Here is a 144,179-nt window from a genome sequence, read left to right as displayed (position 1 = left end):
AAGGTACAACCTGATCTTTTCTTGGTTGTAAGTTGATTGAAGCCTAAAAAGATGCCTGACAGGCTGCTACACACCAACAGGAGAGACTGCCATGAAGAATAGTCCACCAGGCTCCTCTATCCATGGAATTCTCCAGGGAAGCATACTGGAGTTCAGTTCAGTTCAGTCCCTCAGTTGTGTCCAATTCTTTGTGACCCCATGGAGTTCAGCAGGCCAGGCTTCCCTGTTCATCACCAACACCCAGAACTCGCTCAAACTCGAGTCTGTGATGCCATCCAATCATCTCATCCTTTGTCATAGCCTCCTTCTCCTGCCTTCAGTCTTTCTCAGCTTCAGAGTCCAATGAGTTGGTGTTTCACGTCGGATGGCCAAATTATTGGAGCTTCAGCTTCAGAATCAGTCCTTCCAATGAATAATCAGGACTGATTTCCTTTACAATTGACCGGTTTGATCTTCTTGCAGTCCAAGGGACTCTCAAAAGTATTCTCCAACACCACTGTGGGAAAGCATCAGTTCTTCAGTGTGCAGCCTCCTTTTTAGTCCAATTCTCATACCTGTATGTGACTACTGAAAAAACAATAGCTTTGGATATATGAACCTTTGTTGGCAGTGTAAGGTCTCTGTTTTTTAATGTGTTGTCTAGGTTTGTCATAGTTCTTGAGGAGCAAGCATCTTTTTCTTTTTTTGTAAGCATCTTTTAATATTGCCTTCTGCAGTGATTTTGGAGACCAAGAAAATAAAGTCTCTCACTGTTTTGTTTCCCCATCTATTTGCCATGATGTGATGGGTCCAGATGCCTTGATCTTAGTTTTTGAATCTTGAGTTTTAAGCCAGCTTTTTCACTCTCCTCTTTCACCTTCATCAAGAGGCTCTACAGTTCCTCTTTGCTTTCTGCTATAAGGGTGGTGTCATCTGCATACTTGAGGTTATTAATATTTCTCCCAGCAATCTTGATTGCAGCTTGGGTTTCTTGCAGCCTGGCATTTCACATGATGTACTCTGCATATAAGTTAAATAAGCAGGATGACAATATACAGCCTCGTCATACTTCGTGCCCAGTTAGGAACCAGTCCATTGTTACATGTCAGGTTCTAACTATTGCTTCTTGGCCTGCATACAGATTTCTCAGGAGGCAGGTCAGGTGGTCTGGTATTCCCAACTCTTGAAGAATTTTCCACAATTTGTTTTGATCCACACAGTCAAAAGCTTTAGCGTAGTCAATAAAGCAGTAATAGATCTCTTACTTTTCTGTGATCCAGTGGATGTTGGTAATTTAATCTCTGGTTCCTCTGCCTTTTCTAAATCCAGTTTGAATATCTGGAAGTTCATAGTTCATGTACAGTTGAAGCCTGGCTTGGAGAATTCTGAGCATTACTTTGCTAGCGTGTGTGATGAGTGCAATTGTGTTGTAGTTTGAATTTCCTTTGCATTGCCTTTCTTTGTAATTGGAATGAAAACTGACCTTTTCTAGTCCTGTGGTCACTGCTGAGTTTTCCAGATTTTCTGGCATATTGAGTGCAGCACTTCAACAATATCTTTTAGGACTTGAAATAGCTCAGCTGGAATTTCATCATCTCTACTAGCTTTGTTCATACTGATGCTTCCTAAGGCCCACATGACTTCGCATTTCAGGATGTCTGGCTTTAGGTGAGTGATCACACCATTGTGATCATCTGGGTCATGAAGATCTTTTTTGTATAGTTCGTCTGTGTATTCTTGCCACCTCTTCTTAATATCTTCTGCTTCTGTTAGGTCCATACCATTTCTGTCCTTTATTGTGCCTATCTTTGCATGAAATGTTCCCATGGTATCTCTAATTTTCTTGAAGAGTTCTCTAGTCCTTTCCATTCTATTGTTTGCCTCTGTGTCTTTGCATTGATCACTGAGGAAGGCTTTCTAATCTCTCCTTGCTATTCTTTGGAACTCTGCATTCAAATCAGTATATCTTTCCTTTTCTCCTTTTCCTTTAGCTTCTCTTCTTTTCTAAGCTATTTGTAAGGCCTCCTCAGACAACAATTTTGCCTTTTTGCCATTCTTTTTCTTGGGCATGGTCTTGATCACTGCCTTCTGTATAATGTCATGAGTGTCTAGAGTGGGTAACCATTCTCTTCTCCAGTGCATCTTCCTGACCAACGGATTTAACTTGGGTCTCCTGTATTGCAGGTGGATTTTTTACTGTTTGAACCACCAAGGAAGCCAAATACTCATGATACTAAGAAATATCAGTAACCTGAGGTAGGTAGATGACACCACCCTTATGGTAGAAAATGAAGAACTAAAGAGCCTCTTGATGAAAGTGAAAGAAGAGATTGAAAAAGCTGACTTAAAACTCAACATTCAGAAAACTAAGATCACATCATTTGGTCTCATCACTTCATGGCAAATAGATGGGGAAACAATGGAAACAGTGAGAAACTGTTTCCAAAATCACTGCAGATGGTGACTCCAGCCATGAAATTAAAAGAAGCTTGCTCCTTGGAAAAAAAGTTATGACCAACCTAGACAGCATGTTGAAAAGCATAGACATTACTTTGACCACAAATTTCCATCTAATCAAATCTGTGATTTTCCCAGTAATCATGTAGGGATGTGAGAGTTGGACTATAAAGAAAGCTAAGCACTGAAGAATTGATGCTTTTGAACTGTGGTGTTGGAGAGGACTCTTCAGAGTCCCTTGGACTTTAAGGAGATTCAACTAGTCCATCTTAATGGAGACTAATCCTGAGTATTCATTGGAAGGACTGATGCTGAAGCTGAAACTCCAATACTTTGGCCACCTGATGGGAAGAACTGACTCTTTTGAAAAAAACCCTGATGCAAGGAAAGTTTGAAGGCGGGAGGAGAAGGGGATGACAGAAAATGAGATGGTTGGATGGCATCACCAATTCAATGGACATGAATTTGAGTAGGCTCCAAGAAAGTGGTGGACAGGGAAGCCTCATGTGCTGCAGTCTGTGGGGGGTGGGGGGGGGTCTCAAAGAGTCAGACATGACTGAGCAACTAAACTGAACTGAACAATGTTATCACCATGTAGGCCAGCACAACTGTTGGTCCTATACCCCTAAAATAAACAAAATGACAGATTATCATTAGAGGAAGTACAGCACTCACCTGTTGGTCCTAGAAAATGTGGGGTTGAGGGAAAGAGGGAGAAAGAGAATGGTAATTTCACGTATTATCAAAATAATCTTAGCAGATGTAATTTAATGAAATGATGTTGCTAAAAGCAACTAATAACATAAAAAAAGCAACAGAAAGAGATTTGAATATAATATACAAATTGCTTTCTGGAATGCAAAATTTGATTTTCAAATTAGAAAACTCAGGAGATAAAATGATGAGTATATTTACTCCTGAAATTTGAATATGTGGCCTTGAAAAGAAGTGGGGTAATTATCTCAAAACACAGAGGCAAAATACAGTGACAGAAATGTGAGGGAAAAGATGAGAGAATTTGAAGATCCAGAATGGTTAATTTGGAAATAACTTGCTATAGAAGGAGAAATTGGAAGAATTGATTTTTAAGCAATAGTTAAATATAAAATAAAAATTTAGCAAACTGGGAAAGCAGGTGAAAATGTACACTTAAGCTTAGGCAAGATTGATTAGAAAAGCAATAAAAAGCCATATCCTGAAGTAACATTAAATTATATAAATAACAGAAATCACTAATTCTACACTAAAATAATACAATTTAAAAGGGGGAAGAAATGATGAAAGCTAGTCTTGGAGTTTACATCTGTATCACATTTGGATTATTGAAAAAATAACAGTCAAATACGAGCCAAAAAAATATTTCACTGTTCAGTTCAGTTGCTCAGTCATGTCCAACTCTTTGTGACCCCATGAATCGTAGCACGCCAGGCCTCCCTGTCCATCACCAACTCCCAGAGTCAACCCAAACCCATGTCCATTGAGTCGGTGATGCCATCCAACCATCTCATCCTCTGTCTTCCCTTCTCCTCCTGCCCTTAATCTTTCCCAGCATCAGGGTCTTTTCCAATGAGTTAGCCCTTTGCACAAGTATTGGACTTTCATCCTCAACATCAGTTTTTCCAAAGAACTCCAAGGACTGATCTCCTTTAAGATGGACTGTTTGGATCTCCTTGCAGTTCAAGGGACTCTCAAGAGTCTTATCCAACACCACAGTTCAAAAGCATCAATTCTGCACTCAGCTTTCTTTATAGTCCAACTCTCACATCCACACATGACCACTAGGAAAACCACAGCCTTGACTGGACGGACCTTTGTTGGGAAAGTTATGTCTCTGATTTTTAATATGCTGTCTCGGTTGGCCATAACTTTCCTTCCAAGAAGTAAGTGTTTTTTTAATTTCATGACTGCAGTCACCATCTGCAGTGATTTTGGAGCCCAGAAAAATAAAATCAGCCACAGTTTCCACTGTTTCCCCATATATTTGCCATGAAGTGATAGGACCAGATGCCATGATCTTAGTTTTCTGAATGTTGAGCTTTAAGCCAGCTTCTTCACTCTCTTCTTTCACTTTCATCAAGAGGCTCTTTTGTCCTTCTTCACTTTCTGCCTTAAGGGTGGTGTCATCTGCATATCTGAGGTTATTGATATTTCTCCTGGCAATTTTGATTCCAGCTTGTGCTTCCTCCAGCTCAATGTTTCTCATGATGTACTCTGCATAGAAGTTGAATAAGCAGGGTGACAATATATAGCCTTGACGTACTTCTTTTCCTATTTGGAACCAGTCTGTTGTTCCATGTCCAGTTCTAACTGTTGCTTCCTGATTTGCATATAGATTTCTCAAGAGTCAGGTCAGGTGGTCTGGTATTACCACCTCTTTCAGAATTTTCCATAGTGTATTTGATCCACACAGTCAAAGGCTTTGGCATAGTTGATAAAGCAGAAATAGATGTTCTTCTGGAACTCTCTTGCTTTTTCCATGATCCAGTGGATGTTGGCAATTTGATCTCTGGTTCCTCTGCCTTTTCTAAAACCAGCTTGAACATCAGGGAGTTCACAGTTCACATATTGCTGAAGCGTGGCTTGGTGAATTTTAAGCATTACTTTACTAGCGTGTGAGCTGAGTGCAATTGTGCAGTAGTTTGAGCATTCTTTGGCATTAATTTTGTACATATATTTGCATATACATATATATGTGAAGATATACAAGGATTCAGAGAATATATCATATAAATATTCAGTTTTCTAAAAATGAGATCTAACGAAGGGAAAAAAATAGAACACAGGTCTCAATATAGGAAAATAAATGAGTGGAAGAAAAAAATCATGAACCCTTGTGAATTCATATATTCAAAATTAGAAGCTCAAGCAAAATCATTCTAAATTCTTGTATTACTAGTAAGGAGGAAGCAGTGAGGAAATGGCATCCCTGGTGGCTCCGATGGTACAGAATCTGTCTGCAGTGCAGAAGACCTGGCTTCAGTCCCTGAGTCGAGAAGATCCCTTGGAAAAGGGAATTTCTACCCACTCCAGTATTCTTTCCTAGAGAATTTTATGGATAAAGGAGCCTGGCAGGCTACAGTCCATGGGGTTGCAAAGAGTTAAACATGGCTAAGTGATTAACACATACACAGTGAGGAAATAGATTATCTTAGTATTTGACAGATTAATATAATCTAACAGCTTTTAGTTAATAGTAGAGAAGTAAAATTTTATTTTGAGCCTCATCAAGAGGAACATAGTTAAGCCAGTTAGAGGCCTGTAGGTTGTGCACTTGCACAATGACACTTCATTTCATCTAAGGGGTCAAACTTCATGTTGTAGATGGAAATGCATTTTATTACAATTTAATTAACAGATGTAATTAAGTAGATTTAACAGATTAAATTAAAGCTATTATTCTAACAGAATCTTTATATTGTGATAATTATACTGATTGAGGTATAGTGTCTTGAAACAGAATCATTTTTCTAGTAACAGAAAGGGGTCAAATAGGTTAGCAGTGGTATTTCTGCTTTGGTGCATTAACTGAGCTATCAGTGGTGCTTTATTGAAATTCTTGGAACTTCCTTTTCTCCTGAAATCTTTCACTGATCTTTGAATCTCTTGCCCTTTCCACAGTTTTTGTAGTAACCAATTCCTTGCCTTAAACGAATTCGTCTTGAGAATGTCTACAGTGTAATGTTTGTCCAACTGGTAATTGACTGATGCAGTGGTGCTGAGAATCTTTATATATTTTGTTCCTGTGTTTGTTACTGTTTTTGTTGCTATATCTAGCATGATGCTGTATGATTTGATGTAATATGCAGTCCATGTTACAGATTTGAATTGTGGACGTTATATTCTCTAGTTTTAGGAATGAAAAATATACATGTTAGAGAGGTTAAGTACATTTCCAAAACCAACTGGAACCTTATGAGCCAGGAATTGAACCTATATTTTTGTGACTTAAAATCTTTTATGCTTAACTATGTCTTGTTTCTTTTTATAATAGGGGATCCACAGAAGCTAGATTTTTAAAAAAAAATCTCTTTAAGATCATTCTAAGATCACTTTCCCAAGTACAAACTTCTATTACTAGCACTGATTATTTCAAGTTCTTTTAGATAACCTTTCTATAGCCTTATCAAATCACTCATTTTCTTGGCATGTCTGCTGTGGTAAAACTGCTAGTGGCATTAGACAATTCAGTCAATCAGTTCAGTGCGGTTGCTCAGTTGTGTCAGATTCTTTGCGACCCCATGAATCACAGCACGCCAGGCCTCCCTGTCCATCACCATCTCCCGGAGTTCACTTAGACTCACGTCCATCGAGTCAGTGATGCCATCCAGCCATCTCATCCTCTGTCGTCCCCTTCTCCTCGTGCCCCCAATCCCTCCCAGCATCAGAGTCTTTTCCAATGAGTCAGTTCTTTGCATGAGGTGGCCAAAGTACTGGAGTTTCAGCTTTAGCATCATTCCTTCCAAAGAACTCCCAGGGCTGATCTCCTTTAGAATGGACTGGTTGGATCTCCTTGCAGTCCAAGGGACTCCGAAGAGTCTTCTCCAACACCACAGTTCAAAAGCATCAATTCTTCAGTGCTCAGCTTTCTTCACAGTCCAACTCTCACATCCATACATGACCACTGGAAGAACCATAGCCTTAGTACTTCTTTAATGTAACATATTGTGAATGGAGTCATGGTGACAAAAAGACATTGTAGCAAACTAATTAGTGCAAAGAAATTAATTCCTGCTCAGTAAATATTTAAGAAATAAAATTTAGCTCTCAAAAACTGAAATGGCATAGTATTCAGCCACATGAAATACTGAATATACAGTGGTAGGTAGGGGGTGGACTTATTTAAACAGCTAAAGGCCAGATGTTTCTCTTTCGACAGTCACAAGTTTAGATGATTCTTTAAGTGTAAACTTGTTGAAGTTCCCTTACAAATATTTTAAAATCTTACATGAGGTATGATGTGTCAGGAGTCTTTTCGTGGCAAGCAACAGAAACTCATCTGAAAAAAAAAATAGCAAGGAAAGAAAGAGGAATTTATTGGTTTCAGTATCTGAGGAATCTTAAGTGACATTAGCTCCAGTTGGACAAAAGGACTCACATGATGTTTGGGGCTCTGTCTGTCTCCAAAGTTTGGTTCTGCTGCTCGTTATGTTGCTGACTTCATTTAATTTCCCTATGTGGTAACCAGGAAATTTGCTGACTCCTTATATCTCTCTATGGTTGAATGTTTGTGTGTCTCCCAAGTTAGCATGTTGAATTTACCAAACCCGCAAAGTCATAGTGGGCTTCCCAGTTTGCCCTAGTGGTAAAGAACCTGCCTGCCAATGCAGAAGGCTTAAGAGACATGAGTTCAATCCTTGGCTCAGTAAGATCACTAGGAGGAGGGCATGGCGATCCACTCCAGTATTCTTGCCTGGAGGATCCTAGGGACACAGGAGGGTCCATAGGGTCACAGATAGTTGGACACGACTGAAGCGACTTAGCACACAGGGTGATAATAAGAGGTTGAGGCTGTTGAGAGATGACTGGGTCATCAGAGCAGAGCCTTCATCCATGAGATTGATGCCCTAATAAAGATTGTGTGAGAAAGCTCCTCACCCCTTCCTCCATGTGAGAACATGATAAAAAGATATCCAAGAACCAGGAAGTGGGCCTCACCAGACATAGAACCTCACCGTGTTCTCACCCTGATATCTTATTTCCAGACCCCAGAAATGTGACAGTTATATTTGTGCTGTTTTTAAGCCACCTACTTTGTGGTATATTGTTACAGTAGCGTTAGTCGCGGAGAAGGCAATGGCACCTCACTCCAGTCCTCTTACCTGGAAAATCCCATGGATGGAGGAGCCAGGTAGGCTACAGTCCATGGGGTCGCGGAGAGTCGGACACAACTGAACAACTTCACTTTCACTTTTCACTTTCATGCATTGGAGAAGGAAATGGCAACCCACTCCAGTGTTCTTGCCTGGAGAATCCCAGGGATGGTGGAACCTGGTGGGCTGCCGTCTATGGGCTCACACAGAGTTGGACACGATTGACGCGACTTAGCAGCAGCAGCAGCAGCAGCACCCTTAGTGGAATAAGACACCTTTTTTATTTATTGTGATGCCCTACAGTGAAAAATAGCAAGTTTCTTTCCACATATCCACACATCAGTCTTGAGTAGAACACTGAATAATTCCTCATGATTTTAAACAAGCACATTTATTTAACAAATATTTATATATCACAACCTATATTCCAAGCACTCTTCTAAATAGTGAAAATATTAATTTAATTAATTTTGTAAAAACTCTGAGAAGGATGTACTATTATTCTCTCTCTTTTTTTTGCACATGAGGGAGTTGAGACACAGAAAGTTTAAAGTCGCATATTTAATAAGTGCCAGAGTTAGGATTACAGCACAGCAGTTTCACTCCAACCAAAATGCTATACTGATTCTCCGTGTGGACCAAAAAAATGTCACTGAGGTGAAATATGTCCTAATTAGGTCACCATTGGTTAGAACTTGCATCCAAGATAACAAGAAGCGTCACTTCTGGGATTAGAGAAAAGTAGGGGAGGGGGAAAAGTTTCTCAAAGAATAGAGATACTGGGCTGAAAAAACAAACAGACAAAAAAACACAACACATGTCCACTAAAACAAAAGAGGGATATGGAAAGATAGCTATTATAATTTGAGAATCATATTGAGTTAATTGTATAAAACATAGAAGCTAAGTATTGAATATTAATATTAAAAATACAGTGAAAATGTATATATTGTTATGATTCCTAGATTATAATGAAAGATAATCAAGCCAAATGAATCTATGCTTATATGATGACAACCTAAATTTAATTGTGATGTCAGATAAGTAGAAAAATGGTTCTCTAAAATAAACTATTTCTGTTTCTTAATGATGTTCTTTCCTTCATTTAATTACAAATCTCATACTCTTTGACTTTTCTTCCTGAGCCAGTAGTAGAAGAAAACTTTTACTGAGAAGACTTTGGAAAACTGATTCTATTCTGATGGATACTTCCAATCTCATGCTGCATGAGATGGTTTCATAATCTAATTTTATTATTTTTCTTGAATTATAAAAAGTGGGGTGCCATAGTAGAAGCCATGTGCATTTTTAAAATTTCTATAACTCAGTGTCTCTTCCTGAACTCAGAATGTTTTCATTCATTGCCCTATTTCATCACTCCTGTCTCTGCTGTGGTGAAAGTGAATGGCTATCCTCCTGTCACTTCCTCGGGTGAAGGCAATGATCATGTGTGTGCTCCAGGTGTCAGTGTACCAACTGCACAAATCCATGTGCACAGGCTTTGTGGGCCTGTCCTCAAAGGATATTTCCGTTCCTTCCCTACACTTACCATTCCTGTCCATGTCACGCTCAGGTGTCTCAGTGTCGGGTGCAGTAAATGAAGGCTATGTTTCATTCCTTTGCAAACTGCTGCTGGAGATTATACACTAAAAATCATAAGGATCACTTTCTTATCCCCAAAGTTCTAAAATTTTAGTCGAGTTTTTTTTGCAATACGGCTTCATGTTGAAGACATTTTGTTGCTGTTCATTGTTTCAAGGGTTCACAAAAATTAAATCATGAATTGTTTTCTTCTCAGGCTATTTGAGAAGCTCTCTTGGGGTAAGCAGGTAGTGAAACACAAAATAAATGCAATTGAAGTAAGAATGTTATTTTTCAACTAGACTGATTCAAATTACTTGTATATAATTATAGAAATTTTCTGTGTTTTAAAACTAGATTGGCCTGAGTTAATATCCCAGACTCACCATTTACTTGTGAGGCCCTCAGTCTCTTCATTGGCAAAGCAGGGATAATAGTGCTTGTACTCTCATTAAATGATTGTTAAATGAAGCTTTAGATACCAGTCACCATAGCAAATAATACTAATGTAGTAGTTAGCTAGTGAATGGCAATTATTTTTACACTCTGCAATTGCAGTTTTAAAAGCTTTATTGACTGATACTTTATCTTCTTCTTCAGTGTATACTCCCATCGTATACCCCTATAGCCTTTTCATATATTATTTCATTTTGACACATTGGACTATTTGGGGTCCTCTAAACATGTGACTTATATTCAGTTATATTATCACCTGTGTCTGAAAGGCCCATTCTCTACCTTTTCTCACACTTGAAGCCTTCCACATCCCCAGTGGTGCAAGACCAGACTGTCTTTCTCATAGAGTCTTAGCAGTACACTCTGGCTTTAATTTCTCCATACTACTGCTCTATTTTGTGTTTAATGATATTGTATTAAGAGTTTTCCAGAGAAATAGAATCCAATAGGAGATTTTGTGTGTGTGTGTGTGTGTGTGTGTATGTGTGTGTGTGTGTGTGTTTTAAAGTAAGCTCAAGTAATTATAGAGGATAAGAAGTCTCTCCATCTGCAAGTTGGAGACCTGGGAAAGCAGTATTGTAATTGTAATTTAATCTGAGCCTAAAGGCCTCGAGAGGAGTGTTACTAATGATGTAAATCCTAGTCTGAGGACAAGAGACAGGCAGTGTCCCAACTCAGTCATTCAGGCAGAACCTGAAGGGCCCAGAACTCCCTCTTCTCACGCTTTTTTTATTCAAGCCCCAGAGTACTGAATGACCCACTTGGGGAAGGCCATCTGCTTTACTGAGTTAATCAATCCAAATGCTAATATTATTCAGAAATACCATCACAGACACATCATCCAGAATTATGTTTACAAATATCTAGGCACCCTATGATGCAATTAACTTGACACATAAAATTATCATCACAGATATCATAGCAGAATTTAATGTATGAATCTTCTAATTCAACTCAGCTAAATGCATTTTACCAAGAACTTAGAATAGAAGGAAATTTTCTTTTTCTTTTTTAAACAGCTAGCCAGTAGATGGAGAGGCCCACTTTATAAATTAATAAAATGTCCCAGTATAAGGGCCAGACCTCTATCATCTGCAACAAAGTTGGAAACTAAATAAATAAAATATCCTTGGTGTATTTAGCTTGGATTATAGTACTAGACAGAAAGTTACCTGAGAAGGGATGCAATCAAGTATTTACTTAGATGACATGTTATAAACATATAAAATATATGTATGTGGAAATTAGATTTGTGAACGATAGCCTGTCAGAGGAAAGAGATAACCATGTCCTTCCACAAAGTGTCTCAAAGTTCCATTATTTAAAGACACTTTTGAGTGGATCAGGGTGAGACTAGATTGAGTGCTTCGAATGCTTTTTTCTAGTTGTGAAATTTTTCATTCAAATGAAATATTTTATAGATGAGTGAACAAAGTGGATAAATAAAGCGCTATTCTGACATGTGGACTCTCTCATCTTCTGCTCTTTGGTGGTGACTTTCAGAAACTCTCTGGATAAATATCTTCCATTTATAAATATCTTCTATTCATCCTTGTTTAAGTTTCTACGCCATTTTAAAAACCAAAATGATTAAAGATTTATCATACCAGATCGATTCAAAGTGGAGAAGTGATATAAGAAGAGCTCATCTGGGGACTGATCTGAGCAAACTTGTTTTATAGCAGCTTCGTCTCATAGTCACATCGTGTGGTTAGTTCTTAAGGCTAAAGACACAGATATTAGAGTCAGCAGTAAGGATTTCATCTAAAAGACCACGGGAGAGTGATGTCCACCATTTGCAAAGTGAGAAAGCTAAGTAAACTAGTTCAAAAGAGAGGAGAGTATGGAGCAAATGCACATAAACTCAGACTGAGGTGACAGGCACCATGTGGACTCTCCCTGTTGGAGGGTGGGAGTTCCTCACTTCCCAATCAAGTTCCTGTTTTTTAAGTTCAATTTGTAGTGTCCTGGCATTTCCATACTTTGGACTATTTTCAGTATCTACTTTCACACAGAAATCTTACTTTTCATTTCACCCAAGTTTAGTGGAATTTTGGTTTCTGTATTCCAAAAATTCTATATTAAAAAAAAAGTTTCTATAGTGAAAGGAAATTTTTTGAGACAAGTGTGATTATTAAGCAATGGGGTATAGAAAATATGCAAGGCAGGTTAAGATGTGGTGGCTGCGAAGAAGGCATTTACATTCCTTCACCTAGGAAGAGAGCTATCAGTTCATGAATTCACGACAGAAAAAGAGTTCACACAAACTTTCAGAATCTAGAACATACAACTACTTAGGGAGGAGAATTGAGAATTTAGAGGAAGGTCAGGGTGATTATATTTATTTGTATTTATTGGTTATTTCTTATAACTCTAAGAATGTTGAAAACACAAATATACTCCTGTTTGTGGTGTCTGGCTGGAACCAGATGATGAAAAATGAAACTAATGATATTTTTGATATAAATATATTATTATGCTTTGGAAATTGCTATATGAAGCCCTTTCTCCTTGTTCCTGGCACTGTGGAACTATTGGGATTTAGATACAAAATTCAGCTTGTCATCTGAAGCTGGTATCCCCAGTGTATTGTGCTTTAGATTAAATCAGTGCTTTTGCTGGGCTTTCCTGGTGGCTCAGATGGTAAAGAAACTGCCTGCAGTGAGGGAGAGCTGGGTTCAATCCCTGGGTTGGGAAGCTCCCCTGGAGGAGAGCATGGCAACCCACTCCAGTATTCTTGCTTGGAGAATCCCATGGGTAGAGGAGCCTGGCAGGCTGCAGTCAATGGGATAGCAAAAACTTGGACACTACTGAGCTTGGACTGCAAGGAGATCCAACAGTCCATTCTAAAGGAGATCAACCCTGGAAGTTCTTTGGAAGGAATGATGCTAAAGCTGAAACTCCAGTACTTTGGCCACCTCATGCAAAGAGTTGACTCATTGGAAAAGACTCTGATGCTGGGAGGGATTGGGGGCAGGAGGAGAAGGGGACGACAGAGGATGAGATGGCTAGATGGCATCACCGACTCGATGGACGTGAATCTGAGTGAACTCTGGGAGTTGGTGATGGACAGGGAGGCCTGGCATGCTGCAATTCATGGGGTTGCAGAGAGTCAGATACGACTGAGCGACTGAACTGAACTGAACTGAGCGACTAAGCACAGTACTTCTACTGGAAAAAAGAAATAAAAGAAAAGGAATTGCTAATTGCAGTTGAGTATCTGACATGAGCAGGATTTCTTGTGCTGTTGGGAATCACTTCTTAGGGAAGTCTGAGGAGGACCTAGGTGTGTGGGAAGCCAGGCTTCAAATTCAAAGACCCGATCATCTCTAGTCAGCTGAAGCTGTTATTAAATTTTGATTAGCTGGATGCTCTGATAAGGGTCATGGCAGGAAATACATATCTAGTTTGCCTTTCAATGCATATAATTCCCAAGAATGAAAATAGAAGCAAATTGTATAAGAATCTTATCTGTGATAAATTGTCTTGAACAGGGACATGTGCCTGACACAAGATGCTATAGGAGTGAGTGTCTGACACTCAGATGATGCCCCGCACTGAGTTGAAACACTTGGGATGATGTACAGATGCTGTAGCTGTAGGACCCTGCAAGTAGATGCTTCTGTTTTCTTTCTCAAAGTTGATTCTTAGGGACAATGGAAGGAGTCCACTCTCCTGCCTCAGCTGACTAAAGAGAGACTCATTTGGAGACTACACTAAACTCATCAGATTATCTACCATTAAAATAATTATACTCAAATACTGTGACCACTTAACATTTAGTGTGTTCTTAAGGAGACCTGTAGGTTTTGTGCTGGAATGACAGTGCTGAGATGCATGCCAGCTCACCAGGCAGAGAAGCTCTTGAATGGTTAGGAGAATGGAGCAGATTTACTGAGAAAATCAAAGGGGGAACCAGGACCTCCTTCTTGTCAAACATAATCCTTGGTTGGTCTTGCAACATTCCTTTTCCAGTCCCCAGGAAACCTGCCTCTCCTTTGAATTCTGAGATATCTTCAATCATGCCCTAGAATCTCCTTTTCAGTTGGGCTTAGTTGAAAGGAATTCTATTCCTTGCATTTCAAAGAGACTTGGATAGAAGAGTTGAAGAATGCATGGCTACAGTTTCTCTTTTTCTTTTTTTTTTTTTTATTAAAGACACATGTTATATTAGTTACAGGTGTGCAATATAATGATTCAATGCTTTTATGTATTGCAAAATGATCACCTCAATAAGTCTAGTTATGATTTACCACTACAAAGTTATGGAACTTTTGTTCTGGTAATTAGATCTTTTAAAATTTATTCTCTTGGCAGTTTTCAAATATGCAACTCAGTACTCTTAACTATAGTTGCTATGCTGTATATTATATCCCCAAGGCTTATTTATTTTATAATTGAAAATTTGTATCTTTGGCCTCCTTTCACCTATTTTCCCTCTCCCTAACCCCCATCTCTGGTAATCATCAATTTCTCTGTCAATGAGCTTGCTTTTTGTTATGTTTTAGATTCCACATATAGGTTGTGTCATACAGTATTTGACTTTCTTTGTGTGACTTATTTCATTTTGCACAGTGCTTTCAAGTTCCAGCCATGTTGCTGCAAATGGCAAAATTTCATTAGGTTTTATGGCTGAATAATGTTCCATTGTGTGAGTATGCACAGACACACACCTTCGCCCATTCATTTGTTGATGGGCACTTTGGTTGTTTCCATATGATGGTTATTTTAAATAATGCTACAGTAGGAGTTAGTGTTTTCATTATCTTCAAATAAATACCCAGAAGTGAAACTGCTCATCATACAGTAGGTCTATTTTTAAATTTTTAAGGAAACTCCATGCTATTTTCCATAGTATCTGCATAAGTTTGCATTCCCATCAAGACTGTACCAGGGTTTCTTTTCCTTCACATTCTTGCCAGCACTTGTTATTTTTTGTCTTTTGGATAATAGGTGTGAGATGATATTTCATTATGATTTTGATTTACATTTCTCTGGTGATTAATGTTGATCATCAGATCATCTTTTCATGAACCTTTTGGCCATCTCTACATCTTCTTCAGAAAAACCTCTATTCAGATCCTCTGCCCATTTTTAAATGAAATTGTTTGGTGGGGAGGTTGGCTATTAAGTTGCATGATTTCCTTACATATTTTGGATATTAACCCATTATCAGACCTTATATTTACAAATATTTTATCTTATCCAACAAGTTTCCTGTTCATTTTTTGGATTATTTTGTGTGCTGTGTGGAGCTTTTTAATTTGGGGTAGCCCCATTCCTTATTTTTGCTTTTGTTGTCTTTGCTTTGGGTGTCAAATCCAAAAAGCAAACAAAACAAAACAAAACAAAAAAACCTCATTGTCAAGATGAATGTCAAGGATTTTATTGACTGTGTTTTCTTCTAGAAGTTTTATGATTTCAGGCTTAATCACTTTTTTAAATTGTCTTATTCTAGACTACTGATTATTCCATTGTAAATTACTGCTGCTCCTCCTCTTCAATGCCTTTCTGTGTCCTTAAGAACTTTTTTAGAACCAAACCAATTGAAGTAGTTTATAGAATACAGACCTACAAATTATTGAAGGACTTCCACTGCCCTGCTTCAGGGCTTTTGTGTATGAACCCCTAAATTACTTCAGTGCCTTTGGTTCATTATATCCTATTTCAAGTGCATTTTGACATTTTAGATATTTCTTTAGTTCTCCCTGACATTTCAAAAACAACTGGCCATTGATTTTTTTTTTTTTTGTTAGTTATGTCCTCCAAGCCTTAGTGACACTCAGCGCCTGATTCAAAGCATCCTATATTCAAATAGAACAGCTGACAAGAAGCAAGGGCAGGTCTTGACCAAACATCCTTTTTTCATTACCTGCCATGAAGCAATAAACATTATCCTGCCACAGCGATAAGAAGCTTCTTGTATCATGACACCTACTGAGAATGCCCAGTTTGAAGCTGTCACTGTGGTGAAGAGTAGAAACCTATTCTGGTGGCTAGGGACTATTCACTAACAGTCTAAAAGAGGGTAATGACAGGTATTCTCGCACTATAATGAGTATTTTTTGTGTGCTGCTTATAACTAAAGGCACATGTTATTATCATTTATGTGACGATCATCTTTGGGAAAGCAATCAAAGCAATGAATAGCAGCTTACACACAACAGAGCAGCAACTCAGATCTGATAGGCCTATTACTAAGAGGTAATTTAATATTTATTTAATGTATTAAAAAGGTATTTCTTATGTACGTCTCTAGTAAAGTAATAAATAACACTGTGTGTGATGTGTAGAATACATCACTTCTTTGATTTTAAATGCATTTTAAAATTATAAAGCATTTCTTATAACGTAATCTTTTAAGAGATTTAAAAATCTATGCCAAACAGGACAATGACTGGAGGGTACAGAGCAGGGCGTGTTTCTTTTTAAACTCATCTTGGCAGTGTTTCAAGGAAAGATTTCCAGTTGATCTATTTCCTGATCAAAACATTTGTTCTCATAAGATAATAAAAATAGTCTACATGTAAGCCAACTCTGCTTGTGGTGAGTTGGCCTCTTATGTTAGCCAATTCTGTTTATTTCTATACCCTGGAAGATGAGAAGAAGGGAATGGAGAGCAAACACAGAGATTCTTAAATGACTCAGTCAGGAAAGAATTCAGGATAAGGCAATACCTGACAGTTCAAGTGCCATCTCTTACATGAATTTGGCAGATCCTGAACATTTCAGACCATTTCATGTGTATGCTTGAAATTCCAGAGAATATCTTTTGTTAAATGTCTCTTGTTCCATCAGTTGATTTTCAGTTCATTTACATCACATGAATGTTTCCAATTTGATTTACACATCATCAACTAGAAATTTTTTTGTAGGCTTGTGTGTTTTTCCAGAAATGGTTACCATAGAAAATGTGTTATGGAGAGGAAACAAGAAATTGTGGTGTCAGTGGGACCAATAGAGGAATAACTTAATTGCATGGATTTATTAAAAGCTTTAGTCCATTTTATAGTGGCTAATCAAACTTTAAAAACCTAAAGACAAATATATTTAAGCCAATATATGATGTAATATGTGGCGATTCAATATTTATCTTGTGTAGAAAATGTAAAGCAATGTTATCAAAACTATAGTAAATGTGAAGAAAGTATTTCTGGATGCCTCATAAATATTTATATAGAGAATAAAAGATTTATTTTATCTTTGAGTGTGGGATAAACTGATAAAAGTCACTTGATTTATATCTGTATTGCTAACTTATATATGACATGAGTCTTAAGTTTTAAAATGAGATTTTATTTAAGAAATGGAGTGTAATGTACAAAATATCATAGAACTCACTCTTACACCCTAATATATTTCAGAATATATTAATGTATTTGAGGACATTAAAATAAAACTTGGCAACACAGTATTTTTAATTGAATATTTACAGCTCTGGTTAACAAAGGAGTAATTTGTAATATGCAAGCATTATGTATAATATTTAAATTTGCTAGTGTACAAATTTTAATTAATAGCTGTGCTAGGAAAATATCCCTGCAAAAGTATTCATGATTAATTATCCATGTCAATAAATATTATTGGCATACGAATAGTTAATAATATAATTCACTGTATGAGGTACATTTCAAGGAGATTTAAAAATATATATAGAAATACACACAATTTCTTGTGCTAACTTTGTGTGTATATATATATGTGTGTTTGGAATATAAAGATTCAGAAAAGAAGCAACAGCTTCATATAAACAGCACTGTTTTCTGAAGAAACTTGAGTCCATATATTGTCTATTCAGTGGAAAATTCTGTCTCTAGCAGGTTATTTAAGCTATTGTATTTTTCTCAGGCTTAAGCTTAATAGTTGAAAAATACAACAAATAATTCTTACCTCATAGAGTTGCTAGGATTAGGTAAGCTAACAACCTTTCTAATAAGGACAAGTTTATAAGATGCTGGAAACAAAATGTAAATACTGCATGTTTAAAATAGTTTATTAAACATTGTATTATTTTCAAGTCTAAATATTTTCTGCAGTAATGTATTTTAGCTTAGATTTTTATCAAGAAAAATCAGCCAAAATGAAGTAGTTTTATGCACACACTTTATACTACATATTTTAAACTTTCTGAGATGTTTTATCATCATTATTTAAGGAGTTCATGTTTTTCCTAGTTGGTTGAATTTATAATTTTTTTCCTGAATTTTCATTTCAATATTTTATTCTTTGAAGATTCTGCATAAATCCAACAGAAACTTTATTTCAATTTTTAATATTATGCAGTTAATGTTTTACTATAAAAACCTTATGACATATAAGACATATTTAGTATTAAAACAATCAATAAATTTTTTAAAACTCTAGTGTAATTCAGACAGCATATTATAAGTAAGTGCCATACTCTAAATGTAATAATTTATTATTTATAGTATTTATTGGTATCATTGGAGAGGAAGAAATTTTTCTCTACTAGCTTGTTCTAGTTGGTCTAAGAGTTAAACTGACATAAACAGATTAACAGAAGAAAATCAAACACAAGTTAAATGTGTTGCATGTATACATGGGAGTCAGTTAAACTAAGCAGGTCACCAAGATGGGTGAAGCACTCACCTTAAAGACCTTATTCAGCTAAAGATAAAAGAAGATGTTGAGGATAGGGGTTTGGGACTTCAAAGGAGAGGAAGGCAAGTAATGTGGAGATAGAAAAACAAATGTTTGGTAAATAAATGTTTGTGGGGCCTTCAGAGACACAGTGGAGAAGGAAATGGCAACCCACTCCAGTATTCTTGCCTGGAGAATCCTGTCGACAGAGGAGCCTGGTGGGCTGCCGTCTATGGGGTCGCACAGAGTCGGGCAGGACTGAAGCAACTTAGCAGCAGCAGCAGCAGCAGAGGCAATGAAACACAGAGTTCCCCACCCTCTACATCTCACAGGTATTTGTGCAATTATCTCTGGTGATAGGTCTATTCCCAAAGCAGATTCTTTATCTAAATCTTTAGGCAGCGAAGGGAGAGGTTTGAAAAAAAAAAAAAAAAAGACTTCCGGAGTCTTCTGTTTCTTAAAGATCATCAGAGTAAAGTAATCCTCATGCCAAAGAGACTTATTTTGGGGCAGCAAATTTTGCTCACCTATAATATCACTGGGAATGTTGGAACGCTGTATTTTATTTGATAGCTGACTGATACTTATTACATTAGCCCTACAAAATGCAAAAACCATATGCCACAACTTTATACAACTAAATTCCTGAGTAATTAAGCCAACAGGGATGGCTTGAGTGACATTTTAAAATTGTTTTGTTTCCTCTGACTGGTTTTCATTTAATCAGAATAATACTCTGGGTTCCATCTTCAGCCCTGAAGTCTTTTGAGGGAACACGGCTAACAAGACATATGTCCTTTTATGCTATTTTCATTTGTTAATGGTGCAGGATTGTCTTCACAGTGACCACAATGAGTTTATTCAAGGAAATTAAATGTACCTTGAGGAAAAAAAAGGGGAAAAAACAAGCTGGTAAAGGAAATAAAGTATTGCCCAAGAGGGGATTTTGGCAAAATAGATTTATCACTTTTGTCAAACATTTTTAAGGTAGTTATTTGGAGCTTTGTCTATGGAGGATATGTTATATTTTGATGTTGAAGGCCAATAATGAAGTAGGCTGCCTGTGGGAACACCTCCCATGCTTTCCTTACAGCTACACTCCAAGGTACACTTTTTGATTTTTAACCAGCAAATTGAGTTTACATCTTCTTTCACAGGTCCCAGTAACTTAGCCTGTGTTAGTTTCTCCATATGACTGACAATCTGTTCTATCCTGTAGAATCTACATTCCCTCTCTAATGTAGAATGGATAAGTTCCACTATGTGCTTATTTTAACTTTGCTTTCAGGAACTGGGGACATTACCCAAAGTTGGGTTGGCAAATCTATTGAGAGATAGATGCAGGCAATAACACAATTTATCATGTGATTCCCACAAGTCTCAATTTAGCCAATTATCCCAATAGTATTTTGGGAGCCTAATTAAATCAACTCAGTGTCAGTTTGTCAATCTCTGAATGGTGTGTGCTTTTTCCTTTTTTCATTTTGTCATCCAGCTTCACTTATTTCCCTGGGGGCTCAGCTAGTAAAGAATCTGCCTGCAATGCAGGAGACCTGGGTTCGATCCCTGGCTTGGGAAGATCCCCTGGAGAAGGAAAAAGCTACCCACTCCAGTATAGCCTGGAAAATTCCACAGGCTGTATAGTCATGGGGTCGCAAAGAGTCAGACAGGACTGAGCGACTTTCACTTTGACTTTTCGCTTATAAATGGCCAAAGGTGTTCCATCAGGGAAACTTTAAGGAATGCTTATACATCATTCTTGGCATGGTATCATGAGGTCCTTCTTTAAGTGGACCTGGTTTCTCTTTCATTCAAAGGGTTCTGGGTCTGTGATTTAGCTCTGGAATGGAAACTTGGTGAGAGAATGTGGCTCCATTGTGGTAATGAAATCAGACCTCTGCTCACAAGCTCTCATGTTTCTCTGCGATTATATATTGAAAAACTGTTTCAAAGGCTGGCTTCTAATTTATTTTTGCTGCTGCTGCTAAGTTGCTTCAGTCGTGTCCGACTCTGTGCGACCCCACAGACGGCAGCCAGCCAGGCTCGCCCGTCCCTGGGGTTCTCCAGGCAAGAACACTGGAGTGGGTTGCCATTTCCTTCTCCAATGCATGAAAGTGAAAATTGAAAGTGAAGTCACTCAGCTGTATCCGACTCTTAGCCACCCCATGGACTGCAGCCTACCAAGCTCTTCTGTCCATGGGATTTTCCAGGTAAGAGTCTGGAGTGGGGTGCCATTGCCTTCTCCAATTTATTTCTAGTGACCAACAAATCACAGCCAAAGATGTCTGTGGTTCAAAATATTCTGATACTACTCTGGATCTGCTGCTCATTATAGTAACTCTGCCCATCCTGCCTCAGTGGCTGAGGTGCTGCCATGTGACCTCTGCCAGCCCAGAAAGTCCTATTTCAATGGCAGCATCCCCCACTTTCATCTCTGATCTGCAGGGTACAACTATGAAATTTTCTAAGAATGTGGAAACTTTCCCCTCATTAATGCAATTATCAAAATTGGGAGATAATTAAGAGGTCGGTGGATAGATTGCACATAATTCAAATATGTACTCCAATATTTGTATCTCTTATGCCTTTGCTCTTTTGTCTGTATTATGATCAGGAAGTTCTGGCATCTAGAGCTCATTTAATGTAAATCACTGTTGAGTCCAAGTCCTAGTCAACTGACCAATAATTGTTAAATCCATTCTTATCAGCTGAAGCAGACACATTGAATTGAGGGACTTTGGGAAGTTAATCATATTGATAAATGCAGACATTTAATAAAAAGAAAGGATTAGTAAAGTGGAATGCAACAGGGAGAGAGTAGTGAAGTTGTTCAATCGTGTCTGACTCTTGGCAACCCCATGGACTGCAGCCTACAAGGCTCCTCCATCCATGGGATTTTCCAGGCAAGAGTAGCTACTCCAGTACCCACTCCAGTAGTCTTGCCTGGAAAATCCCATGGATGGAGGAGCCTGGTAGGCTACAGTCCATGGAGTCACTAAGAATCGGACATGACTGAGCGACTTCCCTTTCACTTTTCACTTTCATGCATTGGAGAAGGAAACGGCAACCCACTCCAGTGTTCTTGCCTGGAGAATCCCAGGGATGGGGGAGCCTGGTGGGCTGCCGTTTATGGGGTCGCACAGAGTCGGACACGACTGAAGCGACTTAGCAGCAGCAATGTTATTCAGAGTCACAATGTACTTTCCACTGAGGTTCCCAGAGCTTTCTACCCCTGCTGGTTTGGGGACACAGGGCAGTAGCCCACAATTGCACTGACAGATCTGTATTTGCTTCTGTTGATGCTGGGATCTTATGTCCTCTGTGAACAAACCCTGGGGCCTACTGCTTTCATTGTCTTGGACATTTCTGCTATGTTAGGGGCTCATAGGCATCTCTGTTGGCCCACAGTTTCTCCCTGCTACCATTTTAGGAGTCAGAAGCAAGGAAAATGACATTTCCTTTTCTTACACTCTCTATTCTTCAGCTACTGCTATTATCAACAGAGTATCATTGAAACCTTGAGGCAAAAGTGCATTTGAGAAATTCAGCTAGAAGGCTGTATAGAGGAGCATATGTAGGATGAGGGGGTCTGACTCCATCCCTTATCCCACTTGCAATCCTTTTCCTTTTTAGAATTTACAGTAACATTTTTCAGACAAGCTGCCAGAGATAACAAACAGCATTCAATGCTTTTTTTTTTTTTTAATTTCCACAAATTTAGACACTTCAGTTACCATTAACTTGTCTTTTCTTTTAACTTTGGTCTGGAAATTTCACTTCCTTAGGCCTTCTTTACTAGAGAGTAGAATCTCAATTTTCTTTCTCATTACGTAATAATTACATTCTTTCTGTTTTTTTATAAAAGGGAAAAAAGATATTTTACCCAACTGTTGATAAGTGAAATACTTATTATTAATCAATTAAAAAAAAAGCTTATATAACAAATGCATGAATCTAAATTTATTAGAAAAAATAAACACTAGATTTGAACAGTTGCTCTAAATTTTATCCTGATTTCAGTGTCTCAAATCTCCTCAAGTTTCCTACCATATAGCATTCTTTATTTTTTTAATTGATTTAGAATTGGCATGTAAATTAACTTTAGATTCAAGCATACAACATAATGTTTAGATAATCTGTATATATTGTGAAATGATCACTGCAGTGAGAATAATTCATACTTGTCACCCTACATAGTTACAAAAATTATTTTTCTTGTGATGAGGACTTTTATGATCTATTTTATGGTCTGTTCTCTTAGCAACTTTCAGATATGTTGTACAGTATTATTAGCTATAGTCACCATGTTGCACATTACATCCCCATAACTTGTTTACTTTATAAGTGGAAATCTTTAACTCCAGTTTGTTTGTTAACTATTAATAATTAATTTGACCATGCCATGTGCCGTGTACTTTTCATTCTGGGAAACAAAATTAAAAGATCTCTATTTTTTAGAATGGGACCACATTTTAACTAGTTCGCGTCAGTGATGAAATATAATGGCATGCCCTTCGTTCAGTGCATATATTCAGGTAATTGCAAAATCTTTTGACAGCTAAGGCATGATATTTGAATTGCTGCTACTGTAACTACAACTAGACTGTTTAAATTTATCACTTTTATCAGACATATATATATATATATTGCTAGGTCATGGATATACTAGGCATTTCTTCTAGTTATTTTGTTTTATATAAACACACACACACACACTATATATATATAGTAGGCATGAATATACTAGTCATATATACTAGGCATTTCTTCTACTTATTTTGTTTCTTAAGGTCTCTTTGGTTACCATCTTAGTCCATTAAGGCTGCTATAACAAAATACCATAGATTGAATGGCTTAACACAATAAACATTTATTCCTCACAGTTCTGGAGGCTGTGAAGTCCTAAATCAAAGTGCTAGGCACATTCAATGTCTGGTGAGAGACTTCCTGGCTTGTAGATGGCTTCTTTTTACATACTACAAAGAGAACTCCCATATCTCATTCATTCTTTTTATAAGGACATGAATTCTATCATTAGGGCCCAACCTTCATGACCTAATCTAACTCTAACTACTCCCCAAAGCCTCCACCTCCAAATATCTCCAAATACCTCAACATTAACTTTTGGAGGAATCAAGCATTCAGTGCATAGAAATCATCTTCCCAGTGATAAGATCAGAAGAGGAAGCTTCACCTAAAATTGTTCTGCCTTTTGACCTGTTGCTATTCTTTAGGGAGTGGCCACTTCTCTGTGGTTCACTGTGGTGAGAGATGAGTATGTGGGCCTCTTCAATCTATACATATGCAAACCAATTTCTACCCTCTTGATAAGATCCAGAATCACAGGTTTATCCTCACGATTGATTTTGCCTTAGAACTTAGCTTCTGACACTGTTGTTTTGTTGGGAAAGAAATAGCATTCAAGAGATTTACCATTGTTTGACTAACATTATCCTGTCTTATATGTCTATAAGCTACATAAGAAGAGAATTGGTATATTTTATGCTCAGCAAATTCTAGAAGGGTAGAAAGGCATACTTGAAAGCAAAAGAGACTTCAGGTATCATCTAGCTTCTTGTTTAACAAGCTCCGTATGTAACAGAATCAAAGTCCTAAGCTGATCTTCTGAAATGCAAACAGAAGCAAAATTCCATCTGAATTCAATTACACTCCAACGCACTTTATCATCGACATATTTAAATGATCAACCAACTGTATATCCCAGCCATATCAGAAACTGAAAAGAATAAAAGGTAAACAAATAATCAAGTCTCCAAATTAGCTCTTCATTTGGAGTTCTTCCCTCTGAGTAAGGTACCATCCTCTCTCTAACTAGGCATACCTTCCCTCAGCCAATCACAGATAGGTCCCATTCCTTGACTTCTCCCCAACACTCTTGATTTCACCACTTCTTTTTACTGTCCTGACACTGCTTAAAATCATATGGCCTCATTTGTTCCTTCCCTTCAGATACTGTCAGGCCAACTCACATCCGGCCTTCTTGGTTTATCTTATTTGCCACTACAAGAAAACACACTGCCCTCTCCTATCCCATTTCAAAGTTTAATAGCAAATGAAGCAGTTGGCAAAGAATTAATCTCAAAAATATACAAGCAACTCCTGCAGCTCAATTCCAGAAAAATATATGACCCAACCAAACAATGGGCTAAAGAACTAAACAGACATTTCTCCAAAGAAGACATACAGATGGCTAACAAACACATGAAAAGATGCTCAACATCACTCATTATCAGAGAAATGCAAATCAAAACCACAATGAGGTTCCATTTCACACCAGTCAGAATGGCTGCTATCTAAAAGTCTACAAGCAATAAATGCTGGAAATGGTGTGGAGAAAAGGGAACCCTCTTACATTGTTGGTGGGAATGCAAACTAGTACAGCCACTATGGAGAACAGTGTGGAGATTCCTTAAAAAATTGCAAATAGAACTGTCTTATGACCCAGCAATCCCACTGCTGGGCATACACACTGAGGAAACCAGAATAGAAAGAGACACGTGTACCCCAATGTTCATCACAGCACTATTTATAATAACCAAGACATGGAAGCAACCTAGATGTCCATCAGCAAACAAATGGATAAGAAAGTGGTGGTACATATACACAATGGAATATTACTCAGCCATTAAAAAAGAATACATTTAAATCAGTTCTAATGAAGTGGATGAAACTGGAGCTTATTATACAGAGTGAAGTAAGCCAGAAAGGAAAACACCAATACAGTATACTAACATATATATGGAATTTAGAAAGATGGTAACAATAACCCTGTATGCGAAATAGCAAAAGAGACACAGATGTATAGAACAATCTTTTGGACTCTGTGAGGGTGGGATGATTTGGGAGAATGGCATTGAAACGTGTATGTTATCATATGTGAAACGAAACACCAGTCCAAGTTCAATGAATGATACAGGATGCTCGGGGCTGGTGCGCTGGGATGACCCAGAGGGATGGTACGGTGAGGGAGATGGGAAGGGGGTTCAGGATTGGGAACATGTGTACACCAGTGGCAGATTCATGTTGATGTATGGCAAACCAATACAATATTGTAAAGTAATTAGCCTCCAGTTAAATAAATTTATATTAAAAAAAACAACAAAAAAAAGAAAAAGTTTATTGTAGTGAAACATGGATAATATAAGGCTTACCATTTCACCATTTAAAATGTGCAATTCAGCACTATTAAATATATTCACAATTTTGTATAACTGTCACCCTATTCATTTCCAAAAGTTTTCATAGCCCAAGTAGAAACTCTGCACCACTAAACAATAAACTCTTTCCTTCTCCTCCCAGCCATGGTGGACTCTGTTATACTTTTTGTTTTCATGAATGAGGTACCTAGAATAGGCAAATTCATAGAAAATATACTTTTTAAAATTGAGTTTTTAATTTACCATTTTGAAACTTCTGATTTTGGTATTATTTTGCATCCATGTATAATACATAAGTACATATATGTGCAATATCAGGAAAATTAGAACATATGATTAACAGTAAAAGAGGTTGTTTAGGATAATTTTTAGTGCATTTAAATCTAAATAGTATAATTAGACTAATAAATTTGTTCTAAAAGCACTTGGTCATCTCAGATAACTATATATATATATACAAAGTATACATATAGTCTAATAAGCATTTGCACAAAGTTCTATATGTTTCCAGAGGTGCCTTATTTTTTATATCTTCATATAATAATAATTTGTCAAAACAATGTCTTTGAGAAAGGCCCTTTAGAATTGAAAGGACTCTAATAAAAATCTAGAAAACTAAGATACTACAATAGGAAGAAACTGAAGGCTTGATAGAAACTCTTCTATAAAAGTATAATTCTTCAGTGTTCTGACTTCCGCTTTTGCACACAGTGAATAAATACAACATAGAAAAAGCATAACATTGGTGGTTTATAGCTTGAGTATCAAAAAATATCTAACATGAGCCCAAAGCTCATGCTTTATACTCAAAATGAAAGTGCTTTGACATTGTCTGACATTGATCATCCAAAGTAGGTTCATGAGTTTTTCTTTAAGATTCCATCATGTAAGATTTTAAATCCACTCATTACTGATGCAATTATCTTCTGAATATGTTATAGAAATTAATCTTACAGTTTTTCAAGTAAATGTTTATGTGAGCTGATCCTAAAATATACATATTTTTTTTCAGATTTCATATTATGTCATATATGACTGGGGCTTCCCTGATGGCTTAGTGGTAAGGAACCTACTTGTCAGTGCAGGAGACATGGGTCTGATCTCTGGGCTGGGAAGATCCCCTGGAGAAGGAAATGGCAACTCATTCCTGTCTTTTTGCCTGGGAAATCCTATGGACAGAGGAGCCTGTCGGGCTTCAGTCCATGGGGTTGCAAAAGACTAAGACATGATTTAGCAACTAAGCAACAATAACATATATAACTAACCTTCACCAGTTTATATCATTTTGTCCCTGAATACTTAAGAGCAATTGCTCCTTGTTTCTGTTTGTGGTATTGTGTGTGTGTGTGTGTGTGTGTGTGTGTGTGTGTGTGTGTATGAGGTGTCAGGAAATAAGCAGCATTTAACTGTTTATTTTCAATTTAAGTAAAGAAAGATATAATCAAGTGTCAAACTAGTAATAGTCATATTACTATGTAATATTACTAATCATATTGCAATATATTTAAGAGAGTCTAGGAAATGATATACACTGTAAGTGAGAATAATATAATTATCTTCCTGTGATAGATAAGCTAAACTCATAAGAATAGTTTAGATGCTGTTGCCTTTATGAGTTCTTCTTTTGGGGAAAATAAAACAATCTCTTTTGTCCTCCATATTGTGCTGTCTCTCAGTTCTGTCTGTCAATATCAGATCAGTATTTGTTTATTCATTCCTTTATCCACCATATTTCACAGACATTTCCCTAGGTCCTGGGAAAGATGATAAATTGTGTGCCTACAAGAGACTACATTCAAAAGAGAGAGGTAATAATTAAAAATTGTGCTCATGCTAAGTCACTTCAGTCATGTCTGACTCTTTGCGACCCTATATTCCAGGCTTCTCTGTCCATGGGATTCTCTGGGCAAGAGTACTGGAGTGGGTTGCCATACTTTTTTTCAAATAATTAAAAATAGTTAATAGTAAATGCTTCTAAGTGGATTAAAATACAATATGTAGTGTATGACTAGGCATGGTGGATAGTCAGGTCAGACTTATTCCTGAAGGTGAACTGCAAGCTGTGATGATCTGAGTGACTAAATGAGCCAGTTGTATGATGATCAAGGAGAAGGGGATTCCAGACAGGCACTGCTGCTGCTGCTAAGTCACTTCAGTCATGTCTGACTCTGTGTGACCCCATAGACGGCAGCCCACCAGGCTCCCCCATCCCTGGGATTCTCCAGGCAAGAACACTGGAGTGGGTTGCCATTTCCTTCTCCAATGCATGAAAGTGAAAAGTGAAAGGGAAGTCGCTCAGTCATGTCTGACTCTTCACAACCCCATGGACTGTAGCCTACTAGGCTCCTCTGTCCATGGGATTTTCCAGGCAGGAGTACTGGAGTGGGGTGCCATCGCCTTCTCCGAGACAGGCACTAGCAGGTGCATAAAGCTTTGAGGCAGGAAAGAGATTAGGGAGAGAGCAGAAGTGGGTAAATACAGCTGAGAGCAAGGAGTCAGGGAGGAAAGGAATACCAATTTAGGTGGCTGAGGTAGACAGGTACTGTTTCCTGTCTGATAAAACCTAACATCTCTGGTCAGACATTTAAGTCCCTTCATAAATGGATGCAATCTACCTGTATGATTGAATTTCCATCATGCGCCACTATATTGCTCAATATTTCCTAAACAAATCTGTGTCCTCCTCGACTCTGTCATTTGATAGAAGAATCTCATCCACTTAGAATGCATTTTCCACTTTTTTCAATAACCAAGCACCAATCACTCCTCAAAGTCCATGTCTTTATGAGAAACTAAAGTGATATTATTATTTTAAATTAGAATAATGTAGAAAATATTAATATTTCAGTACAATTAATTGAAAAATTTAGCCTGTTTTGGTTTTCTGATATTTTATGTAAGCTCACTCAATCCTTTTTTGAGAATTGTCTTTCCTTATTGAAAGATAAAATATATGCTCTTGGTGGAAAAAAATTGATGCCACAGATATGAAAGAAAGCAAGCAAGAAGAAAAAAATTATATTATCACTATCCAGAGATATTCATTGTCAGTATTTTGTTTTCAATTTTATTATTATTACTATTTTTGGCTGCATTGTGTCATCACAGCTACATGTAGTCTTTCTCTAGTTGCCTCGAGTGGGAACTTCTCTCTAGTTGTGGTTTGTGGGCTTCTCATTGCAATGGCTTCTCTTGTTATGGAGCACAAGCTCTAGAGGGTGGACTCAGTAGTTGTGATACACAGCCTTAGTCACCAAGTGGCAAGTGGAATCTTCCTGGACTAGGGATCAATCCACATCCCCTGACATGGAAGACAGATTCCTAGCCACTGGGCAACCAGGGAAGTCCCTCACTGTCAGGTGCGTGTGTGTGTGTGTGTGTGTCTGTGTGTGCGTGCGTGCGTGTGTGTGTGTCTGTGCGCACATGTGGCCATGTGCACACGTGTGCTGGTGTCTGACTCTTTGCAACTCCATGGACTATAGCCCGCTAGTCTCCTCTGTCCTTGGGATTTCCCAGGCAAGAACACAGAAGTGGGTTGCCATTTCCTTCTCCAGGGGACCTTCCCAACCCAGGGATTGAACTTGGGTCTGCTGAATTGCAGGTGGGTTCTTTACCACTATGCCACTGTCTGTATGCTTGTACCAATCTCAGTTCAGTTCAGTTGCTTAGCTGTGTCCGACTCTTTGCAAACCCATGAACCGCAGCACGCCAGGCCTCCCTGTCCATCACCAACTCCCAGAGTTCACTCAGACTCATGTCCATCGAGTCAGTGATGCCATCCAGCCATCTCATCCTCTGTTGTCCCCTTCTCCTCCTGCTGCCAATCCCTCCTAGCATCAGAGTCTTTTCCAATGAGTCAACTCTTCACATGAGGTGGCCAAAGTACTGGAGTTTCAGCTTCAGCATCAGTCCCTCCAAAGAAATCCCAAGGCTGATCTCCTTCAGAATGGACTGGTTGGACCTCCTTGCAGTCCAAGGGACTTTCAAGAGTCTTCTCCAACACCACAGTTCAAAACCATCAATTCTTCGGGGCTCAGCCTTCTTCACAATCCAATTCTCACATCCATACATGACCACAGGAAAAACCATAGTCTTGACTAGATGGACCTTAGTTGGCAAAGTAATGTCTCTGCTTTTGAATATGCTATCTAGGTTGGTCATAACTTTTCTTCCAAGGAGTAAGCGTCTTTTAATTTCATGGCTGCAATCAGCATCTGCAATGATATTGGAGCCCCCCAAAAATAAAGTCTGACACTGTTTCCACTGTTTCCCCATCTATTTCCCATGAAGTGATGGGACCAGATGCCATGATCTTTGTTTTCTGAATGTTGAGCTTTAAGCCAACTTTTTCCCTCTCCTCTTTCACTTTCATCAAGAGGCTTTTTATTTCCTCTTCACTTTCTGCCATAAGGGTGGTGTCATCTACATGTCTGAGGTTATTGATATTTCTCTTGGTAATCTTGATTCCAGCTTGTGTTTCTTCCAGTTCAGCATTTCTCATGATGTACTCTGCATATAAGTTAAATAAGCAGGGTGACAATATACAGCCTTGACGTACTCCTTTTCCTATTTGAAACCAGTCTGTTGGTCCATGTCCAGTTCTAACTGTTGCTTCCTGACCTGCATACAGATTTCTCAAGATGCAGGTCATGCGGTCTGATATTCCCATCTCTTTCAGAATTTTCCACAGTTTATTGTGATCCACACAGTCAAAGGCTTTGGCATAGTCAATAAAGCATAAATAGATGTTTTTCTGGAACTCTCCTGCTTTTTCCATGATCCAGCGGATACTGGCAATTTGATCTCTGGTTCCTCTGCCTTTTCTAAAATCAGCTTGAACATCAGGAAGTTCTCGGTTCATGTATTGCTGAAGCCTGGCTTGGAGAATTTTGAGCATTACTTTACCAGCATGTGAGATGAGTGCTTTGTGCAGTAGTTTGAGCATTCTTTGGCATTGCCTTTCTTCGAGATTGGAATGAAAACTGAGCTTTTCCAGTCCTGTGGCCACTGCTGAGTTTTCCAATCTATCTGTATCTAAATGTAAACAACCTGCTATTTCCAACTTAGTTTTGAATAGTCCCATGTGATATATTTTTACATTTTATATACTTATTTCATTTTTGAATATAATATGCATATCTAATCTGTACTCCACTTACATATTTAAATTTTAAAAATTATTCACTAAAGAAACATTTCAATGAAAATCTTTTTTTGCTAAAATTTCACTCTATTGTACATTTAAGTTTCTAGTATCAGTTTTTGTAAGTAGAATGACTATTTAATGCTATACAGATTTTTAAATCTTTTGATGCTTTTGCTGAGCTGAGTTACTAAATTACATCAATTACTTGTCTCTTCCACTGTTACCTAATATTGCTCACATTGTGAGCTCATGTCCTGTACCACACGTTTAACTTGAATCCTTCATATAACTTAGCAAAGTGCCCTTTTCATCAGTAAACAAGTGCTTCCCTGTTGACTCAGACGGTAAAGCGTCTGCCTGCAATGCGGTAGACCCAGGTTCGATTCCTGGGTCAGGAAGATCCCCTGGAGAAGGAAATGGCAATCCACTCCAGCACTCTTGCCTGGAAAATCCCATGGACGAAGGAGCCTGATAGGCTACGGTCCATGGGGTCGCAATAAGTCGGACACGACTGAGTGACTTACCTTCACTTCACTTCAATAATGGACTGAAAAACAATGAAAATGATCTTAGAATATCATTGAGCTTCATGTCATACTGATTTCTCTTATATACTTTCTGCAAAATGATGATCTTGATATTACACATTAGCTTAATATAGTCACAATATTAGAAGGCAATGAATAAACTATGTTCTCAAGCTGAAGATTCAGAAACATTATCTTAATAGGAAATTAATCAAACCATATTATTTATATCTCAATTATGCTGAATTATTTTAGGAATCATAAAGACTTCTCTTTGAAGTAAGTTATAATTAAAAATATATCTATAGAATAAGACAATTATAATTTTTACATATTGTTTCCCTAGCTGTGTTTTGTATATTCTCAACCTTTAAAAATATCTGAGATATACTGAAGGATGAATTAAGAAGTTCTTATAAAGGCAACCTGCTTTATTCTCAGTTAGCACCAAGCTATTAATGTAGGCAATATCTTCACATAGTTGCATTTTTTAATTTTAAGAGTTTTACATCCATTTAATTATTTAAATACTATTAGATAGAACTTGCATCAGAGTCATTAACTAGAGATATGAGGGATATTTTATAATCTATTGTGACTCTGAACTCTTAATGAATAATGAGTATTAGAATTTCAATGTTGAGTTTTTGCTTTGCAGATATTCACATAAACAAATAGCATCAGAAGAATTAAACTAGAATTTAATGATTAATAAAAGGAAAGGCATTGATTTCTTTTCCCTGTTGAGGAGGGTACTTTAGTTGATGATGATGTTATCTATGTTGCACTCAAGTAAATATCCATCCCAGGGGTTAAGCAAATTTTAAAATAATATATTAAAACAATCATAAGAGTGTTCTAATTTAGGGACAATTTAGAATGTCTGAGAGATTACCTGCTGTTTCTTTATGCTTCTTTTTGTCATGAGACAGTTCTTTCAAAACCAAAAACAGATTAGCTAAAGAAAATATTGCCTCTCTGTTTCTCGTATATTAGTAGTTTAAATTCCATTTTTGACTCTAGAATTAGAAAGAAATGACAATAGTAGGGAAAAAAGAATAAATTTAACTTGAAGTGTTTTCAGTTTTCTGATATTCCATATTTCAAATATCCTATTAAAAGTTATAAAATAATCCCAGAAAGCTAGAGAATATTATTCATATGTGACCAGATAAAGCAATGCCCAGGCTTATTAGCATGTACAAGTTGACTGTAATAATACCACAAAATGGTACACCTCTATGTTTGGACTATCAATAAACAAATTCACCAGCCTGGCCAATATGCGTGCATGGTGTGTCTATGGGTCCACCAGACAGTTATGCATTTGGATGCACTGCGGTAACTGAATGTTTTGCTGCATACCAATATTTGTAGGCTTATTCTTTGTAACTCTCAGACTGCTAAAAATATCTTAGGATACTGTTTTTCCTAGACAGTGTAAACATATTAACTGTTAAAAAAAGTTAAGTATTAATGTTTGTTAAAGTATCTGCAGATTCAATCGGCAATCTCCTTTAGTATCTCAGTCATGCTTAAGAAATTACTAGGTTAGGTATTTACAAGGTGAATTCAAGTTAACGAAGGCCATGTTGTCAAATACCTATACTATAATATAAATGTTATAAAAATGTCATGTAAAATAATCATATATAAAAACTCTCTAAGTGCACATTTTAGAAAAAAGAAACCATCCAAATGTTTGAGTAAATTTTTTTTCATTCTCACTGAGATATTTGATGATGGGCCCAAAGCACATGTTACCATTTTTTTAAAAAACAGCTTCTACTTGTGAGTTCTGATTTTCTGTTGGAAGTGTCACTAATATTTAAGTCATTCATATCCATAAACAAAAAATTATGTTTTAGTTATCTATTCTCTTCATTCTTTCATCAGATTTGTTACCAAGTACTAATTTTGTCTAACTTCTGTGCTATTTTGTCACTGGATCCATTTTCCACTCCTATTGCTAGAATGCCCTAAACTATTTCAATAAACTCTTGGGATTTATGCTTATAATTTCTTTTTATTTGGGCAGTGTATCTTTTTTATTAACTTCCTGATTAATCTTCCAAGTAAGATTTGAGCATAATAGAACTGTTTTCCAAAAACCAACAGCATCTATATTTCTTACCTAGATAAATACATACTTATCTTGGTCATTAACAATCAAATTTTATCTCTTACATCTTCCCCGTACCTTCTACTTGAAACAAACTGCATGACTAATTATTCCCTAGGAAAACCACAAATATTCCATCTTAGTAAATGAAATTTGCATTGAACAGTAAACTCCCTTAGGGCAAAGATTTAGCTTCTCATCTGGAACGTAATACATTACATTATAGATACTGACTGTGAGTTGAATAAAGTACTAAAATAAGAGAGTTTTTTAATAACAGTTTTGCTTTTCTTTCTCAGTAATTATTTACTAGGTAGGAAATAAACTCCTAAAATGACTTCATGTGCGGTAATGTTGTTTTCCCAGTGTACTTACATTATAGTACCTAGGTCAGGAGTCTGGAATGGGTCTTAGCAGACTACAATTTAAATGTCTGTAGAATTGCTTTCTTTTCTGGAGTCTGTAAGAATCTGTTTCCCACCCATTCAGGTTGTCAGCAGAATATAATTGCTGTCTTTGCAGGGCTGAGGTCCTCATCTTGGCAGTCATCAGCTGAGAGCTGTTCCCAGCTTCTAGAGCCAAATTTCCATTGATAATCTCATAAAATAAGGTCACATTATATCACTTTGTATAGATGCAGAACTACTTGTAACATTTCTCAGTGCTTTCTTTACTTTAGGTCCCTGCAGATTGATATATCCTGTTTACCCACTGCAATTCCCAGATAATCACATTACCTTCAATCATTTTGTCAATGGAGGCAGATGTCTTTATTGATTCAATACATTTTCCTTATTGTGTGTGTGTGTGTGTGTGTGTGTGTGTGTGTGTGTGTGTATTCTGGCAAATTATTCAATTACATAAAAAGAAAGATAATTTTTTAAAATTAATGCTTGTTGCTGTATGTATGCATATATACACACAACTTTTGTAATTGACATATACTTAATTTAAAATATTCTGCTAGTGTCAAGTATATAGCATATTGATTCAGTATTTTTGTAGATTATATCCATTAAAAGTTGTCACAAGATAATATCTATAATTCTCTATGCTACACAAATACATCTTTATTGCTTATCTATTTTATACATAGTACATTGTATCTCTTAATCTCATGCCCCTAACTTGCCCCTCTCCTGTTTGGTAACCACTAATTTGTTTTCTGCATCTGTGACTCTTGTTTCTCTATTGCATATACATTTGTTTGTATTTTTTTTTAGATCCCACATATAGATGCTATCATAAAATATTTGTTTTCATGTGTCTGACATTTTACTCAGTGTAATATTCACTGTGTCCATCCATATTGCTGCAAATGGCAGATTTTTGTTTTTATGGCTGAGTAACATTTCACTGTAAATACATACCACATCTTCTTTATCCATTCATCTATCCCATATCTTAGGAATTGTAACTTGTGCTGCTATGAACATTGGGGTGCCTGTATCTTTTGAATTTTGTCTTATCTTTTTCCAGATATACCTGAGTGGAATTTTTGAAAGTTCTATTTTTATTTTTTGAGTACCCTCTATACTGTTTTCCATAGTGGTGGCACCAATTTACATTGCCACCGACAGTATACAAGGATTCTCTTTTCTCTACATCCCTGACAACATTTGTGATTTGTAAACTTTTGATGATAACCATTGTGACAGGTGTAAGGTGATATTTCATTGTTGTTTGGATTTGTATTTATCTAAGAAATAGTGATGTTAAGCATCTTTTCCTGTGTCTGTTAGTCACCCGTGTACTTTCTTTGGAAAGATGCCTTTTCAGATAGTCTATCCAATTGATTGGGTTGTTTGTTTATGATATTGAATTGTATAAGCTGTTTATATATTTTGGATATTAACACATTGTCAGTCATATCGTTTGCAAATATTTTCTCCCATTCTGTAGGTTTTTTCATTTTGTTAATAGTTTTTTTTTTTCTGTGCAAAAGCTTTAAAGTTTAATTTGTTCCATTCATTTATTACAAAGCGTTTATTTAGACTTCAAAGCATATCTTACTCATCTTGAATTTACAACTTAGATTTTAGTTGTCAAATTTTAATTTTTAAATCAGTTAAAATTGATTTCAAAATCAATTCTTATTTGAAACTGCTGACTAATCTCCAAAAATTATAGAACCTTTAAATTTGGCTTTATTCCTTAGAGATAAAAATCTCATTAATGCCTTAAATAAAATAACCTCCTGTAAACTTTGTCTCTAATATGAAGGTTAGGGCACCTGGCACCTGGTTGATCCCCACCAATTGCTGTAAGTTCAGGATAATGATGAAAAACTCTGGTAAGACATGTTCATCCTTGACAAGGACAAATGATAGTTTTTAGAAACTAAATGTAGATTATATGGAGAAAAATTAAAGATCAACTTGTACACAGTTAGATTTGGGGATTTGCAAAATCATCCATCCCTAGCAGGAAGAATTAGAACATAATACAAGGTGAATATTGAAGCAGTATTTCAAAGTGGTATCAAATGAACATCAGAGTGTAGCTATTTCAACCTTATTTATAATCAAGCATAATATACTAAAATAGCAGTGTGAGCACAGAGCTTTGCAAGGATAAGGAAGATGATTAGAGACTTACAGACTAGGTGAGAGTCCAACAAAGATGAGACTGGGCAAAATGAGAACTAGATTTAACTTGAGAAATGGGCTGGCAGCAGGAAAGTAGAAAAGCACTCCTCATATTTGCCCTCCTCACTGAGGGATTGTTATAAAACTAAAGTCAATAGCAGCTACTGCTTGAAACTCTCCAAAGATTCTCCTTTGCTGTTAATATAATGCAAGCATCTTAACATGCTCAGCATGCCACTTTGTCCTACACCTCTGCCTTCTTTTACCACAAACCCATGGGTGTTTTGCATTTCATTTCATTTGTTTTTCACCCTGAACTTGTTTCTTTACAGGGGCTTTGAATCTGCTATTTCCTCAGCATGGCATATCAACCTCAACATTGCTCCTTTTGTTTTCAGAATGTTTTAATGATTCATGAAGTTATTTCAGTCTATGGTAAATAATAGAAATATGTGAGGTAAAGCAGAGAAATACAAATAACTGAAAGGTTTCATGGGACCCATATAGCAGACACAGAAGAAATTAGCATGGTTGTCAATGGTGTGTGAATAGAATATAGGCAAAATATAATGGAGGGGAAAATAATATTTTTTAGCAAGTAATTTCTGTTAAAAGAATTCAAAATAGTACCTTGATTTTGTATTTTGTGGCTTTTTGGCATGGAATGATTATTTACAGGACACTGGAATAACTATTTTTCTATGCCTTAAGCATGGTGAGTTAATACTTAGCCAGAGTTTACAAGCATTTTTCAAGGGATTTTTCCAGTTATCTACTGAGCTACTGCCAAATTTTATTGCTTAAAACAACTATTTTATTTTAGCATAATTTCAGGGCTCAGAAATCCAGTAGATATTAGGTGATTCTTTTCCTCTTCATGGAGTTTAATGAGGTCACTTGGTATAGTTAGCCGGTGAATGGCTGGTCTGAAGGGTCCCAGATGGCTTCACTGACAAGTCTAGTTTCTTGGCAGAGACAGTTGGAAGGCTTAGCCCAACTGGAACTGTCCAGCAGAGTGCCTATATGTGTTCTCTCTGGCATAGCAGCTTTGGCATAGTCGGATGTCTTATAAGACTGTTCAGGGCTCCTAGGGACAGGAAGCTGAAGCTGCCAGTTTCTTAAGAATGAAGCTCTAAAAGTAGAATAGCAATGCTTTCAACATAACCTTTTGGACAATGCAGACACATAATTCAGATTAAAGAGCGAAGAGAGAAAGATACACATCTATACAACAGGAAGATCAATGAATTTGTGACCTTGTTCAATTTACACAGGGACTTGAAGTAATCCTATAATACTAGCAAAGCCATGCAGAACATAGAGGGATTTTAAAATATATACTCGTTAATTTATTCGTGGTGGCTCCTCTTGTCATGGGGCATGGACTCTAGGGTGTGTGGGCTCAGTAGTTGTGGCATGTAGGCTCAGTAGTTATGGCACAGGGGCTTAGCTGCTCCACGGTATGTGGGATCCTCCTAGACCAGGGGTCAAAGCCACCCCTTGCATTAGCACAGGGATTGTTTAGCACTGATTCAATTGCTTTCATAGGTGCACAACTTTTTATATTGTCTTTGTTATTGTGTGAGTTTTGACAGATTGTGTCTTTCAAGGAATTTGTCCATCCTATCTATCAAATTTGTGGGCAGAAAGTTGTTCATAGTATGTCTATAATACCCTCTTGATGTTCATGGGATCTGTACAGACCTTCCTCTTTCATTTAGTTTATTAGTCATCTGTGTCCTTTCTCTTTTTCTTATGTTAGTCTGGATAGATACTTCTCAATTTTATTGATCTTTTCAAAGAACTGTTCTTTGTTTGTTTTTGTTTTATCGATTTTTTCTATTGATTGCCTATTTTCAGTTTTGTTGATTTCTTCCCTAATTCTTATTATTTCTTGTCCTCTGATACTTTGAATTTATTTGCTTTTTTTTTCTCCTGTCTTTTTTAAAGTGAAAGCCTAGCTGATTGATTTTTAGATCTTTATTTCTCAGTGCTATAAACTTCCTTTACAGCTATAAAGCACTGCTTTCACCTAACTGCAAAATTTTTGATAAGTTGTATGTTCATTTTCATTTCAATAGTTCAAAATATTCTTAAATTTCTCTTGACATTTCCTTTTTGACTCGCATGTTATTTGGATGTGTGTTGCTTATCTCCACATATTTTGGGACTTTTCATGTATTTTTATCTAGTTAACTTATTGGCTTAAGTCCAGTTCCTTCATTTTTTAGCAATGCAATCTTAAAGTACTCTTAATTGTTTTTCCTGTAAATTATTATTTATCTCAGTTTTGTCTTTGGATTTTGAAGGATTTCTGAATATTGACATGTGTCATTTGTGTAATTTTTGAACAAATTTGAGTGTGTATTATTTGATTACACAAATTAATAAACGATCTTTTTTTCTGTTTAGATGCTGTGACTGTACTTGATTTAAGTAGATTACATGTTCATGACATTCTTGGTAAATTAGAGAACAGACAATTATTTTTATAAATCAAATAACACATCATTTTCTCAACTTGGATTGGTGATATCTACCTCTAAAGGTAGGGCCTAAAAAGTATTTAATTTTTAAAAATTTATTTATTTTTTTGTTGAAGGATAATTGCTTCACAGAAATTTGTTGGTTTCTGCCAAACATCAACATGAATCAGCCATAGGTATACACATGTCCCCTCCCTCTTGCACTTCCCTCCCATCTACCTCCCCAATCCCAACCCTCTAGGTTGCTAAGAACCCTTGTTTGAATTTTTGAGTCATAGAGTAACATTTTTTTTTATTGAAGTATACCATTTCATTGGTATTCTAGAACTTTTTCATAAGAAGATAAATATTTGTCTGAGGTGAATGATGAAATCAGTGTTGTATTCTGGAGCATCAATTCAGTTCAATTCAGTCACTCAGTCGTGTGTGACGCGACCCCATGAATCGCAGCACGCCAGGCCTCCCTGTCCATCAACAACTCCCGGAGTTCACTCAGACTCACGTCCATCGAGTCTGTGATGCCATCAAGCCATCTAATCCTCTGTTGTCCCCTTCTCCTCCTGCCCCTAATCCCTCCCAGCAACAGAGTCTTTTCCAATGAGTCAAGTCTTCACATGAGGTGACCAAAGTACAGGAGTTTCAACTTTAGCATCATTCCTTCCAAAGAAATCCCAGGGCTGATCTCCTTCAGAATGGACTGGTTGGATCTCCTTGCAGTCCAAGGGACTCTCAAGAGTCTTTTCCAACACCACAGTTCAAAAGCATCAATTCTTCGGCGCTCAGCTTTCTTCACAGTCCAACTCTCACATCCATACATGACCACAGGAAAAACCATAGCCTTGACTAGACGGAACCTCAGTTGGCAAAGTAAAGTCTCTGCTTTTGAATATACTATCTAGTTTGTTCATAACTTTCCTTCCAAGGAGTAAGCATCTTTTAATTTCACGGCTGCAATCATCATCTGCAGTGATTTCGGAGCCCCCCAAAATAAAGTCTGACACTGTTTCCACTGTTTCCTCATCTATTTCGCATGAAGTGATGGGACTAGATGCCATGATCTTCGTTTTCTGAATGTTGAGCTTTAAGCCAACTTTTCACTCTCCTCTTTCACTTTCATCAAGAGGCTTTTCAGCTCCTCTTCACTTCTGTCATAAGGGTGGTGTCATCTGCATATCTGAGGTTATTGGTATTTCTTCTAGCAGTCTTGATTCCAGCTTGTGCTTCTTCCAGCCCAGCGTTTCTCATGATGTACTCTGCATATAAGTTAAATAAGCAGGGTGACAATATACAGCCTTGACGTACTCCTTTTCCTATTTGGAATCAGTCTGTTGTTCCATGTCCAGTTCTAACTGTTCCTTCCTGACCTGCATATAGATTTCTCAAGAGGCAGGTCATGTGGTCTGGTATTCCCATCTCTTTCAGAATTTTCCACAGTTTATTGTGATCCACACAGTCAAAGACTGTGACATTGTCAATAAAGCAGAAATAGATGTTTTTTTTCTGGAACTCTCTTGCTTTTTCCATGATCCAGCGGATATTGGCAATTTGATCTCTGGTTCCTCCGCCTTTTCTAAAACCAGTTGGAACATCTGGAAGTTCACGGTTCATGTATTGCTGAAGTCTGGCTTGGGGAATTTTGAGCATTACTTTACTAGTATGTGAGATGACTGCAATTGTGAGGTAGTTTGATCATTCTTTGGCATTGCCTTTCTTTGGGATTGGAATGAAAACTGACCTTTTCCATTCTTGTGGCCACTGCTGAGTTTTCCAAATTTGCTGGCATATTGAGTGCAGCACTTTCACAGCATCATCTAAGGATTTGAAATAGCTCAACTGGAATTCTATTACCTCCACTAGCTTTGTTCATCATGATGCTTTCTGAGGCCCACTTGACTTCACATTCCAGGATGTCTGGCTCTAGGTGAGTGATCATACCACTTTGATTATCTGGGTCATGAAGATCTTTTTTGTACAGTTCTTCCATGTATTTTTGCCACCTCCTCTTAATATCTTCTGCTTCTGTTAGGTCCATATCATTTCTGTCCTTTATCGAGCCCATCTTTGCATGAAATGTTCCCTTGGTATCTCTAATTTTCTTGAAGAGATCTCTAGTTTTTCCCATTCTACTGTTTTCCTCTATTTCTTTGCATTGATCGCTGAGGAAGGCTTTCTTATCTCTTCTTGCTGTTCTCTGGAACTCTGCATCCAGATGCTTATATCTTTCCTTTTCTCCTTTGCTTTCACTTCTCTTCCTTTCACAGCTATTTGTAAGGCTTCCCCAGACAGCCATTTTGCTTTTTTTGCAAAATGAGAACCCCATGAACAATATTCTGGAGCATAGATTAGTCCAAATAAGTGGAAAACCTGCACTGTGTCAGTTCTAATTGTAGTTGTGAAAAATCTGCATTGTGTTGGGTTAAATATCCTAGCTGGAGGTAAATAAACACTGCTTAGCACAAAATCAATGAAAAAATGAGCTAAAAAGCAAAGACAAAGTCTGTGCCAGCATTTTAGCTCACTGTTACATGTTTGAGACCTTAGATTTGAGGTAAACTTGGAAGAATTTTAATTCTTTTATTTTGTTTAACCTCTTCAGTGGTAATTTACTAGCATAGGCATTCACAATTGAGCATTGAGAGAAAGACCCATTTCTGGAGTTGTTAAGAAATATACCCATTTCCACACTTGAAAAAAAAATGAAGCCATTCGAGTAAGGATCTCTGTGACTTAGTAAATGATAGTTAATTTGAGGCGCACTAAAAGAGTAGAACAGAGAGTAAAAGTACCAGTTTAATTAGATAGCTTTTCACATCCTTCCCTCGCACTAATCTCTTGCTCCACTGGCCTTCTTAAATTTTATATTCATATTTAATAGATTGCCCTTTGTGATTTTTTTTCTGAAACTCACTACCACTTATTAACTTCAAATATTCCAGTTTTTTTTTTCCTTAGAAATGCATTTCTATTCTTGCTTATTCACTGAGGATGGACTAGGCATCTAATTTCCCTATAGCCATGAAGCTACGTGATTCTAAGTTGTCTCTCTCCAAACACACAAGCAGTTATGCAGTAGATCTATCACTGGCACCACCATCAACTCTGCCACAACCCCCTTGCAGAACTAGAATGTTCTCCTCTTCTCTCCCCAGGTGAGAGTTGAGTTTGGTGTGGTAATCCTGTTTTTATTTTGCCAATAGAGCTATTGATTTTCAACCCAGGCTGTCATTAGGAGCACCTTGAGAAGTGATTTCAAAAAACAAAATGAGTGTATGGGCCCCATTCGTGTCAAATAAATAGTAATATCTGAAAGGGAGAACAAGTCATCTGCACTTGCTAAATCCTCTCCTGTGCAGCCAGGTTGGAGAATCAATTTTTCTCAGCTTGTAATGCATGACATACCTGAACAGGTAAAAAGCTGTGGTCAGCTGGATATCCCAGTTTAGACGCCCACATTACCATCACTCAAGCAAATAGAATTCTCCTACTTAGTGAATGACTCCCCAAAACTGAAAGAGTTTCTTTTACTTGAGGTATTGCAATGCCAACTACAAGATTAATTTATAATGTGTGAGTCCACATCATGAAAGCAGTTCACTGCATTATGTCCAATTCACTGAAAAACTGACTTAATCTGTCTAGATTCTTAGGAAACTATGAAGAAGCCAAACAAAACCCCCCAGAGTAATTTTCTATGTTTCTTGTTAACTATATATAATCTGATACTAACTCTGGTAACAAAACTGGCATTCTGGTGGTGATGGTGTGTGGGGGTTAGAAACAAGTTTCTTCCCATTTGCTTCTCAATGGGTATTAGTCTCTTTGGAACATTCTGCAGTATCTGAAGCTTGATCCTATCCCTGGCCCTTAGAAAAGCTTAAAAATAGCTTATTTTCCCTGATCTGTAACACAGTGTTTGTGTACAAAAAACTCTGCTTGAGACCTAAGGCCTAAATATTTCAAATAGTGTCAGCATTGCAATAAACAACAAAGGAGCAACTTATGTCACAATCATTTTTTCTCAGACTAGGTCCCAGGGCAGTAGATAGACAGCAGCAGCTCATGTTCTATGGTTACTCAATTGGGCTTAACCTTTCTGAGTCCTGTTGTCCCTATGTTGCTATAGCAATGATAGCATCTAACCTGTTGAGAGTGTCATATGGTTTAAATGAGATGAAAAGTCTTCAGTAAGTAACTACTTTTGGTTAGAAAGTATGGTAATAAGGAAGAAGTACCCAGAATAGAGATGATTCAAGATGAATTAGTGGGGAGTCTAACACTCGGAAGCCACTGTAATATACTTTGAGAGCCTCCTGTCCTCCCTCACAGTGGGTGTTGCAGTTGTAAACTAAATAGTTAATTGCTTACTTGTATTTGTATAATTTGATCTTCTTTCCTACATTTTAAGAGGACTGATGACAGAGAGTTTTATATTAATCTCTTATTCATTGCTATAACTGCTGTACCTGCCACTTAGTAGGAGGTTAATAAACATATTGAATAAATAAACATTCTAAAGTATCTCACAATTCCTTTTTTGTAGTGAAAGTGAGTGTTAATGATATTATCATAGTAATATTCTTATTTAATTTTTTTTATGCTTCCTTATAATGTCTTGGAACCCAGAAAGGCTAGTTCAGTTCAGTTCAGTTTAGCCGCTCAGTCATGTCCGACACTTTGTGACTCATGAACCACAGCACACAGGCCTCCCTGTCCATCACCAACTCCTGGAGCTCACCCAAACTCATGTGCATCGAGTCAGTGATGCCATCCAGTCATCTCATCCTCTGTCATCCCCTTCTCCTCCTGCCCTCAATCCCTCCCAGCATCAGGGTCTTTCCCAATGAGTCAACTCTGCATGAGGTGGCCAAAGTATTGGAGTTTCAGCCTCAGCATCATTCCTTCTATGATGCTTGACTTGACTCCTTTAGGATGGACTGGTTAAATCTCCTTGCAGTCCAAGGGACTCTCAAGAGTCTTCTCTCAAGAGTCTTGAAAAGCATCAATTCTTCGGTGCTCAGCTTTCTTCACAGTCCAACTCTCACATCCATACATGACCCAGGAAAAACCATAGCCTTGACTAGATGGACCTTTGTTTGCAAACTAATATCTCTGCTTTTTAATATGCTATCTAGGTTGGTCATAACTTTCCTTCCAAGGAGTAAGCGTCTTTTAATTTCCTGGCTTTAATCACCATCTGCACTGATTTTGAAGCCAAAAAAAATACATCATGTGACACGCTGGGCTGGAAGAAGTAAAAGCTGGACTCAAGATTGCCGGGAGAAATATCAATAACCTCAGATATGCAGATGACACCACCCTCATGGCTGAAAGTGAAGAGAAACTAAAAAGCCTCTTGATGAAAGTGAAAGAGGAGAGTGAAAAAGTTGGCTTAGAGCTCAGCATACAGAAAGCTAAGATCATGGCATCTGGTCTCATCACTTCATGGGAAATAGATGGGGAAACAGTGGAATCAGTGTCAGACTCTTCTTTTTTTGGCTCCAAAATCACTGCAGAAAGGCTAAGAAAGTGTTATTTTTGTCGTGGTGATGGGTTATTACACTTGTTTCTTTTCCTTGTCATTTCAGAAGTCTGTACACTTTCTGGATCTATAATTCTCCTAACTCCCTCTTCTAATGTCATCTATAAAATTGCTACTACAAAATGCTCTTATAAAAGTCTGTGTTCCTAGAATAAATGCTCTGTATGAACACAGGGCAGAAAATTATGATCTTCTAGATTCATTGCAGTGGAGAAAGCTGTCTCCAAATTATGTGAAGACCTTTGCTCTGTGGTTGTCTACTCTGTTCCATAGTAAAATTTCTTTTCATGTTTCATCCACATGCCCACTCCCTCCTGAGATAGATGTAAGAAGCTATTTGCTTCCTCACTGGATGATTGTTATTTTATTCTTAATGTGTAGGTGGTTGCTTGCCAAAAATAAAGGTTTGGATCAAAACAACTTAGTCAGTCTTATATGCAGGCAGCCTACATTTTCCTTCTGACCAGCTGTCTTGAATGCATTTAACTATCTCTTATGAATTTAGCTTATAAACATTTGGACAAAAACTTAATTTCAAGGCTTTCAGGGAAGCTTTATTTCCTCAGGAATGCATTAATTCTCTTGGCAGACCAAGGTAACTAGGATTAAAATATAACAAAATGACTTTATAAGTTTCCTTAGAGCCAAGTTTTTGGCCACTCGAGTGTGAGAAATAAAGCATTTGCTGAGGGTGATATTGCTTTGGCAGACTTTTTCACCATGAATAGTGTACACAAACTGTTACTTTAGTTAAACTATAAAATAATGTAATAATATTCAAAAAATAGGATTTACCTTGTAGATATCTGAAGAGGATATTTCTAAATCTTTTTAACCACCATTCTAGTATAGGTTAACATGAGACTTCATGTAATCAAACAGAATATAGTGCTTATACAAGGAGGGTTCTGAAAGATGTTACTATGCAGTTTTTTTTTTTTTTCAGGCCCTTAATGTTTGAAAGTAAGTATTCACTATATTGAAGCAATATCTCTATTCCACTCTTTACGTGGTTTCATTATTACTGTACATGTATTCCCTCATCATGAGACAATAGCTGCCAAAAGTATAATAATTGTCCTCTCTCATAGAGAAATTGTCCAAGAAAGCCTCTGGGGATTTATCTAAGCAAGTGCTATTTTTTCATCCATAACTAGAGAAAAAAAGTGCAATCTTCTATTTTCATATAATTTATACAACACTTAAAAGTAGAAATAGAACAAGTTGAAAGCTGACATTTGTCTCTTGGGAAATTAGGGCATTTAAAGAGAGCTTAGTGAACCACTGGCTTAATTTTTTTGCATTATTTTTTAGTTATCTGTAAAAGTAAATTTCATGAGTCCCTTGCATTTCCTATTACCACCATTTTTTAAAATTTCAATTTTCTTAAAACATTTGATTTTCCTTGTATGTCATTTTATTATATATATACATACATACATATATATATATATATATATATATAGTTGGGTGTATGATTGTTTTATAATGTTGTATTAGTTTCTGCCATACAACAGAGTGAATCAGCTATATGTATACATATATCCTCTCCCTCTTGAGCCTGCCTCCCACCCTTACCCCCCATCCTATCCCTCTAGGTCATCACAGAACACCAAGCTGAGCTCCCTGTGTTTGCATTTCTCATAGCAAGTTCAGTTTCTAAGGAAACCAGGACTAAATCATGCAGGATCTTGAAGATAAAAACTATGGAAAGAGAATTGATTCTTGAAAAATTTCTTATGATATTCATATACAATAGGTGATATATGAGATGATAATCATTAGAAAAAAATTACAAATCTAAATTCCAAACTAATTTTTAGCTATTCATATTTATTAAGCTACTGCCAGAAGTGGAAGGGAAATCTATCCTCTGGTGTGGGTGTAGGAAGCACTTTTGAACCTTAGCCGACCTCCATCTCTTTGTTGAGTATCCCAGTGTAACTCTGCTTGAAGTTGCTAATATAACTCATTAGACTGAAGGGGGTAAACTGGATCATGATTATTGGCTTGATCCTTAGGTATTAATATGTTATCATGTTGCTTTTGAGTGAAGCCCTGGCTCTATGATTGTTTGAAAGGAAAGGGATTGTTGGCACTGATGCAGCTTTAGTCTTCGCATTTTCATGTTCTGAGTGAACCTATTAGCAGAATGATCTTTAGAGTCAGGTTTTGGAGGAAGGAAGTCAAATGTATTGGTACATAGGTCAACCCAACATGAGCAAAGGATTCCATATGGAGTCCAAGCAATGAGAGGACTTGGTTTTGCTATTGCACATTTTTGTATGGATTCCTTATGAGAGAGGGTTTAAACAGGCTCCTGTCAGCTTCCAGGACACTATTCCATCTTGATACTACAAGAACCCTTGCTTTTACCTATACTGTCTGTGTATCTGGATGGTCTTGAAGGAGATATAAATGACTAAGACATGATCTTCAAGGAGTTTCCTTAAGGAGCTTATACTGCTCCCTCCCTCCTTTCTTCCTCCTCTCACTCCTTTCTTCCTTCATCTCTTTCATTCCTTTTCTTTCTTTTCTCTCTCTTCCTTGATGGACAGGACAGGACAGCATGATGAAAACCATTAAAAACATACCTATGTCAGAATGCAATATTTAATGGAGGAGAGGTACAAAAAATTTGCAGTGATTACTTATATTAAGAAGAGACTCTTTCCATATTTTGTGGTGATTAAGATACAAGGAAAGAAATCTTAAAAGAGTTTTTTTTTTTAAACCCCCTCAGTTAATGCATAAAATTATGGCCAATCTAGACAGTGAAAAGTCTTGGTGAAACAATGAGATGAGCAAAACTATGGTGGAAATAAAAAGAAGAGGTTCAGTTTATGTACAAGAAGACCTATATGCATTAAGAAATCATCAGAACAGAGAATGCTTTACATGCTCACATTTTTCCCACACAGAGGCTCAGACAAAGAACTCAGGTAGGAATACATTCCAGGTATTATTTTAAATATTGACTTTGGAATTTGGAACTGAGTAGTTTCCAAGCATTGAAGCTAGATAATGATCTTTGGGGAATAACTTTTTCTGGCATTAATTTGTAGGATGAATTTAAAGAACAGAGTCTAGGGACAAAGAAGTATTTTGTGTTGTTGTTGTTGTTGTTGTTTGCATATATTATATTATACTGCTTAGGTATAAGAGGCTTCCCTGGTAGTTCAGATGGTAAAGAATATGCATGCAATGTGGGAGACCCTGATTCAAAGAGTCTGAAACAGAGTGATGTAATTCAGTAAATAAAAAAGCAAAGGCAATTGAAAGGCACTATAGATGTAAAAATGACTTACCTATTTACTGATTGAAAATGGTAATTTGGATGGTAGAGGCCAATCAGAATAGACTGTAGTATTTTAATTTGTGAAGAGCTAAAAGAAAAATGATGTCAATCTCCAATGGAAATATGAAAGACCATAGGTCTAACTGAAGGTGTGATGAGTTTAGTTTCTGGACAGACTGAATTTAAAGTGCTCCCAGAATATACAAGAGCTGTCTGTAAAAACTACACTGGAATTCACTGGAGGGGTTAGGGCTTATCAACTGCAACTTCTATGTGACTGTCCAGCTCATTGTTTTTTTTTTTTTTTTTAAGGAAAATTAACCTCCTGCATTTCTCAATATGCCCACCCCTTTTTAAACCATTTCAGCAGCCATTATTATTATTATTTTTTTAAAAGTAGGTATCTGACATTTTAACTTGCCTCCCAGCCATGGCTGAGCAGACACCTGGCCTAGGGAGGGTCAACTCAGAGTCTCTCATACCTATCTCAGGAATTTGGATTTGGATTTCATAGACATTTCTTAGTGCCTAGTTTCTTGCTTGAACTTGAGTTGGGATAGCTGTAGGTATACTGAGACATAAAGATGAGAGAGATGTAGAATTAAGGGAGAAGGATATGGATAAACACATTAGTGCAAACAAATTTTCTAAGATATCACATCAAGATAGAAAAAAGATGAATTCTCATAGGAAAATGCCATTTATACAATTGAATGATAAAAATCCTTACTGTTCAGCTATAGCAGATCTCTCTTGAGATGATGTCCTTGAATCTGCCAACAATAATAAAGTGGGTCCTCAGGAACTATATTTTCACTATAAGATGCTGACATACTCAGAGTTAGACATTTTAGCCAACCTGAGTATCCCCATAACTATTTGAACTGAGGGACCACCAGAAGAGATGTGACTGTGTTTATGCCACATACTCTCTAGTGGACATTCCTTGGGTATGCCAAGGTCCTTGTGCTACCTTGGATCATGCTCACTCTGATACTTGGTTTGGACTGGATTCTATAATTTAATCCATCTTATTTCCATGCTTATTTAAGCCAGAGTCAGTTTTTGTTACCTGCAACTAAAATAAACTGAACTAGTTCAGTTTATAACAGTAGTAGAAATAAAATTATGATACAAATTGACATTGGTCCATTGGTCCATTGGTTCACTGACATGCAGGCACTTATTCCAGTGTAGAGCTATGCATAAGCTGTTATAGGGCTGACAACAAAGTAATATAACATTATTGTTGTTGCATAGTCACTAAGTAATGTCTGACTCTTGCAACCCCATGGACTATAGCCCACCAGGCTCCTATGTCCATGGGATTTTCCAGACAAGAATACTGGAGTAGATTGCCAGTCCCTTCTCCAGGATATCTTCCTGACCCAGGGACTGAATCCATGTCTCCTGCTTGATAGGTGGGTTCTTTACCATTGAGCCACCTGGGAAGCCCAATTTAATGTTACATTCAGGGTTTATAGTGCTTTCACTCTTGAGATCCTTTGTTATACATGAACTTTTCTTTTGTCTTCACTTTAACCACTTAAAGTATATATTCTCATTTTTACTTGAATTTTGCAAACCTTGCCATGAACTTGTGACTAATGAGTGGTCTTGGTCTTCAGGTTTTCTAATTTCAAATCTCACTTATTTTTCTTCCTATGTTGGGCAACTATAGTTATTAGTTCCGTCAGTTATGGAGCATTTCCTAGATTTTCATACTTAAATTTAAAACAAAATTTTAGAAATAAAGTAGCATATCTTAATGAGCCTTTAAAAAGCAGTAAAAAATATGAAATCTGTAAAGCTTTAGGGATTTGTATTAGAAATACTGACTATCTCATTCTTGTTTTTATAAGCCTTTCTTAAAGACCCTGCCTTTCCCGTAACCCTGGAATTTTTAGCCCTGTGTTTCACATAAATTCAATACTTTGGCCATAGTTTGTAGGATCAGAGATCTGTGTCTAAGTCAAGTCAGACCTACCAGTTTCTCTCTACTAAAATTTTTGATTTAGAGTGTAGATAGTGAGTTCCAAGTTATGGGAATAATACCTGGAAGGTCAAGTAGACTCAGGAGCTGAGATGGCAATTTTGGGGTGACCATTAAAAAATAACATGTGAATGTCTGAATCAGCAGAGAACTCTAATCTGTAAAAGTAAGGAGGGTAAGCAAAAATGACAGACCATTCAACCTCAGGTAAAAAGAGAGGGGACAAAGAGAAAATATATGCTGTATATTTGTGGTTACTGTTTCTCTGTAAGCCTCTTAATATGGAAGACCCAGTTTGATTTCTTGTTCTTGTATTCTATGTGAAACCCTGTAAGATTTCTCAAAACTCCCCCTTTAGTTAGAACAGGATTCTATAATAACATGTTGTCTGCTTAAGAAAACATTTAATATTCTTTATAATAAAGAAATTGTGTGGCTAAATTTGCATTTAAATATTTTAGGCAGAGTGCAGTAAAATAAAAAATAAAGCCACTTAGAGATAATGAATCAAAGACAAGTGTCTATCTCTATAGACATGTTGGTTACTATCTTCAGTCTAATATTCATAAATAACATAGATTTCTTTTTAATCATTTTATAACATGATTTATATATTAATTTTTTATTTTTGAGAAATTTCTAAAAATTGATTGCATGTGACACCAAGCTGGTAGTTCTATAAACAAAGTTATCATGCTGCCTTCTGTATTAATTTCCTAGGGCTGTAATTTCCTAGAATTACCAAAATGGATAAGTTAAAATCATAGTAAATAATAATCTCACAGTGACTGAGGCTAGACATGCAGAATCTGAAGACTATAGAGGACTGTTTGTCCCAAGGCTTTCTCTTAACTTCTGCTATTGCTGGCAGTCCCTGGGGTTCCTTTACTTGTGCATACATCACTCTAGGTTCTGCCTCTGTCATGACATGGTGTTCTCTCTGTATGTCTCACTCTCGGTTTTTTCTGCTCATCTTACAAGGATGTTAGCCATTTTGTATTAGACTTACCCTAATTCCATATAATCTCACTTAGCTAGATTACATCAGCAGAGACCTTATTTTCAATTAATAAGGACTAAAACAAGAGGTCTGACAGAATGTGGTCCACTGGAGAAGGGAATGGCAAACCACTTCAGTATTCTTGCCTTGAGAACCCCATGAACAGTATTAAAAGGAAAAATGATAGGATACTGAAAGAGGAACTCCCCAGGTTGGTAGGTCCCCAAATGCTACTGGAGATCAGTGGAGAAATAACTCCAGAAAGAATGAAGGGATGGAGCCAAAGCAAAAACAATACCCAGTTGTGGATGTGACTGGTGATAGAAGCAAGATCCGATGCTGTAAAGAGCAATATTGCATAGGAACCTGGAATGTCAGGTCCATGAATCAAGGCAAATTGGAGATAGTAAAACAGGAGATGGCAAGAGTGAACGTCAAAATTCTAGGAATCAGTGAATTAAAATGGACTGGAATGGGTGAATTTAACTCAGATGACCATTATATCTACTACTGTGGGCTAGAATCCCTTAGAAGAAATGGAGTAGCCATCATGGTCAACAAAAGAGTCCAAAATGCAGTACTTGGGTGAAATACAAAAACAAAAGAATGATCTCTGTTCGTTTCCAAGGCAAACCATTAAATATCAGAGTAATCCAAATCTATGCCCCAACCAGCAACTCTGAAGAAGCTGAAGTTGAGTGGTTCTTTTAAGACCTCCAAGACCTTTTAAAACTAACACCCAAAAAAGATGTCCATTTAGTTATAGGGGACTGGAATGCAAAAGTAGGAAGTCAAGAAACACCTGGAGTAATGGGCAGATTAGGCCTTGGAATATGGAATGAAGCATGACGAAGGCTAATAGAGTTTTGCCAAGAGAACGCACTTGTCATAGCAAACACCCTCTTCCAACAACACAAGAGAAGACTCTACACATGAACATCACCAGATGGTCAACACCGAAATCAGATAGATTATATTCTTTACAGCCGAAGATGGAAAAGCTCTATACAGTAAGCAAAAACAAGACCGGGAGATGACTGTGACTCAGATCATGAACTCTTTATTGTCAATTCAGACTGAAATTGAAGAAAGTAGGGAAAACCACTAGACCATTCAGGTATGACCTAAATCAAATCCCTTATTTTTATGCAGTTGGAGTGAGAAATAGATTTAAGGTACTAGATCTGATAGAATGCCTGATGAACTATGGACTGAGGTTCGTGATATTGTAGAGGAGACAGGGATCAAGACCATCCCCATGGAAAAGAAATGCAAAAAAGCACAATGGCTGTCTGGGGAGGCCTTAAAAATAGCTGTAAAAAGAAGAGAAGCAAAAAGCAAAGGAGAAAAGGAAAGATATAAGCATCTGAATGCAGAGTGCCAAAGAATAGCAAAGAGAGATAAGAAAGCCTTCTTCAGCGATCAATGCAAAGAAATAGAGGAAAACAACAGAATGGGAAAGACTAGAGATCTCTTCAAGAAAATTAGAGATACCAAGGGAACATTTCATGCAAAGATGGGCTCGATAAAGGACAGAAATGGTATGGACCTAACAGAAGCAGAAGATATTCAGAAGAGGTGGCAAGAATACAAAGAACTGTACCAAAAAGATCTTCACAACCAAGATAATCACGATGGTATGATCACTCACCTAGAGCCAGACATCCTGGAATGTGAAGTCAAGTGGGCCTTAGAAAGCATCGTGACGAACAAAGCTAGTGGAGGTGATGGAATTCCAATTGAGCTATTTCAAATCCTGAAAGATGATGCTGTGAAAGTGCTGCACTCAGTATTCCAGCAAATTTGAAAACTCAGCAGTGGCAACAGGGCTGGAAATGATCAGTTTTCATTCCAATCCCAAAGAAAGACAATGCCAAAGAATGCTCAAACTACCGTAAAATTGCACTCATCTCACATGCTAGTAAAGTAATGCTCAAAATTCTCCAAGCCAGGCTTCAGCAATACATGAACTGTGAAATTCCAGATGTGTAAGCTGGTTTTAGAAAAGGCAGAGGAACCAGAGATCAAATGGCCAACATCCGCTGGATCATCAAATAAAACGAGAGTTCCAGAAAAAAAAAAAAAACAAAACACCTATTTCTGCTTTATTGACTATGCCAAAACCTTTGACTGTGTGGATCACAATAAACTGGAAAATTCTGAAAGAGATGGGAATACCAGACCACCTAACTTGCTCTTGAGAAACCTATATGCAGGTCAGGAAGCAACAGTTAGAATTGGACATGGAACAACAGACTGGTTCCAAATGGGAAAACAGGTATGTCAAGGCTGCATATTTTCACCCTGCTTATTTAACTTATGTGCAGAGTACATCATGAGAAATGCTGGGCTGGAAGAAGCACAAGCTGGAATCAAGATTGCCGGGAGAAATATCAATAACCTCAGATATGCAGATGACACCACCCTTATGGCAGAAAGTGAAGAGGAACTAAAAAGCCTCTTGATGAAAGTGAAAGAGGAGAGGGAAAAAGTTGGCTTAAAGCTCAACATTCTGAAAATGAAGATCATGGCATCTGGTCCCATCACTTCATGGGAAATAGATAGGGAAACAGTGGAAACAGTGTCAGACTTTATTTTTTGGGCTCCAAAATCACTGCAGATGATGATTGCAGCCATTAAATTAAAAGATGCTTATTCCTTGGAAGGAAAGTTATGACCAACCTAGATAGCATATTGAAAAGCAGAGCCATTACTTTGCCAACAAAGTTCCATCTAGTCAAGGCTATGGTTTTTCCAGTAGTCATGTATGGATGTGAGAACTGGACTGTGAAGAAAGCTGAGCACTGAAGAATTGATGCTTTTGAACTATGGTGTTGGAGAAGACTCTTGAGAGTCGTTTGGACTGCAAGGAGATCCAACCAGTCCATTCTGAAGGAGGTCAGCCCTGGGATTTCTTTGGAAGTAATGATGCTGAAGCTGAAACTCCAATCCTTTGGCCACCTCATGCGAAGAGTTGACTCATTGGAAAAGACCCTGATGCTGGGAGGGACTGGGTGCAGGAGGAAAAGGGGCAACAGAGGATGAGCTGGCTGGATGGCATCACCGACTTGATGGACATGAGTCTGCGTGAACTCCAGGAGTTGGTGATGGACAGGGAGCTCTGGGGTGCTGTGATTCATGGGGTCTCAAAGAGTCGGACACGACGGAGCCACTGAACTGAACTGAAAACAAGAGGTGATAAAGCCTAGAAAGACATGAAAAGTGTTCAGCAATAAGTCAGAAAAAATGGAAAAACAGAAGAACAAAGTCACTTTTGAATCTGAGTGAAAAAGAATGGGCAATGTTGAGAACAGGGACACATATAGAGTAAACATGAGAAAAATTGAACAGAAAGAAATGGGAGAAATAATAAATATGGAAGAAAAAGGAGATTGGAATACATATAACTGATTCCCTGAAGGAAAGATTTGGAAGTGTACTAAAGGTTGTAAAATAAAATTTCTTCATAGTCTTGAAAAAATTTTGATCACAGTCTATTCAGCAGAGATTCATATCTTGTTAATCTTTCTGGATTAGAGATTTCTGTGGGGACCACCTAGGCAAAAAAAACATAAATAAATAAAAAGTCACATCACATATAAGAAGGGGAAATCTAAACATCAGCATTCATTGTTAGATTGCAGTGGCACAAATTCTATGAAAGTTCTTGATGTGGACATATTTTGTAATGCATATGAACACACGGAATATAGTGCTCATGAGATCTTTAAAACAAGTGTAAACCATGATAATGTAAATCCATCTGGTCAGAAATGAATAGGGAAGTCATCTAACCAAACTCACCCACAGAGCTCTCCAGGGGAATACTTCCCTGAAACCATGTTCAAATCATTCTGTCTCACTATCATCAGTAACAGTACTGGCAACTTGGTACAAATTGCTCCAGATGTCCTCATTGTTACAAAGCAACACTGTTAAGCCACATGTTTTGTGCCCTGACCATGTCAGTGCCACAGACATGTAGGAACCTAGTTTAAAACATCGCAGGCAACACATCCTGGATGGCCTGCTAGAATAAATTCCCACAGTGCAGTTTCCACCCCAATTCTAATAAGAACTTTTTGGGTTGTACATCCAGAGTACACACCTCTAAGTCCTAGGATGCACATATATGTATGTCATTTCAGTATAATTTTCCAGATTTCCTTGCAGAATAGCTGTACCAGTTCACATCTCAGTTATTGTACAGAAATTCTTATGCACTGAACAGTATTTCATATTGTTGCCAACGCTAACTGATATTACTTTTCTACTTTATGACTTCCCTTGTGGCTCAATGGTAAAGAATTTGCCCACCAATGCAGGAGACCTGGGTTTGATCCCTGGGTCAGGAATATCCCCTGGAGAAGGAAATGGCAACCCAGTCCTGTAATCTTGCCTGGGAAATCCCACGGACAGAGGAACCAAACAAGCTAAAGTTCATGAGGTCACAAAAGTGTCAGACATAACTTAGTGACTAAACAACAACTTTATGGACACAAAGTATTTTATCATTTAATTTGTATTGCTTTTATGACACATGAAATTGAACATCTCTTTATTTCCAGTTAGGTCTTCTTTGAAATTCCTGTATCTCTCTTACTCTTATTATCCACTGAATTTCATGTAACTATCTTATCTATTTGTGGAATTGATTTGTGTGTGTTTGTGTGTGTGTGTGTGTGTGTACCTGTGCCTTTTTGATATTAGTATGATCAGTTTTAGATGTTACAAATATTTTCTCTTGTTTTTAATCTATTTTTTAACATTGTGGTTGGACAGAAATCCTTCATTTTGATGTAGTTGACTCCTTATTTTTTCTCTAGATCTTGTGCTTTGGGGATATTTTGAAATAAAACTTCCAACTGCTTGATGAGGTTCTTCTAGTATTATTCCTCTTTTTATCCTACGAAAGTTTTGCATGTTTCAGTCCATGTGCATGTATTAGTGTGATATTCTATAGAGAAAAAGTATGGGAATGACATTACATCACAGATAGCCAAATCATTCAATAATTAGCTGGTGTCCACTCTTTTAGAAGCAAATATATTCAGTAGAGATGGTTAGCTTTATAAGAAAAAAGAAGGGTGGCATGCATTCCTGAAATGTTAGATTAAGAATCAAGTTAAAACAAGTCAAAATGAAAAGGTTGCCTGCACCATGTTGTCTCTCCTGCTGATAAATATGAGGGAAAAAGCTACGAGTGTTGGTGATGGATACTTTTTTAATTTTTTAGATGTATAATTGCTGTTACATTTTCAGTTTCATTTGTTGAAATCATTAAATGGCATGAGTATCAAAAAACTCATATTTATAGTCCATATCACACTAGAACTCTTACACTTATCTTGATATTGGAGTGTGGTTTCTACATACTTAGCTTCATTTTTGTTTATTTTTTTAAAGGATTACCATGTGCATAGAATAATCATAAAGCTCAACATTGCAACTAATTACTTTTATCTAACTTTCCAATTACTTTTCTTTTGTATAATCATGATTAAAGCTGAAACTCCAGTACTTTGGCCACCTCGTGTGAAGAATTGACTCATTGGAAAAGACTCTGATGCTGGGAGGGGTTGGGGGCAGGAGGAGAAGGGGACAACAGAGGATGAGATGGCTGGATGGCATCACTGACTCGATGGACGTGAGTCTGAGTGAATTCCGGGAGTTGATGATGGACAGGGAGGCCTGGCGTGCTGTGATTCATGGGGTTGCCAAGAGTCGGACATCACTGAGTGACTGAACTGAACTGATGTTAAATGGCTTGCCTTGGAAACAAATCAAGATCATTCTGTCATTTTTGAGGTTGCACCCAAGTACTATATTTCAGGTTATTTTGTTGATTATAAGGGCTACTCCATTTCTTCTAAGGGATTCTTGCTCACAGTAGTAGATGTAATGGTCACCTGAATTAAATGGGGCCATTCCTGTCCATGTTAGTTCACTGATTCCTAAGGTGTTGATGTTTATTCTTACCATCTCTTGCTTGACCATGTCCAATTTACCTTGATTCATGGACATAACATTCCACATTCCTATGCAATACTATTCTTTGCAGCATCAGATTTTACTTTCATCACCACTCACATACACAACTGAGCATCGTTTCCACTTTGGCCCAGCCACTACTTTCTTTCTGGAGCTATTCATAGTTCTCCTTAGCTCTTCCCTAGCAGTATATTAAACATCTTCCAACCTGGGCGACTCATCTTTCGATGTCATATCTTTCTGTCCTTTTACACAGTTCATGGGTTTCTCATGGCAAGTCCACTGAGATTTGCCATTCCCTCCTCTAGTGGATCACATTTTTTTCAGAAGTCTCTTCTAAGACCCATCTGTCTTGGGTGGCCCTATGGCCCTACATGGCATGGCTCATAGCTTCATTGAGCTATGTGCCCCTTTGCCACAACAAGGCAGTGATCCGTGAAGGGGCCAAGAAACATAGGCTCAAATTCATCACTAATATCAATAATCAGGCTGCTGTTTCAATCCTATCAGGTTAGAAAAGAAGACCTACCAATGTTGGGCAGTATTTGGAAAACACAATTCTTAACCACCAGTGAAGAGGTTGGGATCTGGCATGAGTCACTTCTGTTTCAAACTTGTTACACCATTTACAATTATGTGCCCTGAGCAAACTACTTTATCTTGCTATGAGACAACTCTCCAGGATCTCTTGCATTTCTGCCCCTCTTGTAAGTGAAGCACTTCAGTTAAACCTATCTTTTCAAGGCTATTTGTATAGTGAACAGACTTAAAGATGAAGATAGTGTCTTCCTCTGGAGCAAAGGGCAGGTGTGCTTATAGCACATGATGCCAGTTTCCCTCGGCTCACTGTGCCTTTTATTCAATGCAGTCAGCAGCCTGTGCAGACATCATCTGACCCTCCTTGTGAATCCCTGTAGGAACTACATTTGGGAGTCAATATAATGCATGTTGATACTCTGGACCCTACATCTACTATGAGCAATACATTGTCTTGCATCTAACCCAAGAGTCTCCTGTCTTCTACAAGTACCCATGAATCTTTTGCAGGCTTATTTGTTTGTTTGTAAGTAGGGTGGAATTTCAGACCTTCACAGTTCTTTGCAAATATCTCTTTGCCTCATTTACTTTTCTCATCTGAAGTGGAGTGTGGAGTGAGTGGTGATATTTTCTATTCATAGGACCATTATTATTTTACCTAAATTAAAATGTGAAACGTCTTGAACAGTATCTGAACAGTGCAAGTGCTCAATCTGTCTCTGTGTATATGAAGTTCAAAACATAACAAAGCCTTAAAATATGTTTTTATGGCTGTATATATGTGTAATAATAGAATTAATAATATGTAGCAATAGACTCCAAATCAACTGTAAATGTTAATTCTGGAGAGGTAAGAAGGCAAATGGGATTAAACAGTTTTTTTAGGGTACCTCAACTCTATCAGTTCTGTTTCAGTTATTGAAACAGTAGAGAAGGAAATGGCAACCCACTCCAGTGTTCTTGCCTGGAGAATCCCAGGGAAGGGGGAGCCTGGTGGGCTGCTTTCTATGGGGTCACACGGAGTCGGATACGGCTGAAGCAACTTAGCAGTAGCAGAGATACTTTTTCAATATCTCTAAAGCAAAAATAAAAATAGATTAGAAGTTTTAAAGACTGGATGCTTGTTAGGGTTTCCCATATGGCTCAGTTGTAAAGAACCTGCCTGCCAATGCAGGGTGGGCAGGTTTGATACCTGGATGAGGAAGACTCCTTGGAAAAGAAAATAGCAACCCACTCCAGTATCCTTGCCTGGGAAATCCCACATACAGAGGAGCCTGGCAAGCTACAGTACATGGGGTCACAAAAGAGTCAGACACAACTTAGTGACTAAACAACAAAGATGTTGTGCACCATTTTTTATTTTTATTATGTATACTTGCCTGTATAATTAAAGTATACTTGCCTATAAATCAAAATGTTTTAGAAACTTAAATTTTAAAGACATAAATTTTAAATTTTAAAACATAAATTATAAATTATAAATTTAAACATAAATTTTAAAAACAGGAGTCATTTTGAATGATAATTGTAAGGTTTGAGTTGGCAGTGCTCTATGTGAAATGGCATATTTAGAAGGTACGTTTTACTTATTTGAAATTTAATGGAGACAACTGTGGCTACTATACCCAATTTTCCATCTTCCTATGTCATGATTTTTTCCTGGCATTAAACTGTTTTAATTATTTTCTGTGGTAGTTTATAAGAAGTGACATGATGTGAAATCCCAAGGTTAGGTCTCAGCGATGCCTTTGCTGGGAAACTCACTCGTGGATCCCTGAACCATCCAGAAGAAAGTCATACCATCAGAAGTCACCTTGCTGGGATTCAGCCAAGTGTAGGTGATGGGGTGGGTCACCATAGCCCAGTGCCAGACAGTGAGAGAGGAAGCCTCCAACTGAGTCTTGCCCTCAGCTTTTAGTCATCCTTCCCTTCACCCACTCCTATATCACCTGAGGTCCCAGGTGTAGCAGTGACAATCCAATCCCACTATGCATTCTTTGAATTCCTAGGAACATAATATATGCTTATGGTTGCTCACTAAGCTTGGGGATATCTGGATGTGGTGATGGATATTAGAGATTAACTCCTCTTTAAAATACCTATTTTGATGGTTATAGTGGTGGTGAAGTCAAGCTGGGTGCATGTGCTATTTAAACATATTCAGCATTCGTTCAGATGACTGGAAAATAAGATGAATTGAGCATACAATAAGTACAAAAGGCGGCTTAGAAGAAAAAGAAAAGAAAGTAACAGAAAACACTTTAAAGTGGTGTTGAAATGTTAATGTAGTAATAACTAACAACATCTTTAAAACCAAGATGATTATAATTGAAATGCTTCAGCATTTGTTATAAACAACAGCACAAGAAGGCCAGTTTATTTCAAAGATGAGGATTGAATGAGGTACTATTTCCTTTTTGTAATTTTTATTAGAATGCTGTAGTGTTTGAGAATTGAGAAATGGATCACAACAGACAAAGCTTGTGGAGGTGATGAAATTCCAGTTAAGCTATCTCAAATCCGAAAAGAATATGCTGCTAAACTGCTGCACTCAAAATACCATCAAATTTGCAAAACTCAGTAGTGGCCAGAGGACTGGAAAAGGTCAGTTTTCATTTCAATCCCAAAGAAAGGCAATGCCAAAGAAGATTTGAACTACTACACAATTGCGCTCATCTCATATGCTGGCAAAGTAATGCTCAAATTCTCCAAGCTAGGCTTCAACAGTGTGTGAACTGTGAAATTCCAGATGTTCAAGCTGCATTTAGAAAAGCCAGAGGAACCAGAGTTCAAATTGCCAACATCCATTGAATCATAGAAAAAGCAAGTTCCAGAAAAACATCTACTTCTGCTTCATTGACTACGCCAAAGACTTTGACTGTGTGGATCACAACAGACTGTGGAAAATTCTTAAAGAGATGGGAATTCCAGACCATCTGACCTGCCCCCTAAAAAAACCTGTACGCAAGTCAAGAAGCAACAGTTAGAACTGGACATGAAACAACAGACTGGTTCCAAATAGGGAAAGGAGTACATCAGGCTGTATATTGTCACTGTGCTTATTTAGCTTATATGCAGAGTACATCATGAGAAATGCTGAACTGGAAGAAGCACAAGCTGTAATCAAGCTTGATGGGAGAAATATCAATAACTCAGATATGCAGATGATACCCCCCCACCTTATGACAGAAAGTGAAGAAGAACTAAAGAGCCTCTTGAAAGTAAAAGAGGAGAGCAAAAAAGTTGCCTTAAAACTCAACATTCAGAAAACTAAGATGATGGCATCCAGTCCCATCACTTCATGCAAATAGATGGGGAAACAATGAAAACAGTGACAGACCTTATTTTGGGGGGCTCCAAAATTACTGTAGATGATGACTGTAGCCATGGAATTAAAAGACGCTTGTCTCTTGGAAGAAAAGCTAAGCCCAACCTAGACAGCATATTAAAAAGCAAAGAAATTACTTTGCCAACAAAGGTCCATCTAGTCAAAGCTTTGGTTTTTCCAATAGTCATGTATGGATGTGAGAGTTGGATCATAAAGAAAGCTGAGCACTGAAGAATTGATGCTTTTGAACTGTGATGTTGGAGAAGACTCTTGAGAGTCCCTTAGACTGCTTGGAGATTCAACCAGTCAATCCTAAAGGAAATCAGTCCTGAATATTCATTGGAAGGATTGATACTGAAACTGAAACTCCAATACTTTGGCCACCTGATGGGAAGAACTGACTCATTAGAAAAGTCCCTGATGCTGGGAAAGATTGAAGGCAGGAAGAGAAGGGGACAACAGAGGTTGAGATATTTTGATGGCATCACTGACTCGCTGGACATGAGTTTGAGCAAGCTATGGGAGTTGGTGATGGTCAGGGAAGCCTGGTGTACTGAAGTCCATGGGGTCACAAAGAGTCAGGCATGGCTGATCTACTAAACTGAACAGATATATATATATATATATATATATATATATATATATATATATATATATATATATATCTCAGACATTTATATATGTGTGTGTGTATATATATATATATATATATATATCTTTTGGTAGGTGATTTTTTATGTGTAGACAGTGCTCAGTTATGTTCATCTCTTTGTGACTCTAGACCTGCCAGGCTCCTCTGTCCATGGAATTTCCCAGGCAAGAATACTGGAGTGGGCTGCTGTTTCCTCCCCCAGGGTATCTTCTCTACCAAGTGACTGAATCTGCATCTCTTGAGTCTCCTGCATTGGCAGAAGAATTCTTTACAAACCTGACTGAAACAGATTTTTGTATTTTACGATTTTGTATTGGATACTGGCTGAATTGCTTTCAACTGTGGCTTTTTTTACCCTGAGCTTTCACCAACAATGTTCTAAGATTAAGCCATGTTTAATTTCAAGTCCTAGTTTTATTTCAGGATGTTGTTGAGGACCCACAAGAGAAATGTCCCCAGACTTTAGTACCATCAAAAGAGGAATTTCTTCTGAGTAAATCTGAGTAAATTAATTACCTCGTGGTGCCACTGAGGTTGTTCCGCTTCGGTTGTTCCGCTTCATTTGCTTTCACCACTGAAGGTTCAGAACCAAATTCTGACCCCAATTTATATGTGTGGAGGAGCTTTTGTTTTATTATAGTTTTTATTTACTTTTCAATTTTCATTTTCACTATAGATGCTTCATTTATTTTATCCTATGTCATGAAGCAATCTTATTAATTGCCTAAAATTCTCTTTTGCTGTAATTTAGAGAAAATAGATGAAAAGAAGGAAAGGAGGGAAGGGTGGAATGAAGGGAGTAAAGGAAGAAAGGAAAAAACAATTTGGAACATTAGGTCTAGTTTGGTTTATTATTCCTTCTAAGTGTTAATTGCTCAGTCATCTGACTCTTTGGGACACCATAAACTGTGTCCCACCAGGCTCCTCTGTTCATGGGTTTCCTAGGCATGGGGATTCCATGGACAGAGGAGCTTGGTGGGCTATAGTTCATAGGGTCGCAAGAGTTTGATATGACTTAGTGATTAAACCACCACCAAGAATACTGGAGTGGGTTGCCATTTCCTCCCTCAGGGGATCTTCCAAATCCAGGGATTGAACCTGGGTCTCCTGCATTGCAAGCAAATTCTTTACCATCTGAGCCATCAGGGAATCCCATTCCTTATAAAAAACATGGATAGAATACCTATTAAGAGAAAGATCAAATAAATAATTAAAAGAATTAAATTACTAGAAAGAGTAAGGAAAAACATTAGTGAAAACTAGCAGGCAAATTATTCTTTTCCTTTCAACATATGGGAGTTTTGAGGTGTCTCCTTTTGTGTATATATATATATATATATATATATATATATATATATATATATAATAAAAGAAAGTGAAAGTCACTCAGTTGTGTCCAAATCCTTACAACCCCATGGACTATACAGTCCATGGAATTCTCCAGGCCAGAATAGTGGAGTGGGTAGCCTTTCCCTTCTCCAGGGGATCTTTCCAACCCAAGGATTGAACCCAGGTCTCCCGCATTGCAGGCAGATTCTTTATCAGCTGAGCCACAAGGGAAGTCCTAATATTTCTTCATTTATTTATTTGGCTGTGCTGGGTCTTAGTTTCAGCATGTGGGGTCTTTTTTTCCAGTTGAGGTATGTGAAATCTTTCATTGTGGTATGCAAAGTCTTAGTTGACGTATGCAGCATCTAGTTCACTGACTAGGGATAAATCCAGGTCCCCTGCATTGGGAGTCCAGGAGTTGTCACCTTTGGATGACAAAAGAATTCTCCTAATCTTTTATATGGTGTATCTTTAAACTTGGAAGTTCAAACAGGGGACATTATCAGTAATGGGTGACTGAAAATAATGAACATAATTTGGATGGAACTGAAGACTTTGAAGTCAAAAGTAAAGGTTCCAAGAAATATAGCAAAATTTGTTACCTGGCTGTTAACAATGAGTAGAGGCTAATATAGCTGGATAGTAGGAGTAGAAACTGAGGGATTTTTCACAAGACTGTAAAGGAAGAACGATACTGTGAAAAGAATTCTGATGTGTCTGGTTTGTTTCTCCTCCTCTTCATGTGTTGAGACACTGGGAACTTGAGATTGGAGTAGTGGGTACCAAAATAATAATGATAATAATGCTATATGGGGTATGAGGTCCTGGAGAATATGCAAATCTGGCTCCACAAAGAAAAAAGAAATGTGGGGGAGTTTTCTGGCCTCATTAACCCAAATAGAAATATTCTGAAGGAAGTTAGTGGTAGGGTGAGTGAGTGAGTGAAGTCGCTCAGTCGTGTTCTGACTCTTTGCGACCCCATAGACTGTAGCCTACCAGGCTCCTCCCTCCATGGGATTCTCCAGGCAAGAGTACTGGAGTGGGTTGCCATTTCCTTCTCCAGGGGATCTTCCCAACCCAGGGATCGAACCCAGGTCTCCTGCATTCCAGGCAGATGATTTAACCTCTGAGCCACCAGGGAAGTCCCTAGTGGTAGGGTAGAGAGAGAAAATATTAGAAGAGAAAGGAAAGTACATGTAGCATAAGAGAAGGAGAGAGTTCAGAGATAAGTAGTTGAAATTCTGACAAGTGAACAAAGAGGTGAGGTGCCCAAGATGTGGACAGAAATAAGTGCCCTCTGAGGTTTGGAACAAACTTTTATAGTGACCATATTTGGGGGGCTCGGACTGCTGTTGGTTTCATATATCAGAGAGGAGCTAATTAGTATCTGTAGCTGATCTCTGTTCCTTTCCTGATGGCTCACATAAAACTAGAACCATCTTTGAGATTCCTGATGTTATTAGTTTCCTCCAACATGTCAGTTACCAGTGGCCTTGAGTGGGTCTAATTGCCAAATAAAGGTTCAAACCTTGAGTGAGAAGATGTACCATTCATTTCATACAGCATACAAAAAATAAGTGATTATAATAATAATTTAGCAAATGATGTTTCAGTTCAGTACAGTTCAGTCACTCAGTCATGTCTTACTCTGAGACCCCATGTACTGCAGCACACAGGGCCTCCCTGTCCATCACCAACTTCTGGAGTTTACTCAAACTCATGTCCATTGAGTTGGTGATGCCATCCAGCCATCTCATGTTCTGTCGTCCCCTTCTCCTCATGCCTTCAATCTTTCCTAACATCAGGGTCATTTCCAATGAATCAGCTCTTCACATCAGGTGGCCAAAGTATTGGAGTTTCAGCTTCAACATCAGTCCTCCCAATAAACATCCAGGACTGATTGCCTTTAGGATTGACTGTTTGGATCTCCTTGCAGTCCAAGGGACTCACAAGAGTCTTCTCCAACACCACAGTTCAAAACCATCAATTCTTCAGTGCTCAGCTTTTGATATAGTCCAACTCTCACATCCGTACTTGACTACTGGAAAACCATAGCCTTGACTAGATGGACCTTTGTTGGCAAAGTAATTTCTCTGCTTTTTAATATGCTGTCTAGGTTGGTCATAATTTTTCTTCCAAGGAGTAAGTGTCTTTTAATGCCATGGCTGCAGTCACCATCTGCAGTGATTTTAGAGCCCCCCAAAATAAAGTCGGGCAACTGTTTCCACTGTTTTGCATTGCAATGAAGTGATGGGACTGGATGTCATGATCTTTGTTTTCTGAATGTTGAGCTTTAAGCCAACTTTGTCACTCTCCTCTTTCACTTTCCTCAAGAGGCTCTTTAGTTCTTCTTCACTTTCTGCCATAAGGGTGGTGTCATCTGCATATCTGAGGTTATTGATATTTCTCCCAGCAATCTTCATTCCAGCTTGTGTTTCTTCCAGACTAGATTTTCTCATGATGTACTCTGCATATAAGTTAAATAAACAGAGTGATAATATACAGCCTCAACGTACTCCTTTTCCTATTTGGAACCAGTCTGTTGTTCCATGTCCAGTTCTAACTGTTGGCTTCCTGACCTGCATATAGGTTTCTCAAGAGGCAGGTGAGATAGTCTGGTATTCCCACCTCTTTTAAGAATTTTCCACAGTTTACTGTGATCCACACAGTCAAAGGCTTTGGCATAGTCAATAAAGCAGAAATAGATGTTTTTCTGGAACTGTCTTGTGTTTTCAATGATCCAGCGGATGTTGGCAATTTGATCTCTGGTTCCATTGCCTTTTCTAACTTTGTTTTTTTAATTATTTTTTTTTTACTTTACAATACTGTATTGGTTTTGCCATACATTGACATGAATCCACCACAGGTGTACATGAGTTCCCAACCCTGAACTCTCCTCCCACCACCCTCTCCATATCATTTCTCTGGGTCATCCTGGCATTGAAACATGTATACTATGATGTAAGAAATGAATCGCTAGTCTAGGTTTGATACAGGATACAGGATGCTTGGGGTTTGTCCACTGCCTTTTCTAAAATGAGCTTGAACATCTGGAAGTTCACAGTTCATGTATTGCTGAAGCCTGGCTTGGAGAATTTTGAGCATTACTTTACTAGCACGTGAGGTGAGTGCAATTGTGTAGTAGTTTGAGCATTCTTTGGCATTGCTTTTCTTAGGGATTGGAATGAAAAGTGATCTTTTCCAGTCCTGTGGCCACTGCTGAGTTTTCCAAATGTGCTGGCATATGGAATGCAGCACTTTCACAGCATCATCTTTTAGGATTTGAAATAACTCAGCTGGAATTCCATCACCTCCACTAGCTTTGTTCACAGTGATGCTTCCTAAGGACCATTTGATTTCTAATTCCAGGATGTCTCACTCCAGGTGAGTGATCACACCATCATGATTATCTGGGTCATGAAGATCTTTTTTGTATAGTTCTTCTGTGTATTCTTGACACCTCTTCTTAATATCTTCTGCTTCTGTTAGGTCCATACCCTTTCTGTCCTTTCCTGAGCCCATCTTTGCATGAAATGTTCCCTAATCTCTAATTTTCTTGAAGAGATCTCTAGTCTTTCCCATTTTCTTCTAAATGATTCTAATCATTCTAATTTCCCATCATTCTAAATGACATTTGGTGATTATTAAATACAAATATTTAGGCTGGGCTCTAAAACTGACACTAAATAAGACAATAGTTTTAAAAAATTGTAAAAAATCCAAAAGTTAGAATTGTTTAAATTGAGTCAACAGTATCTAAAGGAAGATCTTAAAAACCTTCTTAAATAATAAATGGTAGGACTAATAATGAAATACTAGAACTACATTAATCTATGGGAAAGCTATTTCAGTGACTCTCCAGTGTGTTTTTACTCCTTGACCTTTGACTTAGTGTCTTCGTTTGAGCTGCTGTAACAGAATGACATAGACTGGGTGTCTTAATAGACAACAGTAATCTCTTTTGGAGGCTGGAAGTCTTTAGACCTCTGAACCTATAGGGTACCAACAGGGACAGGTTCTCGTGAAAGCTCTATTCCTTGATTGCAGATGAAGCCCTTAATGTATTTTCATACGACACAGAGAGAAACTGTCTTTCCTGAACCTTCTTTTAAGGGTACTAATCCCATGTGGATTAATGGGAAATGGCAATCCTTTCCAATACTCTTGCTTGAAGAAGTCCATGGATAGAGGAGCAGAGCAGGCTGCAATCCATGGAATTACAAAAAGCTGGACACACTGTGTGGCTAATTTTCACTTTCAATCCCATATGATGGATCCATCCTTATGACCCAACTTCCTCTCAAAGACTTCACATCCAAATACCATTCCTTTGGTAATTTGGGCTTTGATATACAAATTTGAGGGAAAAACATTCACTCAGTCCATAGTACTGAGTGCCTGTTTTGAATGAAAAATAATTTAAAGGTCCCTATAATTGAGATTCACTTTAATATAACCTTCATCCAATCATTGTTATTTGTACATATAACAATAATATATAATGTTATTATATTGTATAATTATATGGAATATACTAAAAATAATAAAACATAGACATAAGATAATTTAAATAAAATGAGATAATGAAATGATGATATAATTATTGCATGTATATTTGCATAAACTTAGAGGATATCTGTATTTAGAAATATTCAACACCAAAATAGGGATATGCTTAGGCTACTTATCAAGTGATAGTTTTGGCAAGTGAGACAGTACTGACATATCATACCTGAGAAGAAGCACTCAGGATGAGGATTTTGAAGAGAGGTGTACAAGGGTGATGGAGGGAGTAGCAAGTGAGAAAGATCTCCACCCCCATACATATATCCATATATATGTACATTACCCTTTCTCTCCTACTAGCCAAACTGACAAATGTCTGGACACCAGGACATTGACAACAGGAAGAAAGCAAATAATCAAATAGAATTAAAAGTGTTATTAATAACTAAGCACATCTATTCCAAATAAGTTTATCAAAGATACATTTCACTAAAATCAGTCTTTCTAGCCATTGCCATTTAGTCTCTGCCTCTCTGTCATTCTTCCACTGCCACTTCCATGACACGATTCTGACAGGATCTGGAAGGTCAGTTAACTTCTTTGCTACTTTCTTTCCGTTAATGGTTCATTAACTCTAGGAGGCTAAATATATTCTTTGCAGTTATGTGTCTAGAGCCAAAACTGGCTCTGCAGAAAAGTACATTTCCTTCCAAATACTTTTTCAAAGGATCAAGTATCTTCTCCCCCAAGTCTCAGAAAGAATATGCATACTGGTATTTTGACATACTTTTAGACATGGTTTTAGTTTCATTAACTTCACTTGACTGGATAAATTATTTTTCTGATAAAATCTGCCTTCTTTCCAGAGTTCTCTTTATTTAAAAATGTTATCTTTTCATTTTTCCTTCCAGGTGTTTTTTGTTTATTTTTTCTTTCTCTCGGAGCCTGATTTGGAATCTCTCTCTTACTGTTAATTATACTCAGTAGGAGTCACTAAAATATCTCTCTCAGTTAACACACAATTAACTGAATGACTTGAGAGGTAAACTCCCTTGGATGCATAATCACCATGTTCAAGGCATGGTTTCTTCATTCTGCCTGTCCTGCTTTGTTTCTCTCTCCTTAGAGCCAAAATAGATTTCCCTATAATATAGTTCTAGGAGAATCTAGTGTTCTCATTGCTTCAGTGAGAGCCTTCCATCAACATAGTCTTTTGGAAAAAGAATTTTAAAATATGGGATCCATGGAACCTCACATGTATACAATGTCCCTTATTATAATTATGAACCCATGTACATGCTAGAGGTAGGTTTAAATGTCAGTTTCCAGAAAGAGTAGTGCTAGTTTTTTGTTGTTGTTTTTTTTTTTGTCAAACTCTCAGAGAATCTCCAGTCTTATCAATATTCGATACTCTAAAAGTATGCACAATTATTGTATTTACCTGTTTAATGGATGACATATGCTAACATGTGTAAGTACCAACTTTTCAGCAAAATATTCAAAGAAATTCATAGATGGTTTAGACTTCTGTGTACCACAACTATGTTTTCATTCTTTATTTTAGTTAAAAATGGCTAATTATTTACTTGCTTTCCAGAATGTTGGTTGGGAGTTCATGCCACTATACACATGCAGCTACATTCACATGCTTATACATGTTACATGAAGATTTGGACCAAAGTCACTGATAGCCTGCCCATCTACAGACATATGCTTCATCCATGCTTCTACATCTGACATTTTATAATTTCAAAAAAATATATGATAAAAAGTATCTTAGTAGTAGTGTTAGTCACTCAGACGTGTTCAACTCTGCAACCCCATGGACTAGAGCCCACCAGGCTCCTCTGTCCATGGGATTCTCCAGGCAAGAATAATGTTTAAAAATTGATAATGTTAAAAATTTGGACAAATTGTGTTTATCTAAAATTAATCTGCTGGGGAAGCAGCTTTGGTTTTTATAGGGAAAGCCATGAGTCTATACATATAACCAATGTTGTTCACATGAGAACAAAATTTCCTGCCTGGTTTTAAAAAATCAAACACTTTTGCTTATTTTTTTCTATTAACATCTAGCATGAGTATGGTGCTTTTATTATAATTAAGGAATCAGTACTGATTATAAATATCACAGTCTATTATAACTGTTTGCTTATGATTCTTTTTCTTTATGATCAACTGTAAGCCTCTTGGAGATTTAGGCTATAACTAACACAATTTTACTTCCTAGCTCCTAAACTGGTTCTCAGTGAATATTTTTAATTGATTGAATTTGTCAGATAGCATATACAAAATTTTATGTTTTATATATATTACCTAATTATTTAACATTATATATACATTCATAAATAGGTTGACTATATCATGACCTAGATAATCATGATGACGTGATCTCTAATCTAGAGCCAGACATCTTGGAATGTGAAGTCAAGTGGGCCTTAGAAAGCATCACTACAAACAAAGCTAGTGGAGGTGATGGAATTCCAGTTGAGCTCTTTCAAATCCTGAAGGATGATGCTGTGAAAGTGCTGCAAACAATATGCCAGCAAATTTGGAAAACTCAGCAGTGGCCACAGGACTGGAAAAGGTCAGTTTTCATTCCAATCCCAAAGAAAGGCAATGCCAAAGAATGCTCAAACTACCACACGATTGCACTCATCTCACATGCTAGTAAAGTAATGCTCAACATTCTTCAAGCCAGGCTTCAGCAATACGTGAACCGTGAACTCCCTGATGTTCAAGCTGGTTTTAGAAAAGGCAGAGGAACCAGAGATCAAATTGCCAACATCTGCTGGATCATGGGGAAAGCAAGAGAGTTCCAGAAAAACATCTATTTCTGCTTTCTTGACTATGCCAAAGCCTTTGACTGTGTGGACCCCAATGAACTGTGGAAAATTGTGAAAGAGATGGGAATACCAGACCACCTGACCTGCCTCTTGAGAAACCTATATGCAGGTCAGGAAACAACAGTTAGAGCTGGACATGGAACAACAGACTGTTTCCAAATAGGAAAAGGAGTATGTCAAGGCTGTATATTGTCACCCTGCTTATTTAACTTCTATGCAGAGTACATAATGAGAAACGCTGGGCTGGAAGAAACACAAGCTGGAATCAAGATTGCCGGGAGAAATATCAATAACCTCAGATATGCAGATGACACCACCCTTATAGCAGAAAGTGAAGAGGAGCTAAAAAGCCTCTTGATGAAAGTGAAAGAGGAGAGGGAAAAAGTTGGCTTAAAGCTCAACATTCAGAAAACGAAGATCATGGCATCTGGTCCCATCACTTCATGGGAAATAGATAGGGAAACAGTAGAAACAGTGTCAGACTTTATTTTTTGGGGGGCTCCAAAATCACTGCAGATGGTGATTGCAGCCATGAAATTAAAAGACGCTTACTCCTTGGAAGAAAAGTTATGACCAACCTAGATAGTATATTCAAAAGCAGAGACAGTACTTTGCCAACTAAGGTCCATCTAGTCAAGGCTATGGTTTTTCCTGTGGTCATGTATGGATGTGAGAGTTGGACTATGAAGAACGCTGAGCGCCGAAGAATTGATGCTTTTGAACTGTGGTGTTGGAGAAGACTCTTGAGAGTTCCTTGGACTGCAAGGAGATCCAACCAATCCCTTCTGAAGGAGATCAACCCTGGGTGTTCTTTGGAAGGAATGATGCTAAAGCTGAAGCTCCAGTACTTTGGCTACCTCATGTGAAGAGTTGACTCATTGGAAAATACTCTGATTCTTGGAGGGATTGGGGGCAGGAGGAGAAGAGGATGACCGAGGATGAGATGGCTGGATGGCATCACTGACTCAATGGATGTGAGTGTGAGTGAACTCCGGGAGATGGTGATGGACAGGGAGGCCTGGCGTGCTGCGATTCATGGGGTCACAAAGAGTCAGACACGACTGAGCGACTGAACTGAACTGAACTGATATCACACAAATAAATTAATTTTCTAAATGATTTCTTTACTTATTCATTAATTTTTATTTTTACTTTATTTTACTTTACAATACTGTATTCGTTTTGCCATACATTGACATGAATCCACCATGGGTGTACATGAGTTCCAAAACATGAACCACCACCCCCCCCCACCTCCCACCTTATATCATCTCTCTGGATCATCCCCATGCATCAGCCCCAGGCATCCTGTATCCTGCATCAAACATAGACTGGTGATTCGTTTCTTACATGATAGTATACATGTTTCAATGTCATTCTCCCAAATCATCCCACACTTTCCCTCTCCCTCAGAGTCCAAAAGTCCGCTGTACACATCTGTGTCTCTTTTGCTGTCTCGCATACAGGGTCATCATTACCATCTTTCTAAATTCCATATATATGTGTTAGTATACTGTATTGGTGTTTTTCTTTCTGGCTTACTTCACTCGGTATAATTGGCTCCAGTTTCATCCATCTGATTAGAACTGATTCAAATGTTTTCTTTTTAATGGCTGAGTAATACTCCATTGTGTATATGTACCACAGCTTTCTTATCCATTCATCTGCTGATGGACATCTAGGTTGTTTCCATGTCCTGGCTATTACAAACAGTGCTGTGATGAACATTGTGGTACACGTGTCTCTTTCAATTCTGGTTTCCTCGGTGTGTACGCCCAGCAGTGGGATTGCTGGGTCATAAGGCAGTTCTATTTGCAATTGATTTCCATATTTAGAATTTAAAATATTAGCCTTCTTTTGTAACTTTCAAAGAAAATAATTAAGGTTTTAAAACTATTGGAAAAAGTCTATTTTAACCTCTCTTCATCTGGATCATCTGAAATAATATAAAATAAACACATCCATATCAATGGAATTGATTTACCTCCATTTGAAAAATAGGTATAATATGATTTCTTTATCCTAAAAAATAACTTAATTGAGCTTTTTGTGTTACTTTCAGAGAATATTAACCCCTTATGTAATAGACAGTGGTGCAATATCATTAAAGATTGTCAGAACAAACATAATTCTTTTTAACTTCAGTTCAAATTATAAGTCATCTGTCAGGTGCAATAAGCTATGTGATGCTTTTAAAGTCCTAGATTTAGAGAGTAAGGGCAAGAACTTATCTATTATTGAAGAAAGTGAAGCATTTAGCATTTCAAATTTTTTTTCTAAATTATCGATGCACACTTAAAGTAATTTACATATTCATTTGTATATCAAGTTCTTCTATTTTACTGAGAACATTGTGATACATCCATTAATAATGTAAAAATAAGATACTAACTATAGTCAGTTTTCATTATTTATGGTAGTAATGTCTTGTATGATCTCTGCAAATGCTGAATGAAGTGAATACTGAACCATCAGTCTGGGAGAAAAACAGGGTTGCATGCATGAATGCTGAGTCACTTCAGTCGTGTATGACTCTGCGACCCCGTGGACTGTAGCCTGCCAGGCTCCTCTGTACATGATTTCCCAGGTAAGAATACTGGAGTGGGTTGCCATTCTCTCCTCCTGGGGATCTTCCAATCTAGGTCTCTTATGTCTTCTTTATTGCAGGCAGATTCTTTACCACTAGCACCACCTGGGAAACCCAAAGACAGGGTCAGAGCCCGGCAATCCTCTGTCACAATATTTTCATCAACTCATCAGTTTATTACGTTCTTTGATATGTATCGCTGTTTACAGATGTCTTATTTAATATGTATTATTGATGCATTAACACTGAGCTCAGGGCTGACAGCTTTTAACTCATGTCTGAATGAACATGAATATCTCACACATGTATTTGCTTTATAGGGTACAGCATAGCCTTCTTGCATTCAGGAATACTAGGCAAGACTTAAACACTATACTCCTGGGTCAGTTTAAACAGGGAAATTACCAACAGAGAGTATAAAAATACAAAAACATTGCTGTAAATAGACTGGCAAAGGACAGTTGTTTTCAGTACTAAGAGCTGAACCAAGAAAAAAGGGTGTCTCCTTGTTTGGCCTCAGTTGGAAATGTGTGTTGGTGAAGCATATTTTTATCAGCTTTATGTATGTCCAAAAATGACTGGGAAAGTGCCATGAGTATTGGTTTTGGGGTTACAGGTAAACTTTTGTGAGTAGGCTAATTTATAAATACAACATCTGTGAATAATGAAAAATGACTGTGTTAAGAGCAAAACACATATAATTGCACATGTGCAGTTTTAATCAATGTAAAATGCTCTTATGCCTATTTGTAATAAAATACATGATATGAAACGTATGGTTGGCAAATCAAAGGAACTATTACTTAAATGTAGTATTTCCTATGCTTATTTAGAGAAATGGAGGAAGCTCAAAATAATAATAAACATTCTTTCTAAAAGAATCTTAGTGAATAAATTAGTATTATTGATCAGTTAACTGTGAGAGAGAGAGGAGAAGTTATGAGAAAAATAGTACAAATGAACTTTTCTATTATACAAAACAGAAACAGAATCACAGATGTAGAAAACAAACTTACATTTACCAAGGGTGAAGAGAGAGAGAGATAAATTGGAAGGTTGGGATTAACATACACACGCTGCTATATATAAAATACATAACTGCGATAAACCCATTTTATAGCACTAGGAACTCTACTGAATACTCTGTAATGACCTGTACTGAAATAGGATCTACAAAAGAGTGAATATATGTGTATGTATAACTGATTCACTTTGCTTACAGCAGAAACAAACAGAACATTGTAAATCAACTATACTGCAATAAGTACTTATAAAACAAAAAAATTAAAAACCCATTAGGGAATAAATCTGTTTGAAGACAAGTATCTCATGGTGAAAAATCAACAGGGAAAAATTCTGCCAAATTAATTGCTAAATCATGTCATATGGACTGTATGTATTGTAAGAATTTAAGTAATTCAAGTTAGGAAAATCAGAAGGGGTTTGGAGAGAATGACTTGAGCTAGATTATAGGAGATAGAAGGATCTGAATGGATGGAAGTTGTCAAAAGAGGATTTTCAAAGTCCAGGAATAATGGGAGAAATAAAGCAGAGGCTCAGAGGTCACAGATCTGCGTAAAGATAGAGAAGAGAATGAGAGCAGAGTTTTGTTTTTGATTTGTTTTTTGTTTTTTGTTTTTTGTTTTTTTTTTTTTTTAAATAAGATCAAAACTAGTAGGGTAGATAGGGAATAGGGTATAAAATCAGGTTATGTTGTTGTTGTTTAGATGCTAAGTCATGTCTGACTCTGTGACCGAGTGGACTATAGTCTGCCAGGCTTCTCTGTCCATGGGATTTTGCAGGCAAGAATACTGGATTCCTACTCCAAGGGATCTTCCCAGCTCAGGAATCAAACCTGTGTCTCCTGCTTTGGCAGGCAGATTCTTTACCACTGACCCACTAGAGAAATCGAAAAAACCTTACTGTCAGACAGAGGAATTTCAGCTGTAGTCAATAACAGTGGTTAAAATCTCTTGAGTGCTGCATGTAAGAAAGAAAATAAAAAAGAAACTTCATATGCATCATTTCATTTTTTTCTTCACAATAATTCAGAGTGGATGAATGTCATTATTTTTCTTGTATTACAAGTGAGGGAACTGAAGTTTAAGGAAGAATAGGAAGGAAAAGTGCCTAGCAGAAGGTTAAGCTAATTTAAAATATAGGTTTAATCACTGAATAAATATTAAATAGGAAAAGTTGAACTCCTGTTCAGCTAAGCGAAGAATGGTTTGACACTCTGTTCACCTAGTCTACAGCTAATTATTCCTGGATATTCAGAAACTACCTTTCAAGAAGTCAACCTAATACCTCAGCAATGATGTAATTTTCCAGTCAAACTAGTACCCAAAGACAAGCAAAGAACCATTTGAAGTAATTGGAGAAAAAATTACTTGGAGAACTGGGATTAATTAGCTCCAGACTAGTTACTGCCTGAAGTCCACCCAACATATAAAAACAAGACTAGAGAGGGTCAAACTGTCTCAAAGAAACTACATCCCAGAACATAGCTTCAGAATATTTACAAGATGGTGATGGCTCCACCCCCTACACATGACTCAGCCACATTGCCTTGTTTCCATGGCTGCCCGGCTTTCCTAACTGTAAGAAACATAAACATATGGAGATTAAACAATACATTTTTTAATAACCAACAGGTTACTGAAGAAATCAAAAGGGAAATCAAAAAATTTCTAGAAACAAATGACAGTGAAAACAGAAGAACTCAAAACCTATGAGATGCAGCGAAAGCAATTCTAAGAAGGAAGTTTATAGCAATACAATCCTACCTCAAGAAACAAGAAAAACATCAAATAGAAAACCTAACTTTACACCTAAAACAACTTAGAAAAATAAAAACAAAACAAAACACAAAAATTAGTAGAAGGAAATAAATCATGAAGATCCGAGCAGAAGTAAATGGAAAAGGAATGAAAGAAACAATAGTAAAGATTACTAAAAGCTGGTTCTTTGAGAAGATTAACAAAACTGACAAATCTTTAGCCCGACTCATTAAGAAAAAAAGAGAGAAGAATCAAACCAACAAAATTAGAATGAAAAAGGAGAGGTAACAACAAGCAGTAAAGAAATACTAAGGGTTATGAGACTATTATGAACAACAGTATAGGAAAAAATGGATAACCTGGAAGAAATGGACAGATTCTTAGAAAAGTTCAATCTTCCAAGATGCAACCAGGAAGAAATATAAATTATGAACAACACAGTTACAAGCACTGAAATTGAAACTGTGATCAAAAATCTAAGAAACAAAAGCCCAGGACCAGATGGCTTCACAGGAGAATTCTATCAAACATTTAGAGAAGAGCTAATGCCTATCCTTCTAAAACTCTGAAGGAACACTACCATACTCATTCTACAAGTCCACCATCACCCTCATACCAAAACCAGAGAAAGACAACACAAAAAGAAAACTACAGGCCAATATCACTGATGAACATAGATGCAAAAATTCTCAAAAAAAAAAAAATGTTAGCAAACAATTTAGCAACATATAAAAACACTCATACACCATGATCAAGTTGGGTTTATTCCAGGGTGTAAGGGTTCTTCAATATACACAAATCAACCAATGTGATACACCATAGTAACAAATTAAAAGATTAAAACCATATGATAATCTGAATAGATGCAGAAAAAGCCTTTGACAAAACTCAGTACCCATTTATGACTAAAACTATTAAAAAAATGGGCACAGAAGGAACCTGCCTCAACATATTAAAAGCCATATATGAAAAACCTACAGCAAATATTATTCTAAATGGTGAGAAACTGAAAGCATTCCCCCTAAGATCAGGAACAAGACAACGCTGTCCATTTTCACCACTGTTAGTCATCATAGTTCTGGAAATCCTAGCTATAGCAATCAGAGAAGAAATAAAAAGAATCCAGATCAGAAAATAAGAAGTAAAACTATCACTGTTTGCATATTATTAATGACATGATACTGATAGTAACAGATAATTACTAAAGATACTATCAGAAAATTACTAGAGCTAACAGTTAATTTAGAAAGTAGCAGGGTACAAAATCAATACACAGAAATCACTTGCATGTCTATATACTAACAATGAATAATCAGAGAGAGAAATTAAGGAATCCATCCCATTCACCTTTGCAAAAAACAGTCTCCTACCTAAGAAGACAAAAGAACTGTACACAGAAAATTACAAGATACTACTGAACTAAATCAAAGATAATATAAACAGATGAAGAGATATTCCATGTTCCTGGGTAGGAAGAATCAATATTGTGAAAATGACTGTACTACCAAGCACAATCTACAGATGCAATGTGATCTCTATCAAATTACCAATGGCATTTTTCACAGAATAGAACAAAAAGTTTCACAATTCATATGGAAACACAAAAGACCCTGAATAGCCAAAGAAGTCTTGAAAAAGAAGAATGTAGCTGGAGAAATCAACCTTCCTGACTTCAGACTATACTACAAACTAGAGTCATCAAGACAGTATGGTACTGGCACAAAACCCAAAATATAGACCAATGGAACAAGATAGAAAGTTCAGAAATAAATCCATACACCTACCTATTTTTGACAAAGGAGGCAAGAATATACAATAGGGCAAGGACAGTCTCTTCAATAAGTGGTGCTGGGAAAACTGAGGAAGTCAAGAAACACCTGGAGTAACAGGCAAATTTGGCCTTGGAGTACAGAATGAAACAGGGCAAAGGCTAATAGAGTTTTGCTAAAAGAATGCAATGGTTATAGCAAATACCCTCTGGCAGCAACACAAGAGAAGACTCTACACATGGACATCACCAGATGGTCGACACCAAAATCAGATTGAGTAAATTCTTTACAGCCAAAGATGGAGAAGCTCTATATAATCAGCAAAAACAAGACCATGAACTGACTGTGGCTCAGATCATGAACTCCTTATTGCCAAATTCAGACTTAGAGAAAGTGGGCAAAACCAGTAGACCATTCAGGTATGACCTAAATCAAATCCCTTATTGTTATACAGTGGAAGTGAGAGATAGATATAAGGGCCTAGATCTGATAGATAGAGTGCCTGATGAACTATGGATGGAGGTTCGTGACATGGTACAGGAGACAGGGATCAAGACCATCCTCGTGGAAAAGAAATGCAAAAAAGGAAAATGACTGTCTGGGGAGGCCTTACAAATAGCTGTGAAAAAGAAGAGAAGTGAAAAGCAAAGGAGAAAAGGAAAGGTATACCCTTTTGAATGCAGAGTTCTGAAGAATGGCAAGGAGAGATAAGAAAGTCCTCCTCAGTGATCAATGCAAAGAAATAGAGGAAAACAATAGAATGGGAAAGACTAGAGATCTCTTCAAGAAAATTAGAGATACCAAGGGAACATTTCATGCAAAGATGGGCTTGATAAAGGACAGAAATGGTATGGACCTAACAGAAGTAGGCGGTATTTAGAAGAGGTGGCAAGAATACACAGAAGAACTGTACCAAAAAGATCTTCACAACCCAGGTAATCATGTTGGTTTGATCACTCACCTATAGCCAGGCATCCTGAAATGTGAAGTCAAGTAGGTCTAGGAAGCATCACTACAAACAAAGCTAGTGGAGGTGATGGAATTCCAGTTGAGCTATTTCAAATCCTAAAAGATGATGCTGTGAAAGTGCTGCATTCCATATGCCAGCACATTTGTAAAACTCAGCAGTGGCCACAAGACTGGAAAAGATCACTTTTCATTCCAATCCCTAAGAAAGGCAATGCCAAAGAATGTTCAAACTACTACACAATTGTACTCACCTCACACGCTAGTAAAGTAATGCTCAAAATTCTCCAAGCCAGGATTCAGCAATACATGAACCGTGAACTTCCAGATGTTCAAGCTGGTTTTAGAAATGACAGAGAACCAGAGACCAAATTGCCAACATCCGCTGGATCATGGGGAAAGCAAGAGAGTTCCAGAAAAAACATCTATTTCTGCTTTATTGACTATGCCAAAGCATTTGACTGTGGGGTCACAATAAACTGTGGAAAATTCTTAAAAGAGATGGGAATACCAGACCACCTGACCTGCCTCTTGAGAAATCTGTATGCAGGTCAGGAAGCCAACAGTTAGAACTGGACATGGAACAACAGACTGGTTCCAAATAGGAAAAGGAGTATATCAAGGCTGTATATTGTCACCCTGCTTATTTACTTTCATGCAGAGTACATCATGAGAAAATCTGGGCTGGAAGAAGCACAAGCTGAAATCAAGATTGCTGGGAGAAATAGCAATAACCTCAGATATGCAAATGACATCACCCTTATGGCAGAAAGTGAAGAAGTAAAGAACCTCTTGATGAAAGTGAAAGAGGAGGGTGACAAAGTTGGCTTAAAGCTCAACATTCAGAAAATAAAGATCATGGCATCCAGTCCCATCACTTCATGGGATATAGATGGGGAAACAGTGGAAATAATGGCTGACTTTATTTTTTGGGGCTCCAAAATCACTGCAGATGGCAATTGCAGCCATGAAATTAAAAGACGCTTACTCCTTGAAAGGAAAGTTTTGACCAAACTAGACAGCATATTAAGAAGCAGAGACATTACCTTGTCAACAAAATTCTATCTAGTAGAGGCTATGGTTTTTCCAGTAGTCATGTATGTATGTGAGAGTTGGACTGTGAAGAAAGCTGAGCTCCAAAAAACTGATGCTTTTGAACTGTGGTGTTGGAGAAGACTCTTGAGTCCCTTGGACCGTAAGGAGATACAACCAGTCCATCCTAAAGAGATCAGTCCTGGGTGTTCACTGGAAGGTTGATGTGGAAGCTGAAACTCCAATACTTTGGCCACCTGATGTGAAGAGCTGACTCATTTGAAAAGACCCTGATGCTCAGAAAGATTGAGAGCAGGAGGAAAAGCGGACAAAAGAGGATGAGACGGTTGTATGGCATCACTGAATCAATGGACATGAGTTTGGGTATACTCCAGGAGTTGGTGATAGACAGGGAGGCCTGACATGCTGTGGTTCATGGAGTCACCAAGAGTTGGACAGGATTGAGGGACTGAACTGAAACTGAAGCATGTAAAAGAATGAAATTAAAAGACTTCCTAACACCATACACAAAGATAAACCCAAAATGGATTAAAGACCTAAATGTAAGCTCAGAAACTTAGAACTCTTAGAGGAAAACATAGGCAAAACACTTGATGTCATAAGTCAAAGCAAGATCCTCTATGACCCACCTCCTAGAGTAATGGAAATAAAAGCAAAAGTAAATAAGTGGGACCTAATTAAACTTAGAAGCCTTTGCACAGCAAAGGAAACTATAAGCAAGGCAAAAACACAATCCTCAGAATGGGAGAAAATAGCAAATGAAACAACTGACAAGGATTAATTTCCAAAATGTTCAAGCAGCTCATAAAGCTCAATGCCAGAAAAACAAACAACCCAATCAAAAAGTGGGAAAAAGACCTAAACAGACATTTCTCCAAAGAAGACATGCAGATGGCTAACAAACGCATGAAAAGATGCTCAATATCGCTCATTATTAGAGAAATGCAAATCAAAGCTACAATGAAATATCACCTCACACCAACCAGAATGACCATCATCAAAAAGTTTAGAGTGTAGAGAAAATGGCATATTTTTGCACTGTTGGTGGGAATGTAAACTGATACAGCTACTGTGGAAGATGATATGGAGATTCCTTAAAAAACTAGGAATGAAACCACCGTATGACCCAGCAAGCCCACTCCTAGGGATATACCCTGAGGAAACCAAAATTGAAAAGGACACATGTATTCCAATGTTTATTGTCACACTGTTTACAATAGCTAGAACATGGAAGCAACCTAGATGTCCATTGACAGATTAATGGATAAAGAAGTTTTGGTGTATATACACAATGGAGTATCACTCAGTCATATAAAGGAAGACATTTGAGTCAGTTCTAATGAGATGGATGAACCTAGAACCTATTAGACAGAGTGAAGTAAGTCAGAAAGAGAAAGATAAATATTGTATTCTAATGCGTATACACAGAATCTAGAAAAATGGTATTGAATAATTTATTTACAAGGTTACAATGGAGAAACAGACATAGAGAATAGACTTATGGACATGGGAAAAGGGGAGGAGAGGGTGAGATTGTATGGAAAGAGTAACATGGAAACTTACTTTACCATATGTAAAATAGATAGCCAATGGGAATTTGCTGTATGGCTCAGGAAACTCAAACAGGGGCTCTGTATCAACCTAGAGAGGTGGGTTGGGAAGGGAGATGTGAGGGAGGTTCCAAATGGATTGGATATATATGTACACCTTTGGCTGATTCATGTTAATATTTGACAGAAAACAAAATTCTATAAAGCAATTATCCTTCAATAAAAAATAAATTAAAAAATAATATTTATAAGAACAGGAGAATATCCAACACCTAAGGATGTGGAACTCACAGTTCCTGGTTTCCAGTCAAAGATTACTAGGCCTACAGAGAAACAGGAAAGTATGATCCATAATGAGAAGAATAATCAATCAACTGGAACCCAGGCAACATAGTCACAGCTGTTAAAATTGGCAGACAGTGACATTAAGGCCATTTTAACCAGCAGCTACATAAAACATTGAAGTGAAGTGGAATAAATTAACTTTATAAGGCAATATTTTAAAAAATATAAATTTATTTATTTTAATTAGAGATTAACTTTACAATATTGTATTGGTTTTGCCATACATCAACATGAATCCACCACAGGTATACACGTGTTCCCCATCCTGAACCCCTCTTCCTCCTCCCTCCCCGTATCATCCCTCTGGGTTGTCCCGGTGCACCAGCCCCACGCATCTAGTATCCTACATCGAACTAGGACTGGCGATTCATTTCATGGATGATATTATACATGTTTCAATGCCATTCTCCCAAATCATCCCACCCTCTCCCTCTCCCACAGAGGCCAAAAGCCTGTTCTATACATCTATGTCTCTTTTGCTGTCTCGCACACAGGGTTATCGTTACCATCTTTCTAAATTCCATATATATGTGTTAGTATACTGTATTAGTGTTTTTCTTTTTGGCTTACTTCACTCTGTATAATAGGCTCCAGTTTCATCCACCTCATTAAACTGATTCAAATGTAATATTTGAAAAAATGAGGTAATAGTTTTGGAATGGAGCCCTAGTATTAGAAAATAATATGATCAAATGGGTTAAAAATCAACATTGAGTTGGGAGTATCCAAGTAAATTCTTATGGGATTTTGTAGGAAATATAAAAATATTGCTTTAAAAAAAGTATCACAATTGGAGTCATTCCAAGTCAGTTTCAATCTCTCATCATTTACTACTTTTGTGAACTTGGACAAAATATTAACAATTATGAAGTTGTTTCCTTACCTGAAATATAGGGATAATAATAAAAGTATGTCAAATTGATATAAAAATGTTCTAAATCAGTGACATAATACACATTTTATACATGAATATGTATATAAATACCTTTATATACTTTGCATATGAACACACATACATGTATATCCCATAACAGTCGGACATATCATGTACCAAGAAACAAAACAAGTAAGTTTACATAACTAAAGGTCATGAAATATTGACAGAATAGCATCACTTTTTCACCAGCTCTGTAAAGCCTATTATATAGATATGTTTTGTAAACTTTATATTAAGCTACAAAAGTCTTTCAGACTTTTTCTCAGGACATGTGATGACTCTAAGGGCTTTAAAAATCATAGGAGAGTTCACAGAATTTTCAGTCTACAGCTTAAAGACAAAAGTGGGTTCAGGGAAGCCAACATTGTTCTCCAAGTCAGAAAGATAACTATTGTGAACCCCTGCAGGCTGTCAGGATTATGACAATAGAAAACTTGAAAAAACTGTTAATGAATGGGGAAAGGCAGGAATAAGGCTTCTTCATTTTAGTGGTAAGGTTACAGTGGGTCACTTGAAGTCTGAAGAAATATGATTGAAAAGAGTAAAAAGGCAACTTATGGAAGCTTGGATTATAAATTTCTGCTATCTTTTCAGTTTTTGAGTTTTAAAGCAACCTAGGAAAGAGCTTAGCTCTTGGAGATGGATGGGTAGGAGCAGACCTTACTGGGTACAGTCACTGCTGTATTGAAAATTATGTATAAAAAAGAGGAATTTTTTACTGAGTGAATTTATAGCTTTCCAGTCCCTAGGGGATTTGTAAAAACACACCGTTTAGCATTTTTGGTAGGAGAGATTGGCTATTTAACTACATCACTGGAATAAATTAGTATTCTCTACTAACCAGGGATTTTATTCTCTCCATATTATGAATATAAATTTAATGATATACTCAAAACAATAATTACCTGAGTTATAATAAACATTATAGACATCTCAAAATTTCCCATGATTTGAGTTTTTACTGCACATAAATGTGACTAAACAACAAAATTCAAAAGTTAATCAAGTGTCTTACAGTCACAAAAAATAAATATACATACTGCTTCACCGTATAGTGTGCTGGCTACTTTTAAGAACCTACTTTTTTACTAATAGAAGAGTCTCTCTCTCTCTGTCTCCATAAGCCAGTATTGACTGGGAATATCTCTGTCGTATTTTGGATCTGGGTATTATTAATATTACTGGGGAAGGAGGGTCTGGATCCTGTAGTTTGACTTTTCGTGCTGATCCTCACTTATTAAAGTAAAAGCACAGACTGATATGAAACAAGAAAATGAAATCCTAGCTGCATCTTGTAATCTCTCTTCATCTTTGGATCTGTTTGAGGTGCTTCAGAATTTTCTGTGAAGATTTACTTATGTATTTTTAGGTTTAACCTGTATAGTAATATAAAAGCCTATTGTAAGCATTCTGAATCCCCAGGATGAGCATTTTGTAACTGAGTACTGCCATGTGATTTTAGGACTGTACTTGTGGTTTTCTTTTATATTGCATATTGGGAATAGGAACTACTAAAGACACAGTGGGCTTCCCTGGTGCTCAGCCGATAATCTGCCTACAATGCAGAAGACCCGGATTTGATCCCTGGGTTGGGAAGATCCTCTGGAGAAGCAAATGACAACCCATTTCAGTATTCTTGCCTGGAAAATTCCATCTACACAGGACCCTGGTGTGCTACAGTCCATGGGGTTGCAAAAGAGTCGACCATGACTGAATGACTAAACCAAAGACACAATATCTAAGATCCAACTGAGCTATGAGGGAAGCTCCAGAAGAGGGAATATTAGCACATAAAAGTAGCAAAGTTTTTGGAATATCAAATTAAAATCACTTAAAAATCAAAAGATGAAGCTATAACATTAAATACTTAAAATTATCATTTATTATTCTTCAAAACAATCTTAAGCATGCAAAACATTAATTGATCTTTCTAATCATTTGGTATTTGTTTAAAGCAAATATTTCAGAGATGGACTTTTTTTTTCCATCTTCTGTTGACTGAATTTTTAAGTGTGTATATTAAAGTATCTTCATGCTCATCATTAGCTGCATGTTGCTTCATATAAGCTCTTTTCTATTTTTATGATAAAAATATTTGTCTGCTTAAAAAAAAAAAAAGATTCAATGCGTTGCTTCTCCAACTTGAATCTTTACATATTTGTGGGTCTATTGAAGTATTTTGGCAAGCAGTATTCTCAATTTATTTGCTACACACACACAAACACACACACAAACACACGCACATATACCTTCTTCGTCAGGAGCTTGTTAGCTACTTTATAAAAGTAAATGTCAAAACACAATTAACTCTGGAATCCAGTTAAACATGCCTCCCATTCTTCCTTTCCTAACTTCTGTACATCTGCTCGGGGGAAAAGGGAAAATGTACCACATGATGACCCAGAATTCTGGCAAGAACCATACCCTACCCCCACACACATTTTCAAAATGCGAAGCAGCATAACGTCCATTTTTCTTTTAAATTAAAATGGGCCATGAGATAAGTAAGACAAGGATGACATTGTGCATGGATAAAAAAGTAAAAGTAACTTCCCAAAATAAAAGTAAAACAATGACTTCAGTGACATCTGAGTTCCTAACCCATGCTTATTTCCCTTGGCATGTGAAAGATATATAACAATTCTTACTGCATTGTTCATATCCTGAAATGTCTCATTTATAGTGCATTTTAGTCACTGTATGACACTTGATGAATATGAGTTCAACATTTTAAATCAGAAGAGTATATTACATTTTAAAATGTATAATCCAAGTTGTACAATGCAAATTTCTAAATTAGGAGAAATATCTTGTCTCCAAATACATCTAGTTCCATGGTGAATCTAAGCATTAAATGAAGATTTAATATAGAGGTGTGTGTGTGTGTGTGTGTATAGTAAAATCATGATAAAAAATATCTTAATTTTGTGAAAATCCTCAGTATTGACTGCTTCCTGCTTTTCCCACACCCAATTCTCTCTGGTGCACACAACTCTCCTGGGTGATAATTTAGAGGCAAGAGAGTAATTTTAGTTAAGTGTCTGATACTGATTACATACCAGTTGGCACAGATCATGAGGATGTTATATTTTTATGACTTACTAATCTACATTTCATTCTAAGCATTGGTGTCAGTTGGTAAAATTTGCTATATACGATGGACATAATGTCTACATGATTAATTATCTACACTGACCTTGACCACTGTGAGTAAGAGAAACAAGTTTCATACCAAGAGACTCTGGCAGATAGCTAAGCCTAACCCTCTTATCTATCATAAATAACGCAAACTAATACTCTCATATCATCACTCATTTCCTGTGGCATAGTCCATTTCAGACTTATCTCCAGATCTTCCCCATGGTAGGGCTAGACAGCATGCGGTTTTGTCTCTAAATACTATTTATTTCATTTGCAAGTGGTTTTCCTTGTAAATGTATTAGTTAACCCTCGGACAACATGGGTTTGAACTATACAGATCCACTTATATGTGGACATTTTTTTCAATAAATAATACTGCAGTGTTATACTGTTCGAGGTTGCTTGAACCTGTGAATGCTGAACCATGGGACAGGGAGGACCACTGTAAAGAGATACTTGGATTTTCGACTGTGTGGGCATTGGCACCCCTAACCCTTGAACTGTTCAAGGTTCATCTACACTGGGGCTTGAATATGGGGGCTTTAATCGGTCACCTGTATATGAGTTTTCTCAGGTGGCTCAGTGGTAAGGAACACATCAGGTAATGCAAGAGATGCACGAGACTTGGGTTCAATCCCAGAGTCGGGAAGATTCCCTAAAGGAGGAAATGGCATCCTACTCCAGTATTCTTGCCTGGGAAATCCCATGGACAGGGGAGCCTAGCAGGCTACAGTCCATGGGGTTGTAAAGAGTTGGACACGACTAAGTGACTGAATGACAACAATAACATCTGTATTATGTGGTAAAGATCCTATTGCTAGGGCAACAAGGGGTGACAGCATCACATTATCTGAAATCTGAACTATACTTACCAAAAGCCCTACTGCATTCTTATCTCATCAAGTTGCAAGAATGTACAATCTCTGCAGTTCCTGCATAGTTATTTTGTTTCTGTACAAGGTCTTATAACCTCTATATATTTTCCTGATTTCATATAGTATTTCATATATGGCTTTTCTGCTAATTAACATTGATTTCTTTTTCCCCATACTAATAATATAAATTCCCTTTGTAATCAATGTTGTATATACATTCCATCTGTAATGGTGCCAACTCTAAGTCAGGTTATAGTGAAACTGTTCAAATGACTTTTATCTAATTCATATTATATGCATTTCTATAGAAACAACTGATGTCTCCTCAGAAATGAGAAAGTTGTTTAGGTAACACATTGGAATTAAGGCTGATGAATCTGCATTTATAGTATGTGTTATGTAAATAGTATATGAAGATAAATCAGGATGCCAGAGTGATTTAGCCCATTTCACCACGGTTACAAGGGATGTAGAAACATTTTGACCCATAAGCATAGTATTGTTTCATTGTCAGTCCTGAGTCAGTAAGATTCCCTGGAGCAGGGATAGGCTAACCCCCTCCAATATTCTTGGGCTTCCCTGGTGGCTCAGACAGTAAAAGAAACTACCTGCTATGCAAGAGACCCTGGGTTTGATTCCTGAGTTTGGAAGATCCACTGGAGGAGGGCATTGCAACCCACTCCAGTATTCTTGCCTGGAGAATCCCCATGGACAGAGGAACCTGGCAGGCTATAGTCTAAGGGGTTGCAAAGAGTCGGACATGACTGAATGACTAAGTATAGCACACACACATAGTATTGTTTCAGTGTTAGTGCTAGAAAATGTACAACTATTTCCTGTTAATTATGTGTTTACTTCTGAAGTCTCTATAGAAAGAGGGTCAAAAAAAAATGATAAGAATTCAGTGATAAATAAGACCAAGTCCTGTTCCTCAAAAAGAAAGGTTTAATGGCCAACTAAGACTACTCATTTTCTCAATGATAAAATAAGTTTTTTTTTTTTAAATTCTCATAATTTAAGCATCAGTATTTATCTTTAAAAAACAGGTATGTGTTTATGGTTATAGTTATCTTTTTCCTTCTTTAAAAAAACTGTTAACTAAATTGTATTTTTATACCTGATTATATTTTAGATCAAAGACATACTTTATTTTCAATGAACAATACATTTTAACATATGGTATTTCTTGAGAAATTATGGTGAAAAGAGTACAGGATTTGCATTCATTGGTTATCAGTTTGAGTCCCAGCTCTCTTGCTCACATCCAGAGTCTGAAGTATCCCATTATACTTTCTAATCCCTTATATCCCCTTGTTGTAAAAATGAGCATAATAACTTACTAGCAGGTATAAGAAATAAATCTAATGAGTGTCTCTCACATTGTATTTACTTAATACATAGTATTAAGCCTCATAATTACTATTTCATCCTAACAAGATTTTTTTAATGTATTATTGTATCATTTATGAATATGAAGAATAAGTGGAGGCCCAAAGTAGTTATGACTCCTAATTATGTTTTAAAATCACACTAATTTGCACTTCTAAAATCATTTATCCTGTCATTATATTTGATAAGACCCTGTGTTATGTGGGAGAAAATAAGTATTGCATGGTATCCATTGTATTTTAAAAAGGGAAATAGAAATTCTTCAGCAAGTTTACAATCTAGATGGGAGCATAAGTTGTAGGTACAAAAAATGTTTGTGAGGAGTGAAATGGTGAGGATGTCACATGATGAATTTCAGTAGTTGATATGCACAGGGTTAGTAGGATGCTTAGTACAAGTTTGATGAAATCAGAAGTTAAGCATGATCTCTGTTGGCACTCTAGTGTTTGAAGTGGACCTTGAATGTTTGCATAGGCTCCAGAGAGTATGGATCATGAACCAGAAATGAAGAGGAACATGTTGGCTTAGGAGGCAGACAGCTCTGTATTGAAGCCTGGTTCAACCAAGGATTAACTGTATGCTTCTAAGCAGATTGCTACACTTTTCTGGACCTGTTTTCTCCTTTATGCAATGGGTACAATGATAATTCAATACTTTCTATTGATGGTAGATAGGGGCTTCTCAGGAGGCTCAGTGGTAAAGAGACTGCCTGCCAATGCAGGAGATGCAAGAGGTGCACGTTCAGTCCCTGGGTCAGGAAGATCCGCAGAGAAGGAAATGGCAATACCTACGCCAGTATTCTTGGCTGAGAAACCCCGTGGACAGAGGAGCCTGGCAGGCTACAGTCCATAGAGTTACACAAAGTTGAACACAACTGAGCATGCACATGCACTATCTATTAAAGTTACTGTGAAAATGAAGTGAGCTAATGCATGTAAAGCTCTGAACACAGTGTCTGTCACACTATAAACACTTAAAACATTGTGATTTCTACTCCAGTGAAGAATCACAGAAGCAGGTCAAACAAAGTCACAGGTAAGAAAATATATATTATGTGCATAAAAGAAGTAGATAACAAAAAATAGATAATTCGGGGTTGGGTTGAATGTTATGAATATTAATTAGTTTATTAGTTTGGGCTCAGTTTATAAGTAATCTTTGAATGCTTGGAATTTAGACTTTACACAGTAGTCAGAGAAGATCTTTTAAAATTTCAAAAGCCATGTGATAAGATCATCCAAGTATTTATGTAACTATTGAAAAACTGCCTTCCAAAACACAATTATGAACAGAGCGGGAAGAAGATTACAAAAGATCCCTGCCATACTTTAAGTTCCAAGTGAAATTGAAATGCACATATTAAATAAAATTATAATCTGATAAAATATAGCTGAAGGTGGTACCTGATATCTCTGCTGTTCTTTGCATAGTTATACCAGCTAATTAACTAAATGAAAGAAGTAAAGATCATAGTTTTATGAAAATATGTCACAAAAACTGAAAGTTGGTGGACAGGACTGAGGTGGCAATGTTTAGAAGAGGAAGAAGCCTAGGATGAACACAGGATTAAGGATATCTGCCCTGTTCCTACCAGTGACTGTTTCAGTTACTGTGCAAAATTCTTTTTACTCTTTCTGGACTCTACTGTACACATTTATAAGACAAGGAGAAAACTTAACCAAGTGGTGTGAAAAAAGCCAAATATAATTTTAATATTAACAACCCTAACTTGATTAGGAAAGTAAATATTCTTCCTGCTGCTGCTGCTGCTGCTAAGTTGCTTCAGTCGTGTCCGACTCTGTGTGACCCCAGAGACGGCAGCCCACCAGGCTCCGCCGTCCCTGGGATTCTCCAGGCAAGAATACTGCAGTGGATTGCCATTTCCTCCTCCAAAGCATGAAAGTGAAAAGTGAAAGTGAAGTCGCTCAGTCGTGTCCGACTCTTAGCGACCCATGGACTGCGGCCTACCAGTCTTCTCCATCCATAGGATTTTCCAGGCAACAGTACTGGAGTGGGTTGCCACTGTATTCTTGAGCTAAATGTAAATATAAGCTTGCTTCTATGAGAAATAGAAAAAATGTTCCCCCCAAATAATTAATCATCATTACATAGTTAGAACCCTGTGGTAGTCATATTTATTTTGTTGGAAAGTTTTCTGATAAATGTTTGTGAAGCTTTTTGAGGATATGTGTGTGAATTTGGATGTGCATATGTGTTTGTACATGTTTGTGTATGCATGTAGTAATTTGACATGCATACATTGGGTTGTGTGCATATGTTTTTACAGAGGGATATTGAGCTAGTTATGATATTGAGTTAATATTCCTTTAGGTTTTGCAACTGTTTTCTCAAACTTATCAGTTTAAGACACATAATTCAAAATCATAACTGCCTGAAGTTTTTTTGTGTGTGTGTCTCTTGAACTCAATCAGACATTTAAAAGATTGTTTTTTTTTCATCTGTGTTCAGTTTTTTTTTTTGCCCTTCAGATTGTAGCCCACCAGGCTCCTCTGTCCATGGGATTTTCCAGGCAAAAATACTGGAGTGGGTTGCCAATTCCTCCTACAGGGGATCTTCCTGACCCAAGGATTGAACCTGCATCTTCTGTGGCTTTTGCATTGATAGGAAGTTCTTTGCCTATATCATCTCATTTGTTATGCCATAGTTTTATTAAACAGTGAATACCATACTTGAGACCACTTTATAAGAAGTGTTTTTTCTTCATTTATGTTTAAGTTCAGGAATCACAGAGAAAAGAAAGTATTTTCTCATGTCTCTTCTCTCAGTGGCTACAGAGATACACATTCTTTATTTAATATTTTAGCACCTGTTTTTGTCAAGAATGCATTTTATCCTCTTCCACAGTTTTGCTTGTTTGAATGAAACGTCTTGCAACGAAAAACATAAATGAAAACAAATGAAAAGCAAAAGACTCTTAAAATGATGTAGAGTCTGTAACTAGCTTTAGGAAACAGATTACAATTGGTGATAATATTCTTTATTTTTATTTGTTTTTATACTCCAGGCCTGAACTAAGTAACAGTATAATAATTTTCTTGCAGAAGTGTTTTTTGTCTCAAGGATTTGAAAAACAAATACCAATATTTATCTCTTTGTTTTTTTCCCCCTACAATTATGAATGCCTAGCTAAAGCATCTGATCTTGAGTTGGCAGAATTTCCTTAAGCAAAAATGGTCTGTATATGGATTTTCACAGCTTTACCATCCATGTGCTCCATCAGTGAAACTGTATTAAAATTTAAAAGTTTTATTAGAGATCAGCTACCCACCACTGCTGATCCAGCTGGGATGAATCATAAAATATCAGAACTAAAGGGATAGCAAGATTAGGGAACAGGCCCAAATATATCCAACACTTCATTACTGACTATGAGTACATCATTTCTTTATCTGCAATCTTAAATATAAGCTGTCAATACAGGATCAACTTAGATCAACATGAAATATGAACAACTACTAAAAAAGAAGAAGTTGGAGATTGAGAAAAATAGGGAATATAAAGTAAATATACAGCATCTAAAACTATAATAGTGACAGTTATTATAACTGTCCTATTTGGGGAATTGAATTCTTTACTACCAGTGATAAGAAATAAGGAGGATGTTAGATGACCTTGAAAGGAGGAGATGGCAGAGCTTAATCATGCTGGAATCTGGTAAGAAATTTTCAAGTGGAATGGAGGGACAGAAAACTGTATCATTATTTAAAAAGGGCAGAAAAAGTACCTTACATATAGTGCAATATACACATATTGGCAGGAATCCATGTTTATATTAAATATGTTAGTAAAGTCTTCAAAATGTTTCTCATACAAAGAACCCAGTTACTCCTCATGTAATAAGGCATGCTGCTGCTGCTGCTGCTAAGTCGCTTCAGTCATGTCCGACTCTGTGTGACACCATAGACGGCAGCCCACCAGGCTCCCCTGTCCCTGGGATTCTCCAGGCAAGAACACTGGACTGGGTTGCCATTTCCTTCTCCAAAGCATGAAAGTGAAAAGTGAAAGTGAAGTCGCTCAGTCATGTCCGACTCTTAGCGACCCCATGGACTGCAGCCCACCAGGCTCCTCTGTCCATGGGATTTTCCAGGCAAGAGTACTGGAGTGGACTGCCATTGCCTTCTCCGATAAGGCATGCTAGGAGAGGTTAAAAAAAAAAAAATTAAACTCTAAGTCAGAGTCAGAATATTCTTCATTCTTGAGATATAGAAATTATAAATGAAAAATAACTATTAGCTCTTCTAATATGTCTTGTTTCTGGCAATAATGTCCTTGGTTATCCTTATTTCAAACTGAACCACTTACAAAATATATTATTATTGATAAAAATAAATTATCCCTATGACTGTTAAGACTTTCTTACATGAGATTTCGTCTGTAACAGAAAATTGTATTACATTTCATCCTCACTAAGCACCTTATTTCTATGCTTGATATGTATTTTAATTTCCACTTGGGGGAAGCCATATCTTAAGATAGAAAAAAACACTTACCATTCTATCGAGAAGCTAATGCAACTCCTTGTGAAAGCTTCAACAGAACTTTTGGGAGAAAGGACTATTTAAACACATTTGGGGTGAGTCTTTCTTGGGGAAAAAAAAGATTGAAGCAATTTTAAGCTTTCTTAACTTGCTTGTGTGTTGTTTATTCTTTTATCCCCATCCTCACCCGAGTAATATCCACGTATCCTCTGTTATTCTTGGGTACAATTCAGTGGCATGAATTCCCAGTCATCTTGGGAACTCTTGGTCTTTTGTGATTGGATTATGAAGAGTTAGATGTGTAGATGACATTCTGATATGGGTTCTTTTGACCTATGCACCTATTTTGATGCTAGAAACTTTTAGACATGCCATTTTGATGTGTGATTTTGATACAGGGTTGGTTTAGATTTGGCTTACAAAGTCATTCAGCCTCATCCTATCACTAAACTGACCTCACCCTGCAATGAGGATGAGGGATGAGGTATGTTCTGAGCCTAGAGCAGGTGTTAGGATCTGGACCAAAGATGAAGCAGACAGTTAGAGACCCTGGGAATGAGGCCCAATCCATTGTAAACTTCACGTAGCTAAAGAGTCAGTACTTCACTCCATTACACATACCTCGGTATCCATCACCTGTTACAAGAAGCACATGCACATTGTCTCAGGACTCACCTGGATTCACGGTTGTTTTATCTCAAGTTGGCTCATTTTTTTTCCCACAAACTTTAAGGTCCATGGAAAAGTGGTATTTGAAACACAGTCACATTTAAGATCACTATTATATCTGAAAGGCCTAGGACACCCAATTTTTTATTACGTTGCTATCAGCTTGCTCTCACTGTACTAATTACATATAATATTGTGAAACATTTTTAAACTGACAATTTGGTACGCAAAAGTGATACTCAGAGACTAACATAGACCACAATCCAAACATGTATCTTTATTTTGTCTTATTATAAAGGTAACACCCAATCATGGAAACTTATGAATAACTTATAAACCAAAGCCCTTGGTGATTAACGAACAAGAAGCACAGTCTAAATCTAATGTGTTAACAGTTCATTTCTTTCCTACTGTATTAAATTTGTCATATGGAAATGGCTATCAAATGTATTCTGTTTCCAAACATTCAAGCAAAAAAAGTAATTGCTTTTAAAATATGAGCATTAGAAGAATTAAATATTACTGAATTTCTTCATCTGTCCCATATTTTTTTCTACGTCAGCATTATTAAATCTGTGTCCAAGTTTTCAATGAGGTGTGAGGGCTGGTTGGCTGGTCTTTCCACTGAAATGCTATCAAGAGCATCATGGTTCAAAAGAGACTGCAAATTATATGTGGCCAGTGTAGCAGCCCTCTTCATAGAAAGGACCTGCTGTATGACCTGATGAGATCCTTCAGGACTAATAGTTGCTGAACTGATAGGAGGCAGCTATCTTGCTTAATAATTTCCAGCCTCTAATGTTTACCCCTAGGACTGCAAGGAGATCAAAATAGTCAGTCCTAAAGGAAATCAACCGTGAACGTTCACTGGGAAGACTGATGCTGAAGCTATAGCTCCAAAACACTTTGGCCACCTGATGCAAAGAGTCAGCTTACGAGAAAAGACCCTAATGCTGAGAAAGATAGAAGGCAAAAGAAGAAGAGGCCGGGAGAGGATGAGATGACTAGATAGCATCACTGACTCAATGATGTGAACCTGAGCAAACTCTAGGATATAGTGAAGGGCAGGGCAGTCTGGTGTGCTGCAGTCCATGGGGTGGCAGAGAGTCGGACATGGCTTAGCGACTGAATGGCAAACAACAATTGTTTATATCAGGCTGTGGAAGAAGAGAGTTGAAATAGGAAGTAGCTGAAAAATGTTGGTGGAATGGGACGTAGGTTACAAAAAGTTTAATGAATTCTTATTTCCTTTAGATGGGCTTGAGGCTTTGCCTCCTACCAGGTAGCTGGGGTGCACCATGCAGTCAGTAGCATCTACCCAGGAAATGGAAGTCAGAATATTCTCATCCACTTTGGCTCTTACTTACACCAGGGAAACTGTAAGTACTGAAGGAACAGTGTGAGTCTTTGGCAGAGATTTGCGAGGGGAAACCTTTGACAAAAAGGTTTACCTCTTGTTTTTAAAAAAACATGTTGCCAGGTTGATTAGTAACTCTACGTGATTCCTTGGCTCCTTCTTGATTATGGGTAGTAGAACCTAAAGTCATAATTTCTTTCTTGAGGATAATTAACACCTTCATGACTTTCCTCTTCCTTGTTATTTTATTTGCTTTTAATGTTCCCTTATTAGCCAGAGGTAAAAATTAAAGATAGAAGGAGAAAGCCCATCTGTATTTTAATGTGGAAAGACTGCCACAGAACATATACAAACACATCCACACATGCAAGTCACAGTCTGACTCTCCTTCCTCGTTATGTGAGCCTTGTTCACTGAATGTAAAAATGCAGAATATGAAGGTAAGGTGGCTAATTTGCTGACAGGCTTATTTTCTTTGGAAGTAATTACATATAGATTGGATATATCTTATTATTGTACACATAAAGAAAAAATCCTAAAGCAAGGGGAATGAGTATTTTTAATGTATGATTATGATTAGATGATATTTTTATCACCTGAAATACTGATTTAGCCCTCAGAACTATTCAACTCAGAGATAAGAATGATAATGAAAAAGATAAAAAAGTAATCTAGGCTAGTGATTATCTTAATAAAACTAGTCTTGATATAAGAAATATGGTCATACATCATTAATTTGTCTTTTTAGTGTGGACATTGGATTCTCTACAGACCTTGGCTTATGTTTGTAGAAGACTAGAGTATCTATGTACAAATGTCTATTTTTCCTTTCACTGGCAAAATGAAGTCAAGGTGGGAGATAAATGGAAAATGCAGGGCAGGAGAGGCCCTTAGCTGATGTCAGATATGTGGTTGGCACATACTAACTGAGAGTAAGGATAGAAGATGCATCTCTGGGTAAAGTGAATCCTATAGAACACAGAGCATCTTCCTCTGGTCAGAGGAGAAATGGTACTCACTTCTCTGGAAGAAGTATCAGCACAAACAGAAAGCAATCATGCTAAAAACTATTCCAAAGGTAAGACATAGTCTTTTGTTTTATTTATGAATAGCTGTGATTCTTAAATATCATAAGATGTACCTAGATATTTTCCATTCTTCATCATCCTAACTAATCAATGCTACATATTCAAGATTTGGTCCAACTCTTACATTGTTACTACCCAACTGTTTTGAATTTCAGGACCACTAATCCCACAAATGTATTTAAAAGTTTGGTGACTGTCTAAGAAGAACACTTTTTCATTTTCACATCCATCCTTTGAGGAAGGCAAAACTGCATGCAGCTCTGGAAACAACTTGGTCAGATAATGGTTTTCATATATGATGCTTGAAATAAAGTTGATTCAGTGCTTGTCTCCACCTCTCTCACCACTGAATACAGATCCATGCAGCTTACAAAGAAGGGCTCCCCTGGTGGCTCAGACAGTTAAAAATCTGCCTGCAGTGAAGGAGACCAGGGTTTTATCCTTGGTTTGGGAATATCCCCTGGAGAAGGGCATGGCAACTCACTCCAATATTCTTGCCTGGAGAATTCCATGGACAGAGGAGCTTGAAAGACTACAGTCCACGGAGTCACAAGAAATCAGACATGAATAAGCAACAAACAGCTTACAAAGAGTCATGCCTGATTTCTTGTAGCTGTAATTAAGGTTTATCTTGAGAAAAGCAGGGAAGTGGGAAAGGAACCTGCCTTATCACTCTCATCTTAACAGTGTTCCAAGAGGCAGAGCTGGGAGAGATTTAGAGATGTTTGAGAGTCAGAGCGATACCCTGAAAGAAGTCTTGGGGCAGTGACCTTGGGCTCAAAGATCAGTGAAGTTTTGTTGTTCTCAATGTTTTTGTTGTTGTTTCTCTTTTTCCTTTCTCTTCACACTGCCCCCAGCTCAACTACAAAACCAAGAAACTGTTGTTTCTCTCTCTTTATGAGGATGACAAGAGACTTGAACTGTCCTTGAATTTGTGCCTCGACCTTTTTATGTGCTATAATTTGGAAACACACCATAAAGCCACTCAAAGTAACTGCAGATACCACAGGTTACTCATCTCTGCAATGCAATGTGAAAAGTCTTCCAATTCAGTTTCTAAATTATTCATCTCACATAAATATGGTTTACAATACATGCCATTTTTTTGTGCTTTAAGCCTTATTTATTAGGAACTGTTTAAATGCCTTAAAAGAAAATTATAAATTTATAAGGAAACTTGAAGACATCAGAGAATATAGACTAAAAACTAAAATATTCTGTAAATATATTCAATATTTTATTCAGATTTACCTTATTTTTAAATATAGTACCATTGTGTGGAACTCTATTTCGTATTTCATAAAATTCTAGCTTGTGTTTTAATTCCTTCTAGAGCCTATGACCATGCTAATATATCTGACTGGGCCATAATAAAGTGTTTTTTTTTTTTTTTTCTATACCAGATTGAAAGCTTTAAATTGCCTAGAACCAGAAACTGAATGAAGAAAACCCGTGGTTGTCATGGCAGCTATGAAATCTTTTTGGTGTTTCACAATAAGTATCAATCAAAAACACGAATACAAACTGTTCTCAAAATTTGATGATCTATTGTTCCAGGACATTTGAAAGTCCCTTTTAGTCGGACATGACTGAGAACAAACATACCCACAATAGAAGAAATATCTTCCTAAAAAAATCACACAAGCAAAATAATAGGCATGCATAACTAAAAAGAATAGATTTATTTCCTCATATTAAATCTCTTTAAAATACCTATTAATAATATATTATCTGTTAGTGATTGAGAAAAAGAAGAAAGTTGTATCAGATTATGTACATAAACTAAATTCAGTATATTCCTACAATTCCCAAATTTCCAATATCAGAACACCTTACCTAGAGCCAGTTCACTAATTTTCAGTTATCACTTTCATAAATTTCTTCCTACAAACAAAAACAAAAAAACAAAAAACTTGTGTAAATGACATAATAGCAATCCTCTGTGATGAAGTTCCATTCTTATTCTATTTTGCACACTCTCATACCAAGGCCAACAAGGGTTAAGACAGATCTCCAAGTTTCTTCTTAAAGGTGTATTTCTACCAATAAATATATCATATTATATAGAATCACTGAAATTAGGGTAAATACCTTAGGTAGCAAAATACTTTTCTGTATATAGATCCATCTTTATTTTAAGCAAATGTGTCAGTGGAGTATACCTTAAATGACTTTAGTATGACTTTATGGAAAATTAGAAATGGGACATCATTCACAGTTAACATACACATTTGTAATACTGCCCTGATGCATTTTATTTCCATGTATACTTCAAAGTATAGTATTTTCCTTGTGTGAATAAGCAATCTAAAAGAAATATTGATCAACCTATTTAAGACGATATGAAATGAGAAAACTTATTTTTTTCAAACATATATACCAAAAACTATACAGAGCCTTTGCTTACTTCATACTTTAAGAAAATTGATAGCCATACTAAGTAGCCTACCAAAGAGTTTATAATGGAAATGCTAATAGGTAGAACTGGACATGGAAAAACAGACTGGTTCCAAATAGGAAAAGGAGTACGTCAAGGCTATATATTGTCACCCTGCTTATTTAACTTCTATGCAGAGTACATCATGAGAAACACTGGGCTGGAAGAAGCACAAGCTGGAATCAAGATTGCTGGGAGAAATATCAATAACCTCAGATATGCAGATAACACCATCCTTATGGCAGAAAGTGAAGAGGAACTGAAAAGCCTCTTGATGAAAGTGAAAGAGGAGAGTGACAAAGTTGACTTAAAGGTCAACATTCAGAAAACGAAGATCATGGCATCTGATCCCATCACTTCATGGGAAATAGATGGGGAAACAGTGTGGAAACAGTGTCAGACTTTATTTTTGGGGGCTCCAATATCACTGCAGATGGTGACTGCAGCCATGAAATTAAAAGACATTTACTCCTTGGAAGAAAAGTTATGACCAAACTAGATAGCATATTCAAAAGCAGAGACATTACTTTGCCGACGAAGGTCCATCTAGTCAAGGCTATGGTTTTTCCAGTGGTCAGGTATGGATGTGAGAGTTGGACTGTGAAGAAATTTGATAATTGATGCTTTTGAACTGTGGTGTTGGAGAAGACTCTTGAGAGTCCAAGGGACTCTCTGCAAGAAGATCCAACCAGTTCATTCTAAAGGAGATCAACCCTGGGATTTCTTTGGAAGGAATGATGCCAAAGCTGAAACTCCAGTACTTTGGCCACCTCATGTAAAGAGTTGACTCATTGGAAAAGACTCTGATGCTGGGAGGGATTGGGGGCAGGAGCAGAAGGGGACGACAGAGGATGAGTTGGCTGGATGGCATCACTGACTCGATGGACGTGAGTATTCTGAGTGAACTCTGGGAGTTGGTGATGGACAGGGAGGCCTGGCGTGCTGCGATTCATGGTGTCGCAAAGAGTCGGACACAACTGAGTGACTGAACTTAACTGAATTGAACATAAACCAAACTCTCGTCCATAAACCAAAAATTTTCCCAGTAAATTCCTAAGCTGTGAAAAAAGTAACATGTTCAGATAAGGGACTGAACTTCTCATCATCTCAGTCTATCACTTGGAGGTTAGATCATTTCATATGTCAGAGTCATCCAACAAAAAGACAATAAAGAAAATCATAGAGCCTTAAGGAATAGCTGTAGAGATTGGCATTCTTGAAGTAGATGGAAGACTGTGGAAATGATAACTTACATCTGAATCTAAGGCCTTTCCTACAACCAACTGGTAAAGCCCTCTCCATCCTTCCCTTAGACTCCCTTTTCATGTCATTGCTGAGTTTTGCACTGTGAAATAAGTGTTAAAAGAAGGATAGGGGCACAGAAAAAATTTTCATGCACTTACGATGGAACATTACCAAATAAACCAAACTAAACTTAAAATGTTATTCTGAGATATAAGGGCTTGTGATTTACCACCATCTGTCCAGAAGGGAGCCATAAGACCTGATTGGAAAAGTCAATCAAAATCATGTATTCCTTCTCCTTGTACTAAGTATTACTACCTTGTGTGCAGCCCAGAAAAACAGGGAGTATGATATGGTGGTACTCAGAAACTCATCTGCTCATGGAGGCCTAAGATGATTTTAGCACCAAAATGTATGTTAATAAAGTTTTGAATACCCACGAAAATTATTTCAATTTTTATGTCCTCAATCATGGCTACCTATTCTATAGTGTCTCACATATTTGTATTACTGGTATTTTCTATATTGTTTTGCATTTCTCCTGTGTGAACATATGTAAGAACTAACGATCCTTGTAGTCTATCCACCAAATGCTGCCAGAGAAACATGCCTATCACATACCTGCTCATATCTCCTCCTGTTCAATCTGTGGTTGAAAGATACATAGTAATAAACTAATATTTGTTCAACAAATGATGATCTCCCCAAAGCTGGCAGCAAACTTTGAGGGATGAAGATTCTCATTCTTGAGACAAGAATTCAGGGGAGGGAAGACTTCATAGTAAGGAACATAAAAAATGTGTTCAGTATATCTATTCTTTATGCAAACTACTGGAAAAAAATCCTTTTGGGTGTTGAGGATATGCAGAAAAAAATCATAAAAATTGTGGTTACTTTAAAAACAAATTAGTTGAATTTTATCTTATTGGATAAAAAATCGGAGAAAACATGTTTACATTTTTAAAAATTTTAGTTTAATTTTATCTCATTGTGGCAAAACCTCTTATAACATCTACCCACTTAACAAATTTGTAAGTGTGCAATATAGTATTCTTGACTATATGTACAATACTGTACTACACATCCCTGGAATTTATTTACCTTGCTCAGTTGAAATTGATGTCCATTAATTAGTAACTTTCTTTTCTCCATCCTTGCAACCCTTGAGAACCACTATTCTACTTTTTAGTTCTATGAACTTGACTACTTTCGATACCTCATATAAGTGGTCATGTAGTATTTGTCTTTATGTCATGGGCTTATTTCACTTATCAGAGTGTATTCAAGATTCATCCATGTTGTTGCATGTTGCAAAATTTCCTCAGGATGGCTATCAAAACAAAACAAAACAAACAAACAAAACAGAAGATAAAAGTATTGATGAAGATGAGGAAAAACTGGAACCCTATACACTGTTGATAGGATTGCAAAATGGATACAGCTGCTATTTAAGAGTATGTAGGTTCCTCAAAATATTAAAAGTAGACTTACTCTATGATCTAGTAATCCCATTTTTTGGATATTTATCTAAAAGAATTGAAATCATAATCTCAAAATGATATTAGGACTTCTGGGTTAATTGCAGCACTGTTTACAATAGCAAAGACATAGAGATAACCTAACTGTCTATCAAGAGATGAATGGATAAAGAAAATGTGTCATATACATATGTTGGAATACTATTCAGCCCTAAAAATTGGGGAACATGATTTTTTTTTAACTGAGAAATACTGGTCTTAGCATCGAAAAATGCTTTGCATCCAAGGCCATCAGTTTGATCCTTATGAATTATACAAGCTGAGTCCCCATGCCACCTACATGCACTCTCCCTTCTTCTACTCATGACCTGAAACACTATGAAGAATCAAGCTTCCTAGATCATGTGGTGCCTCTAGCACTTTTGTCATGAAGTTTCTTCCGTCTCACTCAAGCAATTTTAAGAACATCACCTCTTAGTCTTTCTACTTTGGCCCAAAATAATTATTGAAGATATTTCCTGGCTATGTTGGCTTCAATATTAAATTAGGACCAAAGGCTATAATGTTAGTTGTTATAGTAATTCAGACATTTTAACACCTGTTAACTACACACTAAAGGAAGTGTTGGTATTTTTAAAAAAGTAATGAAAGTGAATTTAGAGAGTTTGATTAGCTAGACTTTTCATGCCAAATGTATCAAGTTATGTTCATTTGAAATACTATTTTTAGGAAATACATAATGAAAATAGATATGTGATTAATAGAAAATCCTGAAATATTCATAAGTTTTTCTCAGCCAGGTGTTTCAGACACTGACATTTTTTTAAATAAATTAATTTAGTACTGCCAAGTATAATTTTTTGAAAATGACAAATGAAATTTTAATGTAATATTCTAATTTGCTTATGAAACTATAATTGAGATAATAAGTCCCACATTGTAAACTTACTGTTGGGAAATTTAAAACAGATTTGCATATGTTTGCTCATCCATTGTTGCAGTAGCTCAGTCATGTCCAACACTTTGCAGCTCTATGAACTGCAACACACTAAGCTTCCCTGTCCTTCACTATCTCCCAGAGTTTGCTCAAACTCATGTCCATTGAGTCAGCGATGCCATCCAACCATCTCATCCTCTGTTGCTCCCTGCTCCTCCTGTCTCCAACTTTCCCAGCATCAGGAACTTTTCCAATGAGTCGACTCTTCACATCAGGTGGCCAAAGTATTGGAGCTTCAGCTTCAGCAGCAGTCCTTCCAATGAATAATCAGAGTTGATTTCCTTTGTTGTTGACTGGTTTGATCTCCCTGCTGTCCAAGGGATTCTCAAGAGCCTTCTCTAACACTACAGTTCAAAAACTATAACTTTGACTATATAGACCTTTTTCAGCAAAGTGATGTTTCTGCTTTTTAATACACTGTCTAGTTTTGTCATAGCTTTTCTTCCAAGGAACAAGCATCTTATAAGTTTGTGACTGTAGTCACCATCCACAGAGATTTTGGAGCCCAAGAAAATGATATCTGACACTGTTTTCACTTTTTCGCATTCTATTTGCCATGAAGTGATGGGACCAGATGCCATAATGTTAGTGTTTTGAGTGTTGAATATTAAGCCATCTTTTTCATACTCTTCTTTCACCTTCAGCACTAGGCTCTTTAGTTACTCTTCACTTTCTGCCATTAGAATGGTATCATCTGTATATCTGAGGTTGATGATATTTCTCCCAGCAATCTTGATTCCAGCTTTTAAGTCATCCAGTTCAGCATTTCATATGATGTACTCTGAATATAAGTTAAATAAGCAGGGTGACAATATACAGCCTTGAAGTACTTCTTTCCCAATTTTGAACCAGTCCTTTGTTCCATGTCCATTTTTAACTGTTGTTTCTTGACAAGCTTACAGATATCTCAGGAGACAAATAAGGTTGTTTGGTATTCCCATCTCTTCAAGAATATTTCACAGCTTGTTTTGATCCACACAGTCAGAGGCTTTAATATAGTTAGTGAAGCAGAAGTAGATTTTTTGCAGTTCCCTTGCTTTTTCTATGGCCCAGCAGGTGTTGGCAATTTGATCTCTGCATTACCTCCACTTTAAATATGAGCTGACCCTTCTCACTTCTTAATTTGCCAAATATCATCACCCTTGTTAGAGTGTTCTAATAAAGCAGTAAAAAAAAAAGCTTTGTAAGAATTATTCCAGTTAAAATTATAATTTGTTTCAGAGTGTATAATTTTTTCTTAGAGTGATATCTTCATTTTACAAGCACTAATTTAATCACAAAATTATTGCATCATTGTTAAGACAGCACTTAAATATATAAACAAAATAAAGAGAATATAAAATTTATGGAAAATTGTGTGCTGTGGGTATAGATTTTTGTATAATTGGGTCTAGTCAAATTTATAAATAATGAAGTTTTGACCACTAAAATAAATAAGAATTTTTATAAAGAGAAATGTTCAATATTTATATAAACATACTTTATGTATGATTTGTGTTTTGAATTATCTTAGGTAAGCTTTCAATTTATGATTACAAGCACATTTACCAATGTTTTTCTGGTATGCTTGTAATTTCTCTTTTTGCATTTCTCAATGCATCTTGACTTTATTACACTATTGGTAAAGAACTCGCCTGCCAATGCAGGAGACATAAGAGACATGGGTTCAACCCCTGGATCAAGAAGATTCCCTGGATGAGGGCCTGACAGCAAATTCTGGTATTCTTGCTTGGAGAATCTCTTGGACAGAGGAGCCTGGAGGGCTACTGTCCACAGAGTCGCAAAGAGTCAGATAAGACTGAGGCAAATTAGCACACACACACATGAATTCATGGAATTAATTTTTTGTGTTCATTTGTTTACAGAATGCCAATCAATACTGTCAAACTATTCATAAAACAATCTGATCTTCTGTTTGCACTAATTGAGCCTTTGTGCTCTGCTCAGTCTCTCAGTTGCATCTGACTCTTTGTGACCCCATGGACTATAATCCACCAGGCTCCTCTGTCCATGGAATTTTTCATGCAAGAATATTGGTGTGGGTCAACATTTCTTTCTCCAGGGGATCTTCCCAACCCAGGGATTGAACTCCATGTCTTCTGTGTTTCCTGCTTGCAGACGATTTCTTTACCTGCTGAGCCGTCCCATCAGGGAAGCCCATGATGGCTTTATTATACATTAAATTTTTTATTCTGTTTAAAAAAAACAAAATGGTTTTTTAAATGCAATTAAATTATAAGAGAAAGGAGACTAATTTTTGAAAATAAAAATTTCTCTTATTAATCAAAAAATGTACAACCCAATACAAAGCTAGGAAAATGACATGAACAGGAGATTTCCATTACCAATAAACATGAAACAAAATTTATCTTCACTCTTGATTCAATGAAATTAAGTGAAAATAATAGCAAGGCATTTTATTTCCTTTTAAACAGAAAAGATCAACAAGTTCAATAAAATCCAGTTTTGGCAAGGATATACAAAAACAAACTTTCTTGTACCTGCTGCTGAAGATGATTTGTACAGTAATTTGATGATGTCTGTCATAATTTGCAAATTTTAGAATATATGTCACAGTAAATTATATATCTTTTAAATTTATCTTGAAATATACCTGTACTCCAGAAAGTGAAAACTAATTTCAGTGTCCAAAAGCACATCACTAAATACCTAGGGCAGAGGCTGAGGGGAAAGGGTCTAGTTTTACAAAGGGACAACTTTGGGGGCTGACGTACAAGTTCACCATCCTAATTGTGGTAAGGGTTTTTAGGGTGTAAGCATAGGTCAAAACTTACCAAGTTTTAGACTTTTTGTGAAACTCATTGCATATTAATTACACTTCAATATATCTGTGGAGAGAAAGGAGGAAACAGAGAGAGAGAAAGATGCACAAATGTGAAAAATATTTCCAAAACACTTTTCCTGAATCACTAAAATGACAACAACCTATAAGCAATCCTCTGCCTGTGTTATATCTGAATTAAAGATAACATCAGCCAGAAAATACCTATAAATTATCTTTGATGTAAAAGCAATTTTTAAAATTACAAACAGACTAAGCAAAATTTTGTACTGGAAAAAGACTGGAATCAAATAGGTGAGAAATCCTGACCATTTTTTTCTTTATTTGCCATATATCCATTTTCTAGCATTGCTTTAATAAATATGCACCTTTACTTTAAAAATAAGGAAAAGTGAACATTTTCACAATTAAGAGAACAGTTAATTACTGTACTCATACAGTAAAGCATATCAAACAATATCAGATTTATATTATTGAATATAAATGTTATAGAATATGTTGTTATAGAATAACTACACTGTTAAATTATGGTATTCATCAGTAAGAAAGCATTTTCATTTTAGCAGAGTATGCAGCAGTGTTGACTGTATAGTTGTGGGGGAAGAAATAATGGCTCAGTCAGCTGCAGTTTGGCTGTGGTTTCGATGTCAGTTCAGTTACAGCCCATGTAGTGTTATTCACTCAGTGACCAGTATGTGCCCAGAGGCTTTCTGAGTTCAGTTCTCAAAGTCTTAATTTGCTGACTAGGATCAGATTTATGCATGCACAACTCTGGGAAAGGAGCCCAGGAGTTTTACAAATAGCTTTATGGGCTTGCTTTTCTGAGCCCTCTGTGATTCCCTGGATACTTTCTAATTCCTTGGGGCTTCCCTTTTTACTAATTTTGCTAAGGTTTTAGTTAATCCAGTCTGGTATATACTTCCATGGTTGTGCCAATATCTGGGGCCAAGACAGAATTGTAAGGGGAGATTTGCAAAGGTAATTCAGCCCATGCTTGGGACCGCTGCTACATTGATTGGACAGGAAGATTCTATTCTCTAATAATTCTTGGTTTCTATGGGGTCATCTTGGAGGTGTTACTGCCCCAGCTATGAAATTCCTTCTGACCAGGACTAGGGAAACTCTGCTAGAGTCCTTTGACTGTACCATCATGCCCACTTCCAGGTTTGGAAATATCTCACTTTAGGCTGGAACACTGGAGAAAAAGGAAAGTGGTAAGCTTACCACAAGCTCCTTGATCTTTCAAATTGCTGTTTTCTTCACCAGTCTACCTGCTACTATTTAATATTCAGAGTCCTCAAATAGTAACTCCATGCAGCCTGCCCAGGTTTTATTGTTGCCTTGAGAAGAAAAAACATGGTGGAGTGTGCTTATTCAAACTGGGACTGCAACTGAACAACTGATTTTTAATTTATTGAAAAACAGTGATTATAATAATAATAACAAATTTATAACAATTTAATATGGTATATAAACTTCTATTAATATCAATTTAATAATATTACAAATAATGACTTTATTGGAAATCCTTGCTGCTATCACTAGTGTCTGTCTCTTTACTTGTTCATTTGAGTAAAGTATACAACTGAAGTCAATAAATCATCGACTGTTTTTTCTTGTACATATTGTTAGATTCTTACTTTATGTAATAATATATGCATATTAATATTATAATTTAATTTTAGCCCCATGCATATCAATTTTCTCAAACTTTTCCTTAGTTAATCTAGGAAGTGGTCCAGAACTAGTCTGTTTAGTTGTGCTTTCTCAGTTCATTAATCATGATGTGCAGTTCATATCAATGACATCGTCAAGCTTCATTTAAAATTTAAAATTTGGTTTTGCATTTTAAAATACTTTAGAACAGACACCATTCCTCTAGATGTAAGATAGGTTGTCATCTTCTTTGCATAATTAAATTAAATGAACCTTTACTAAATCTGAAAAGCGGGCAAAAGAGAATTCTAAGGGTATAAGATGAACTAGCTGAAAAATCTTTGAATATGCACATGAATGCTGGCATATTCCTGGGTAAAGGTGATGTTTAACTGAGTGGTATGTACATATTAGTCTGTCCAGGTTAGTCAGTGTTAGTGTTTGCTTTAGGAGCAGCTCAGAAAATTTGGAGACTATGGACTATTGACCAGGGCCCGGGAAAGATGGAGTGTCTGGACTACTTGGCTTAAATCACTTTTAAAATTTAAATTCACTTTAAGGCCCAAATATTCATTTTCAAACTTGAATTACTGTAAGAGTTTTATTGGTGAATAACTGGAGCAAAGTTATTTGTCTTTTTTCTATTATTCAACATAGTTACAGAATTTGACCACTCTGAGCCTGTCCACCACTACTACCCTGGTCTAAACTGCTGCCTTCTATTTTTTTATCCTGTCTGTGTGGTAGCCACCCAACTGATCATCCTGCTCTGTATACCCACCTCCCAACAGTCCAATATCTGTATCAGATGGACTCACTCTTTTAAAACTTGTCAGGTCCTGTTACTCTTTTGCTCAAAACCCTGCAATGAGATTCTTTATCAGAGTAAAAGCTGAATCCCAATCCTTAACAATGACCTACAGTGTCCTTTGTATAATTTGGACCCAAGATGTCTGTGACCATGACTCCAACTACTATTTTTCCTTCCTCCCTTCCTTCAGCTGTATTCTCCCGTCTGCACTTGCTTGAACATGCTAGACCCACTTCTGTCTCAGGCTCTTTGTACTGGCTGTTCCCTCTGTTGTAACTCTCTTGATCCCTGTATCCACATGGTTCATTTCTCCCTCTCCTTTGAGACCTCACTCAAAGGTCAGAAGCCTTCCCTAGTCAGCCTGTTTAAATTGTAGCTTTCCTCCAACCCTCACTATTCTCTTTCCCTGCTTTATTTTTTCTATGGCTCTTATCATCATTTGATATTTTATTTATGTATTAAGGACATTTTGGGTTTTTTTTGAATAAATGTTTATTATATATGTTGTATGTATTATAATGTATAATAAACATTTACCAGATATTAAATGTGATATATATGTTCCTAATATATTTTATATATGTATGTGTGTATATATAGTTTTCCCTCTTATAGATGATAAGCTATATGAGGGCACAAATTTTGTTTTTTTCACTGCTGCTATGTTATCAGAGCGTAGAGGAATGTGTAGCACTTGATAACAGTTTTTTAAATGTTTATTGTAAACAAATATATTCTTTAATAGGTGGTTATAGCTATAAACACATGACTTTCACTAAGCTTTAAAATTTAGAGAGAATATCACTAATATGGACAGCTTTCCTATAGTGATAGATTTTTCATTAAGAATATTCAATTACAAGCATCTTTGTATCCAAAGGTAGACTCCTCAGTCTTCTGGAATTTCTCCTGCAATACCCAAAGTTTGATTGTAATTGAATGGAGCTGCCACAGAACCACAGGGATCCAGCTCTGGAAATTTCTTACACTCTTCTTTGTCTTTGCTGTCTTCTGGTGCCGTGCTTAGCGACTCAGTCGTGCCTGATTCTTTGCAACCCCGAGGACTATGGCCCATCAGGCTCTCCAGGCAACAACACTGGAGTGGGTTGCCATTCCCTCCTCCAGGGGACCTTCCCAACCCAGGAATACAACTCAGGTCTCCTGTATTGCAGGCAGATTCCTTATCATCTGAGTCACCAAGGAAGCCCACAGTCTTCTGGTAATTACTCCCATTTCTCTTAGCTGCTCTTGGTGGCTTTATTACAGTAACTTCATAACTACCCTTCCCATCCATCTTATCCTCCCAGTCTACGATATACACTGATTTTCAAGTAATCTTCATAAAGTTCAGTTCAGTTCAGTTCAGTTCAGTCACTCCGTCATGTCTGACCCTTTGCGACCCCATGAATTGCAACACGCCAGGCCTCCCTATCCGTCACCAGTTCCCGGAGTGCACTCAGACTCACGTCCATCGAGTCAGTGATGCCATCCAGCCATCTCATCCTCGATCGTCCCCTTTTCCTCCTGTCCCCAGTCCTTCCCAGCATTAGGGTCTTTTCTAATGAGTCAAGTCTTCACATGAGGTAGCCAAAGTACTGGAGTTTCAGCTTTAGCATCATTCCTTCCACAGAAATCCTAGGGCTGATCTCCTTTAGAATGGACTGGTTGGATCCTTGCAGTCCAAGGGACTCTCAAGAGTCTTTTCCAACACCACAGTTGAAAAGCATCAATTCTTCAGCACTCAGCCTTCTTCACAGTCCAACTCTCACATCCATACATGACCACAGGAAAAACCATAGTCTTGACTAGATGGACCTTTGTTGGCAAAGTAATGTCTCTGCTTTTGAAAATGCTATCTAGGTTGGTCATGACTTTCCTTCTAAGGAGTAAGAGTCTTAATTTCCTGGCTGCAATCACCATCTGCAGTGATTTTGGAGCCCCCCCCCCAAATAAAGTCTGACATTGTTTCCACTGTTTTCCCATCTATTTCCCATGAAGTGATGGGATCAGATGCCATGATCTTAGTTTTCTGAATGTTGAGCTTTAAGCCAACTTTGTCACTCTCCTCTTTCACTTTCAACAAGAGGCATTTTCGTTCCTCTTCATTTTCTGCCATAAGGGTGGTGTCATCTGCATATCTGAGGTTATTGATATTTCTACTGGCAATCTTGATTCCAGCTTGTGCTTCTTCCAGCCCAGCATTTCTCATGATGTACTCTGCATGTAATTTAAATAAACAAGTTGACATTATACAGCCTTGATGATTCCTTTTCCTATTTGGAACTAGTCTATTGTTCCATGTCCAGTTCTAACTGTCGCTTCCTGACCTGCATATAGGTTTCTCAAGAGTGCTGGATGACTCCAATTTTGTCAGCTTCCCCACTGATGCATCATTTCATAGCATTCAGGGTCCTTCATGGTCCGTCATTTTTGCCTTATCTAGAAGAAATGATTTCTCACTAAATATCTTTTTTTTCTATGCAGTTAGAATCTTTTTCTATTCCCTCAAACTACCTGCTATTTTATATCTTCTAAGCTTTTTTCCTGCACTCTTCACATATTCTTCAGTTTACAGTCCCACCTAAGTAGTGCTTAATCAGAAACTTGTATGTGAAATTGAAGTCTGTGTTTATGCACTTCTGTGGGTGTAACACATCTTCAGCTGCCTTTGGTTACCCATGGATTGTCCCACAGAAGTGATCTCAGAGGTATGCTCATCCTACTTAAGCTGTTCACTGTGAATTGTCTTCCATCTTCAGACTTTAGGGCATTTTTAAACACCTCCATGCCATTCCAAGAGGACATGATAGAGTGAGAGATGGGGATGTCCCCATACCCAGAGGGGTCTTCCCTTTCACCAGTGTTTGGTGTGAGTTAATGTGAATCTGAATCAGCCCAAGATTTCCTCCCAGCCAGGAGCCTAGAAAGACCTACCTTCATTACATATGGATAATGGTTCAAAGGTTTGTAAATTTTGTGACTTCCCTGGGTTGGGGTTGTGTCTATGTTTTTAATAAAATATTTAGAGAACTCTGAAGATGAAAATTATGAAGTATATGTCCTATTGCAAAGATATGTCAAAAAATGTTTTTAAATCATAGGATGGTGCAATTGTTTCTACCTGCAAGACTGAGCAAATACTTTAGGGTATTATTTCCTTCTTTCTTTTGTTCTTCCTTCTCTTTCTCTGTCTCTCTTTTATCCTCTCTTATATGTTTCCATTGTAATGAAGAACTGAGAGCAGAGCAGGGTGGATAAACAGAGATTATGGCCTAAAAAAGTGATAAATTGGCTTGCAAGAAATCATTCAAGTGATAAATCAGTACCAAGTAATACTAGGTATCTGTATGCAGTGCAGAATGTGGAACAACGATGAAGTTAGAATAGAGGTTGTGGTTTCATTAGAGGGGTGAAAGAAAAATTAAATTTATCACTGTTATGAAAATGTAATTTTGGAAGCAGCTTGAATTTACAGAACAAAATAACCTATACAGAACACAAATGGTCAGATACATATGGCATAAATATTGGTCATGGTAAAAGCGGCCTGGATGGTTGCCAATAGGAATCATATATTTCAGGGTGAAAATGTTAGTCACTCAGTTGTGTCCAACTCTTTGTTACCCCATGGAATCCTATGTCCATGGGATTCTCCAGGCAAGAATGCTGGAGTGTGTAGTCATTCCCTTCTCCAGGGGTTGAACACAGGTCTCTCACATTGCAGGCAGATATTTTACCATCTAAGCCACCAGGGAAGCCAGAAATGGTATAGAGTTATTTATAATTATGATTGATGTAAGGGAGAAAAAGAAAGTGAGGTAAAGTGTGGGATGTGGAAAAAGTCTCCAGATTTAAGTTTCTAGTGGGTCTTTGTTTTCTTCTTGTGTAAAATAGGAATCAGGGTTCTAAGTCTGTTGCCTGGCTCAGAGGTCTGTTGTCAAGATGAAGGGAGATAATACTTGTGAAAGCATTTCGGAAAACTCATACATTTTGACAGATTAAGGTATTAGTAGCAACTTTTTTAAAGGCTGTGCACTTGCCATATCACAAGGTATTAGAAAGATAAAGTGCTCATTCTCAAAATTAAATTTAAGACCTTATATAGTTACCCAGTTTTCAGTTTGTTAAAATGATTTCTAAGCTTGTGGAATTCAGTGAAAACCCCTAAAAGGCTAAAATTCAGGGCTACTCCTTGACTCCAGGTCTCCTCTGTGCCCCATTAATCCCCTATAGTGATGTCAACAGAGAAAGGTTAGCATGATAATAAGCCCTAAAATTCAGCTCTGAGAAAACTGTCATTATACCTACGATCAATTCATGTTGATATGCGGCAGAAACCAGCACAATAATGTAAAACAATTATCCTTCCATTAAAAACAAATAAATGTAATTAAACAAAAAAGAATAATGTGATGTTAGTCTCTTGGAATGTATAATGTATTGTTGCTGTCTTCTTTCCCATTTCTAATTTTGAACACCTCTTTCTTGGGTTCTTTGTTTTCCTATCTATCTACTGAAGCAGCTTTATATTTTAATATTTTATTTCATATTCCATTACATTTAGTTCCTTTTTAATTTTAATTATCTACTTTCTTTTGGTTTCTTTTTGTATATATATTTTTTCATTTCATTGAAAGACCGCTGTCTTTTTTTTTAAGTTATCATCAATATACATTATATTAGTTTCAGTTATACAACATAGTGATTATTCAGTTCAGTTCAGTCGCTCAGTCGTGTCCGACTCTCTGCGACCTCATGAGCTGCAGCACGCCAGGCCTCCCTGTCCACCACCAACTCCCGGAGTTCACTCAAACTCATGTCCATCGAGTCGGTGATGCCATCAGCCATCTCATCCTCTGTCGTCCCCTTCTCCTCCTGCCCCCAATCCCTCCCAGCATCAGAGTCTTTTCCAATGAGTCAACTCTTCACATGAGGTGGCCAGATTCCTGGAGTTTCAGCTTTAGCATCATTCCTTCCAAAGAAATCCCAAGGTTGATCTCCTTCAGAATGGACTGGTTGGATCTCCTTGCAGTCCAAGGGACTCTCAAGAGTCTTCTCCAACACCACAATTCAAAAGCATCAGTTCTTCAGTGCTCAGCTTTCTTCATAGTCCAACTCTCACATCCATACATGACCACTGGAAAAACCATAGCCTTGAGTAGATGGACCTTCGTTGGCAAAGTATTGTCTCTGATTTGAATATGCTATCTAGGTTGGTCATAACTTTCCTTCCAAGGAGTAAGTGTCTTTTAATTTCATAGTTGCAGTCACCATCTGCAGTGATTTTGGAGCCCCAAAAAATAAAGTCTGACACTGTTTCCATTGTTTCTCCTTCTATTTCCCATGAAGTGATGGGACCAGATGCCATGATCTTTGTTATCTGAATGTTGAGCTATAAGCCAACTTGTTCACTATCCTTTTTCACTTTCATCAAGAGGCTTTTTAGTTCCTCTTCACTTTCTGCCATAAGGGTGGTGTCATCTGCATATCTGAGGTTATTGATATTTCTGCCAGCAATTTTGATTCCAGCCTGTGCTTCTTCCAGCCCAGCATTTCTCATGATGTACTCTGCATATAAGTTAAATAAGCGAGGTAACAATATGCAGCCTTGACATTCTCCTTTTCCTATGTTATACATATATATTTATTTTTTCAGATTGTTTTCTAGCCTAGATTTTTATAATATTTGGAATATAAATTCCTGAGTTACACAGCAGGTTCTTGTTGCTTATACATCTTATATATAGGGGTGAAGTGAAGTGAAGTGAAGTGAAGTGAAGTCGCTCAGTCATGTCCAACTCTTTGTGACCCCATGGACTGTAGCCCACCAGGCTCCTTGTTCCATGGGATTTTCCAGGCATGAATACTGGAGTGGGTTGCCATTTCCCTCTCCAGGAGATCTTCCTGACCCAAGGATCAAACCCGGGTCTCCCACATTGTAGGCAGACGCTTTACCGTCCAAGCTACCAGGGAAGCCCACTCACATGTATAGGGGTATGTAGCTGTTAATTCCAAATTCCTACTTTAGCCTTCCCCCTGACCTCTCCCCTCTGGTAACTAGTTTGTTCTCTGTGTTTGTAAAACTAAATAATTTCATTTGTATATTTCTTAATATACAACATATAAGTGATACCATATGATATTTACCTTTATCTGATTGCTTACCTTTACCTATTTACCTTTCCTGTTTACTATTTACCTTTACTTAGTATGATAATCCCTAAGTCTATCCATGTTTCCGTAAATGTCATTATTTCATTCTTTTTATGGCTGATCAATATTCCATTGTATATATGTACCACATAATCTTCATTCTTTATCTATTGATGATCATTTAGATTGCTTTCATGTCTTGGCTATTGTATATAGTGCTACTGTTAACGTTGAAGTGCCTGGATGTTTTCAAGTTAGTCTTCTTCTATGCCGAGGAGTGGGACTGCTGGATAACATGTAGCTCTATTTTTAGTTTTTTAAGGAACCTCCATATTGTTCTCCATAGTGTCTCTACCAATTCACATTCCCATCAACAGTACAGGAGAGTTCTCTTTTCTCTATACCCTTTTCAGCATCTGTTGTTTACAGACTTTTTTTTTTTCTTCTTAATTAGAGGATAATTACTTAACAATATTGTGATGGCTTTTGCCATATATCAACATGAATCAGCCATAGGTATACATATGTCCCCTCCCTCTTTCCCCTTCCTCATCCCTTCCCATCCCACTCTGTAGGTTGTAACAGAGCACCAGCTTTGGGTTCCCTGCATTATAAATCAAACTCCCACTGGCTATCACTTGTACATATGGTAATGTATATGTTTCAATGCCATTCTTCCAAATTATCCCACCCTCTTCTTCCCTCACTGTGTCCAAAAGTCTGTTCTTTATGTTTGTGTCTCCTTTGGTGCCCTGCAAGTAGTATTGTCAGTACTGTCTTTATAGATTCCATATATATGCATTAATATGTGATATTTGTCGTTCCCTTTCTGACTTACTTCACTCTGTATAATAGGCTCTAGGTTCATCCAGCTTACTAGAACTAACTCAGATGTGTTGCTTTTTATAGCTGAGTAATATTCCATTGTATACAGGTACCACAACTTCCTTATACATTCATCTGTTGATGAATGCCTAGGTTGCTTCCATGTCCTAGCTATTGTAAACAGACATTTATCTAAAGATATGCATATGGCTAATAAACACACAAAAAGGTACTCAATGTCGCTCATTTTTAGAGAAACACAAATCAAAAATACAATAAGGTATCATCTCACACTGGTAACAATGGGCATCATCAAAAAGTCTACAAGCAAGAAATGATGAAGAAGCTGTGGAGAAAAGGGAACTCCCTTATACTGCTGGTAGGGATGCAAATTGATACAGCCACTATGGAGAACAGTATGGAGGGTCCTTAAAAAAACTAGGACTAAAACCACCATATGACCCAGGAATCCCGCTATTGGGCATATACCCTGATGCTGCTGCTGCTGCTAAGTCACTTCAGTCATGTCCGACTCCATGTGACCCCATAGACGGCAGCCCGCCAGGCTCCCTCGTCCCTGGGATTCTCCAGGCAAGAACACTGGAGTGGGTTGTCATTTCCTTCTCCAATGTATGAAAGTGAAAAGTGAAAGTGAAGTCACTCAGTCATTTCCGACCCTTAGCAACCCCATGGACTACAGCCCACCAGGCTCCTCCATCCGTGGGATATTCCAGGCAAGAGTACCGGAGTAGGGTGCCACCTGAGGAAACTGTGAAGAAGGCTGAGAGCTGAAGAATTGATGCTTTTGAACTGTGGTGTTGGAGAAGACTCTTGAGAGTCCCTTGGACTGCAAGGAGATCCAACCAGTCCATTCTGAAGGAGATCACCCTGGGATTTCTTTGGAGGGAATGATGCTGAATCTGAAGCTCCAGTACTTTGGCCACCTCATGTGAAGAGTTGACTCGTTGGAAAAAAGACTCTGATGCTGGGAGGGATTGAGGGCAGGAGGAGAAGGGGATGACCGAGGATGAGATGGCTGTATGGCGTCACTGACTCGATGGATGTGAGTGTGAGTGAACTCCGGGAGACGGTGATGAACAGGGAGGCCTGGCGTGCTGCGAGTCATGGGGTCGCAAAGAGTCAGACACGACTGAGTGACTGAACTGAACTGAACCCCTGTTTTCATTGCAACACTATTTGCAGACTTTTTGATGATGGCCATTCTGATAGGTGCCAGGTGATATCTTTGCAGTTTTGGCTTGTGTTTCTCTAATAATTAGTGATACTGAGCATCTTTTCGTGTGATTCTTGGCCATCTGTATGTCTTTTTTTGGAGAAATGCCTATTTAGGTCTTCTGTCCTCTTTATTATTATATTTTTATGTTAAGTTTATGAGCTTTCTATATATTTTGAAAATTAATCTTTTATTGATCATATCATTTACAAGTATATTCTCCCATTCTGTGAGTAGTCATTTTGTTTTGATTATGGTTTCCTTCGCTGTGCAAAGGTTTTCAGTTTGATTGGATCCTATTTGTTTATTTTTTGTTTCATTTTTACAGATCCGATAATGCTGTGACTTCTGTCCAAGTGTGTTCTGCCTTTAGTTTCCTCTAGGAGTTTTATAGTATCTGGACTTACATTAAAGTCTATAATACATTAATTTTTTTAAAATATGGTGATAGATAATTTTTTTATTTTATTCTTTTACATATAGCTGTAGTGTTTTCCCAGCACCACTTAATTAAGAGACTTCTTTTTCTCCTTTGTATATTCTTGCCTCATTTATTGTAGATTAGTTGGCCATGAGTGTATGGGTACATTACTGGGCTTTCTGTTTGGTTCCTTTGATCTATGTGTCTGTTTTTGTGTTGGTACCATATTGTTTTTATTACTGTTGCTTTGTAGTAGAGTCTGAAGTCAGGGAATGTGATTCCTCCAGATGTTGTTTCTCAAGATTATTTTGGCTATTCAGGATCTTTTGTGATTCTAAGAAAATTCTTAAATTTAAATATTTCTTTACTTTTTGCTGTTGCTGACCCTTTGCAACCACATGGACTGCAGCATCCCAGGCTTCCCTGTCGTTCACTATCTCCTGGAGTCTGCTCAAACTCATGTCCATTGAGTCGGTGATTCCTTTAATGTTCTTTACTGTTATAGACATTTTTGAGGTATATTTTGCTGTCCTCTATTAGTTTTGATGAAATTTTTTCTCTTCATTGTTTTCTATGCAAAAGAGTAGTTTCCATTTTTAAAATTACTCTTTGGTTCAAGGTATATGTAAGATTCTTAATTTTCAGGCAGTTGAATGTTTGAGGTTAAAAGTTATTCTTTATTCTATATTTTTGGAATATTAAAATATATTTTAATATTTTTAAAGTATTTAATACTTTAAAAATGTTAGTAGTTATTCATGCTAATGTATATTCATTATTTAGTAGATTTATTAAATAGATTTTAAAAATTTTTATTCACTTCCTCTATATCTTCGGTTAGTTTTAGCAGCTAATTCTAACAGTTTTTGGAATAGTTATTAAAATGTTACAATTATTTTATAGTCATCATATTGTAACTGCAGTTGTAATAGTGTTTGAATTAATATGCTTCTGCTAAGTCACTTCAGTTGTGTCTGACTCTGTGCGACCCCATAGACGGGAGCCCACCAGGCTCCCACGTCCCTGGGATTCTCAAGGCAAGAACACTGGAGTGGGTTGCCATTTCCTTCTCCAATGCATGAGAGTGAAAAGTGAAAGTGAAGTTGCTCATTCATGTCCAACTCTTAGTGACCCCATGGACTGTAGCCCACCAGGCTCCTCCATCCATGGGATTTTCCAGGCAAGAGTACTGGAGTGGGGTGCCATTGAATTAATATATTGGACAGTTATTTTGGTGCTATTTTTTTCTTCATTGTTTATTTTATTTGTAAATTGAGCATTTTGCCACTATAGAATATCCATCTTTACCATATTCAATGTTTTTATCTATTCTTGGTTTATTTGGTAAAGTATTTTTTCTCCTCCATCACTTCCTTTTTTGTTCTTGCTCTGTCACTCAGTCGTGTGCAACTCTCTGAGACTCCATGGACTGCACCACGCCAGGCTTCCCTGTCCTTCACCATCTCCCTGAGCTTGCTCAAACTCACATCCATTGAGTCAGTGATGCCATCCAACCATCTTGTCCTCTGTTGTCCCCTTCTCCTCCTGCCTTCAGTCTTTCCCAGAAGCAGGATCTTTTCCAATGAGTTGGCTCTTCACGTCATGTGGTCAAAGTATTGGAGCTTCAGTTTTAACATTGGTCTTTCCAATGAATATTCATGAATGCTTTCTTTTATTATTGACTGGTTTGCTTTCTTGCAGTCCCAGGGATTCTCAAGAGTCTTCTCCAACACCACTGTTGAAAAGAACCAGTTCTTCAGTTCTCAGCCTTCTTTATGGCCCAGCTCTCACATCCATAAATGACTATTGAACTAAACCAGAGCTTTGATTATATGGAATTTTGTCAGCAAATAATGCCTCTGCCTTTTAATGCACTGTCTAGGTTTGTCATACTTTTCTTCAAGGAGTAAGCATCTTCTAGTAAAGTAGCTTCAATCACCATCTGCAGTGATTTTGGAGACTAAGAAAATAAAGTCTGTTCCATTGTTTCCCCATCTATTTGCCATGAAGTGATGGGATTGGATGCCATGATGTTAATTTTCTGAATGTTGAGCTTTAAGCCAGCTTTTTCACTCTCCTCTTTCACCTTCATCAAGAGGCTTTTTCGTTCTTTTTTTCTGCCATTAGAGTGGTATCATCTGCATATCTGAGGTTGTTGATATTTCTCCTGGTAATCTTGATTCCAGTTTGTGCTTCCTCCAGTCCAGCATTTCTCATGATGTACTCTGCATATAAGTTGCATAAGCATGGTGACAATATACAGCCTTTACTCCTTTCCTGATTTGGAACCAGTCTGTTTGTTGTTCCATGACCAGTTCTAATTGTTGCTTCTTGACCTGCATACAGATTTCTCAGGAGGCAGGTCAGGTGGTCTGGTATTCCTATTTCTTTGATAATTTTCCAGTGTTTGTTGTGATCCACACTGTCAAATACTTTAGTGTAGTCAGTTAAGGAGATGTATATGTTTTTCTGGAACTCTTCCTTTTTCTATGATCCAACAGATATTGGCAATTTGATCTCTGGTTTCTCTTCCTTCTAAATCCAATTTTTACATCTGGAAGTTCCCGATTTATATACTGTTGAAGCCTAGCTTGAAGGATTTTGAGCATTATTTTGCTAGGATGTAAAATGAGTGCAGTTGTGTGATAGTTTGAACATTCTCTGGCATTGCTCTTCTTTAATATTGGAAAGATCCCTGCTTTTAGTTTTGTTAATTTATTCCTCATTTCTATCTGCAAAATCTTATCCTTCATAAATTTCAGCCCAGATTTTCAATCTCCCTGGGCCTATTAATTAGGTCTCAAACATGATCATCCTCTTCTTCATTCATCTCTGGAATATTTCAATTCAGAAACAATATTTTCAATTTTCATAAAGCATTATTTACTGCTGTAATTATTTTTTTGTTCAAGATCACTGTCTATTCATGTAGTTACATTCCATTTGGAGAGGCCTTTATGGTTTGTCTCTCTGCTTGCTTCTCTAACATGAAATTCCTCAGTAGCTGACTTATCAGAGTACCTTCTGTAGAAGCTGTCACCCTGTAGCACTCTAGATTCAGGTGGCGTCTGCTGAACTTTTCAGCTTTCTGCAGTTCTCCTGTAGCCAGATCACCCCAAAGATGCTAATAGTTATTTAGCTCCTTTCCAACTCAGAGCAACATTACAACTTATAATCAGGTTTAATAAAGAAAAAAGAAAAATCCAGGTCAAATTACAGCTCTTGTTCTTCTCCCCCAGCCTGCACAGCACTGGCCTGTGTGCACCTGAAAGAAGGGGTACTTAGTGTTCCACACAAAGGACACCATCTGCTTACCAAGCTGTTTGCCCAGAGGAGTTGCCTTATTTCTAATCATTCATTTAAAATAGGCATACCTTTTCCTAGTTTCTCAAAGGCAGACTGTAGCAGAGGCCCTTCTCCTGGAATTCACAAATTGCCATATACAATATTCAGTCAACTTCTTTCTCTCTTTCTCTTGTTCTTGCTCAAGTTCACACTAATCTGTGATTCAGCTTCTCAAGTGCAAGTCTCTTGACTCATTTCAGGATCTGGGACTAGAAGGAATGGAAATCCTTTACTAGTTCTTGCCTTCTTGGTTCTGTCAGGGCAGAAAATCTTGCTTGAGCCCTCCACACCCCTTCCTTTAGACCCCAGGGACAGCTTAGTTCAGTAAAAGTAATCATTAAATTAGAGTTGGTTAGGTATATAGGCAACATGGGCTCTTTGGAATGATATTGTCTCATAATTCCGTGGAATTTCTTTGGATTTCAAATTCTCAAAAACTATCAGATATGTCATAGTGTATTTGAGTAACAGCTCCCACTCCCCACTCCAGCCTTATCTAGCACGTCTCTTGCTCTCTGCCAGTCCAGACCCTTTGACCTACTTCTAATACCTCATATGTTCTGGACTTTCTTATCCCAAAGCTCTTCACACATGAGCTCTTTGTTCATGTTAATCCCTCCTTGTCCTTCAAGGCTTAGACCAGAAAACTTCTTATAGACAGGCTTTCCTGAAGACTTCAGCCATTTGATTCTGGTCTATTTCCCCTGCTATCTACAGTACCTGAAGCAGTGCTTAATCATTAGGAGCCAATAGCATCCCTTGTATGAACAAAACCACTAAGGCAGTAAATAATGAGTGACTGGAAAATAAGAAGACTCAGAGATGATTCCTCAGTCAGACTGCCTATATTCATGTCTTGGCTCTACCATCTTACAAAATGATAGTGGTGGGCAAATTACCACCTTCATGTGCTTCAGATTCTTCATCTATGAAATGCAGGCAGTAAATATTTCCTCTATCATTGTATTGTTGTGTAGGTTTAGTATATTTAAGTATGTAAATTTCTTAGAACAACACCTGGCATATAATAGATTCTCAATAAAATGACCTCTTAGAATTAGGCCACATAGATTCAAATATCACTGTATACTGCATGACTTTAGACAGTTATTCATCTTCTCTGAGTTTGTTTTCACATCAGTAAAATGTAATTAATAAATAGGTGCATGCTCAGTGTTATTTCTTGGAGAATCCCAGGGATGGGGGAGCCTGGTGGCCTGTTGTCTATGGGGCCGCACAGAGTCGGACACGACTGAAGCGACTTAGCAGCAGCAGCAGCAGCAGTCTCTAAGTTTTGTCTGACTCTTTGCAACTCCATGAACTGTAGTCCACCAGGCTTCTATGTCCATGGGATTTTTCCAGCCAAGGATTTTGGGGTGAGCTGCCATTTCCTCCTCCAGAGATCTTCCCCATGCAGGAATTGAACCTCATCTCCTGGGTCTCCTGCATTGGCAGGCAGATTCTTTATCACTGAGCCACCTGGGAAGCCAATTAATAAATATAGTAAAACATTAAATGATAATATTCAGGGGGCAGTACCTATCATAGAGTAAGTGCCCAATTGTTGTTCAAGTTGCATTTTTCATTCCAGGTTCCAATTATAGAAAGGTATGGCAGATTGCATGCATTTTTTAATATAGGAAGAGAATGCAAGAGATACTTCTATTTCAAATTAAAGTTTTATTTATAAAAATAATGATTCTTGAGCACATTGATGCCCACAGTGATTGTCTTATTGGCTGCTGAAAACCAGACTTTTAGGAGCCTCTGTCCCAGAGAAGCCTTAAATATTGGCCAGAAAGAATGGAATTAAGGGATTGGTGGGTAACATTCCATTCTGTTTATGGCCACACCATTCTCAATGCATGTGATCTCAGAAGCTAAGCAGGGCTGGCCCTGGTAAGTATTTGAATGGGAGACTATTCTGGTGTATTATTATCAATTTCCCTCTATCTTTGCAGAAAAATATTGGGAATTAGATGCATTATTAAGATTGTATTATTTCAATTATTATTACTATTGTTTGTGGAAATCATGGAAGTGCTTTTTATTTCCATTCTTACTTTCCAAATAATGAATTACTTTAAAGTTACCTTACATTGCTGCTGTTTTTTTTTTTTTTAATTTTTACTTTATTTTACTTTACAATACTGCATTCATTTTGCCATACATTGACACAAATCAGCCATGGGTGTACATGAGTTCCCAAACATGAACACCCCTCCCACCTCCCACTCCATATCATCTCTCTAGATCATCCCCGTGCACCAGCGCCAAGCATCCTGTATCCTGCATTGAACATAGACTGGCTATTCGTTTCTCGCATGATAGTATACATGTTTCAATGCCACTCTCCCAAATCATCCCACCCTTTCCCTCTCCCTCTCCCTCTCCCTCTCCCTCAGAGTCCAAAAGTCCGCTCTATACATCTGTGTCTCTTTTGCTGTCTTGCATACAGGGTCATCATTACCATCTTTCTAAATTCCATATATATGTGTTAGTATGTGTTAGTATACTGTATTGGTATTTTTCTTTCTGGCGTACTTCACTCTGTATAATCGGCTCCAGTTTCATCCATCTCATTAGAACTGATTCAAATGTATTCTTTTTAATGGCTGAGTAATACTCCATTGTGTATATGTACCACTGCTTTCTTATCCATTCATCTGCTGATGGACATCTGGGTTGCTTCCATGTCCTGACTATTATAAACAGTGCTGTGATGAACATTGGGGTACATGTGTCTCTTTCAATTCTGGTTTCCTCGGTGTGTATGCCCAGGAGTGGGATTGCTGGGTCATAAGGCAGCTCTATTTCCAGTTTTTTAAGGAATCGCCACACTGTTCTCCATAGTGGCTGTATTGTTTGCATTCCCACCAATGGTGTAAGAGGGTTCCCTTTTCTCCACACCCTCTCCAGCATTTATTGCTTGCAGACTTATGGACTGCAGCCATTCTGACTGGTGTGAAGTGGTATCTCATTGTGGTCTTGATTTGCATTTCTCTAATAATGAGTGATGTTGAGCATCTTTTCATGTGTTTGTTAGCCATCTGTATGTCTTCTTTGGAGAAATGTCTATTTAGTTCTTTGGCCCGTTTTTTGACTGGGTCATTTATTTTTCTGGAATTGAGCTGCATAAGTTGCTTGTATATTTTTGAGATTAGTTGTTTGTCAGTTGCTTCATTTGCTATTATTTTCTCTCATTCAGAAGGCTGTCTTTTCACCTTGCTTGTATTTTCCTTTGTTGTGCAGAAGCATGTTTTTAAAAGTCTTATGTTTGCATAATTCTGCTGAAATTAATATCTTTTCTAGATTGTATGAATTATCCTCAGTATTATCTTGTATGTATTTAATCTCACTAGCAATTTTGGTAGAACTTCAGAAAATTGTTGTATTAGATTTTGCCACTGGTGTCTATTAACAATAGGTTTTTTTTTTTTAAGCATAGGTTTTAAAACAGAGATATTAAAAAGAAGGAAGAAAAGAGATGAAAAGCATTTTCAATGTTTCGTGTGAACATTTGCACTGTGAAATAAACTTGTAAAATACCCACGCAACTAATTAGCAGATCTTTATTTTGCTGCATTTCTGGCCAAGTCAATATGACAGGAAATGGGAAACCATACCAATTAACAGGCCTAAGCAAGCACCTCATTTGACAAACATTTAATAAGCAATAAAAAAGGAACTTGGATATTCTGAAACTCACTGATGGGAAAAAAGAGAGAGAGCTCTGTTGCTTATCTGGAATAAAGAAGGAACTCAATTAAACTAACAAGATGCAAGCTGTAAAAAAACATGTTTTTCAGGGTTGAGCTGAATTTTAGTTTACCCAGCAATTTCCAGAGGTCACCTCATCCTTCCTTTCCTTCCCACTCTATGTGAAAGCACATTGTGCAGCCCACTGCCTGCTTTCTTTCTGAGAACTCCTTCCTGGGGGTGGCTATGGTGGATTCCCATTTAAAATGTTAATGAGGATAATGGTATTTCAAAACTCAGTTTTGTAAATTTCTAGTGATCATCTTTTAATAGCTGCAAAGGCTGAAACTGTCTGTGCCCCTCCCTGTTTTCTTCCTCATCCATGCTAAGTCACTTCAGTCAAGCCCAACTCTTTGCATTATATAGGTAGACTCCCAGGCTCCAGGCAAGAATACTGGAGTGGGTTGCTATGCCCAGGAGATACTTCTGACCCAGGAATTGAACCCAATCTGTGTGTATCTGATTCCAATGCTGTTGCAGGCAGCTCGCCAAACCTGAAATGAATTCACACCATTTGTATATTCTCCAGGCACTCCTCATGAACCAGGCTTTCCATCTATGCTTTATCATTCATATTTCCAAAGTCAACAATTTAAAAAATTTCATCAAGACTTCTGTCTTAAATATGAATATCTGTTTGTAAGGCATTTAATTTACATGACAATTTCATTTTTTATTTAAATTCATTTATTTTAATTGGAGGCTAATTACTTTACAATATTGTCTATAAGTAATGTACCTAAAATTTTTATTATAGGAAATGTGAACCTAGATGACAAAGTACAATTTCATTATTCATATTAAAGTTTATTTTCTATCTGCTAGAGGCACAAAGTATTGTTACTGCAAAATTTTAGTACATTTTAAATATCATTCAATTTACTTAAAATATTTTTATTAAGGATGATATAACTAAATGCAATTAAAATCTTTATAGTTTAACTGATGTGACACTAAATAAAGTGAAGATGAATCAATATTTGACATTTAACTGATTTAAAATCATTCAACTGAATTCATTTATTCATTGTCTTCAAGAAAATTAGAGATACCGAGGCAATATTTCATGCAAAGATGGGCACAATAAAGGACAGAAACAGTATGGACCTAGTAGAAGCAGAAGATATTAAGAAGAGGTGGCAAGAATACACAGAAGAACTATAGAAAAAAATCTTAATGACTCAGATAACCACAATGGTGTGATCACTCACGCAGAGCCAGACATCCTGGAATGTGAAGTCAAATGGGCTTAAGTAGAATCACTATGAGCAAAGCTAGTGAAGGGGAAGGAATTTCAGTTGAGTTATTTCAAATGCTAAAAGATGATGCTGTGAAAGTGCTACTACACTCAATAGGCCAGCAAATTTGGAAAACTCAGCAGTGGCGACAGGAATGGAAAAGGTCAATTTTCATTCCAGTCCCAAAGAAGGTCAATATCGATGAATGTTCAAATTACCACACAATTTCACTCATCTCACATGTCAGCAAAGTAATACTCAAAATTCTCCAAGCTAGGCTTCAATAGTACATGAACTGTGAACTTCCAGATGTTCAAGCTAGCTTTAGAAAAGGCAGAGAAACCAGAGATCAAATTGCCAACATCCATTGGATCATTGAAAAAGCAAGAGAGTTCCAGAAAAATATCTACTTCTGCTGTATTGACTATGCCAAAGCCTTTGACTGTGTGGATCACAATAAACTGTGAAAATTCTGAAAGAAATGGGAATACCAGACCACCTGACCTGCCTCTTGAGAAATCTGTATGCAACAGTTAGAACTGGACATGGAACAACAGACTGATTCCAAATCTGGAAAGTAATACATCAAGGCTGTACAATTTCACCCTACTTATTTAACTTATATGCAGAGTACATCATGAGAAACATTGTGTTGGAGGAAGCACAAGATGGAATCAAGATTGCCAGGAGAAATATCAATAACCTCAGATACACAGATGACAACACCCTTATGACAAAAGGTGAAGAACTAAAGAGCCTTTTGAAGAAAGTGAAAGAGGAGAGTGAAAAAGTTGGCCTAAAACTCAACATTCAAAAAACTAAGATCATGGCATCCAGTCCCATCATTTCATGGCAAATGGATAGGATAACAGTGGAAACAGTGACAGATTTTAATTTCTTGGGCTCCAAAATCACTGCAGATGGTGACTGTAGCCATTAAATTAAAAGATGCTTGCTCCTTGGAACAAAAGCTATGACCAACCTAGACAGTATATTAAAAAGCAGAGACATTGCTTTGCCCACAAAGGTCAGTCTAGTCAAAGCTATGGTTTTTCCAGTAGTCATGCATGAATGTGAGTGTTGGACCATCAAGAAAGCTAAGCACCAAAGAATTGATCCTTTGAGCTGTGATATTGGAAAAGACTCTTGAGAGTCCCTTGGACTGCAAGGAGATCAACCAGTCAATCCTAGAGGAAATCTGTCCATAATATTCATTGGAAAGGCTGATGCTGAAGTTGAAATTCCAGTACTTTGGCCACCTGATGTGAAGAACTGGCCCATTGGAAAATACCCTGATTGAAGGCAGGAGAGAAGGTGATGACAGAGCGATGAGAGGATTAGATCACATCACTGACTCTATGGACATGAGTTTGAGAAAGCTTCTGGGAGTTGGTGATTGTCAGGGAAACCTGGTGTGCTGCAGTCCATGGGTCACAAAGGGTCGGCCATGAATGAGCAACTGAACCAAGCTGATCCAATTTCATGCAATTTAATTGAAAAGATAAATTTAATGAGCAGAAATCTGTTAGGCTTTTTATTAAAGATGCACAGATTAGCTAACTTATGACTACTGCCCTCTTCGTGCTTAGAAAGACATATAAGAAAGTAATTCAAAACTGGTAACTTTGAGCTGTAAGTTTTAGTGCAAATTAATGCTCTTTGCTCTTATGCTTTTTATTGATTCTCCAGGTGTGAAACTGATCTCAAATTCATTAACATTAATATGAGAGAAACTACCTTGCTAAAAATCAAAACAGTATTACATTTTGAAGGCAAGAAATTCTCTTTACTTTGGATTGGAAATATTCCCAGAGCAAAGGACTCCAAATTAAAGATTATTTTTTTAGTGGAGAATGTGTTCCTTTACTTTGATAAATTTATATTATTCACTAAAACTGCAAAAAATTATCTGTTCAGGGCAGTGCTAGGCATTTGCAGTTGGAAAGTTTAGAAATGTGTATACATTTACCAGTATTGATAAAAACAATAATTCTATCTTATGGTACATAAACTGAGGTATTTTTTTCTTTGCTTTTGTTTGTGATATTATTTTTCATTTGTAATTCTGTTATATGCTGAGCTCTAATATATTTATTCATATTCACTGAAGTTAAATATAAAATAAGTTCCTTGCATATAAATGACATTAATTATGTCAGAAAGGAACAAAGGAAGTGATTAAAAAGAAGGAAGTTCTGTGATTGTCGTGTTTTTCTACAATGCAGTGTCAGGTAAAATTAAAAGAATGGCATGATAACTTCACAACAATCTAAAGGGTCATGCATACATGATGATGAGGTAACCAGTCCACCACGGCCAGAATCACTAATGCTATGGGAGGCAGGATGGAGAGCCCCTGAGCCACAGAGAACTTTTCTGCATCCCCAGAGAACTTTTCTGCATCAGAATGTTCACCATAAAATAAATATGGGTATTTTGTAGCCATTTGAAGTATAAAATTGTTACAAGGTTGCAATAGAAACTGCTTTATCATTAGAATAACTATTTGTATAGCCAGTCATAGTTTCAATGGCATCAGTGACTAAGCATGAACTTCTGTATTTGTTATTTATACATTTTTGGTTGAGGAGGAAAGCTATTTTTTTTTCTACCAATATAGAGGAATATATCTGAGCATTCTAGAGTTTTCAGTTTGCATCAGTATAGTCAGTTATAGTAGCAAGTCATCCAAAACATGCTCCAACTCAGATCTACCTTAGAGAATTACATTCTCATTGAGTTTCCCTGGTGGCTCAGACAGTAAAGAATCTGCCGACAATGCTGGAGACCTAGATTCTATCCCTGGGTTGGGAAGATCCCCTGGAGAAGGGAATGGCTACCAACTCCAGATTCTTGCCTAAAACGTTCCGTGGACAGATGAGCCTAGTGAGCTATAGTCCATGGGTTCACAAAGAGTCGGACAGTACTGAGTAATTAACACCTTCACTTCACTTCACTTTCAGTTGAAGAGAAGATACAGATGTTCATTACTAGAAACAGTTTATGTTAACAAAGAACTACCAAAATGATTATATTCTCATTGTTTACAGCAGCTTTGCAGTTGTGTTAATTACACTTATAAGGCAAGTATGAGCATAGTTTCCAACTTTTGGATAGCAAGAGGATATACAATGTTTAGGGACATAGTTTTGAATAATGCATACTTACTATTAACTGTGATAGGTCATCTCAATTAGATTCCAAAATATTTTCCAAAGTTATTCATAACAAATCAAGAGTAATTGCAAAGGTAATAGACAATTTTAAAATGAAATTTCAGAAAGAATGCTATTTAATTCTTTACTTCAACTGTATAAGTTAATGATCACTTGTTTTAAACATATTCTAACTCAAAATTAAGTGACATGCTCTGAATTGAACTTTACATACTGAGTAATCATAGCTACAGATTTGTGAGCAAGAATGACTCGGCATGGGTGAGATATCTAACACATATAGAAAGATGAGTAATTAAAAAAGAGACATCTTAAAATGTTGAATATCATTACTGAAGCATTGCATACTGAGAGAAAAGAAGGCAAAAAGCTGAGAGTTTTTATTCTGTAAGATCATGCTGAGCTTGCGAGAACTTTGAGCAAAGTAAGCAAACATTTTCCAGTTGTAGTTAATTTGAAGAGTTTAAAATTTAAGCATAGCTGAAAATGAAGACACATATATCTGCCAAGTCTCATTAAAAGACTTTAGGGTGGGGTTTGATTTAAAATACAAGGGTGATTTTCTTCATATCATACATATACAGTATATTATATAGAGTACAAGTATGATATATGTATCATATATATACAGTATGTTGTATAGAATAGCAGTATATAATCATCACAAAAGTAGAGCATTGTATTAAAATTTTTAAAGACTTTATTCTTAATTTTTACTAGTACAAATTTACAGTGTTACAGATGTATAGCAAAGTGATTCAGATGTGTATATATTTGTGTGTGTATATATATATATATGTTTTTTAGATTTTTTTCTATTATGGGATATAACAAGATGTTGAGTATAGTTGTGCATGCAGTAGGTCTTTGTTGTCTATCTATTTTATATATGTGTATTACATTTTATCTTCTTTCAGAACTCTTTTCCATAAAACAGTCAAATATCCAGTTCCCCCAGGTCTTGGTTAATTTGACAGGCAGTTAAATTTGCAAAACATAACTCCTGAGATTTCATCCAATAGAGCTGTTGGGAGGATTAAGGGATTTATAAAACATTTTTTAAAGTCATATAATCTTCATAAATGTGAATTACAACAACAGACTGGTTCCAAATAGGGAAAGGAGTATGTCAAGGCTGTATATTGTCACCCTGCCTATTTAGCTTATATGCAGAGTACCTCATGAGAAATGCTGGATTGGAGGAAGCACAAGCTGGAATCAAGACTGCTGGGAGAAATATCAATAACCTCAGATATGCAGATGACACTATCCTTATGACAGAAAGCAAAGAGCCTCTTGATGAAAGTGAAACAGGAGAGTGGAAAAAGTTGGCCTAAAGCTCAACATTCAGAAAATTAAGATCATGACATCTGGTCCCATCACTTCACGGCAAAAAGATGGGGAAACAGTGACAGAGTTTATTTTGGGGGGCTCCAAAATCACTGCAGATGGTGATTGCAGCCATGAAATAAAAAGATGCTTACTCCGTGGAAGAAAAGTTATGACCAACCTAGACAGCATATTAAAAGGCAAAGACATTACTTTGACAACAGTGGTCTGTCTAGTCAAGGCTATGGTTTTTCCAGTAGTCACGTATGGATGTGAGAGTTGGACTATAAAGAAATCTGAATGCAGAAGAATTGATGCTTTTGAACTGTGGTGTTGAAGAAGACTTTTGAGAGTCCCTTGGACTGCAAGGAGATCCAACCAGTCCATTCTAAAGGAAATCAGTCCTGAATATTCGTTGGAAGGACTGATGCTGAAACTGAAGCTCCAATACTTTGGCTATCTGATGTGAAAACCTGACATATTTGAAGAGACCCTGATGCTGGAAAAGATTGAAGGTGGGAGGAGAAGGGGATGACTGAGGATGTGATGGTTGGGTGGTATCACTGATTCAATGGACATGAATTTGAGTAAACTCTGGGAGTTGGTGATGGACAGGGAGTCCTGGCATGTTGCAGTCCATGGGGTTGTAAAGAGTGGGACATAACTGAGTGACTGAACTGAACTGAAAATATAATTATTATATTAATGTTTACAAGTTTGAAAAGACTTTTGTGTATTTGGCTAAAATAGCCCATGGGGATTGTAAAAAATTAAACTCATGAGAAAGCTTCCTGTCTAAAGCTTATTAGAGAATTTGAAAAGTATTTAAAACATGTCTTCTCTTACACATGTGTATTTGTTGCATAATTTCATATTCATAGAAAGCTGCTAAATATTATTCATTAAATGTATCAAAAAAGTAATTGGAAAAACTTCTAGGGTTGAAAAAAATCTCTACTGAATATGGAAAAAATGTCATATACAGACCTTATTTGATAAGGATAACAGTGTTTTTAAATAAAATTTGTTTTCACATTAAATAAAATAGTGTAATATTTGTGGCATGCTGTGAATAATTATTACATTTCCTGATATGAAAGAAAAACCATACAAGACTTACACAGATGTGTTATTTTGCTAGAGATGCCATAATAAAGTACCAGAAAGTGTGTCCCCTAAACAACAATAATTTATTGTCTCAGTGCCTAAGGCTGAAAGTCCAAGATCAAGGAATTGGTTCCTTCTGAGGAGTGTGAGGGAAATTTTGTTTTGCATCTATTCTTAACTTATTCTTAACTGGCAATCCTTCATTGTTCCTTGAGTTGTAGAAACATCACCCTGATCTCTGCTTTCATTTTCTTATGGCATTCCCCCTGCGTGTCATATTTGATATGGATACTGGCCATATTTAGATTAAAACCTACCATAATGACATTTAAACTCAATTGTTCCTGTAAAGACCCTGATGTCTGAATGGGGTCATATTCTGAGGTGCTAGGGGTTAAGACTTCAGTGTAAGGAGATTTATAATAGTACAAAGTATTTCTTGTTGTTGGTTAGTCAATAAGTCATGTCTGACTCTTTTGCGATCCTGTGGATTGTAGCCTGCCAGGCTCCTCTGTCAATGGGATTTCCCAGGCAAGAATACTAGGGTGGGTTGCCATTTCCTTCTCCAGGGGATCTTTCTGACCCTAAGTTCAAATCCACATCTCCTGCTTGGCAGGCAGGTTCTTTCCCACTGAGCCACCAGGGAAGACCTCTATAAAGTATAACCAACAGTAAAATAATTTAAAAGGAATTTCCAGGATTTATTTTTCACTCAGTGGAAAAAAAAAATTATGGGTTGGCAAGCACAGAAATTCTAAATATGCTATTTTTGTCATTTTTACTTCTGAAAATATTTATGATTCTCTTTTAGTTAAAAATATTTTTGAGCATTTTCTTTGTATCATGAACAGTTTTTGGTACTTTGTTGATGTTCATTGTTCAGTCTCCAAGTCATGGCTGACTCTTTGCAAATTCTTGGATTGCAGCATACCAGGATTCTTTTTCCTTCACTATCTTTCAGAAGTCTCTCAGATTCATGTCCATTGAGTCTCTGATGCCATCCAACCATCTCATCCTCCATTGCCCTCTTCTCTTCCTGCTTTCAATCTTTCCCAGCATCAGGGTCTTTTCCAATATGCTGGCTCTTGACAACAGATCACTGATGCAATGGAATTTCATCTTTAGCATCAGTTTATCCAAAGAATATTTAAGACTGGTTTCCTTCAGGATTGACTGGCTTGATGTCTTTGCTATCCAAGGGACTTTCAAGAGTCTTCTCCAGCACCACAGTTTGAAAGGATCACTTCTTCAGCACTCACCTTTCTTTATGGTCCAACTCATATCTGTGCAAGACCTACTGGAAAAACCATAGCTTTGACTATGCACACCATTGTCAGCAGACTGATGTCTTGCTTTTGCTACACTATCTAGGTTTATCATAGATTTTCTTCCAAGAAGCAAGCATCTTTTAATTTTGTTGTTATAGTCACCATTTGCAATGATTTTGGAGCCCAAGAAAATAAAATCCACCACTGGCTTCACTTTTCCCCATCTATTTGCCATGAAGTGATGAGACCCTATGCCACAATCTTAGTTGATTGAGTGTTGAGTCAGCTTTTTCACTGCCCTCTTTCACCCTCATCAAGAGACTCTTTAGTTCCTCTTCACCTTCTGCAGTAGAGTGGTATCATCTTCACATCTGAGGTCACTGATATTTATCCCAGGAATCTTGATTCCAGCTTGTGATTCATCCAGTCTGGCACTTCACATGATATACTTCACATATAAGTTAAATAAGCAGGATGACAATATGCAGCCTTGATATACTGATTTCCCAATTTTGAATAAATCCCTTATTCCATGTCCAGTTCTGTTGATTCATGTTCTGCATACAGGTATTTCAGGAGGCAGGTAATGTGGTCTGGTATTCCCATCTATTTAAGAATTTTCCACAGTTTGTTGTCATCCACAAGAAATTGTGGCTTTAATGCAGTCAATGAAGAGGTAGGTTTTTTCTTTAATTCCATTTTTTTAAATAATCCATCAGATATTGAAAATTTAATCTCTGATTCCTCTGCATTTTCTAAATCTAGATTGTACACCTGGAGGTTCTTGATTTAAGTACTGCTGAAACCTAGCTTGAAGGATTTTGAACATTACTTTTTTGGCATGTGAAATGAGTACAACTGTATAATAGTTTGAATATTCTATGGCATTGCCCTTCTTTGGGATTGGAATAAAAACTGACTTTTTCCCGTCCTGCAGCCACTGCTGAGTTTTCCAAATTTGCTGGCATATTGACTACAGCACTTTGACAGCATTATCTTTTAGGATTTTAAGTAGCTCAACTCGAATTACATCACCTCCACTTGCTTTGTTCGCCGTAATGGTTCCTAAACTTCCTAAGGTCACTTGACTTCACACTCCAGGATATCTGGCTCTAGGTGAGTGGCTACACCATCGTGGTTGTCCAAATCATTAAGAACTTTTTTGTACAGTTTTTATGTGCATTCTTGCCAACACTTTTTAATTTCTTCTGCTTGTGTTAGGTCCTTGCAGTTTCTGTCCTTTATTGTACCCCTCTTTGCATGAAATGTCCCCTTAGTATCTTCAGTTTTATTAAAGAGATCTCTAGTCTTTCCCATTCTATTGTTTTCCTCTATTTCTCTGCATTATTCACTTAAGAAGGCTTTCTTATCTCTCCTTGCTGTTCTCTGGAACTCTGCATGTGGTTGAGTATTTCTTTCCCTTTCTTCCTTGATTTTCACTTCTCTTCCTTTCTCAACTTTTTGTAAGGCCTCCTCAGACAACCATTTTGCTTTCTTGCATTTTTGTTGTTGTTGTTGTTAGGTATGGTTTTGGTCTCTGCCGTCTGTACAGTGTTATGAATCCCTGTCCATAGTGCTTCAGGCATTCTGTCTACCAGATCTGATCCCTTGAATTTATCTGTCAATTTCACAGTATAATCATAAGAGATTTTATTTAGGTTATATGTGAGTGGTCTAGTGGTTTTCTCTACTGTCTTCAGTTTAAGTCTGAAGTTTTCAGTAAGGAGCTGATGATCTGAGCCACAGATCTCAGCTCCAGGTCTTGTTTTTACTGACTGTATAGACCTTCTCCATCTTCTACTGCAAAGAATATAATCAATCTGATTTTGGTATTGACCATCTGGTGATGTTCATGTGTAGAGTGGTCTCTTGTATTGTTAGAAGAGGGTCACACACAGGCTATGACCAGTGTGTTCTCTTGGCAAAAATCTGTTAACCTTTGCCCTGCTTAATTTTGTACTCCAAGGCCACACTTGCCTGTTACTGTAGGTATCTTGACTTTCTACTTTTGCATTCCAATCCCCTATGATGAAAAGGACATCTTTTTTGGAGGGTGTTAGTTCTAGAAGGTCTTGTAGGTCTTCATAGAACTGTTCAGCTTCTTTGGCATTACTATTTGGGGCATAGACTGGGATTACTGTGATGGTAAATTGTTTGCTTTGGAAATGAACTGAGGTCATTCTGTCATTTTTGAGATTTCACCCAAGTATTGCATTTTGGACTCTTGTTGACTGCGATGGCTAGCTACTCCACCTCTTCTAAAGGATTCTTGCCCACAGTAGTAGGTATAATGGTCATCTGAATTAAATTTGCCTATTCACATCCATTTTAGTTCACTGATTCCTAAAATATATGTTCAATCTTGTCATCTCCTGCTTGATCATGTCCAATTTACCTTGATTCATGGATATAATATTCAAGGTTCCTGTGCAATATTTTTCTTTATAGCATCAAAATTTACTTTCACCAACAGATACATACACAACAGGGTGCTGTTTCCACTTTGGCCCAGCTGCGGCATTCTTTCTGGAGCTATTTATGCCCTCTTCCCCTGTAGCTTGTTGGACACCTACTGACGTGGGGTTTCATCTTCTAGTATCATATCTTTCTGACTTTTCATAGTGTTCATGGAATTCTCGAGGGAAGAATACTGAAGTGGTTTGCCATTCTATTCTCCAATGGACCACATTTTGTCAGAGCTCTCCATGATCCGTCAATCTTGGGTGGCCTTACATGGCATGGTTCATAACTTCATTGACCAACACAAGACTGTGACCCATGTGATCATTCTGCTTAGCTTTCTGTGATTGTGGTTTTCATTTTGGAATCTGTGGGATTGTAGTTCTTGCTTCTTCTGTCTGCACTCTGATGAATGAGAATAAGAAGTTTGTGCAAGCTTCTTGGTGGGAGGTACTGTGGGAGATACTGGGTCTTTCTCTGGTGGATCATAGGGCCATGCTCATACATGTTTAATCCAGTTTTCTGCTAATGGGTCAGGGTGTGCTTAGCTGTTTGACCTGAGGTGGTCCAGTCCTGGAGTTGACAGGCTCTATGGTAGGGGTAAAATGGCAAATACAAAAATGTTTTTACTCTGATGGATGTTACAGTATGGTAGCAAATATATGTTCTAATTTTGAAGCTTTGAAGTTTTGCTAAAATTGAAAAATATGTACGAATTTTAATGGGTTTAAGATACTGGTGGTACAGAACAGTTGCCCATGCTGTTTTGCAACTGACACAAAGGATTTTAGTATACATGCTGTTTAATAAAATTATATTCAGTAGGATGTAAAATAATAAAAGATGTACTCTAATAATTTAGTTTTGGATTTGGCGATTCTTCTCTTGCTTTTATATGTGTTTATTTCATGTTTTTTTGCTTTGCAAATTGAAAATTAGGAAAAATAGTATGCCTTGTCAGATTATATATAAAGCCACTACATGTAATGCTTTGTTGAAACTTACTATCTGAGCAGAGTCTTAGGCATTTGCTCTTAAACCTAAGAAATAAATGTGGAATGCATTTTTAATTCCCTGGTGAGGTTTTTATATTTCCATTCCTGCCTTTATGGAGCCTTCAAAGATGTATTTCACCTCACAGGCAATGATGGAACTGTTAATATTTCCTTCTAATGCTAAAGCTGAGGCAAGACAAGGTATAGTAAGCCAGGCTGCTTGGGGAAATAGCATCATAAAACATGGAGGCTCAACTCATGTTCTAGTGCATGGTATTTTGAAAGACTCTATTATTATAGCACAACATGGTTGTACTTAACACAATATTGAAATTCAGAGACACAAAGGAAAGAATATAGAAAACAGTCAACGGGGGGATAAGGTTGCTTTTCCCTTTATATCTCACCCTTACACATACTTAAGTATCATCTCTTTTTTACTTAATCTTCACACAAATATGTTTTGAATGACAGAACAATTAGAAAGAAGCCAGATTGCAGTATCTGTATCTGTCACTATAACTACCCTCTGGCAGGCATGGATTCCTTGCTGGTTTTGCTGCAGTGTATTATCTGAGAAATAAGCTAAATCTTAACCTTTTTTTTTTTTTCTTTGTTTCTTTTTTAAGTGTAGCAGTATATTGGAAGAAATGCCTTCTTCATCCCATTTTCAAGGTTGCATTTTTCCCTACGCTATGATAGATATTTGATGGATAATATCTACTTTGTTTCAGAAAGTAGCTGTAAAAATCATGTAGGATGGCTGACATAGGCAACTATGTGCTGCCCCGTGGACTGTGTGAAAATGACTAGGAGTATCCAGATAATTTCAGGAAAAAAAAAAAAATGAAGACCAGTTCTACAGGACCATGAAAATACCAGTGCTTTTCCTGGATCACTAGCCTCTGTCCAATTTCCAAAAGCAAGTGCTCCATCTGCTCTTGTTGCTACAATGATGCCAAAGTACATTTGTATCAGCTTACATAATAGTCTATCAGCCCTGTATAGGGCTGATATATAGCCCTGTATATCTTTGTACAAATATACATAACTCCCAATCCACTGACATTAAAATTAAGTCCGCACTTTTGCTTGAACTGTATTAGATATAAATACAGAAACTTCTAGCTTCAGGAAATAAGATGATCTTTTCTGTGCCTTAATTAGCTGTTTTGAATTTGCCATAGGTTTTAAGGAAAAAGTTATCTTCCTTATTTAGTACTAGCATGCTCCTTTTCCACTTCTCATCATGCTACAAATTAAGGCTGGTTTGCTTTTATTACTGAAAGTTTAAAGGTCGAGTACTTTTACAGATAGCAAGAGCTATGGGTATGAAGACTGTTCATTAGACACTAGTGTACACAATGAACATTTTTGACCCTGGCAGTAGTATGCCTACAGCTAAAGAGCTTTTCCCAGTCATCCAATTAAGAAGGCAGTGATTGTTTATAATTATGCATATCTGATGCATCACCAACCCTTTTATTCTTTAGTTGAAAGTATTTGTTGTCTTAATGTCTCTCTATTGCTTTGAATTGAATGAGTTCTTATAACCTTGATCAATATTGCCTACCCCTTTCCAGAAAGTGGCAAATAGAATTCCCAGGCACTTTATCATGCTGCAGAGGTCTCAGCTATCAGCTACAGCAAGAACATTAGTGTTCAGTTAATTGGTACAGATGGTCACAGCACTGATTCTACTGTTTCATTCAGCACAAATCAGGAGACTGGGGCTAAAAAGCAGATGTCAGACCAGGGACTTTGTTGGTATTTGCTGGTATCTCTTTGAAATGCCATTCTCTCTCTCTTTCTTGCTCTCCCTTCCTCCCTTACCAATTTCCATTTCCTGGTTCTCATGGACCTTTCATAAATTAAAAACAAAGAACTTGCATGCTTTGAGACATAGATATGATTCAGCAATTTTTAAAAAATGTGCATTGATTTCTAAATCATTGTTTTTGTTTCCAAATATTCTAGGTACAATAAAAAGAAATCAAGCACTTACAACTTGAAAAACACTGTGAGGATTAGTAAAAGAGCACAAGTTATAAAATAAATGACCCTTAATTATAGATGGTAGATGTTGTAACATGCAGGTTAGGAATATATATCTTAAAAGTAGTGAAATATTCCAAAATATTCATTTAAGTTTAGAGTCTGTAATGTAAAAAATAAAATAAAATAAAATAAGACAATCATGATATATGGTAAAATGTCATCTATGAAAAGAGCTAAAAAAAAAAAAATGGATGAGAGATGCACTCTGCCTGAAAGTGCAATACAGTGATTCAATAAAAGAATTTTGAATCAGAGATGGAGGAAAGTGGGTGAGTTTTCAGGGGCAGAAATAGAAGAGTGAACCCATTAGATTTGTGAGGACAATGAGCGGCAGAACAACTTGCCGGGAGCTGCTAGTTAATGTCATAGGAGCAACAACTGGAGAGTTTGGTTAGTGTTAGACTTAAGAGTTTAAACTTTTCCCTAAAATCATTAATGTTCTGGTTATGGAAAAATACTAGAGAAGTAGAGACAGACAGAAACGGAGATGGTGAAGAATGAGACTTATAGAAAGACTATAAAAATTATGATGGGTAGCTGTAATTTTTTTTTGCTTGTTTGGAGAAATTGTTTGGTTCAATTAGAGTTTAGAGACAATTTTCTGTAAAAGGCCAAGTAATAAGTATTTTAGGTGCTGTAGGCCATATCATCTGTCACAGCTGCTCAACTGCTATTATGACATGAAAGTAGCTATGGGCAATGAAAAATAAATGGCTGTATCCAATAAAACTCTTATTTATGGACACTAACATTTGAATCTCATAAAATGTCCATGTGTCATGAAATATTTTCTTTGAGGGATTATTTCAATCACTTTAAAATTTCAAAACCACTCTTCATTCATGGGCTATCTTAAAACAGGCAATGGGCCATACATCGCTGACCCAGATTTAACAATGAAATGTTTCTTTTCTATTACCCTTGAAGCCTAAAATTCTAAGAAAATATAGGCTTTCTTAGTTTATAATAAAGCATTATTCACATAAAGCATGTTTTGTAATAAATATTAAGTAAACTTCCCTGGTGGCTAAGTCAGTAAAGAATCCAGCTGCAATTCTGGAGACCTGGGTTCAATCCCTGGGTTGGGCAGATCCCCTGGAGAAGGGAACGGCTACCCACTCCAGTATTCTGGCCTGGAGAATTCCATAGACAGAGGAGCCTGGCAGGCTACAACCCATGGTGTCGCAAAGAGTCAGACACAACTGAATGACTTTCACTTTCACTTTTTTCAAACTTCTGAGAAAACTAATTTCCTTCATGTCTTCAATTTTATTCAAGCAATTTTTGGATAACCTTCATATAATTACAACTTATTTTATTGAATTTGTTTTCTATGATGCATGTAGCCTGCATATAAACATACTTACAATGGATGTACATTTTACTAAGGGAAAATCATGCAGAATAAGCCAAATATGATCTCAATTAACTTCTACCTAGAACATAGTACTTGTTTTGTATAGAAAATACCATAATCCTCTAAAATGGAAACACATAATAAAGAAAGACTCATCCTCACACCACTAGTATTTTTTTTTAATTTTATTTATTTATTTATTTATTTATTTAGTTTTTAATTTTTTAAATTTTTTTTTCATATAAATGAGATTTTTTTTTCTATGCATTTTTTTAAAATTTTATTTTATTTTTTATTTATTTATTTTTTTAATTTTAAAATCTTTAATTCTTACATGCATTCCCAAACATGAACCCCCCTCCCACCTCCCTCCCCATAACATCTCTGTGGGTCATCCCCATGCACCCTAGTACTTATGATGTAGTTGTAATTAGTGTCACTTTTGTTTCTTTACATGGTTCAAGTCAGAAAATCTGAAGTGAGACAGTGAAAACAACAAATGGTCTTTAAATTAGTTGACCCAGCCACTCATGCAAACAACTCAGCTCCTGCTAAACTCATGGGATAATGCTGCCAGTGACTTAAAAGCTCTTCTTACCCAGAATCACTTCCTTGGTCACTCTGTTGTCAACCCAGGTAGCTGACAGCATCTTAACCCTGTGACTTCTATCAGGTCTCTTACGTCTGCTAGCTGTCTGAAGCTGGATGAATTACTTAAAGTTTCCTTTTCTTCATTTGTAAAATGGGGTTTCAAAATCACTGAAGATGGTGATTGCAGCCATGAAATTAAAAGACGCTTACTGCTTAGAAGAAAAGTTATGACCAACCTAGTCAGCATATTAAAAAGCAGAGACATTACTTTGTCAGCAAAGGTCCATCTAGTCAAGGCTATGGTTTTTCCAGTCATCATGTATGGGTGTGAGAGTTGGACTATAAAGAAAGCTGAGTGCAGAAGAATTGATGCTTTTGGACTGTGGTGTTGGAGAAGACTCTTGAGAGTCCTTTGGACTGCAAGGAGATCCAACCAGTCCATCCTGAAGGAGATCAGTCCTGGGTGTTCATTGGAAGGACTGATGTTGAAGCTGAAACTCCAATACTTTGGCCACCTGATGCAAAGAGCTGACTCATTTTAAAAGACCCTGATGCTGGGAAAGATTGAATGTGGGAGGAGAAGGGGATGACAGAGGATGAGATGGTTGGATGACATCATCAACTCAATGGACATGAGTTTGGGTAAACTCCGGGAGTTGGTGATGGCCAGGGAGGTCTAGCATGCTGCAGTTCATGGGGTCGCAAAGAGTTGGACATGACTGAGAGACTGAACTGAATTGAACTGAAAATGGGGTTATTAGTGACCACTGCATTGTCATTTTAAGAATTAAATGAGATAATACATGCAAGGTGCTAGGCCTGGTATCTAATATATGGTAAGCATATAATAATTCTTCTGTTATTCCCTTTATTATGTTGTTGCCACTTAAGTCCCTACTGATTTTTCTTAATGGACAGGGAAGCCTGGAATGCTGAGGTTCATCAGGTCACAAAGAGTCAGACATTACTGAACGACTGAACTGAACCGAACTGTGTGCTCAAATCAGGCACTTCAAGTTTTGCCATTGCTTTATTCTGCATCTGAAAATCTTAGATGCCTAAGTGCTTTGGGAAAAAAGCTATTTTTATTAAGAGATAATAAAAGTGTAGTCATTTTGTGCTCATGATCTTATAGCATATAAAAATTTAAATGAAAATCATATATTCAAAAAAACCAATGACACCCTGAGTATAGGATTCTTGTATACAGACCCTGGGCTCAAGTCATGGCTCTGACATTCACTGAGGGATAATTACTCTCTCAGTTTTCTTACTTTTTAAGTGAAAATGATGGCAATAATTCCCCTGTCACAGGCATTTTTGCCATTAGTCCCCAAGAAATTAATGTGATAATTTGTTAGGGTTGCATGTCTGTTCATTGCTTGGTGGGTAAAGGATAGTTTTAAACCTCTTCATTTGGACTAGCTCCTTCCTTTCAGACCATATGAGTTTTCTCTCTCCCTTCATGGATATGAATCTTATTTAAATGTAACTATATCAAATGAAGTGAAGTGAACTCGCTCAGTTGTGTCCGACTCTTTGCGACCCCGTAGACAGTAGCCTACCAGGCTACTCCGTCTGTGGGATTCTCCAGGCAAGAATACTGGAGTGGGTTGCCATTTCCTTCTCCACGGGATCTTCCTGACCCAGGGAGCGAATGGAGGTCTCCCACATTGCGGGCAGACGCTTTACCCTCTGAGCCACCAGGGAAGCCCTATATCAAATATATATATATTTAACTATATAAAATATATCCCCTCAAAACAAGGAGATATATGTGACTACTGAATTGTTCCAGAAGTGTATGTGTATATCTCTGGATATACAAACAGAGATATGTAAGTAATATCAGAGATGTTCTCCAGATTGTAAGGCCTCAAAAATTTTTCAGTGCCTCATTCTTATGAATATTAGCATAAAAATGCAATCATGACATGGATTATAGAGAGGGTGCTCAGATGTTGTATTGTGGTACTGATTCCTATCTATTATGATTCTAGATGTTTTCAGGGGTTAGTTTATAGTCTGTGCACAGCTAGAAAATTATCATTCAGAATAACTCATGTTTTTATTCATAGGTTAGAGTGAATATGTGATTTACTTGTGATTCTTTATTTTCAAGTAAGGTGAAATAGTGAAGTCAGCTCTTGGCTGGATTTTGCACAGTAGAAAAAGCCTTGGATTGGTGATTCCAACCTACCAGTAATACTAATTTTCTCATGAGCAGGTGAGGGAAGAAGGGACTTAAGTTCATTAAAGGAATTAAAGTTTTGTAAAAATGCGTTGAGTTTCCCTTGTGGCTAAGTCAGTAAAAATCTTCTTGCCATGCAGGAGACCCAGGTTCTATCCCTGGGTCAGGAAAATCCCCTGCAGAAGGGAATGGCAACCCCTTCCAGTCTTCTTGCCTGGGAAAACTCATGGGCAGAGGAGCCTGGCGGGTTACAGTCCATAGGGTTGCAAGTAGTCAGACATGACTTAGCCACTAAACCACCACCACCAAAAATGCATAGTGTTTCCTTTCATGCTGTCATTTTCTTAGGTGTATGGGCAATGCCATCATGCTCTTTGAGACATATAAGTATGTACTGCATTATATGTGTGTGTTCCTCAGTTAAGAAAGGTCTTCTGAGCCCAATTTGTTGCACTGTAATTTGATGCACTAGTCATCCCTTTGGGGTCTCTGCCATTAATTCCTAATGAGCACATGGTCCTGATTTTTTAAATTACCTTTGTTCTGAAAAGGACCTGGCAATTCACATAAACTAAAAACCAACAAGGGAAGAGAAGGTAGGATTCCTTTTATTCCTCCCATTTTCCTGCAGAGAAATATTGAAGCTGAGCCAGCAGTGGAATCTACATTCCACTGCAAGACCTGATCCCTGGCTTTGGTAGACTTACAAAAAGACCCCTCAGGAGGTACCCAAATTAATTCCTTGAAACTCATGAATGTTAGCATACTTAAAAAAAGGATCTCTGCTGATGTGTTTCAGTTAAGGAACCTGAGATGTGATAATCCTGGAATGTAAGAGTGGGACCTAAATTCAATGGCAAGTACCCTTACTAGAGAAAGGTCGAGTGAAGTTTGATACAGTTAGGAATAGAAACAGAAGAAGAAAATGACTCTGTGAAGAGAGAGGAAGAGATAGGAGAAAAGAGAGAGGAAGAGAAAGAGTAATGTGGTCACAGGCAAAAAAACAAACAAACAAACAAACAAACAAGGAATGTGACAGCTACCAAGAACTGAAAGAGGGAAGGAAACATGCTCCCTTGAAGCCTTCTGAGGGAGGACAGTGCTATATGATGTCCTTGATTTCAGACTTCTGGTTCCATAAAATGATGGGAGAATACATTTCTTTCATTTAAAGCTGCCCAGTTTGTAGAATAGTATTATAGCAGCCATAGGGATCTGATACACTTCTGCTGCTTTCTAATCTAACCAAACAAACCTGAAAGTAAAGCTTCATGTGCTTAAACAGTAAGGGTATGGATTGAAAACTTTCTTGGTGTTAGGCTGCCTGATTATGATGGATTATTTATAGTCTGTCTGGATATGTCTAATGCCACCACCTAGAGCCATGGTATTAATCCCTTTCTGACAAAGGAAGCTAAGCTTTGACACACCCTCTCCTCCTGCAAGGGAAAGCTAAAGGAATAACAAGATAGAAGAAAGGAATCATTGATGTCAGTGCTTCTTGTTTTATTCTTATTTCTGAAATGTTCTATGCATTCCATTCAAGCAAGTACTTGGAATTGGGAGGAGCAGTGCTCATGGGATAATAGATCAAGTACTAGGTAAATTTGTGACTGAGAGGAGACATTTTATCTGTGTTACTTCAGTAGCTTATACCCTTTCCATCCGGAAATGCCTACTATCATCAGAGAAAAGGCCAGAGATATAGTTAGAACCTGTGCTGAACATTTGCCTGTTTGCTCTCAAATCCATTCTTATCTTCCCTGGTTTTTGATCTCTGTATCCCCAAATACTAAGCAATGCACACTATCTTTCCCAGGCTACTTTCTGGCTGGTACCATTGAAGTCAGTAGCAAAGCATTGGAAGATGGGAGGAAAGAAAAAGCCAGGACAATTTTCCCTCTCTTGACTTGGATAAAATTTCACAAGTAGTTACATTTGCTCCTTGGTCCCATCTTCTGTCAAAGAGTTTTGCTCTCTTATGTCACAGGTTCTACTCAGGGAGGTGTCAATTTTCTTTTCTTCCACCTTTGTGACTGGATGCTCATACTAACTGCCTCTATTAACTGACTGGATTGTGAATGATAGGAAATCAAAGGGAACAGATCACATTGACTCACCTTCAGTTTGAATTTAAAGAGAAATCAGTCCTGACTGGTCATTTAGTTGTTCCAGGTTAAGATAATGACCAACATGGATGACTTTTTGAAAGAAATTTGATTTGTTTGTTCAGGGTCCCAAAGAGAGGGGTTAGGACTCAGGTGTATTAAATGATATGGCCAGTTAATACAGGGCATGTCCAGGCTCAAATCTAAGCTTTCTTTCCTTCAACACTTTACTCTTTCCCTAAATCCATCAGAAATACTTGCTCTTCTTCCTCTTGTCTCAAAGGTATAATAAGATTATGATATTTTTATATTTTAAATACTGGGGAGTTTTACATCATGTTTCTGATCTGTAATGCAGAAGAAAGTCTTGTTCTCTAGTAGTATACACAAAAAAAGATATAAACTATATACTTTATATGAAATAAAAAAGATTTCTGATGTATTGAAGTAAAACGATTCAAAACGAGGAGGTATTCTAGAGTTTAGAATATCTGCATAAAAACAATAGGTCCATGATTTGAGAGGATACAAAAATATCATAGAATTTCAAGTTAATATTAAGGTTGAAATTAAAATGTGAATGTTTATTCAGTGTATTGATTTCCATAAATATTCTCAATGCTTTTATCATTTCCTTCAGAAGGTCTTAATTCATGTAAGACATTACATTTTGTTATATTCTTACACATATATTTTATTATTCAACACAGCTTACATTTTATTTAATATGTTTACAGTTTATGTAGCACTGCTAATCATTATAACATTTATATTATGTCTGCTATTTGTCCTCAAGTAGTAAACGTACATCTAGTAGACTATTATAAAAATATGACTAAAACTTTGATTTTATTAACTGCTGAATTCAAATAGAATGGTGTTATTTACAAAAATATATAAAATGTGAATAATAAGAAATAATAATAGCTATAAAATTAATAGGCGTGTGTTTGAAGTCCTAAAACAATGGATTTCTAGGCAATTAAAACAGAGCAAAAATTTGAAAACATAAAAAAAAATACAAATTGCCAATGGCTTAAATGATTTTTAAGGCAAGATTTGGTAATTCAAAATAATTTTCAGAAAATAAAGATTTATTCAGGCATAGATAAGGTTTAAATACTTTTAAAATCCTCATATACATTGCCATTAATTTTTAAAAACACTATTAAAATGCCTTTGACTTGAAGAGTTTCAAGGAATGAAAAGATGACTTCCTTTAGATTATTATCAGTAATGTAGTATATAAATTGTGCTCTTTCATTAACAAGGAATACAATTGTACATTGAGGTACCACTTTTAAAAACATTGGCTGACTTTTACAAAGTACTTTTTGATTACAATTCTGTTTTCTATTTCTATACATTTCTGAGAATATTAAAGATTGTTATATGAAAATATTTTATACAGATGAGAATGTTATATGCTATGCAACATATTCTCTATGATAGAGATTTATATGGATGTGTAAATCTGTGAAAGAGCAAGAGGGATAAATCAAAGAAAATTTTCCAGAATAGTCTATACAACTTTAAAGTTAGAAGCAAAAAAAAAAATAACTACAGACTTCTCATTCTCAAAGTAAGATAACTGACTTCTAAAGACATTTTATTTCAAAAATGAAGCAGCAGTTCGATGTGCAAATGAGAGAGAAAGTATTCAGATCTATACCCAGCTATTTTTCTTTGTATTTACTGGTAGCTTTCTAGTAGACTATGACTTTCTCGTGTCATTTTCAAATTCTTATTATCCTCTCAAGAAACCTATGAGACAGTTATTATTATCATTTTACAATTTTGAAAACTGAAGTTCAGCTTAAACTTTATCTCTCTTAAATAATACTCTGAAATAAATGTTTTTTCTTTTTTATACAGGTAATCATAGCTATTATATCTTCAGTGCTTTCTATAAACCACACATTGTGCTAATCCTTTCTATAACATTTAATCCTCCCAAAGGTGTGAGTTGGATTTTAAAGTTACCATTTTTAAAGATGAAAAAACAACAACAGCAGCAACAACTGGAGTTTAGGGAGATTAAATTGAATCCTCACCTACTGTAAGTTACAGAGATGTTTGAAACTAGGTCAATCTGACCAGAGAGGAAAGCATGAGACTAGATCTATTTCTAAACACTCTTATAAATCTGTGGTTCTCTATTCATTCTGCATAACTGGTAAAA

This window comes from Ovis canadensis, chromosome 1, assembly GCF_042477335.2.
Source record: "Ovis canadensis isolate MfBH-ARS-UI-01 breed Bighorn chromosome 1, ARS-UI_OviCan_v2, whole genome shotgun sequence".
Lineage (NCBI taxonomy): Eukaryota > Metazoa > Chordata > Mammalia > Artiodactyla > Bovidae > Ovis > Ovis canadensis.
This window is presented reverse-complemented; position numbering follows the sequence as displayed.